The sequence below is a fragment of the Argentina silus genome, assembly GCF_951799395.1.
Source record: "Argentina silus genome assembly, chromosome: X".
Classification (NCBI taxonomy): Eukaryota; Metazoa; Chordata; class Actinopteri; order Argentiniformes; family Argentinidae; genus Argentina; species Argentina silus.
The window spans coordinates 2,566,073-2,676,288 of record NC_139653.1 but is presented as its reverse complement, the minus strand read 5'-3'; the positions used below and the strand labels follow the sequence as shown (position 1 = coordinate 2,676,288).

The 110,216-nt window shown below is 42.3% G+C and overlaps 1 protein-coding gene across 1 annotated transcript; it reads right to left on the bottom strand.

Annotated features, from left to right (window-relative positions):
- Positions 1–5,698: 5,698 nt before the first annotated feature.
- Positions 5,699–97,549, bottom strand: col13a1 (collagen, type XIII, alpha 1; the record flags this gene model as incomplete). The annotated part of the gene is made up of 37 exons (XM_083696115.1): positions 5,699–5,731; positions 10,980–11,018; positions 13,275–13,361; positions 17,398–17,433; positions 17,722–17,775; positions 18,149–18,202; positions 20,561–20,647; positions 20,781–20,807; positions 20,967–21,017; positions 21,506–21,550; positions 22,454–22,588; positions 22,864–22,908; positions 23,078–23,131; positions 23,322–23,345; positions 23,438–23,494; positions 23,761–23,796; positions 23,932–23,958; positions 24,076–24,162; positions 31,708–31,734; positions 33,777–33,812; positions 34,379–34,405; positions 35,260–35,301; positions 35,465–35,557; positions 37,974–38,015; positions 41,400–41,426; positions 41,537–41,563; positions 41,683–41,709; positions 43,454–43,480; positions 43,759–43,785; positions 44,378–44,413; positions 47,556–47,606; positions 49,983–50,009; positions 51,702–51,737; positions 55,011–55,037; positions 58,735–58,742; positions 92,818–92,887; positions 97,250–97,549. 37 exons carry the CDS (start codon positions 97,547–97,549, stop codon positions 5,699–5,701), a joined length of 1,935 nt encoding a protein of 644 aa, XP_083552241.1.
- Positions 97,550–110,216: the final 12,667 nt, after the last annotated feature.

The following is a 110,216-nucleotide window of genomic DNA, read 5'->3' as shown; positions in this document are numbered from 1 at the left end:
AACGTTACGTGGAGCTGTCTTTGCTCCATATATTTTATCTACGTTGAAAAACTGAATTATTGATGTGGTGACTGCAATACCGTATGACATTTACTTTACATCTCGATCACAATTTGACAAACTAAACTTAACAGCATAATATGATAGCTTAATAAGAAGCATGACACACTGCATTCGTAATAATACAACTTGTCTCATGTCCTATGTCATATAGCCTATAGGCTATAATTTGTCTATAAAATATTGATTTAATTACCGTTATGAGACTGGGAGTCAGTTATGCTCTGGGGGTCCTAAATGCACGGCAGACTCCGAGGGCCCGGTCTGTCCATTGCTTCTGGTCCTGCACTGCATTTGTCACCGCCAAATTGAGGTTGTGGCCAGATGAGCCATGGCCAATTCAGGGCCCTGATGGCGGCTCTAATGTTAGCAGCTTTGTCAGTCGTTATGGCCGAGAGTTTAAGTGCCAGGCGGAGTGCATCAACAATGTTGTCCGCCGTGTCTTTTTTTTTTTTTTTTGAATAGCTGTTTGAAGCCGACAGCAACTTGCATACAGACACGTATCTCATCCGTGCAGCTATTAATGGGTGTTTCAGTTTGAGGTGCGAGTGTAGATTATTTCCCATTAGTGTTCCCATCTATTTTTTCATGCAAATCTTGCAAATAACCTCGTCCAAATCTGCAGGCTCTCTTTTCTCGTCGGGTCGGAACCCACAATGCAAATGGCAGCAGTGGCATTGTTTTAGAGACCAAGTCATTAGCGCTAGTCATCTTTTTTTCTTTGGTGGAAGAGGTCGTGCAGCAGCCTAAAAGTTACACTTGTAATTCTTTCTCCGACCACGCTGGCAGCGGCGCTGTTACACATTGTGAATTGACAAACATCGCTTAATTTGGCAGTTTGACAGATAATGGAGCAGAAATGTTATGACGGTATTGAAAAGCATACCGTGGGGATCTTCAATTCCCGCGGAATACCATATTATACCGCCCAACATTAATGTCGAGCAGTCAAAGGAAGTTAAAACGACTGCACTAACCAGCCACAGCGGAATGCATTATATATTATCTTAAACCAAAAGTAAGACAACTATGTTTTCCTAATCCCAATTGTGATATACCCATCCACCAAGTATATCCTACGAACAGAGAAAAGAAGGCAATTTAAAACACTTAAATGCGGCTATTTTACTTAGCCTACTCTATCGTCGAATATTGCACATCCAAGTTAAATTTCGTGATGTATAGAAATATGTATAGATCATCAAATTTCTAGATCATACCCTATTCACCTCACCTGTAGAGACAACGACGATCATCTCTCTGTCGCATCTTCTATCGACTGTGACATTCATCCTCACGGCTGGACTCTTTCAGGTTCATTACTGTACTCCAACTCAGTTCATCGAGGAGACAGGTTGCATCGGTTGGCTACCCCTGGTGGTCGCATTAAGCCTTGCTGTAAGCTACACAGCCTAAATGGCACTCTGCAATGATACTGTTAAACGCTGTACTGTGCAGCATATCGCCTAAATCCCTAGCCTTTTGACAGCAAAGTTAATTAGCACATTACTGTATTCGTCTAATTTATTTGAGTATATAATACATGGATAATTCATGTACTATAGCCTACATTTTTTTTTTGAACAAACGCAAATGATGTCACCAAAAACAAGGATCAAAATCATCATCATTCATACTTTTTTATTTTTGAATAATTGACAATGCTTTCACGTGTATTGAACAGTGAAATTATTCTTGGCAATCAGTGACTAAAGCTGCCATTTATGGTTTATAAAAAGTAAAAACATTTTGAAAATAAAAACGTTATCAACAGTCAAAGCACTTTTGACAGAACCCAGTATGTCATTACTGTGGATTGAATTGAATACTTTTACTGATGAAGCAGATTTAATCTAAAGAAACAAATGTTCATGAATGTCAATTCAATGTTCCAATTGCACTTGAAAATTCCAAAAGGTCACTGAACTAACAGATTTCCTTACATTGTGCAGAAGTGGCATATCAAATATGCCTAAAATTATAGCTGAAAGAAAATAAGTCTGCCAGGTTGTACTGTTGCTATTAAATGTAATATACAGTTGTACTTATAAACAATATCAGCATGCAAATGGTTTTAACATCAAATGCATTGAAATAAATGCCCTCTTGTTCCTTCTCAGTTAGTAACTGAAATGGATAGAAATACAGATTATCACACAAACTGTTTTTATAATATTATACATCATAATTTCTACCCATCACTCATACAGTATAGATAGTTAAGAGAAAACAAATGTATACCAACAGCAGATTAACTATATGGCATAGTACTAGGCAAGTATTCTACAAAGATTTCAACTAAACTTGCATGTCTCTCCTAAACTGCTTCAAATACAGTACACAGAATAATACTGACATAAAGAAAATATACTGTACTGTACATCCTCCTCATACAATACAGAATGCATTGAGCATAGACTGGCATAAATGTATCTGTAAAGCTAACAAAATGATGAACCAAATCTAACTTTACATTCGATACAACCCCATTCCTCAAAGAAAATCTATGTACTCTTCATTAAAAAAAAGTTAATATTAAGCACTGTAATAACATATTGTTTCGGACATTAAGGTTAAACTGAAGACTTAATTTAAATATTTAAAGAAGTGTTTGTAATTATAACACAACATATATACAAGAGACCACATGTGTGCTGAGGCCCAGAAATATTGACCTATGACCTATTTTCAGTAAATAAGTGATTTTTCATGAGTGGCATGCTATAAAATGTCATCGGTTATATGTGATTTAATATTTTGAATTCTATTTGTGTTGTGCTTTAAATGAAGAGTACACTTTCCAACAACATACTGTAACATGAAGGCACAGTAAAGCTGTGTCAATAGGGAAATGTATACCAAAGAAATATAATACAAACATGTCAATATAGAGACATGATCAAATTAAAGAGTACTGCCATCATTGTGCAAAATACATACATGTTAATGTACCTCTGTGAATGGCTGTTTTGTATAAAATACAGTCATAAAGAAGAAATTTGTCATTTTAATTTGAACAAGGAAGATGTCTGAAACGTGTGAATGTGATTCTTTGACTATTCCTTCACAGGTATATCCTGATTACTAAGCTTACTAATAGTCAGCAGACTATTGAACTTTGCAACACAATTCAATAACAGGGATAGTTGTCCTCATTCCTCTCTCAGTACTTCTTTGGAGAGGAACAGACAGCTTTAAAATAAATTGAAGTCAATCAATTATATTTAGACGACTTTTCTATTAAGTTACCATTATACCATGTAGTAGCTCTATAACTATGTTAAATGGGACCAGCAAGGCCAGACTAAGCAATGAGGCATACTTCTGAATGGTGAATTTAATTGTATAAAGAGACAATTATGGGGTGATCCTGACACCTTTTGATCATACTGTACATTTCAATCACATCTTATCACATGTCCTGCTTGTTGCGGTGGTCTGAATAATTCACCATCTCTGCCTGCACAGCTAAACATTGTTGCTGTCCAAGTACTTTAACTATGTGCTGTACTAAAAAATAGTTCACCTAATCAGATGCTAAAACTCTAAACTAGACCACTTTTAAAGCATAAATATGGCTTTAGCAGAGGTGGGGGAAGGCAGGGCCCGGGGCATGACATATGTACAGTATAATCTCTAGCTTTGTAATGATTCAAATAACTATTCCTTCTGATTGCAATATATGAATAAAAAAAAGCATGGTGTAATGTTCACCACTTTAAATATGAATAGAAATATTCAGTGTGCATTTTGGTTGAGTTGTGAAAAAATTAGAAGACAGTTGTCAATATGACATAAGGAATGCTTCTGTGCATTAGATTTTCAACAAAACAGGAACGATTGGGTTAGACATGGTATAAGGCACACTATACAGTATCATATTATTTGACCAGATGGACCTGTTGGAAGCCTAGTCTGTTTCCAAACAAGAACCATGATGATGCAAATCAAGTTGTGGAAAAGAAAACATTTGCAATTTCAACATATTCTCTGTGGCTGCTTAATGTACAGTATGGCAGTTTCAATCAGTTTCCCATCCATAATCTAAAATTATGTTTCAGGCTATCCATTTAGGCAGTAAAATAATAAGATAAGCAATGGATGTACAGTAACACTTAACACTGTATATACACCATTATACCTGTGTAGTTCTAATTACTCTAGTAACAGCATTGGAAAGGTTCCTTGTTCCACACAAGTGACAGCTCAACTCCATTACAAATATATTTTCTACAGTGAAAAAACATGTTAATACCATGGTGTTACTGAATGTTACTACACAGGTGTAAGAGCACAAATATAACATGTTACTGCAATCAATTGGATTAATAGTTAGTCTCTTTCAAAATAAAAGAGCCTCAAACAGAAACAAAACAAAAACATTGATCAGTGTGCAAGCAGAACTTCCCTTGACAAATAATGTTCTAAAGGGAGAAAAGCTGCCCCTTATTTTCATCTATATGCGAAGAATTTCAGATTTATTATGGATCATATAATAATTCAAATGGGACACATTGTTTTAAATGTGTACAATAGATGAGTTATTCTAAAGTCCACGGATTGATAAATATGATACATAATGTGTTGAAATGGGCTCAAATTAGCTGCCCAATACTGTATGATGCCATGATGACTTCCATTCATATCTCCTTTTAGGATGAGGAGATGGTGATATTTTGGCTCTAACCAACTAATATGGAGCAAGTGGTTACAGAATCTGCAATCAAGTATGCAAACTATGGCTATCTAAGTAAGAATAATAGTATACATCCACGTTGAATGATTTCTTGGGATGAAAAAAAATTCTTTGATGTTTGACAGGTACCCATGTCAAATGTTATATACAAATATATGAAGGGAGATCTTTATACTGTACTTACCATTTGTGAACCCTCTAATAATATCGTACAATACTGACAGTTACAGCATTGATATACAGTAAGGAGTCTGTTAACACAGTAGTACAAGAATGTGAATACATGTACAGTAATAGACATGTATAAATGTGTACCAACAACATGCTATAATGCTGGAGTTGAAGGTCTTCCTTGAGCACAGACGACATACTCAAGCAGTATGTTACGCCTGCAACACTGAGGATATTATAGAAGGCAGTGAGAGTTTGAAATCAGGAATCATCAAAAGTGTTTCCTTTTGTTTTTGGTTTGTCTTGGAAACACATGAACACAAGAGACTGCATCTATCTGTTCTGTGAGCTGCACTGAATTCTTGAATCACAGTTGTTGGTGTCGAATAAAACACAGGAAATCGTACAGAATAAAAAAGTTAATGTCTTGCTTTCACATAGTGAATAAAGTAGATGAAAGTATCAAGCACATAAAACTCAAAGAAATGTGTCTGTATCTCTCTGTGGCGCTCTGATGGCTTTTCCATCCAACAAGCCTTCAACAAAGAACTGAAAAGGAATCCAAATCCTCTAGTTTTTTTAGTCTTATTGAAGTTAGTCTGCTCAGTGCTGACATGGGAGCCCCCCAACTTTACTGGCTCCGTGTTCAACCTCCTGGAACAACATTGAAATGGCAACCCCAGGTTGGGTCAAAACTCAAAGATATCTCCTTCAAGTTTCCATTCTGCAGCTTTGAGCGATGCATCATCGCTGAGCAGCTCTATCGTACAGCTACTTCTTGGCCAGTTGGAAAGGATTTTGACCCTTTAAAAGAGAGATTCATATTGATGAGGACAACTCTTTCCATTATGGGATGGGAGACAGAAGTGTTTGAATTCTTCAAAGAATCATACTGTTGGCTGTGGCTCTTTCGAGCCAGATGTGCTACCATTCACAAAATACTATCAATGGAAAATGTATGGGTATCATTAACATGTTAATTCTTGGTAACCATGCTGATTATAAGCAGAGGTTGTAAACCTTAGCCAAAATATTAACATCTAGGCTTGTTCCCATTCATGTATTGTTATGTACAGTGCCTTCGGAAAGTATTCAGACCCCTTCACTTTTTCCACATTTTGTTGTGTTATAGACTCAATTTAAAATGGATTAAATTAAAAGAATTTGCCATCAATCCACACACAATACCCCAGAATGACAAAACGAAAACAGGTTTTTAGAAATGTCAGTAAATTTATTCAAATTGAAATACAGAAATACCTCATATACATAAGTATTCAGAGCCTTTGCTATGACACTCTTAAAATTAGCTAAAATACAAAAATGTCATCAACAAATCACTTAATAAGTTGAATTGAGTCCATCTTAATGTAAGGATAATAGTTTATGTAATTTTGGAATTAATATCTTTGTTTTTATAGGGTCTCTGATTTGCATAGGAATTAATTACACACTGTGTGGATCAGGTTGTCATTACAAACTGAGCAAATGGAGAGGAACAAAACTTTTCAGGAATGCAACCCTTAGGCCTGGGGAGACTTACAAAAATCTACGAAGTTGAATGGTGGAGAGGAAAAAGCACAGTCGATGGGACAACTATTACATAGTTGTCAACATCTCAGTCACTCTAAAAAATTGGTCGATAACAAAATGGCAAAAAATAATCCCTTAATGGAAAATAATGTCTCTCATATCCATAATTGTGTTTGCAGCAATTAATTCAAGTGATACAGCAAAGAAAGTGGCTGGAAATGTGTTTATTTGGTTTTTACTACAAAGCATAATGTTTGGTGCAAATCCAGCAGATGCAATGCAGTTTTCGCACCATCTCTCGTATGAAGAATAGTGGTAGCTGCATCAAGTTATGGGTATGTTTGTCACTGACAGGGACTGGAGAATTTGTCAGGATCAAGAGAAAATTATGAAATTTGCTGAGTTGGTAGCGACATCCTAATCTACAGTGTGTAATTGATTCCTGTGCAAAACAGAGACCCTATGAAAACAAAGATATTAATTCCAAAATTACATGAACTATTATTCTTGCATTAAGATGGACTCAATTCAACTTCTTGAATGATTTGTTGATGACATGTTTGCATTTTAGCTAATTTTAAGAGTGTCATAGCAAAGGATCTGAATACTTATGTACATGAGGTGTTTCTGTATTTCAATTTTAATACATTTACTGAAATTTCAAAAAACATGTTTTCACTTTGTCATTCTGGGGTATTGTGTGTGGATTGATCTCAAATTCTTTTAATTTAATCCATTTTAAATTGAGTCTATAACACAACAAAATGTGGAAAAAGTCTGAATACTTTCTGAAGGTACTGTACATATAAAGGACTCACCACAGTCAACTCACTCAATACATGCGGTGAGACACACACAAACTCCAACTCACTACAAACCATAGACATCAATACAGATATTGCAGGTTAAGATGAAGATTATCAAGATGCTATCCAATTAGCTACCTCTCATCTTTATCAAATCACAAGATTACCAACTCTGCATACAAATAAATAAGAAAGTACAGTGGGGGAAATAATTATTTGATCCCCTGCTGATTTTGTTAGTTTGCCCGATTACAAAGAAATGAGCGGTCTATAATTTTTATGGTACTTTTATTTTAACAAATAGAGACAGAATATCAACAAAGAAGTCCAGAAAAAACACATTATATAAAGTTATAAATTCATTTGCATTTTATCGAAGGAAATAAGTATTTGATCCCCTACAAACCAGCAAGAATTCTGGCTCATACAGACCGGTTATATGCCCATGAGGCACACAGATTAGTCCTGTCACTTTAGGAAAAGTACTCCTAATCTCTGCTTGTTATGGGTATAAAAGACACCTGTCAATAGAATCAATCTCTTCCATTCCAACCTCTTCACCACCATGGGCAAGACCAAAGAACATTCAAAGGACATCAGGGTAAGAGTTGTAGACCTGCACAAGGCTGGAATGGGCTACAAGACCATCAGCAAGAAGCTTGGTGAGAAGGAGACAACTGTTGGTGCAATTATTAGAAAATGGAAGAAATACAAAATAACCATCAATCGCCCTCGGCCTGGAGCTCCATGCAAGATCTTGCCTCGTGGGGTAAGGATGATCATGAGAAGGGTGAGGGATCAGCCAAGAACTACATGGGAGGAGCTTGGTAATGATCTCAAGGCAGCTGGGACCACAGTCACCAAGAAAACCATTGGTAACACACTACACCGTAACGGATTGAAATCCTGCAGTGCCCGCAAGGTCCCCCTGCTCAAGAAGGCACATGTACAGGCCCATCTGAAGTTTGCCAATGAACACCTAAATGATTCAGAGAAGGCTTGGGAGAAGGTGATGTGGTCAGATGAGACCAAAATTGAACTCTTTGGCATAAATTCGACTCTTCGTGTTTGGAGGGAGAGAAATGCTGAATGCTACAATCCCAAGAACACCATCCCCACCGTCAAACACAGAGGTGGAAACATTATGCTTTGGGGTTGTTTCTCTGCTAAGGGTACAGGACGACTTCATTGCATTGAGGGGCCAATGGACGGGGGCCATGTACCATAAGATCTTGGACGAGAACCTCCTTCCCTCAGCCAGAGCACTGAGGATGGGTCGTGGATGGGTCTTCCAGCATGACAATGACCCAAAACATACAGCCAAGGCAACAAAAGAGTGGCTCAAGAAGAAGCACACTAAGGTCATGGAGTGGCCTAGCTAGTCTCCAGACCTTAATCCTATAGAAAATGTGTGGAGGGAGCTGAAGCTTTGAGTTGCCAAGCAAAAGCCTTGAAACCTTCAGGATTTGGAGAGGATCTGTAAAGAGGAGTGGACCAAAATCCCTCCTGAGATGTGTGCAAACCTGGTGACCAACTATAAGAAACGTCAGACTTCTGTGCTTGCCAGCAAGGGTTTCTCCACCAAGTACTAAGTCATGTTTTGCTTGGGGATCAAATACTTATTTCCTTCGATAAAATGCAAATGAATTTATAACGTTATATAATGTGTTTTTTCTGGACTTCTTTGTTGATATTCTGTCTCTATTTGTTAAAATAAAAGTACCATAAAAATTATAGACCGCTCATTTCTTTGTAATCGGGCAAACTAACAAAATCAGCAGGGGATCAAATAATTATTTCCCCCACTGTAGGTATGTTATGTTATTTAAAGCACGACACTTTGTACTATAAAATGGTATATTTATTTCTGATTGTCAGTTTGGACATATTGGGGTCAACAAAACATTTGAATGTCAGTTAATAACACATGAAACAATTTCCAATGGAGTTAAGGTAATTCTGACACAATGGCAGCAAGGCCAGCTGGTTATTAAGGCACAAATTAGTACGAGGTACAATAACCTGATGATAATTCTATCTAGGGAGGGAATCTGACAATCTCTTAATCTAGCTATACATTTCCAGGCAGAGCAGAACACAAAACAGATATTTTTACAACAAGCAGCAGTTAATGGACCAAGCTCCACTCCAATCCCCTACATCCATTTCTTCAACACTGATTCAACTCATAAATGCAGTTAGCAAGGGCAACTCCACTGTTAGACTAGGGCTATCCCCTGTAAAACAGTTGTAGGTAAGATGCCTGATATTTCTTACAAAAGAGATCTTCATTGTCCATGAATAGATTTCTTTATATAAATAAATGGATGAGGTACACTGGGCACATCGGCAATGTGGCTGTTGCAGGTTGAGCAGCAATATTTCAGTCATCTGAGATAAATCTTGTAACTTGGGGTTTGTATACATTTTAAAACGTTCTAACAAAAGCCAAAACTAATTTTTGTTAAAGAGCCCAATAGTCAAAAAGCAGGAGGCGGGGGCCTCTTAGATTTGGTAAAAAATATTTTTAAATGATTTGGACAAATTGAGGCCAGAGGGTTATACGGTATGATATAGCTTAGAATGGTTGATCTCTCTAGCTGTAGAACTACCAAAACGGTGTCAAAGCAGCAAATGCTAACAATCTGTTCTCTACTCCAAAACTGCTGTTATGCCTTGATTCAAAACAACTAAAGCTTCAAAATGTTCAGGCAATCTTAGTTGAAACCCTCTTCATAAGATGAAAATGCTCCCTTTTGGAGGTAACAAAAAAAATGTGGTGTGGTGTGGTAGGCTGAATATTCAGGATACTTTATATGAGCGAGACATTGTGACAACAAAATTGTTAAAATAGGATGTCACCAGATCTACCTGGTTATTCTGTAGATGGACATACATCTCCATATGGAACTAAACATTACGTAGAGATTAGTAATGAATTAAAAAAGACTATAATGTACAGTGCAGACTAAAAACAGTGCTGTCTGTCACTGTGGGTGGTGTATACATGTACTATTACCAGTACTGAGACAGGGATTGTTTGCAGTGTTGCTAGTTTTAGCCATTTTCAGCTCTACAAAGAGGGTTCAACAAAGAATTTCAAAAAGCAAACACTTCATCTTTCCAGCCCCACAATTCAGTGCAGCATGGTCTATTACAATATTAAAAAAAGACAACATGATACAATAAGTTAATAGGCAATATCCATTCACATTATGCACAAATATCATGCATATGTAGCCACATTATAATTCTTCCTTATCCAAACATGTTGAAATAATACATAGATATAAAATCCAGTACATAAACATTATTACAGGTAATAAAAATAAACAATATGTACAAAAATCCTGGTATATTTTTTAAGATTTTTTTTTTCCATCAGTATAAGAGAGCACATAAAAAGTACAAAAATAAATATTCTATGTACAATCACACATGCCACTCTGAAGTTATCGTCACTGCAAGAAAACAAGAGGCAAAAACAAAACACACATTAGTTCATGCGATGTTCATTGGAGACTAAATAAACAATGGATAATATTTCTCAACAAGTAAATGATGATGTTGGTTAGACAGGGTAAAAATACAAATAGCATGAATGGGGATAAAGACAGACTGAACTACAATGCCACATACAGTATATTACCACACAATGCAAATTCACAGCAAATATAAACTGCACACAACACATTTTCACATCTCGCACTTACTTTATTCCAACATCCTGGTACTGGTAAGCCATCTTCTCCCTGGGGAGAGACACAGAAGGAGTAAGTGAGGAGGGTGAAAGAGATCAGAGCGCTGCTACAGTATGACTAATAGAATAAGCATAACCATGCCAACACCAACATAATCATAACTAAAAAGCAGTCTACTTTTTAAATTTGAACTTTTGAGCCACAAAAAGATTATTTTACATGAAAGCCTATGCAAAGCATAAAAGTGCTTGAAAGTGTGGTTACAGTCCTTAACGCCCAATGTTGCATATACATTTTTAAGTGATTATACCTACGCCAAAAATGAATATTTTTCATCTCTGACATCTCTGTACATCTTGTGATCATTTTGCATCCATTGAATTTCAGAAACTCACCCTTTTGACCCCGTACAAGACTCTTTCAGCAGAATATATATGTGTACAGACTGTGTTCACAGACTTGTGATTTCCACCATTTTTCAGAGAAAACGTACTCTAGTGTAATTACAACAATCGGCTAAGTGTTTATTAGGATCTATTGTGCAAGACAGTACTTTCCTTTTGTGAACTGATCGTGTACAGACATTTTACCAGGTGTTCAAAAAATTGGTTCCTAGATGCAACCTCAGGCGTTAAAGGGTTAAACAATTAATGTGACCCAAAACCACTTCAGATTGTGGCTTTAAAAAGCAGTACTAACCATCCAAACAACTAGTGGTTGTAGATAATATGAGTCCTAATGTTACTCAACATTCTAAAATCATTCACACTTTTATTTTGAAATACGACGTAGGCCAATTGGCTACTAGTTTCTCTTGTCTGACAGCTTATTATATCATGTCATGTCATGTCAAGCATGTCATTCACCTCATCCTGCTTAACACAAAAGTTTAAACAGGGTAAAAAAAACTTAATGAGGAGATGAAGATGCCTTGGCTTTAAATATCGAGGTGAATCTTTCTCAATACCTACGGTTCCAGCCACAGCGTATTCTATCTTTCTGTTGCCCCAGAGGTAGGAAATAGGTCAGAAAAAGTTGCACCATGCAAGTGATAGTGGTGGAAACAAGGATGTATTATAAAGGAAAAGTAAGGCCTTTCTCAACACTAAAATGAAAAACTAACAATTAAAATGAGGATGATTGGGTCGTTGATATAACTGTTGATATTAGTCACAACCATCCATGTTAATGGAACGAGTTGCAAGTGTGAGTATGTTTGTTCACTTAATAAATTTCTATCTCAAATGGAGAACAAATTAAAAGGTAGCAGCTATAGCATTGGGTTAATGGGTTAAACCAGTTTGATTAATACTTCTACAGCCCTACAGTGAATAAGAAAGAGTGAGTGTTACAGAATGGTTAGGGAAGCCAAAGCATGCTGGATAGGGAAGGGAGAGAGAGCACCATACCACAGCACAAGGGGCATCCAGCCCGTCCAGGCCTGGCAAGCCCGGTTCACCTTTCTCCCCTTTAAAGCCTCGGAAACCCTGTTTGTGAAATCAACCACGTAAACATCCACACACTGACCCCTTCCTGAAGCAGCAGTGCCCCCTGTTGGTCCATGGGAGAACCTGCTGCCGTGACACGAGCAGACCGGAGCCTGCACAGGCCTGCCTAAACATGCAGGGGCCTGGGACTGACAGGAACAAGGCTCACTGGAGGAAGTGGGGCAATGGGTGATTCCATTGGGGAGAGAAAGGGGGAGGCTCAGAGGACTGGAGGGTGGGGAGGTTGGAGGAGATATTATCAGGGGGCTTGACTCGACTGGACCCTGTCAAGTCTCTGGCTTTAATGAGGAGGTGGAACATGTGGTTGAAGGGATATAGCCTGAAGCTGCAACTTAATGAAATAATTGATCATGTATTTGGCATGTCGTTCTATCAGGTCACTGTGCCAGCGCCACACGTCAGCAGTGACTGCTTGGTTCCTGTCAGTCTGAATCCTGGGGAGAAGAACCCCTCAGATGGGCTATGGTCCCTGGCCCATGAGCCAAATGCTCATCCTCTATCTTATCTGACAATTATATCATATGTGTAGTACTGTATACTTGAAATGCTTGTCCCTTGTGGCACTCTTACCAGACAAAGGGAGTAGACTGATGTTTTGTCAGCTATCAACGAATACTGAAATATCATAAGTACTGTAAAACGGACACTTGGACCAAAACCCTTCTGAGGTCTATTAGAACCGTTACACATCAGAGGCAAAAGGAAGTCCACCTTATAATACAGAGACTTTTGGGAGTCCTATTGTAGGTTATTGTTCCTTTCTTTTGCCTCCTGCCTGCACATTGGAGAAAAAACATACCAACGGACAGGGGGCATCTAATCCGGGTGCTCCTTGGTCTCCCTTATCCCCTTTGGCCCCCCTGTTGCCTTTCTTGCCCCTCTCTCCCTGCAAACAACAGTGCATTAAAACAGACAGACTTTAGTCCTCCTGGCTGGCTCGCCACACAATAAGCAAAATATTTATTTTATTTTTTTAAGCAAAATCATGAGGTTTAAATTCTTACCTAAGCGTAATTAAAACATTTTGTTTTACTAAAGTAGATATTTTAAGGCAATAGAAGTAACGGTTGAACGCTTTTTTTCTGGCTTTGTACAGGGGAATACGAATGTTTAAGGTCGAATGGATTTAGTGGTATGGAGGGTAAGTTGAGGGAGTTAGGGAGTAGGGATACAAGCCTTTGTTGTTGGTGAGTGGGTTTCTTTTTAGATTGCTGTATCTTGTTACCTTCACTGATTCCTATTACAGGAACAGAAACACTTCATTGTTTTGTCAACCCCCCCCCCCTCCAAAAAAAAAAGAACAAAAAAACAAAAAAACACTATGCCTCTTTGTGATAACATGCTATTCTTTTGATGATCAGGGGTTGTTTTAGAAAGAAAACACTGACAGTATTTAATATTTTTTATCACCTCAAAAGATACTTGAGGAAAGCAAGTCTACATGTAGGGAGATTGGCAACCAACATGAAAAGCCACAACAGGCACAGGCAACTGCTATTACATTAGCTGAGCACATATAGCAGCTCATTGTAGTCTACTACTGTATGTGTAACTGATAATCATGTATCATTGAACATTGTCTCAATATTTACCATTAGTCATTCTATGTGTGAACAAGGCACCCTCACTGTTGAGATGGTTTACATTTCACAACGCATCAGACAAATTGCAGCCTATCAAATTAACTATGGTGCCATTTGAGGCTGTAGGTAGTACCCCAACATCATTTTAACACACAGTACTACATGTTAGCTTACATGTTAGCCCAAACAACAACAAAAAAAGACTTTAAGTATGCTTAACTATTATATTTCGAGTATACTTGAGTTTAAATATACTAAAGTATATTAATTGATATTAAAATGACCCATCTTAAATTGTACTAAAGTTGTACTTAATATACAGAAAAAGTAGGTTTTAAGCATATTAAGTATACTTGAAATATGTTAAATTGACCTGTCTTAATTCATATTTAAGTATACTTATAACAAGATTATCTGAAATGTACTTTCAACACACTTAGAATGTAATTTTAGTCATATTCAAGGTGACTGTCAAATAGTATGAAGTATATTATAATTAATTATAATAAAAAATGTATGTGTCACTAGCATATTTCCGTGTATACTAAAAGTACATTTCAATTAGATAGAAAACACATTAGTATTTAAAGTATGTACTTTTAATATTATTTTTTAATATTCAACCTTTATTAATGTATGAAGTCCCATTGAGGTTGAGGGGGACATGACATGACGTAAGCAAGTAACTCTGTAACTTTTGTAGCAGGTCAACTGCCAAACAAGGAGGCCCATAGGCTTGTGACTTGTATATAGTGCATACCTGGTATTGCTCCTAATTATGGTCCTAATTATTTGCAGTTGTGGTTAGCAACTTAATACACTTAATATATACAAGTATACAAGTAGTATACAAAACTGAAGGGTAGCACCGTTAATACATAATCCAATCTCAAAATGAGCATTGAATCCAACAAATAACCAAACTGTAAGCGTTGTTGTTAATAAAAAACTTACTGGAATGCTGGGTAATATGTAAATTACATTAAATATACTAAAAGTATATTAACATTATATTCTAAACATACTTGATTTCATATTTTTCATTGGGATTTTTTCAGGATATTCTCCAAATGTTTTTGTTCAAATCTGTTGCTGAGATGAGTTTACTCATGGCCCAAGACGACCAAGATATATGTAAAGTTGAACGTGACATTCTTCTGAAGTGAAATTAATGTATTCAATTAATTGCATTATTGTCACCATGTGCTTTCTAGATAAAATAACATTCCAACCCTGCTGAATACCCTAACCCTTTTCAGCAGGACTATTTATTGTGTTGTTGTTTTTTACTGAGCTAACCCTGCTTGGGAGCCTACATGTTTCAGAGATATAAGTAGAAGAAGAGTATCCAAAACAATATGGCTTACTTCTATATTCATTGACAGTCTATTACAATGAGTTGCATGGTCAAATAACGTAAAAGGAGACCAGTACTAAATGTCCCACACCACAAAACCTTAAAATTAGAAACATTTTGTACAAATGTTCTATAAAAAATTAAAAATGGACAAAACCTGACCAAACTGTCATTCAAACGTCCACTCACCAAGGTCAAGGGCTTTGAAGGATCAGATTAAGATTACAGACGAGTTTATCGAGAAGGAATTGGAACTGAGAGGATAATAAAACCCTGTCTAACATGCACTGCTCTCTCAACGTTTCCTCAACATTGCTTGTGCAACCAGCGACATAGTCTAATGTTGTGGCAACGTTGACAGACCACTACTTGTCAGCCAGGGGAGGAGATTACAGGCAGGCTTGCAGGGAGGTAAGTGGTAAGAGGAGGAGGAAGGGGAACAGGAGGAGGAGGAGGAGGAGGAAGATTAACCCGGGACTACGACATTAGAGTGCAGGAGGAAGAGCAGGAGGCCAGGGTGTGTGAGAGGGAGAGAGAGGGCGACCCCGGCAAAAAAAGAGCCACGGGAAACAGAGCAGGGTGGAGGGGAGGAAAAGGGGATAGGAAGACCTGCGGAAACAGAGGAAGACAGGAGGACAAGAGTAAAAACAGCACCATGATCCCACAGTCATCTCAGCAGCACCTTCAACTGGAGAGTCGCCAAACCAATGTTTACCCAGTAATCATCTCTATCTTCTCTTCATATTACTTTATATACTAACTGAGTGGTTTGTACAATTTCATACAAATACAGAAGTGCCCATTGGCAGATAAAGGGGAGGTTTTGCAGCAGACATTTAACCAGCTGAAAGTGCCGAGAAGGTCAATGACATGTTGTGACTTTCAAGATGGGAGAATATTAAATAGGTCAAATGTTAATGGGAAGGAAACAAACATTCTCTGGGAAGGAGGGGGTATGAGCATATGAACACATGTTCTGTAATACACTGGTAACTAATAGTAAAGGAGCATATTTTTATTTAATTTTGCAGGGCTGTTTTACCAGTTAGTGACAGTTGATCATACTGTATTATTGAATAGCTACTACTGTATCGGAGACAGTATATAAAAGACAGGATGTTCATATAACACTGGGTAAATTTAGCAATCTCAATGAGGATGCCATATGAAACAACCTTTGACTGGTCTTCAAAGCAAACAGCATTTAATTTCCTAAACTCAAAGATATTCCTGTTCACTTGTTCCAGGCCTCTCATTATCAAGGTCTAACATCTTCCTTTGATCTCTGTGTTCATCTATATTTGTTCAGCCTCACTTGAATATTTTAATCCAGATTAATGGGACAGAGGTAAAAAGACACTGCAAAACAAACACATTTGCCTCAGAAAGGCAAAGGACATCAACATATAATCCATTAAGAAACAACAAGGTGGCCTGTACTTTGTGATTCATAGGCTATTGTTTTCACACATGCTATCAAAGAGCAAAGCTCATCTGGAGTAATGGAAGCAACCATTAAAACAAAAAGCTGAGGTTAATGATATTCACATTAACATTTTGATTCAGATTTACCACTCAAGAGAGCCTTTGAACCCACCATGGTCCTGCTCATGACCTCATACATCCCCACAAGGTTTGAAAACACTTAACAATAGGTTGACCAAAACATTAAAACATATATTTCTCTTAGGAAATGAAAATGTACAACTATTATTATTATTCACTTAATCAAAAAGACCAACAAGATAAGATGTCTAGAGTGGGCTATGTTTCGATTAATAACACTTTATTTCATATTTGGTTGGGGATAAGAGTTGAGCAAGAGCATGGGGGGGTCGGCAGCCATTTTGAATGCCATGGTTTCTCAATTGGAGCAATTTTCTCTGTGTGCGCTAAATTAGCATAAAACATATTATCGTCCTCTGGTTTGAACGATAACATGAAAGCATGACAAGCACATAATCATCAACATGTTATCTTACCCGGTTCCCTTTAAATCCTTGTGGTCCTACTAAACCCTGAAAAAAGGAAATTAAATACAATATGACAATACAATACTTCCAGTGTGTGCAATCAGAGCCATTACAGTGAGTTATGGTTGTATTGTAGAACATATTCTACATTGTCCATGTCTCTATTATCAAATTGTATTGCTTATTGAACAAGATCTATTACTATTGTTTGAGTAATACAGTAGATTTGGGTAATAGTGAGAAGTAGTTAGCAGTAAAAAGTAACACAACTGTATGACTGGACAATATGTTTAAATAGTTTCTGCTACCCTGGCATTGAGACAGATTACTTACAGGGATGCCTTGAGGCCCAATTGGTCCTGAAACTCCTGAGTCTCCTTTGAAGCCCTGCATTGACAAAAAATAGGACAAATTAATTATTCATCTCAAAACTGTTGTTTGTTAAAAGTCTTTCCTTTGTTATGATTTGATAGTTTTCTGAAACGTTGTTTATGTGTAATGTCTAATATATCTAACATACTGGCAAATTAGTGTGGAGCTTAGTGCAGTGTACACTATGTGACATTAGACTGTAGGGCACAGTACTGTAGGTAGGCTTCATGTTATGTGTTGCATGTCCATCATACTACTACATACTGTGTGTGTGTGTGTGTGTGTGTGTGTGTGTGAACTCTATCCCCCTTTATGTGTGTGTGTGTGTGTGTGTGTGTGTGTGTGTGTGTGTGTGTGTGTGTGTGTGTGTGTGTGTGTGTGCACTCACTCTATCCCCCTTTGGTCCTGCTGGCCCTGGCACACCGCCTGGTCCTATTAGACCCTTTAGAGGAGAAGACTCATCAGTGAATGCAGACGTAACAATGGGAGGATATCAGAAGGAAAGGTTATCACATTTTGAATATAAATAGATCAAAAAGCTCATTGGTGTACTTGAGTAAAACATCCCATCAAAAGAGGACTTGTGACTTTAGGACGAATTCATTAAACCTAGGTGGCGGCAGAGTTGAGTGAGGGTGTATGGGGGTTAAGGCTACGGTTCTACAGTATCAACTTCTCTATCTGTAAAAGTAACACCAAGCTTGTTGAACTAGATAATAAACAATTACCACAAAAGGAGAAAACATTGATGAGTATATTTATAAAAAAATTCAAAATAAAAAGAGTTTAGCTGCAGCTCTCTCTCTCTTCTTGTGGAAGACAGGATTGGACAGGAGGCATATGCACATCAGACAGACAGCATTAGTATGGCAGGGAGCCATACTGCCCTCCTGAAACAGTATACATATGAACATGCAGCATGAGCATCCCAGCATGCTCGCCTGGTGTGACATCACAGCGCCAGTTCCAAGCTTTACAGTGACACGGCTGGCATGTGATCGTGTGGAGCTGCAGGCACCGCTTAGACACCTTTTTTGATTTGGATTTGCATTGGCACACAGTAGTTTCTGACATAAAAGATGATCTGTTATTTGTCTTCATGACACTGCAGGTAATGGACAAGACAATTTACATTGCCCTCCAACCTCACTGATGCCACCTCACTGATGCCACAACAGTAGTAGTAATAGTAGTGAAAGATGGAGAATATTATATATAAACATATGGGACCCAGTAATAGTGGGTTAAGGGCAACGTCTGCATGGGCCACAGTCATGTTCTAGTCATCCTTATGCCAATGCATCCTCAAAAAAAGTCCCTTAGCAGACGATGAGATAGAGAGACAGGACAAGCATGGAGGGGAAAGTAAGCGCATGGACAGACAGACACAAACGACAACAGCAGCATAGGCTGACAGGCAAGCAAGCCGTGGAGTTGTGGGGAAGCAGAAGAGGGTGTAGGAGGAGATGTGGGGAGGAGGGGGGAGGGGTGGGGGGGCAGGGCGGTACAGGACTTGCGCCACTCACCACTGGACCAGGTCTGCCGTCTAAACCATGAGCCCCCTGGACAGTTGTGTAAACAGTTAGAGAGCAGAGATGGAGAGATGGGAGGAGGGGGTGGTGGTGGGAGGAGGAGGGGGAGTGTGGAGAGGGTGAGGGTGGAGGGTGAGTGAAGCAGTGACACGAGTGACTCAAAAACAACACATCCAGTTTTGAAGAAGGGTGACGGTTGTGGTGATGTGATGACGTGAGAAACAGCAACCGTCAGTAACTCCTTTTAGAGGTAAAAGTTGATCAATCTACAGTACTGTTAAGCCACACACACAGTGGCCCAAGTTCTTTGATAGGAGCATGCTATAATTACAATTCAACTTCTCTATCCATTCAATTGCAAGTGTCAATCATATCAGTGTATAGTCGAAGCTAAATGAGTTATTGTGCATGATAACTCAGTGTGAAGCATAATCATTTGCAAAGATCAAGTCTTCATACAACATTGATTAGGATACAAGATGTGGTACATTATACATCCGTCCTTGTTCCCAAATAAAAGGAGTTACTGTGCCATTGATGATGTGATGAGTAAATGAAGTGTATATCAATGACCTTTGACCCCAAGGAAGTAAACCAGAAGTAAAGAAAAGAGACCCAGAGGGATACCCATTGGTAGAGACCATAAATTAACATGATCAAATCATAATTTTAAAGACATATACAAGTTGTCACTGTGAGGACAATAATCGGAAATGCTCTCCAGTGCATACTACAAGTTATCTGAATAACATGGCAAGGGCAAAGTAGATTACATTTGTCTAGTCGTCATATTAGTTATTTTATTGCCCTTGTGTTTTGGATTGAAGCACCCATCCACACATCCATGCACTTTGATAACATTAAAGCAACCGTTGAGCCTGAAACTGTCCTTGGTGAGTTAGGCCGAGTTTCAAAGCAACACAGAGCATTTGAACAATAGTCATGCTTCTTGGTTCTAAAACTGAAAAGCCTGGGGAAACAACAGCTCTTCCACTCTAGTTTGGTTTCCATACGAAGTCTTAGGGTCCAATTACTCAACCAGTTCAAGTCCAATTTAAACAACAACAACAACAACAACAACAACAACAACAACAGCAAAAACAACAACAACAACAACAGCAGCAGCAACAACAACAACAACAACAACCTCAACAACAACAACAACAACTTGTTAGAACAACAACAACAACAACAACAACTCTAACAGAAGGAACAGAGATAACAGCTAAATAGAGGGTGAATGTTGTATAACTGAATGGTATACTTACAGGAAGTCCAAGATGCCCCCTGTCCCCTTTATCACCCTTCAGACCAGACGCTCCCTTCTCTCCTCTCACACCTATGCCTGGCTCCCCCTAGAGGAACAAAGAGGACATGACATGTCCTTCCTGCAAATAGACTATCAAACCAGCAGAGGCAACCTATCACTATCAAATTAATGAGGATGGCATGATCTGAATGACAGAGGCAAACCCAATCAACTCTTACCTTGTGCCCTGAGAGTCCTTCGGGTCCCTGGGTATGAAGAGACACAAACTTGAGTCAAACATATCAATCGCATCATGTTGTATTATGATATATGATGTCAGTTTCTGCTTGATATGTTTTAGGGATACTTCTGAGGGCTATTGTTTACTGTCCTCAATAATGCAGACTGCACTGTAAGCTACTCACCGCAGGGCCAACAGGTCCTTGGGGTCCTGGGGGCCCTGGGGGTCCATAGACCTAAACACACACACAAACACACACACGCACGCACGCACGCACGCACGCACGCACGCACACACACACACACACACACACACACACACACACACAAACACCAGGAAAAGTGATGAACTGATACACTTCCTCATTAAGTCTTGCTGTGTTTACAGGTTTATCTATAGATTGCAAATTGCTTTCAGGTGTATGACGTCATCTACTGGTGCCAATAAATGACTGAGACACTGGTGCTGAGTCGGTACTCCACCTTCAGGTGGCATTGAATCACCAACCTTTGATTCACACCCACACAAATCACAGAAGATGAATAAAGTTTACTACATGGCGCCCCCCCCCCATATAATCACAGTTAATTTAGGGGAGTGCTCCCTCTAGTGTTTATAACTCTGTTGTTTACTCGAACAATAAAACCTGTAAGCCTCTGAAGCTCACTCAAACGTGCGACATTAAAAACAATCCGGCAATGGTGGTATGTATGGAACCCTTACCATGTCTGACCTGTGTCCCTTATCACCAGGCTCTCCTTTCGGACCCTGTAATGTTGGGTAGAGACGAGTACACAGATACAAGATTAACAAAATAATCTCCCCGGAGCCAATGGCAAGTGAATGAAACACTACATACAACATCACAGTACAGTAGAGTAGAGTACAGATGAACAGTGTTCCCCTGTGCCAGGTCAGTCACTGCATACAGTCTGATGTATTCTGAGGGGCACCATTGCGTACCATTGAGCCTGGTAATCCAATGGGGCCCGCAGGCCCAGCAACTCCCTTTTCACCCGTAGGGCCATCTAAACCCTACAGAACAAGGAAGCAGGAGATGTAAACATTAACATATCGGCAGTGCGTTCAATTCGGGGATCATTTGTTTGTTTTGGGTTCATTTTTATATTAAAGTGTCAATAAAAAATAGAAGATACCGACTTTTCTGTAATTTGTTGAATAGTTAGTTGTTCTTGAGAGCACCAGACATTAACATAACATTCCAACCAGCTGGTGAGTTTCTTGGCCCTTTTTAGGCCTTTATACAGTGTCACTTTCAATTCCTGGCTGTAAGGATAGTGTATGAGACTACAAACGACGAGGGACGCAATGCTGCCCGCCCTTTCTCAGTGTCTGCAAACACACACTGATCTACTCTACAATTTCTCTCAATCAATGTTTAATCAGACAATTTCTCTCAAATAATGCTAGTACTGTATATATGAAGTGATATGTTTTGTTTCAAAGCGTTTTGTATCACTGTCAGTGATTCATTATTGTATAGAAAGTCTCTAACCCTAACCCTAACCCTAATAAGAGAATGGTACAAACAGCTAGCGTCTTCCCTTCCCTCTAGTTAATGACAGCACTAGCTAGGACTCTGGATTTGCTGTGGGAGCCTGTGTAGTGGTGAGTTGTGCATCTGTCTGTGGTGGGTCTCCAATCACTTACAGGTGATCCAAAGGGACCCATGTCTCCCTGCTCTCCTTTGGGCCCTGTGAAGCCCATGATGCCTCCCTCCCCTCTGGGACCTTCACGGCCCGCTGGACCAATAGGGCCTGGCTCGCCGGGCTTTCCCCGAGGACCCTGACAAACACACAGACATAGTCATCACTGTTGTCATTGTTGTTGTCTCCCCACCATCATCAGCATTGTAGTTATCATCCTCATCATCAAATAGATGATTGTGTCACATGGTATGTTTCTCTAGCAAATTATTCATGCCATCAGCATTAAATATGTATAATAACCATTACGCAAACATATTATGTTTATTTATTTATTTATTTGTTCAGTTATTCAGTATTCAGTATTTTCATTCAATATTTTCAGTATGTATACAGTATGAGACGAAATCGTACCTTCTCCCCGTCAAGACCCGGGGCACCTGGAAGTCCCACGTCACCCTGTTGAACAAGGAGGTTTTTAATGACAACTAATATACAACATAGATGAGAGTGAAGGCAACCATAATTAGGATCTCTCAACATCATTGTGAAAGTAAATATAATCATAGTAAAAAGGACTATTGCATGTTCACAAGAGCAATACTGTACCTAACTAAATGTCCCTTACCTTTGTTCCAGGAGTGCCAGAAACTCCTGGTGAGCCAGGTAGTCCAGGTGGGCCCTGCATAGAGACACAGAGAGACACGAACATGGATATGTCCGGTGTTACTAATTGCTAACATTATAGCATTAGCAAGGTCATAGTGCAGATATTGCTTAATTAAGGTGACAGTATCTGGTGTTAAAAAAAAAAAGTTGGCTATCTCTCTATTACAAAGACCTGAGGTACCAATAAGTAGACTAACACTCACCATCAAAGGTACATTCCGAATATCCTGTGAACAAAAAAAACAATGTTACAATTTTGAAACATTAATCAGACAAAGGCTCATCTCATGAGGAAGTAAATAGTTGGTGACAGACATACATTTTCATTGTTTATGATTTCTGATTTCCCTGGTTCCCCCATTGGGCCTGGAGGACCCTATGAAGATGGAGGAAATATAAATATCAACACACATATCATCAAACAGCATAACAAGAAGCTATACTGAAATGTACGCACTCACTGCAATGTAAGTCGCTTTGGATAAAAGCGTCAGCTAAATGGCATATATTAAGAAGGTCACTTTCACATGTCTGCTGTTCTACAGACATGTCATCTACAGTATGGTGGCTTCAGTTTGGAAGAGTTTAAGAGTCAAAAGAAGAGTCCATACTCATGCAGAAACTAATAATGCCTTCACTTACTCTTGGTCCAGATGGGCCCTCAGCTCCCAATTCTCCCTGCAGGAAGACCAAATGTAAGATGATTAGCTTTCTCGTCTTTCAATCATTCACTTCCATTTAGAGTTGGGAAGGGGAGGTCATCCTTTTCCAAAGTGATGCACATTTTAAAATGTCAAATTAAGTTTTTCTCACCTTATGACCCTGGTCACCTTTGTCCCCCTGGAAAAGAGAGGTTATTAATAATGATAAGTTGCACCTATAGGTATCTATAACATTGCCAAACCAAACTGAGAAGGCATTTCAGATGAGGTTACTACCCCTATTTCCATACAGTACCTTGGGTCCTGTTAATCCTAGCAGTCCTGGTGTGCCTGGTTCTCCTTTGATGCCCGTTCCTGCTGTGCTGGCCTCTCCCTTGTCACCCTGACACACCAGAAGCAAATGAAAAGTGCCATCACATTTCTGTACAACACAGCACACTTCCTAGTCCCTACAACCCACAGGCACAGTCCAATGTCACCTGTGGCTAACAGGATGCATTTAATCATAGTTGAAATGGATAAAAATCACAGAGTAAATAGCACAAAACATGCAGCTCCTTGTCTTCATATACACTTTTAAAACGACAAGGCATAAGCAAAACATCTCTGACACAGGTACACACTCAGAGCTTGCATATCCACACAGTACACTACCATAGAGCACAGCATTCCCCCAGAACAGGGCATGTTGGCACACAGTTTGATGGGAAGAAGAATGGATGGGGTCGTGTTAGTGAATGACCTGTCTGAAATGGTCCACAGAGTCACATGAGATGAGATGTATCACTGCATCAGAACCAACCATCCAGAGACTACTAAATTAAGATAGGCATTAAGGGTGATAGGAATGTTCTGGTGTATTACTAATGAGCAGATCAAAGCACTCAGAAAAGCCAGTAGAGCAGCCTGACAGGAGAGTGCTGAAGAAGCAACTCAAGACTTGACTTTAATTACAGCTCTAGTCCGTCACAAAAGACTAACAATGAGACGATTAGCGTGGTTGATCTGATGGAGCTCTAGTTGCTAAGGGAACAGTGATGGCTGACAGATGCACAGCAACCACAACCACAAGCACCACTCCACTCCAGCCAGGCCTACCCTGTAGCCTCGCTTCCCAGGTATGCCAGGGGTACCACTGGTGCCCGCTTGGCCCTTTACAATGGAATGAAAACAGGAAGTTACTAGTCCTCCTGTAACTGTAAGGTTTTACAACCAGTATAAGCTTTTCACACCATTCAGAGGGAATTACCTTTCGTCCAGGAGTGCCTGGAAATCCTGGCTCTCCCTATAGTGGCCAAAATGCATAGGTCATGGAGGGGGGGAAGAGAAAGAGTGAAAGCTACAGTACTCTTTTTATGGATATTGAAACATACGGTAGAAATGCACATGCACGCACTCATGTGCACTCACACAGACACACACAAATGCCTTAAACTGGTTTCCATAAAGCTAGCCTCTTTTGATAATTACTAACCATGCCACATGTCCCAAACAAGCATGCTCCATAATTCCATAGCTGTTTGAAAAGAGTAGGGCTTGTTTACATTTGTTAGGAGTTTGGAAGGACATCATTCCCTCAGTGCAAACAACCATGTACTGAACCAACGTCTGGAGAGGCATGCTGGGGTTGGTGCATTCTATGCTCACAAATAGGCCATCTTGGTTTGGACATGAAACTGTCACTGATTATCTTCTGTCATAGGGCTCCTAGCTGACCTCAAGATGATTAACCTCCGAAATTGGTTGTTATAAATAGTAACGAACACATGAGAGTTGTTTAATTCATCTCTGTGTTTGCTCTCCTCTTCAATTACCCAGATTAACGAGTAGACACACCAGGGGATGATGTATGGCCACAGCTGTGACCACAGTGCCCAATTGGGCTCATAGGAGGTGGTGCTTATGCAAGACTGGGCTTACTTTATGTTAGACCTTAGCTCCTTCTGTGACTAGGATTTTATATATATAATATTGGAAAGAGGGAGCATTCTGTCTTCTTTTAGCTCCAACAGTTTGGATTTGAAATCAAAAAGTAGAGATTCTCAGTTTTAATGCAATCATTTCTTTATTCAGATTGGTTTCACCATTTAGAAATTACAACCCTTTTTATACATAGTCCCCCTATTTCAGGGCACCAAAAATGGAAAATGTACAGGTGTTTCTAGTTGGTCAGGTATGTTCTGTCACATAATTTGTGCAGGCATAAAAGAGCTGTCAATATTGTCTAGTATTGATTCTAGGCTTTGCATTTGCCTTTGGAGTCTGCTATTGGTGTCTGTCAACATGAGGACCAAAGACACATGAAATTCAATGAAGCCATTTTGAGGCTGAATATCAAAACAATCAAAAACATAGATAAAACCTTAGACTTACCAAAATCCACAGTGTGTAGCATTATTGAAAAAGAAAGAAAGCACTGGTGACCAATCGCAAACAGGCTGGTAGGCCAAGGCAGACTTCTACAGTGGATGACCACAGAATGCTCACCATAATTAAGAAAAAAACCCAGAACAACTGTCCCACAGACCAGGAACACTCTCCAGGAAATAGGCGTGAATGTGTGAGACTACTATCCGCAGAGTGAGTCACCAGCTGAACTACAGAGTTTTCACTGCAAGGTGCAAACCACTAGTTATCCTCAAAGGACAGTCAGGTTACAGTTTGCTAAAAAGTACCTAAAAAGCCTGCAGAGGTCTGGAAAAAGGTCTTGTAGCAACTAGGGAGTGTTTCAGGGCCAAAAAGCGGAAAGTTCTTGACTGGCCATGTCAATCTCAGATGTAAATCCAATTGAACATGAATTTCATTTTCTGATCATGAAATTTTAGGCAAAAAGACCTCAAAACAAACAACAACTGAAGAAGGCTGCAGTACAGGCCCGGCAGAGCATCACCAGAGAAGATACCCAGCATCTGGTGGGGTCAATGGGTTGCAGATATTGCATGCAAATGATTGTTGACCAAATACAAAACATGAGTGCTTTGTTTGGACATAATATGATTTTTCCCAATACTTCTGGAGCCCTAAAAGAGAATATGTTTAAAAAAATGTACTTTCTAAATGGTGAACCCAATCTGAAAAAAAGAAAAAAACCCATTGAATTAAAGCTGAGAAACTCTACTTTGACCTGATGGTAGGGAGTGGTTTACAGCCACTGGATGTCGAGCAACATCAGTAAAACACAAAATTATGTAGTGCCTACACCTGTACTTATCACTCTTAACACAGAAACTATATTGAAATAATGATTTGCAGAAAATCGTATTGATTCACATACTGTTATATATATTTACATTTGGATGTTGTGTGTATAATGTTGTGTGTATAATCATATAAATATAATCCTAGTCACATATGGTGCTAGTTAGGCCTATACAGTATGTTGTTCACATGCTGCTGAGACTCAAATGCCATGTCAAGCACAGAGCTAGAAGATTGCCCTGTTGAAATGATTAACTCGCCCCACACTCTTATATCAAGTGTTATCCCAAATGCAAAACAACAATCAGACCTAAGAATATTGTATTGTTCAGAGCCAAAATGGCTATACATCCTTCAATGGAAATGCAATCTGGTGAACTTGGTGAAGTTGGCATTAGCACACAGCAATGTTAGCACTTTGGTGAAGAGATTGGATTAGGGAATGCTTCATCAGGAGATTGGATTAGGGAATGCTTCATCAGGAGATTGGATTAGGGAATGCTTCATCAGGAGATTGGATTAGGAAATGTTTCATCAGGAGATTGGATTAGGGAATGCTTCATCAGGAGATTGGATTAGAGAATGCTTCATCAGGAGATTGGATTAGGGAATGCTTCATCAGGAGATTGGATTAGGGAATGCTTCATCAGGAGACAAAACTAGTGGGAGAGGAGGCTGGTAGTTCTTTTAGCATGTAGAGGGGGGATCTCAGAGTGAGGGATCGGGGGATCTCAGAGTGAGGGGTCGGGGATCTCAGAGTGAGGGGTCGGGGGCTGCTTGCACAGGGGTGGACTACCTTCAATCCATGTTTCCCTGGCATTCCCGGCATTCCAAGTTCCCCCTAAAAGAGGGCATTGATAATCAACAACTAACATCTTGCCCAAACAAGGCATGTACAGTAATGTAATATGTGTTGATAAACATACCCATGCCTCCATTAGGGGGTCACACTCCAAACAATCAAAACCCATGTTGGTGGTTATGTCAAGCATCGAAATAGACAAATCCCATGAAAAAATGTATCTGACAAATGGTTCTGCGAATCTAACCCTAAAGAGAAAACTGTATCAAACTAAGAAGAAGTGAAGGAACAGAGGAGAACAGTGGTGGAACGTCCCTGGCAGAGACAGAAAAAGAGAAGCACCAACTGACTCCTCTGGGTCTGAACAAGAGGCAGGTGGCAGTCCCCAACTTGGCAACTTCTTCCCCTCTCTTCCTCCTTGCTCCCCATTTGCCCCTCCTCTCAACTGACAGAAAGTGCAGTCCCCTCCTCTCAACTGACACTCAGCAAGTGCATTTCTGCTGGAGCCTGTGACAGGTGGCGGGGGGGTTATGGGTGTAGAGTGTCTGATAGCCAGTTTCTAGGAAGATGAAAGCGTTTTTCAGATCCCCCTCACATCCCATCCTCCTGACTCTGACTGGGGATCAGGGGACGCGAGCGGTGACGGCTCTAATCGTGTGGAGAGGCCCCTTGTGCCCAGCTCCCAAACAGGAAGCAGAGGCTCTCCCTTTGATCTGCTTTTCCAATCAGCTTGCACCATTCCTCCCGTCCGCTTTGCTATCCGCCCCCATCATCGTCACTCCCCACCCCATGGTTCTATTTTAACACCGGTGTGTGTGTGTGTGTGTGTGTGTGTGTGTGTGTGTGTGTGTGTGTGTATGTGTGTGTGTGTATCTGTGTATGTGTGTGTGTGTGTGTGTGTGTGTGTGTGTGTGTGTGTGTATCTGTGTATGTGTGTGTGTGTGTGTGTGTGTGTGTGTGTATGTGTGCGTATGTGTGTGTGTGTGTGTGTGTGTGTGTGTATGTGTGCGTATGTGTGTGTGTGTGTGTGTGTGTGTGTGTGTGTGTGTGTGTGTGTGTGTGTGATACTCAATGGGTGTTGGCTGGCGGGTAATCTGTCGACTGACAGGCTTCCTACTTGATTTATCAATACGCTAATCTCTTATTGCAAAGATGTGGACATGGCCTTTCCAGTTCAGAGGAAAGGCACTGAGGATCACAGGGGATAGATTCATCATCCGTTCAAAAGAAGAGGTGATCATCAGACTGATACCACTGGGGGTTAAATACAGTTTGAGTTCAACGGAAGTATCTGTTATCATATACATGAACATAACATTGGTTTGCAGCCACTGGATTTCGAGCAACATCAATAAAACATTAAATTATGTAGCGCCTACACCTGTATTATTATTCTTAACACAGAAACAATATTGAAATAATGATTTGCAGAAAATCGTATTGATTCACATACTGTCACCCTATTAGAAATAGGAAGCGTGATGTTAACGTATGTAATATTCTGACTTTTGGGTCCGGGGAAAACAACAAATTAGTTTTTTGTACAAATAGCCCCAGCAGATACCTGTACAGAGACTGATCTACAGCAGTAACAGGACTTTCTTGGTGTACAGTATAGAGGCATTAGTTGCAGTTTAACCCTCTCTCCAGCTGTGTTGGTACACAGCTCTCTCATTTCCAGGGAGAGGGAGGGCAGAGGAAGGGCAAAGCCTCTTTCAGTCCCTCAGTCCCTCAGTCAGTCAGTCAGTCAGTCAGCCAGTCTGTCAGTCTGTCAGTCTGCCAGTCTGTCTGTTTGCAAAGCGCTAGGCTTGGCAAATCCTGCTTCCCCCCACACCTCTTCCCCACTGTCCTGCACTGCACCCTGTCACAATATCCACTGTCTTTGTCCTCCTCTCTTCCTGTGCTGAGAGCCTGCAAGTGCCCACACAGCTGACCCAGGAGGAGGGAAATGAAAGCAAAGGCTTTTTTTTAACAGGCTCATTAAATCAACCAGCTCTCCAGACCAGGGGAGAGACATCCGCTATTACTGTTCTAATGATGATCCACTGTACAGTAATGGTATTTCACCATAATGGAGGCAGAGAAGGAGGTCTATGGGTGGCGCTGTCCTGTCTACTTCCTCTAAGTCTAGCCATGTGACTGTTGCATGCTGTGTGAGGGTCTCCAGATCGTTCCGTCTAACATGTACAGTAGAATACAGTCAGACTTGTGGTCTGCACCATGTGGAGATGAATGGTTATGACTTCTGCCTCAAACCTTTACCTATTCATTTAATTTCCAATCTGCTTGCACTGAAACTGATCCATCATTGTGAGTGTATATATAGACCAAAGATCCCCAAGGTCAGGGCTAACCCAAATCCGTAGGTGAAAATATCTTATAGCTTTGAAGGGGCTGGCCTGCGAAAGTACTTTCTTTTTATTATAAAAACAGTAAAAAGCTATTCCTCTTGCACTGTTGCTGTGGATACCGTGTCGAGAATTGCTCCCTTCCTTGAAGTGTTTTTTCCCTCTCTTTCCCAATCTGTCCATCTGCAGGGTCTAATGGGAAAAACACACGTGTGTTGCTACTGCTGGGGCCGGGGGCTGGCGCAGCAACAGGGGGTTTTGCCATGGTAACCGGTCGGCCCAGACTCGGGGATGGTACAGTCCATACGACAGGGAGTTGACAGGTAAGGAAACAAGTGGCCGCACTGCATCAGCCACTTCACTGGAGAATGGTCCCACAGAGCACAGCTCACTGACTGTCTGAGAGACGTCCAGAGACGGGGGGGGGAGCACACGTGGTAGCTCATTGGGAACATGAGAGGATTAGGAAGCCCCCCATCCAAGTTGTTGTTGAATCAGACAGTCCAGTGATGGACAAAACAGCTCCTCTTCTTTCAGAAGTATCCCCCTGCGTTCTTACAGGGCCCACCCTCTCTCTCTGGCATGGTTTTTCAACTTGTGCATGTTTGCTCTGTTCTGTTGCAAACTTCCACTGTATGCTGTGATTTTGTTGTCAATTGTTTAGCCCAAGATTAAAATTTAGTCATGCCTTCTGACGTACCAATGTTTCAGCAAAACTGTGTTGATTATTTGTCAAAACAATGACCAAATGACCAAAACAACCAATGCATCTCAGAATACCTTTTCTCCCCTCTGTCCTGTGAGACCGGGTTTCCCCTCGTCTCCCTACAGCGTGGATGGAGACATCATCATCAGAGGAGCAAGAGCAGGCAGAAGAAAAGCATGCTATTTCAAACAGGGGGGGAATCAACCAATGGCACCAAGGGAAATCACTGCACGTTTCATGACATAGACCCTGAAATGGGGGTCACATGAATCTCTTTTTTTTAAAAACGATTGACTCATGGCCATTTCAGTGCACAGGTCCTCTCTGCTATGATGAGGGCCTTGCATGGTGGTCCTTAGGGTGGGGGTGTGGGGGTGTGTATGAGTGGGGGGGTCTAATGGAAATGAATATTCCATCAAACCCTTACACAGGAGGGAATTGAACAGGACAAGGCCACACCACTTGAGGCTTTTTGAAGTGTGCTGATATCTCGTCCAGACATAGGACATGACTGACCGGCCTTGCTGTGTTAGTCTAACCATATCCACAGATAAAAGATAGACTCCCCGGTTTACTTTAGATAGGAGCTTGTTTTCAATGGGAGGCTCCTCTCCTGTGAGGATTTCAGAATATAACTTAAACTATCCATTCATAAAAACTGACCTAAGTCAATGGCTAAAGTCTGTGGGGTGTATTTCTGTTTCAGCATGTGTAAGTTATTAAACAACATTTAGCTAACAGCCCAACCCTCTTGATTTGGCATGAAGAAATTCCCATTCAGAAACACAGTCTGTGAAATGAATCAGAGCAACATAGCTCAAGACTCCTATCAAACCAACAACAGATAGAGAGAGTTTGACGTAAGGCTCTTACCTTCAGTCCATAGTCTCCCTTCAGCCCCTACAGAAGGACAGAGACAGACATACAAAGGCACAGGGACGTTAGTCACAGAATAAATAATTCCATTTTGAAACAACTACAGGACTGTACTGTACCTGTGCAGACTACTAAATTATACAAGATGCTTGTCCCCATTCTTATAATATCATTTGAACTAACAGAAAAGGGTTAGCATTGCAGGAGTCAAACACTATAGTATTGAAGCTATTGAGATAAACTAAGCCAAGTTCAGATCAACTGTGCACATATTCTCTGGCAAACAAGATCACCATTTGATTGATGACATTGATGGGTAATGAACTGGAAATTGCATGTCCTCCTTGAATTGACACACATTCACACATTGAATTCTTGTCTGTTTAACAGAGATTATATTTAAATCTCAGGAAAATCTCCATTTTACATGCAGGATATTGAGAGGCAGTTCTCTGAAATGACACTAGATGGTGCACCACACTCCAGTTGAACAACCACTCAACGCCACTACCAGGTAATGAAATTCATCCATTAAGAATGAGTGAAATGGAAACATGGGAGATGTCACATATTTTAATATATTTTAAACTATTTCAATGCCTGGTATACAAACTGAGGTATTCCGTTTTTCAAACACTTCAGAGCATGTCACTTTACATATCAAATTTCAAAGCAGTTCAACTTGTTTTGAAGGACAACCAAACCACCACGGCCCATTTGTGGCCTAAGTATTTTCTGTCCTACATAACCTACTATATGGTTAACCGTCATCCGTATAAACCGAATTAAGCTTCTGTGAGGCTCTTTCATGGGAAAACAGAGAGATGGAGGAGAGCTGAAGTTTACAAGGCAATAACACAACCAGGAGCTCTGAGCTGCAGGTTCTTCCAGAGGTCTCTGGCATAGAGGTCAAAGGTAAAAAAAATATTGAGTGCATGGCACAGAAAAATGGCAATTGTCATACAGTCATGTATTTTACTACTCAAAAACCGACCCCTACGGTTTGAATTTAAATCTTTTATATCTGGCTTGAGGTTATCATCACTTTCAGAGAGGATCATGTCATGGAGAGGTTTGTGGTTTTTTCTGACAGCGGCAGCCAAACAGTTTTGACACTGCACAGATGGCTAAGACGTTTAGCCTGCTCCTGGGACACCTCCTGGAGGTGACCCTATTGTGGTGGGGAATGTAGGAGCCAGAGAAGCTACACTGAAACTTCAGGTCTCCTTTCCCTTTCTCTCTCTCTCTCTATCCCTTGATTTCTTTCCTTCTTCTTCTCTTGTCTTCTCTCTCTGTATTTCTCCATATTTTTATACTCCCAATCCCCCTCTTCCCTTACCCCTCTCTCCTACTCTCTCCTGTCCCTAAGCCCCTATTCTCTCTCGCTTCCACTCTATCCCTAATCCACCTCTCACCCTCTCCTACCTCCCACTCTCTCTCTTTCTCTCTCTCACCCCCCCCCCCTTCTCTCTCTCCCTCCCCTATCCCTGTCTCTCTCCCTCCCCTGGTGCGGAGTCATGCTGTGTGCTGGCTGGGCCCAGACCAGATCAGATCAGTGAAGGGCAGCGGCAGCAGGCCGTGAGTGAGCCCCCCAGAGGAAGTCCATTAAGTCAGGGAGAAGTGGAGAAGGAAAGGCACGTGGGGAGTTTAAGAGTCACAGCCCCTTCTGCCTCCCACAGCACTTAAAAGGCAAGGTTAGCTCCGGCAGTCCAGCAGCGGGAGTTAGTGTGTGTGTGTGTGTGTGTGTGTGTGTGTGTGTGTGTGTGTGTGTGTGTGTGTGTGTGTGTAGGAGGGGAATGCTCCCATGACCAATGATGGCAGGGGGCTGTGTCCATCCCTGGATTTCCAATCCTTGGGAAAATCTCAGGGCTAGGAAGGCGTATGGTTAACAGCTAGGGCTAGGACTGGGATACTGTAATGCAATTGTTGGCAAGCTGTTCAATTCTATATATACAAAAAATAACTTCTTTGAAGAACATAAATGGTCAAATACTTTCTGTAATAAACAGAGAGGAAGGTAGAACGATACTAATACTCAAAACAGGTAATGATCTTAATGACAATACCTTAGGGCCTTCTGGACCAACAGGGCCTCCATCACCTCGATCCCCCTGTAAAAGAGAGACACAAATGTGAATGGAGAGACAGAATGAGGAAGTAAAAGGATGAAAGTGAGGGCAGCTAAAAGTTAAAAAGATGCAGGACATGACTCAACAGAGACAAAGACCATGATATAATCCATAATCCAACTCTTCCTTAGTGCCTACAACCCATATCCGCCAAAACTCAAAAATGTACAATAGACACATAAATTATCCGAATGTAGCATTCATGACAACCTGCAAACAGCTCGTTTTTCAATAACGTCATAGGATTATTTGATGAAATATCGCTTCCTTATGCTTCGGCATTAATCCGAGCAGGTGCTTGAGAGCAGATGGATTCATAAATTGTTTCCACTACTATCGGGAAAAGTAGACGGGTATTACTTTTCCTCTATCATGAAATAAATATCCATATATAATTCATTGCGGAATATGTTATTCTGAACTTTGCCTCACCAAGCAGTGATTCACAGTATGATTATAAACTACATGTATATTGATGCTCATACTCATACTTCATACTTCATTGAATGTTTAAGATTAGTTTGAGGCAGAAAATGTACCTTTATTCCTGGCATGCCTGGTTCACCCTGTAATGGCATAGACAGTTCACGTTCATTAAACACAAAATAACATACTGTACACAACAGTGCATGCTGTTATAGTCCTCCAACACAATGTCATGATATGGATGGTTCCTTATTGTGAGGAGGGCCAATCAAAAGTTACAGAGCCGACTTTCAAGTTCATGCTGTGATATGAACTTGGTTTTGAAATGTGTTTTGCTTTTATGGAGAACTTGGACTTGCTGCTTTATAGGTTATGTGTATTTCCCTAGCCCCACAATCAAAATTACCCATCCTAAATAATCCATGGAAATGAATGTATCTGGGGAAATATACACTCCTCCTGTCCAATAGCAACACAGAGAACACACATGCAGGCAGTGTTATACTAGCTGAACTCCATTGGCTTTTTCATCTGAACTGCAGACATACAGAAGAATGGCTAGAGTGGCTATACTCGCCTCTGAAGGAGTTGATAATTGAGAGATAAGTCCCTTATTAAAATGTAGATTGTAATTGTTTATGAAAGCTGCACTGTGTGTTCATGACAATTTCCCTTCGGGACAAAACGGTTTGTCTTTTCTCATTTTATCTCCCACAGATTACTTGCATTTCACTTGTACAGGCACACAGTATCTAACTCGTCAATCTGAACAGCCATACATCTATATACAGTGCAGTAATAATGATATTGATATTGAGAAAAGATTACCTTAATTCCTAATAAGAGCTGTAAATAAAATGGGGAAATTACAAGAATGTCAACATCATCGTTCTAATACGCAATAGCATATTTTCCAAATGTACATTATGACTAGTTACACCTGGAATTAGCATGCAACTATTGTAATATGAACATGAGTGTGGACAAAACTCACCTTTGGATCTTTTCCTGGTTTTCCAGGCTCACCGGGTTTACCCTATATCAGATTTAAGCAAATATACCAATTGTATAACTGATATTATAATCTTTTGTTCAAACACTTTCATCACATGTTAATCTCTATTGCCATTCCCTCCTGAATATAGTAGTGTAGCCCAGTCAGGTGCCAGGTCAGGTTGTGGCATGTTGAGGGGACTCACCGGTGGTCCACTAGGTCCGTTCAGTCCATCGGTCCCAGAAGGTCCGGGGGGTCCGGGAGGTCCAGGTGGGCCTTGTGCTCCAGGCTCGCCCTGCTGAGAGACCTACAGTTACCATCTGCCAGTGTGAAGCCAGCCTGCTAAGGTCATGGCAACACAACACCTCAAACACAACAGGAGAGGGGTGGGGGGGGGGACATAGCGGACAATGTTAGCAGGGTTCAAGACAAGGCGTTATGAGGGCATTTCTGTTCACTGAGTACCATGTTTGGAGGGAATACCATTGTGGATGACTTTACACTTAAATTCAAAGTAATCACAGTAAAAATCAATTGGGATTTTCTTTAATAATATGTATATAACTTCAATCATGCTGTAGCTTCTTTGGCTCATTCAGTAACATACAGTATTGTACAGTATTGCTTCACGGAAACGGGAAACTGCCTATCAACTGATTTCTCTTTATGACTACTCTGTGGACACTCAACTGAGAACTAGAAGCATATAGTAACTATTGCCTTACTTATCCTACCTATACCAGTATACCACCATTTACTTATCCTACCTATACCAGTATACCACCATTTACTTATCCTACCTATACCAGTATACCACCATTTACTTATCCTACCTATACCAGTATACCACCATTTCTACCTAAAGAAACAACTTCATATGACACAATACACAGAGGATGATTTATTACTCTACATGTGGTCTGACTTTAAGGATTTCATGATACAAAATCCTGGCCTTGAACTCAAAAACTTCCTGATCACTGTGTAATATGTTACTGTACAAGGAAAACACATTTAGCTCTGGTAAAGCCTCTGTTGCCCGGCCCAGGCATTGAGGCCTCACATAATCTGGAACTCAACCATTCACATCAGATCCATATTTTATCAATCCCCTTCACTGAACAGGATGTGTCTGGCCATGATTTATGTTTCCGGATGCTTGTCCATTAAATGAACACATTCCGCTATGCTTCTCCGAACTGATTCCAGGGGCTCAGTTTAAAAAAGCAGAGCCAATCTGGCCTGGGTGGTATTTCTTCCCCCTACTGTCTGTCTTTGGTTTTTAGTCTACCACAGTGTGTAGCATTGTCTCCAAACAAGGTATTCCGTCTTGGCACAGAGAGACTGCACACCTGGAGAAACAAGATGGAGGACAGATGCCAACAGGGGGCCACTGGTGCCAGGACACTACCTCTAATAGGGTATAGGGTGCGCTCAGAGCACATGGCAGGGACACAGAGGTTCTTTGAGAGAGCGATGGTGAACATTCATATATACAGGAGATTGGAGAACATTAACTTCCTGTCAAATGAAGGTCCCTTTACTTCTCATATCCTTTGCTAATGTTATGGAGATTATAGATGTTAGCTTTTCAGTGTTTGTTTGTAGGATTCCATTGGCCTAAAGAATGCTCTCTTTCCCACACTGAGGTACTGTTGACAGAGGACTAGCCAACAAGCCGAGTTGGGCTTAAAAGTTCACTTTCATGGAATAAAAATGCAGCTGGAAGCTAAGGCTATTTGTCTAATCTACTGCATATCAGTTTTTATTCTAAAACATCTATGGTCAGTTACACTTTCAACATGAGACATTTTGTCAAAGTCTCAAAGTTTGATCAATGTTTTCATTTCACCATGTGGTCAGAATGTAAATGAATGTGAACTCTTTTATTTGATATGACCTGTCCTCTCCTTTATCATTCAACAGTTCTGAGACACATGAATGCCATAGAGGGTTAGACAGGGTTATGGAAGGGTTAGACAGAGTTATGGAAGGGTTTGGCGGTGGTCAATGGCGGTTGGCATCCAGAGAAAGGCAGGAAGGGACAGAGAGAAATGTACCTTGAGGCGCTTTAGGATTAGAGGGCTTATTGAGGGCATGTTGCGCACGGTGATGGGCAACATCTGCTGAGGTCACAAAGCACAGGTGGCCAGCGGTGCACACAGTCACAGGGGAACAAGTTCATCAGGAGGTCAGGGACAGGAAACAGGATAGAACGGGAGAAGGGGAAGGGGAGAATAGGGAGGGGAAGAAGAAGAAGAAGAAGAAGAAGAAGAAGAAGAAGAAGAAGAGAAATCGGAAAAAAACATGAGTGAACAGCAAAGAAATGTCAAGGCAGGGAGAGAGTATAGATAGAAGGTAGAAAGAAAGGGAGAGAGACAACAACACTGCAAACCAGGAACCAAAAGTCTGTGTCGACAGTAGTATTGATGAGATTTGATACCGATACAGTCACCATGATATAGGCTACTATACCTTATTTCAAAAATATAGACTATACATAGTACTTACTATGCATAGGGATAAAGCAAAATACAACCTTTTGGGGTTTTAATTAAAGATAATTGCAGCTGCACTACTGGTTTGGGCATCAATGGTTTGGGCATCAATTTCAATATCAACCATACTCCCGGCCCCTGTTGCAGTCAGTTGAGCGGAGATCAGGTAGGATCCAGTCTTGCTACAAAGATATTACAGTACACAACCAGACTTACTGTGACCAAGCCTCCAACACAGGGCTGTACAATACGCCGCTTCTGTTGAGATCACCAGCAGTGTCAGGTACAGTTTCAAGAGAGAATGTATGGTCCCAATGCTTTGTATCCAGTAAATTACAGCAGAACCTACTCAGTACAGCTTGCCCACTTTTTACATACAGTATATATTTCCAACTTGACGAAGGGACAATTGGCTAAAAGGTCCTCTGAGGTCTTTTATAGTACGATCAATCCCATCATAGAGTTTGATGAAGATAATGAGTCAATGCTTAGATGGCAATAAAGTTTGTAATTGAATTGAATTGATTGATTGATTATCATGGACTAGTCAAATACCTCTTGTATGTTGAGGTATTGATGAGGAAATAGAGCATATATATATAAAGTATGTAATAAATAAGTAGACACGGGGAAGAGGAGGAGGAGGAGGAGAAGGAGGAGATACATGAAAAGTATGTGTTGTTGTCCCCCACCATTACTAGCCGAACACACCCACATACCATAGGATGCACCATGTTGTTACCATTAACCCTACACACCAGCACTTGAAACAATACTGACTTTAATCAACATATATCAGTCAGTTATCAAATATAGGTGGTATCAAATGGCTTTATATCTGACTCGAAAGCATATTTGCCAACTTGGATGACATTTGGTGCATTTTCTGGCATACAAAAATATGATGAATCTAAGGGTTGAAAATGATCCCGTTGTCTGTAATAATCTCACATCCACTCCATGGCCTGGGGGTTAAAGGTTACGGTGTGGAGACCTAGCCTACACTGTTCTACTGAGACATGGGGACGACTGGTGGAGAACAGAGGGGTTGGGGGGCACCGAGGTGTGGAGCATTGGCTCTCTGTGGCACAACTGAGAAATACCATTTTGGGGACATGGGGGGACCCATTTGGGGGTACCCACAAACCTTAAACATCAAAGTTTGACTGGAGTGCAATGCCTCCAGGGTTTTCAGTGGGAGATCCTGTACAAGGAGGCGCACACACACACACACACACACACACACACACACACACACACACACGGAATAGCTGTTGCTATTTCCCAATCTAGTCTCTGCTTAAACACAAACACTCCTAGCTCTTTCTAGTTTCTAGGGACCTCCCATGCAGTGTGTATGTGTGTGTGTGTGTGTGTGTGTGTGTGTGTGTGCGTGTGTGTGCCTGCGTGTGTGTGTGTGTGTGCGTGCGTGCGTGCGTGCATGCGTGTGTGTGTGTGTGTGTGTGTGTGTGTGTGTGTGTGTGTGTGTGACATGTATGTAAACATTCCAAAACACACACAGTGTGCCAGGGGCTCCAGCACAGGTTGAAGGCTTTAAACAACCCCAAATCATCTGCCTTTGTGAACTTCACATTATTATTATTATTATTTTTTTAAATTATTATTATTTATTTATTTATTTAAACCTTTTTCTTTTTTTTCTTTTACTTTTTATACTTAAGTGACCCCTTTTAATTCATATTTAAGATATCTGAGATGTACTTTCAACACACTCAGAATGTAATCTTAGTCATATTCAACGCGACTGTAAAATAGTATGAAGTATTTTAGAAGTGTGTTAATAATGTGTCACTAACATATTTCTGTGTATTCTAAAAGTACACTTCAATTAGAAATAGAACGTTCATTCATTTATGTTTTTATTTTATTTTGTATTCTCAAACTTCATTTATGCATGAAGTCCCATTGAGGTTGAAGGGGACATAACATGTAACCATGCAACTATGTCACTCTTGCAGCAGGTCAACTGCCAAACAAGGAGGCCCATAGGCTTATACCTTGTAGTCTTCAAAGGGCTGAATGGCATACTTCATCTTTGTCCTAATTATTTACAGTTATGGTTAGCAACTTAATACACATAATTGAGGGATAGCAGGAATTGAAGTATACAAAACTGAAGGACAGCACTATTAATACATAATCCAATCTCAAAATGATCATTGAATCCAATAAATAACCAAACTGTAAGTGTTACAGTATTGTTAACAACAACTTACATATTAGACAGGAATGCTGGGTAATATGTAACTGTAGTATATTAACATTATATTCTAAACATAATTAATTTCATATTTTGTATTGGGATTCTTTCAGGATATTCTACAAATGTTTTTGTTCAAAGCTGTCACTGGTTTACTCATGGGCCAAGACAACAAAGATATTTACTTGCCAAAACTGAGTTTGTAATTGATCCCATGAGAGGTGCAACTGCATTACAGTTGAAGGACAAGGCTAACTAACACTCAGGGATTCTCTCATTTGTCAAAATGAAAAATAATTATGAGATAGATCAGCTTTGAAAACAAGATAGCAAAGCTTGCATAATTTCAAGTCCCCTTTTTTCCCCCTGCCCCAACCATTTCCTCAATGGAGGAAATGAAAATAAAATAACAACCACAATTCTACTTAATGTACAGCTATTCACGTATATAGACACTTACAAATTCCCATGTAAGGACACTAAAGTGCAGGTTAAATTTACAAGTATACTAAAGCACACATTTAAGGGCACAAAATTACAGCATATTTTGAGTACTGGTACAAAAGTACAAAATCAGTACAGTTTTAGTGTACTTTAAGTAACTATTTTATCTATAAATAACTATTTTCAATACACTTAAGGATTTTTTTCGCTTGGGATACTGTATCAAAACAAACAAAAATACCTTTTCAACATGCTCTGAATTGTTATGAGCACTTTGATACCTACTCTGTAATTGGGTAACAAAAGTTAAATAAGGTGTGATTCTAAAGTCCTTACATAAGCCATTTAATAATAGGAGGTTGGGTTACATTTGAAATGGACTTAGCTATCTGAAAACTCCTCGACTATTTTTGTTGGCACCCCCACACATAACGCCTTATCACGTATTCTGTATGCTCCAGCAGCCTGCCAGTAATTGCCTTGTTTTCTCTCTAACAGAAACTGCCCCGGAGAGATCGGCTGATTTGAATCATGCAGCTCGCCTGCCTCCATGTGTTGCATGTGCTACCCATCATGGACTCATTTGTCTAGCCACTGCTTCTTTTGTTCTCCTTCTGCTAAGCTGAACATGCTCTGTTATAACAGACTGTCAAATTCTTCATTTATGTCTGTACCTGTGAAAGATACTACATTATTTACCACAGAGACAACAGCATAATATCGGCAGGTTAGTGTGAATGCTAATACTTCAGCACCATCCGCTGACCACTGAAGTTACTGTTAGAAATCACTGAGGAGCAAATTGCAGTGAAACAACGAGTAACAGTAAGTACATCAGAATTCGCCTTCTAAATATTCTAAGGATATTCATACATTTATGAATCAATTTTCGCCTCTGTTGCTAAAGCATTACTAACATTATCCTTCTGTTGCTGTGGCATCACAAAGAGAAAGAGTGTGATAGATTATTTTCTTACCCTGTGAGTGTAGTCTCCACATATGCCCTAGGAAGGAAGTAGAGCCATTAAGAGCATATTAGAAACTCACCATTCACAAAATGTCCTGTACTCAGTGTCATCATTTACATTATGTCATTTAGGAAAATATCATTCACCTTTTCCCCTTTCGGACCAGGTTCGCCCTGGCAGGTAAACAAAATAAGTGAGGAGTGAGTGAGAAATTACAAAACAGAAAAGGTATGATAAAGAGGCATCACGCATTCATCATCTGACAAATGACAAAGCAAGAGGGGAAACTTACTGTGACTCCTTTTAGACCACGTTGACCCTTAAAAACAGCAAACAGTAACAGTATACCAATCAGACTTATAAAATATTGCAAAACAATACAGCATGTGTCAAAACCAGCACAATAGAAGAATTAAACAGAAGAGAAATTGTTACCAGACATACTTGAACACAACTCACCCAGTGAAAATGGGCACTACTAAAAGTTATACTTGTCACTTGTCACACACTCTACTCTGTTTGACTACCCATCAAGACCTGGGGAGAGCTGTCTAGCCATCTGTCAGTGTCCAATGGCTATTTGATAAATGAACTCTGGGAAAGGGCACAGTTGGACACATCGCACACACCCCATGACCATGACCCTAGCGCATAGGAGTTCCATATAGGCATTGTGGACTTCTATACATTTATCAGACTAGCCTTCGTGGCTTTTAAAACACTCCTTGACATTTGTTAGGAGAGTAAAGAGGAAAGGGGGCTCATTATATGATCATTTATGAAGATACTACATGATCCACCCCACTTGGACCCTGGATCAGCGGTTCATTTGTATTGGCCCCAGCTCCCTGCGTGTGAGCTTCTGTAAGGAGGCAGCGTTCCAAACACGCTCCGAGCGAAAGATAGCAGACGCGAATACCCCCCTAATAAAACAAAGCCCCCTCATGATACCTCCTCCAGTCCAACAAAGAATAATGGGTTTCAAACAGAGACACAAAAGCCCCTAAAATCAGCAGCTGGCCTGATAAAAGACCGCTGGCGGAGGCAAGACGATGAAACAGCTTCCAGGGTGCCATAACCATCATCCAAGAAGATGATTTTTTTTTGCGGACAGGTCTTTATTGGTTAAAAAAAGAGTTGGAGGGGAAAGATTTCAATAAAAAAGTACTCAAACCCCCAGATGAGAGTACGTATGAGAGAGTTCTCCAGCGGTCAGAGAGCTGGAGGTGGAGGGGCACGCTTTAACAGTCATTGTGTAGAAGCCTCACAGGGAGCACGCAAGATGGATGTGGGCCTATAAAGTTGTCAGAGTGATGGGGGAAATCTAACTCTTTCCCTTGGCACCTTAGGAAAGAGTGTTTCCCTGAAGCCAAAACAATGTATTTTTGGAGGATTCTTTTGAAGAGGAGATTAATATTGGTTTTCAGGCAGAAGTTCACCATTTTCTGGATACATTTGGTCCACTATGTTCTATTTTACCTATTCTCTTTTAGACATGTTAGGTATGTTCTGTGTATCAGTCGTATTCATTAAAAAACCATCTTAATTTGCCGATGGAAGAATTTGAATCATCATCTGTATGGAGCAGGGTTTCAACTGTTGTTTATTTTCTGTCTGCCAGCATACATACAAGATCCCTTTGAGTTGACCTCAGCCAAGGTTTTACCTAAGCCTGATTGAGGACCAGCAAGTGTACAACAGCTCCCCTTTGACAGTCCATCTACTAAATATGGCCAAACATTCTCGCTGTCACTAAAACAGGCTACCCACTGGTTTCCCATTACTCTCCACATAAATCAGGCCACAACACTGTTTTGCCAATGAATTCATGTGGCTACAAAGTAAACAGCCGACTAATGCGACACCACAGTTTTACTGGCATTTGCACGTTTTTGATAATTACATACGTAAAGCATCCATAACAGTATCAGACTTTCTTTTCTTTTTTCTTTTTTTACTGTGGTACTTAGGTAATAACCCTTCATTGCATCATATAACATATCTACACAACAACAGCATACAATTTCAACAAAATTGCAAAATTCCATCTGAAAAATGCTTACCAAGTCGCCTTTTAGCCCGTTTTGTCCCTGTGTGAGTATATAAAAGTGAATTCATGAGGTCAAATAATCAAATCGATTTCAACAGCTACATGTTCTTGAGTTTCTTGGGAAAACATTTTAGAAATATCAATTACTCTCTATAATAGCAATAATGATACTAACAGAGATGTTATAACAATAATGACCATAATCATTATTAACTTAATTAGCCTCATCATCATTATTATAAGGTGGCGGGTTCTGTGCAGTAAAAATGCTCAATTACTCAATTATTCAACATTTGTCAGGAATAGAGTGAAACTCACAGGCTTGCCGTCCAACCCAATCGGACCCTGGAATATAAGGAGAGGAGTAGACATTTAAACACGGGTTAATAGCAGTTACTTCTCTAATAGCTCTACAGACCACTACACTGATGTGAGGCTATTTGTGAGGACGAAAGGGTATTTCCAGGTCAAACCCAGATATGGCTATGGTTCAGTGAAAGAGCAGATTGTTGTGTTTACAATGCTGGCTCTGTGATATTGTAGGATGAGTCCACCTGGTCGTGGTAAACTACAATATCAACTTTGAGAAGGGACTTGATAGATAGAATGGAATGATAGACGAAGATGCTGCAAAAGTTGCTTGACACAAATGTCACTTTAAATACCATCAGACTATGTAAAGATTGCTCTAACTGTGCTAGTGGACAAGGGTCTATCCATGACCGGGAGTAGAGAGGCAAGCATTTATGGCAATAGCTTTGGATAAAACACAGCTGGGCAATTTTTTTTCTTCTTTATTTTTTCAAACTAAGGCCCACTTCTGGATTCTTTTAGTGACTGCCTAATACAGCTCCACTTGTAAAATCTTAACCTAACATTTTAACACTGTTTGTAAAGTTTTTAACTGGATGAGGTGCAGATCCAGACTTAGACTTACCGGGAAGCCTGGAAATCCTCTGGTTCCTGGCTGTCCCTAAAAAAAGACAGAAATAGAACAGTAAGTGTATGTTTTTACTTCTAGAAGACTGACGTGAAAATCTGGTGAAAGAGGGTAAATGTAAGAGCATACGATTCCCCCACTCCACAGTAATAGGTTTGGGCAGCGTGGTATTTGAATTTGACAGAGGGAGTGATACCACTATGGGGAGAGCCTTCTGTGTGGGTTGTGGGGAGAAAACTGACTATCAAAACAGGAGGAAATAAGATACTACAAACAAAATACTGAAAAGAGTTTTCGAGAGAAGAAAGAAACAAAGCATGATGCTTTCCAATCTTTTTAAGTTAGGGAAAAAAGTGAACGGGCTGAATGAGTAGATAATGAGTCTATAATAATTAGTGAACATGTTTTGATGAAAACAAAATTCAGCATTGGTTCTGTGGATACGCTATCCTGCCTGTGAGGCTGAGAGAGGCCATTCAATATCCCAGGAAAAAGAGAGGAGGGAGACAATAAAGACACAGAGAGAAAATTGTAGAAAAGCTAATGAAACCGATTGTATGTCTAGGACTAACTGGAGTAGTTATTGGGAGCTTTGCATGTTTTCTCTCCCAAGGGAACCCATGTCTGTTTTGAAAAAAAAGTGAGTAGAACACCCAAAGACATGGCTTATTACCAGTCATTTACATGATTCATGAACCTTGCAGATGATTTGGAACATTGAGAAAACATTGAGAACATTGATAAAAAATTAAGCAATAATGTCTGAGAGGCCGTGGTTTAAGGCCTCTACATGCTTCTGCGTCACTTCTGCGACTAGTACGCGGTTCGTGCTGTGCAACACTGTGGCAAGCATTCTGTAATTCAAACTTCTGCGTAGCCTACGTGCAGCCCGTGCCCAGTGGTGTCATTAAACTTCTGTACACACTTCTGGTGGCTTTCATATTACGTTATGTTATATTACGGTTTTTTTATGTTAGTTAACAAACAAAGCTAACTAGCTAGCTAATAAACAAAGGCTGCCTGTATTTACCTCAGGATAGTTTGTCTCGATCTCCCGGTGCTTTATGAATACTTCCAGTCAGAAGAGCATAGAAGGTGGGCTTTGTTTGATTCCCAGGCGCAGCTCCACTTTTCTTTGTTTTCTCCAGCTTTCTTTTCATTCGCGCATTTTCAACTTGTCCCGAATCTTCTTCCACTACTGAACTACTTCAGCTCTGCCTCCATTCACTAACCAACCAATCAATGGCGTGCAACATCTACGCAGCCGGTCGTTCATCGAGAAATCGAGAGAGGTGCGCGACGCCCTGTGCAACCTCCTCTGCAAGTTGTGCGGCCTTCGGGAACCTACGCAGACCCTGGTTGCGTTGTTGTCGATGAAGCATGAATCGGTCTTTATCGTCAATATTGTCACTAGTAAGGGGAGTTGTTAGGCACATTGCGCATCGAAGTGCCGGCAACCCCCAACCAAGTGACAATATCAGTAGCGGACTAGCTATCTGAAGCACCGGGAGAATTCCCGGTAGGCTAATTGATCTGTGAGCTGTGGACCTGGTGGATCATTGAGCTGCGCATCCGGTGAGCGACGTGATCTGTCGGCTTTATACAGCCCTGCCCATACCCCACCCCCCCATCGGCTGAAAGTCCAGGGCCGTTTTGTTGTCCCAGTCCATCCCTGGACAATGTTGACAATAAACCATGGCCTCAAGGGCATTATTGCGTTTATACGGTTATAACAGTTACACAACAAATCCGAAATTGTGACAAGAAAACAATGCTTTAAGTATTTATTTTGTGATAGATTGTGGGGGTTTCTGCTCTGCATATACATTATTGTTACATTATCGTTATTAAATCACGGCTTTGAACGCCTCTCAGCCAATCACAATGCTTGTTCATCAACTTGTTGTATAATGCTTTACAACATGGAACAACATGGGTCAATCCATCGACTGTGACTATTTGCTTGATCTTACACAGAGTGCTGATACTCAGTAAACACATACAGTATTGTATATTGTTTTAAATCCAATAAACAAAATGAAAACCAATCTCATATCTCTATACAGTAGTTGTGTTTTCTCAGTGGTTCCCAATGGTCAAGTTTGCAGTAGAACACTACTCTACTCATCTGTCTGTGAAATGTCTGTGTGACTGACTGGGCAGACAGGGCCACCTGGCAAGAATAAGCTGTCATTTCCGCTCTTTTCTCTTTTCAAATCAACTCCCTACCCCTCTCTAAGGTCAAGACAGAATCTCTCATGTCAACCTCACCTGCTGAGAGAAATCACCTTTCAAGTGCCCCCGCTTGACTGGCTCTCTGTGTAGCTAATGCTCTCCTACTGGGCTTAGCGTCTGCTCTAACCTGCTGTTCATTAGAAACGCCTTATTACCAGCAAAAGAAGGAGTGGGCACACAGGTATGTATTGTAATAGTCAATTTGAAAAACAGATGTCTGGTCTGGTCCTAAGGTCTGTAGTCTATTGGCTGTGCCACAAGGCAATTCTGCGATAAAAAAAAGATCACACCAAGTTCTTTAGCATTATAAGAAGAGGAAATTGCTGTGGGTGGACACTATTCTTTTGTCCTTCTGTTGTACAGAAGAGAAGATTAAAAGGCATAAAAGGCACTGAAATGGGATTCAGTCCTATTTCGTCTCACAAACATAAATTCTTTAATACAATGGGGCCTATTACAGTAGGTTCTGGTGTCTGGATGAGTGAAACTGCCTGAAGTGTGGGGGAAGTGTTTTAATTTCTCTTCCTGATGAAACAGGCATGTTGAATGATCCAGATTAGGGCCAAATCAAAGCCCTGTCCTCCTGAAACAATCCCAAAGTATTTCCATTCATCCAACCTGTAGCCAGCAGTCTTCCATCTCCTTTAGCTTTGTGGTATATAAATGCATCTTGGTTGGGAAAGTCCTCACAAGCAAAAAATAATCTCTTGTATTTTTTGTTATTCTGAGTTGAATACTGCATGATGCTGGAGGAAACGCAAAATACACTGCATTACAAAGTCAAAGGCTTATTTAGCAAAATGCTTATTTAGACCATTAATGATTTGAGCTGACATTTCTACATACAAAGACTTACGACTTTACAAGAAAAAGCTTAGGACTGGAAAGCAGTATTTAATACACAGGTTTATTAGGTGTAAGGAGAAGTGAAGACACTTACAGGAGGTCCTCGCGGCCCAATGATAGACAGACCTGGCTCCCCTGGCGCTCCCTATGGGACAGATACAGAAATAGTAAGATGACACCAACAACAGAGGAACAAACACAGGAATAATACCATTCCCACACTCCTACCCACCTCACCAGATGTTCTGTTTAATATGTCTGTACATTACAAACTCTAATACATAACTTCAATGGTAAATGAGGGGAATTATTACAAAGAAATATCCACTAACATCTGTAACACATATTGTACTGTACAGGATATATAGTTTAACCACAGAAACACTTCACCTCTGCCACTTAGTAGGGAAGCATGTATAAGAGCATAAGTGTTCTAATTTCAATCAATTTCAGCAAAGTGAGAAGGTTCTAATTTCAGGGCCATACTTTAAAACTCGACAACAGCGCTCTGAAGGTCAGCAGCACTGCTGTACAAACAGAGGAAACCCTCTGGGCTCCTCTCTGGCACAAAATGGGTGATTTGCACGGTGTCAGCCCTGTCTGTACAGCCCCACGGACCCTCCCAGCACAATCCCAGAAATCACTGGGGCCAGACAGGGCCAGATCGGGTTTCCAGCACTTTCCCTAATTAGCTTTCCCCCTGAAACCCTATCACAGGCACATCTTTGATGGCCCAGCCATCCATCAATTTTAATGTTTCTGAACAAATGCCTACTTTGGGAAGGGAAGTATTTGTTTTCACACTTTCACACAGTTAGGTGAGTCTGTCGCTCTGCAAAGTGACCTGGAGAAGATGGATTGATGGTGGCTATGCCTCGCAGTGGCCAAAAGGCAAACCAAGGTGAAAATGGAAGCTTTAAGTCTGCTAGAGAGGTTTACAGTTACTGATGTAGTTTAACATAGCCCCAGCACACTGGACAAGTGAAGTACTCAGATACTCCTCTAAGGAGGTCAGGTTACTGGTTGTTGAAGAGGGTCAACCTCAAAGGCCCAAACCAAATCTCAACTAAGACAAGAACCTACCCAACACAAGTACCCATATACTGTTAAAACAAGGTATATGAAACTCCAAAGGCAAAGACAGCTTTGCTGGTTCAATTTCCTTCCAACGGGAATCTTCCTTACCAATAAAAAACAGCCATACTGTATGTGTTGTGAGTGGTTCTCTCTTTGCTTAACCAATCCATTATTTGGTGTCTTATTCTTTCTCAGTCTGGGTCTTTTTGCCAGTCACTTGCCCCACACCCACAAACCCACAAACCCACAGAACCCCACTTGTTTGAACAAGGCGATGTTTTGTAAAAGCAGTCCAGCTCTGGGTTGGCTCCCTTTGTGCTGCCTCTCTGTCTTGGTCCTGGGGAGTATGTGTGCATATTTAATTAATATCTACAGCCAGGAGACTAATCACACCACACATGGGGAGAAAAATGGCTGCGATATTACAGTGTGTGCTCCTTAAACAACTGGTGTTCAGAAATATGAGGAAAACCATCAGATTGTTTTGGACGCAGATCTGTTGAGAGCTCCCAAAAGCTACTTGTGTGTTGTCTGGTTCTCCGTTTACAGTCTTGGTGGTCATGTTACTATTTCTGTTTTCTCACAAGTCTACCCATAACTCTAGAGGCAGAGTAGCACTCTGCTGGCCTGGAAGACTGACTGGCTGAGCCATCTTGTAGCTGTTTCGCTAGCTACGCTAACTCTCTACTACAGTATGACAGTGAAGAATGTGACACATGTTTCTCCTCTCACCACACATTCAGCTCTGCATATCACAAATCACCTTTGGATTGATGAAAGTGAATCTGCAAAGCTGCTGTTTCTGGCTTTGATTGGGTACAAAGGGGAGAGTTGATATGATTGCTTTTACAAATGTGGCCATTCAGTCTGCGGTGTAAACTTTAGCATGGTCATATTACTATGGGCCATGAGAGGGGGTATATCCAGACTGCTCTTTGGGGTGATCACTTATTGAGATCTTTGAACTGAAAATAAGACGTTATGGTTGTGAAAACCACCACCAATGCAGGTTTGTCATCATTATATGTCATTTCACCAAATGTGTGGGGTTTTGAAACTGGGCCAATGCTTCGGTGTCCATAAATATCTCTCTACTTTCTATAGGGAGCCTTAAATTAGAACTCTGAGACTCTTATGTGACAATTTTTTACTATTCTGTTACATTGTGGAAAAAACACAGGTAATCCAACCAGGGTGGGAAATGGTTTTCAGAATGTGACCCTCACATCCTTTAAAAATACAGACCCAGGGCCCTTCATATAAATCAACTATTACCTGTGCACTGTACAGTGGACAAGTCTGTGCTTCTAACCACCAACACCACTAACACCACCCACTAAGTCTGAGGCCCGCTCTTTGCCTGATGCCTCACAGGAGGATGGATGTTCCTACAGACAGACAGACTCCACTACTGGACAGACAGACGCTCCTACAGTACACTTACCTTCTCCCCTGCATGTCCTTTTAACCCCTGGGTCAGTCACAGCAGACACAGAGTCATGCAAAGTGTGAAGGGAGGAGAAAGACACAGAGAGAGGAACCGGGGTTAGAGAGGCACGGAGAGGATACAGGACATGCAACAGCCTCAGAGGTGGTCAGGGATGGGAAGGGGGGGCTGGCCTGGCCTGGGAGGGCTGGGCTGAACCCAGGCTATGGGGAGTCATGTAGTGTCGAGACAAACTTTTTTCCCACAGAGGCAATGGTGAAAGAAGGGAGGGGGAGGAATGGATCTGGATCTGGGAGTGAGGGATAAGCCATGAAAAAAACTGACTTCCTTTGAGGAGGTGCTTGAGGACCACATACTCGCTTAACTCTTTTGCGCTGTGTGAAATATTCTCACAGTGTGGTTCTCACAGTTGGAGGGACACTGCAAAAAGCCCATGGCTGGATAGGGAGTTTTTATAGCCAAAGAATTTAAGCTCACAGTGTCTGCAACCAAACAGGAGTCAGATTTGCGAAAATCCTCTCCTGTGCAACTGAGCTAAACTGAGAGAGGCAGAAGCAAAATGTCATCCATATGTTTTGGTGTAAAATGGCCTTGAAATATGGCCGTATCCAAAATACACAAATCTAAATAAAGGAGAAAACAAAAGTCTGCTTCGCAACATGAGGGAGAACATTGGCATGTCAGTGCAACCTGTTTTTCTCATCTCCAAAATGAAAAATGTGTGCATGTATTGTCTCCTGGCAACTCCAAAATCCGGTAAAAATGTAGCCATTGATTTTAACCGTTCCCTGAAGTCTCTCTGAAAAGATGCACTTTGTGCATTCTATCATAAAACACTCAAGCATCCAAAAAGGAACAGATTTAAATGACTGGATGCTGTGTTTCTCATACTGTATATAGCTACAGGTTTGTGAAACTATTGGCTTCTGAGGCATTAACAACATTCTAATAAATGAAAGAACAAATCCACTAAAAGAGGGACAAAGGGTGGGGGAGGAAGGGGAGTGATGAAATATTGGATGGTTTAATACAGAGCATTTTTATAATGTGCAATAATGATCTTTAGAAATATCACTAAGAAATTTCAGTAATTTGGCATGTTTGTATGCAGCTAACATGACAGCTCTATTACAGTAACATGATACGTAACTGTATCATGGTGTAACTGTCTGTTACATGACTCACCAGTCAAAAGCACTTATGACATGACGCTTTTAATGCAGGTCACATCCACACACAACAGGTGCAATTATTAGGTGATACTGTATGAGCGATTATGAATTTCATGACTGTATAAAAGTCATGCAATAAAGTTGCAATGTCACCAGCATCATGCAAACATGTCTAGTTACAGTAAAATTCTGTTAAAACTTCTGCCTGATCTATTCCACAGATTCACCTGTACATTCTGTGATATTTTACGAAGGGGCACCAAGGAGTATCTGCAATGGCCAGTTTCAAACTAAACATAATTGATTGTAATATACCTTACAGGAAATCAAAGCAACACAATGCACATAATGAGGTGCATGTAGGGGAAATGCTTTATCTAGGTCAGGACAATTACAGCTTGTCCTTTGGTGCCCCTTTATTTTATTTTATTTTCTTTTACAGTTTCAATACATGCTACTAACAATAATGAATCTATTTGATCAATGGCCCTTCACCTGTTTCTACTACACACTACTCAGGTATGCACATTCTCAAGTCACTCACCATTCTTCCAGGAATTCCCATTGTTCCTTTGTCACCCTGATGAGCAACGCAGAGTCAAGATGACAGGGGTCAACAATAATTATATGTTCTACAACTACAATCAAAACAAATAGGTTAACTTTACCAACCTACAGTGACCTTTCATTCTACCAAGCCATCCAAATGGTATGTGTTGCTCTTTTCTGCAAACAGGAACAATGTATTAGGTTTTAATTGATGGCAGTCATGCTCTAGTCTAGAAGAAAACGTTGGTAAAGTTAAGCCACTGTGTAGTTTTGGAAGTATTCCCAAACATTTCATACTGGTAGGATGAGCTAGATTGTTGCATTTTCATGCCCAAGACTGTAGGTTCAAAGCTCAAGACTAGCTACCTATGCACCACTTTAGACCTTAGAGAACCAATGGTGGTCAGAGAACAAGTCTCACCAAGGGCAACTTTTTGTCACAAATCATTCATGAAGTTAAATATGAGTCCATAATGTGGCCTTTCCTTAAGCGGTGTTGACTTGCAAGAGATGGTTGACAGCTGAGCTGACCACATCATAAAGCAACATTCCCTGCAAAAATCCCAGCAAAAAAGAAAACGCATTCTCTTCCCATAACTGCTGGTATAATTTCTGTTATATGTTCCCCTGATACCAAGTACAACTTGGGACACATTCAAAATCATTTTAGGAATGCTAGTTTGCAGCTGAGTCAACATCAAAAGAAGATGTAAGATTCCAATAGAAACGTCTTCCCGTGCCCTTACCCATCAGCCCTGTGTATCACCTTCTTTCACACTATTCCAATTGATGACTTATCATGTTCATTTCTAAAGCCTCTTGCCTGCAGCTTCTTGTTGCTCCTATGCATCCGGAAGTGGGCCGGTGATGACAGCTTTTTGACGACTCACTCTAATGACGCGTCATGGAAACAAGGGGCTGTTGGGGTGGGCCCAGCCCCATAAGTCATCACAACACAGCATGTGCTGGAGAGCTGGATCTGTGACGGGTGCCATGGTGGCGTGTCCTGGTTGGGTTACTTACTGTAGCATGTCTCAATATTTTACTAAAAACATGGAGTCTCAATACTTTACTAAAAACATGGAGTCTCAATACTTTACTAAAAACAACCAAATTAATTCCGTTGCTGTCTCTTTACTCAGGTCTCTAGAGATATGCTGGCCAAGAAGGACTCTCATAAGCCCTGTCCAAGGTGCTGATCCAAAGCAAGCCAATGTCTTACAATATTATAACTGCTGAATAAGATCAATAGAAATTAGTAAAAATGACACCAGCCATTTCCAATGACCACTAAAAACACCCCTCTCTCAAATTGTTGATTTCCAGGCATTAGGCAAAAGGCCTGCTCCATGAACCTTACAGCACGCAGGCCAAGTCTGTTATTGTGTTATGCAACATTCTGAGGGATCTCAGACAGAAATCTGATCACTCCCCACTCTAGTCCTCACTGTGTGTTTTAAACACAGTGTTGCTTAAATGATTCTATTGTTGAAATAGTTTGGCTGTAAAAGATAAGGGTTGAGGAGACCATTTTCCCTCCCTGTCCCCACTGCCTCTGGAGCGCCTGTCACTCAAGCCAGACTTTTAGAGTTACTGAGGCTACGGTAGTCTCAAATTCACTGGTGTCTGACCACATGACTGAGCCCAGACTGAGCATACACACACACACACACACACACACACACACACACACACACACACACACACAAACACACACACACACAAACACACACACACACACACACACACACACACACACACACACACACACACACACACACACACACACACACTCCAGCCAGGAGGATTTATGTGGGCCCTCAGCAGTGGCCTTAGCATTGGCCTCTCAGGTGTATTTACAGGAGTACTGAGACTCAGCTGGACTATAGGCCCAGGCACAGCACACACTCCAGACTGACCACAGTCAAACCTCTCTCACCATCACACACACACACACACACACACACACACACACACACACACACACACACACACACACACACACACACACACACACACACACACACACACACACACACAAACATAGACCACTTCATTGCTTTAGATGAGGCGTAGCTGGAATATGTCTATTGGGTTTGTGGTAAGTGCACAGAGTTTGCGTTATGTGATAATAAGTGAATGTGATGGTCCTAACTTTAGAGTAATAAGTCAATAGGGAATGAGTTAGTGGAAGCTGCACTGACCAAGAGCATGAAAGAACAATGAATTTAGAGGTCATATATCATTCCAGGAGGTTTTGTCCTTTTGTTAAAAAACTGCATCTGATATATACCATGTTCCATGGAAAATTACTGATTTAAATGCAGACAGGTTCCCCTTCCAAAACCACATCCTTCCCCACTTCAAGAACAATTTAGATTTTATTTCCAGCACGTAGACAGTGTAATCAATCAAAAATCCTGGAAGGAATCAACATCCTAACTTTGACAAGACCTGTCCGCTAATCTGATATGAAACACTCTCCCAACAAGCCTCCTTTTCCACTTCAGACTGATGTATTAGCCTGTTTCACAAGTGAACCTCTCAGGACTGAGGAGGGGGTTCACAGGTTGTAACTTGCATTGGGGTCAAAGATCAGATCTAAGATGGCCTCCTGTTGCCATGATATGATGGAGAGCAGGTGGGTTTGGCTCTGAGTTAGTTAGTTGTGTTAGCATTGGGTAACCACAAAAGCTGAGAGAGGGAAACATGTAAGCAAAAAGAGCCCAGCGAGGGTCTGGAAAGCTCTACAGTGTGTCTAGAGCACATGAGCAGGGTTTTTTTTCCCATACAAATCACTTGTCCGATTCCAAGAAAATAGAATAACCCACTGTAGGTCTTAATTAATGCAGTATATACAGTATGTATGTACTGTATGTACTGTATACACACAGGCAATGAATCTCTGTGACAGGTGTGCCCGTAGACACAAGCACTCATATGCACTCAGTCCCTCTGTTGAGCTGACATCTCTGAGGCATCTTATCTGAGAAGCTGTCATGATCACAGAATCAATCAATCAATTAATCTTTTGTAAGTAGTCATTCAATTGTGTTTGTAATTAAATCAAACTTCTTGGTTGTCAGTTCAGTGTACATTACACTGTTTTTCCAAATGCTCATTTAATGAGTAGGAAACATCATCAAATTACAACTTCAAATACAAATACAACTTCTCAGTAGAGAGAGCACAGAGATCCCTGAGAAAAGTCCACAAACCAGACAGACAGACAGACAGACAGACAGACAGACAGACAGACAGACAGACAGACAGACAGATCGGACACAAGTTAAAAGACAGTTACCGGAAAGCCTGCTCGTCCAGGAGGACCCTGAAAAAGGGTGAGAGAAAATGGGCAAAAAATAGAGAGTGAACTTGACATGATTACAGAGAAAGTCCACATCACAAAGGCACCCAAACCTGAGCCAGGCCAGAATAAAAAGGTAAAATTAAGATTTTGTAGGTGATTATTAATTACTGAATATAATATATCATTGAACTTTCATTGCATAGATTATTATATAAATGTTCCTTTCTTCGTGCACGTTTTATTTTGGCATGGTCAGTTCAAACAGGCAGACACAAAAGAAACAACACAGCATTCCACAATCAAAGAAGAAAACAATAAACATTACACAATTTCCTTTGGTTTGACTTCATTAATTTGAAGGTGCTGATACTTATGTGCCATGCTTCTTTAGGTTGAAGAGAGATCATCTCTCAGGAGTTACATTGCCATGTAATTGAAGTAGGCCCAAATCAATCATACCCTGCATTCCCCTCAACGTTAAAGAACATACCATATCATCCGTATTCAAATCAGTATGTACAGTAAATGCATGCAAAGACAGGTCTTGTGGGAGGCATGCTGTGGACATTGCTGTTCAGCTGGTGGTTAACTAAATTGACTGAAAAACTACTATGAACTTCTGAACTCTAAACGGATTTAACCTCTTTGAAATACCTACCAAGGAGAGACATAAAAGCAACCCTTGAGGTGACTTCCATAACAGACAAAGCCAGAAGGAGGTGAAATTGCACATTGCATGCATGCACATTGTTGCTATGTTCAATGTTTGTTTTCAGTGAGCTAACAGGGAACACAAATCAATGGCACTTTTGTCAGTAAAGGACGCAACACTAATTGCTAGTCAGACTCAACAGGAACTCTTGACATTTCCCAAAGCCGGTTCCGATTGTTTGTCCATCGAGGTATGCTATCTCTTTGGGGGAATTCTGGGGATTATATAGTGACATTTACTCTATTCTCTAATGAAAAGCCCTGAGAAATGATTGTTTCTGCTTCCCACTGAGTGTGTGGGCGGCTCCAAATGTTAGGGACGGGAAGTCATTATTCCTGCATCAATAATCCTAAAGGGAGCTGACGTTAACACACCATTTTGCAACATCCCTCTAAAGGCCATACTGTAACCTATATCATTTGAAATCAACTACTCATACTATGTTACAGTATGCTGTTTTGCCAGTGCTTGTCCATTTTTTACTTTTAACTTGGAATATAGACAGAGACAGAGAACTTGTGTTGTGTCTTAAGTTTAGGTAAGCGTGAACTACACAATCTTGGTTAGTCTCCAAGCTCAGGGGAAGTGAATTGAGTGCCTGCTGTGTAGCACCTTGCATGGCCCTGCTAGTCTGGGGGCTGCCGTGAGGTGCAGACTGCATATGGACATGGGGGCCCACCCTGTCCCAGGGCCTACAGGGGCCGTCTGCAGGGGTCAGGGGTGCACCACCGGCGGAAGGAACCCCTCATTGGAATTACACGGTAGCCCTGTAACATGTGGCTCCCATTTGGCCGAGTGCTGCTGTGGCCCTGGAGGCTACTGTGCTCTCACTGGGGAGGGGGTGGAGGTGTGTGAGAGAGGTTGAGACTTCACTCCCTCACTGGCAGTGACATGACATAGCTCTGCACTGATTGGTTGAAGTGTTATCTTAAACAATGGGCTGCCCTCAAAAACATAGACTAAGCAAGGAGTGACGAAATGAATGTGTGTTAACTTCTGTTAGCTGTTCTTTTCTGACAAAGTATACTCTCCTGGCTGACTTGGCGATAGTCAACTGTGTGGTTTAAGCAATGCTGAATCTCAGCTTAGGGATGAAGGCTTGTGATGCAGCTCTGACATTTCAATCAAGTGAAAGGTATTTCCCATCAACCCTGATAGTTTTAGAGTTAAACACACATGGCCACAGGGAGGGCGAGAGGACGAGCCCCTGTGATATGACCTGTGGAAAATGATGGACTATTATGTTTTTAAAAGACAAGAGCCCGAGAGTTTTTTGGGAAACAGGAAAGCACCAATTTCATGTCGTTTTACAGTTGCAATCAAATGGGTAATTGTGTTAGCTTAACATCCTTTACTAAAATCCGTAATAGAGCCCTGGGATAATTTACACAAATCTTCTCTCCTCAACTCCTCACTCGATTGTCAAAGACCACAATATGGAGCAGCATGTCTGCTGCGGTGGTCTGTCACACCCGGTGGGGAGGGCCATATTGCTCCCTCTTACAACTGAAAACAAACGCTAGCATTTAGTCACAGCGCGATTGATTGTTAAATTAATCCCTGACCTGAATATAAAAGAAAATGTGTTGGTGATATATTGTTGTCTTTAAATACACTTTCCATATTTAATACTGGTATAAGATATAGTGGTGATGTAATAATACATAGTAATGATATAAAACTTAACTTGATGAATCACCCTCCATGTTATTCCTTATACAGTATGAAAGTTCAGTTGAGGGGGTCTTAGTTCTCATTTATCTCTACTGTATAACTGAGTGCTGCTTTTTATTTATTTTTTTACAACTGTACATAAAGACACATAACAAACCACTAACTCAAACCTTCATTAATCATTTGTAAAAAATATTTGGATGTAAGTGTATAAATCAAGTATAAGGGACACCAATGTCTACCCAGTGAAATGTGCATCTTTCCATCATCATCATTGATTCCTTACAATTGACTTGACTGAAAACCCTTCACTTTGCATCAAGTGTGCAGTCTTGCCGCCCTGATCTATTTGTCTTTTTCCGGGGGCCTTGGACAGAGACCTCTCCCTGCCCTCTCCCTGCCCACTCCCAGTTCACTTCCTGTCCACTCCCTGGCCTGGCCTGCCTGGCTGTCTCTGGTTATCCCTGGCCATCCCCTGGACATCCATCCTTGACTGCTGCTGCCCAATCCATCACTGCCATGGCCCAAAGCTGGGCTGTGACCTTCACCCCTCTCAGCACCAGGACGCAGCTGTCGCACCCAATTTTAGCCCAGGCTGCCCAAGGTGTTCATACATCCTGCCTGTCCTGAGGACCAGCAGGTTAGCCACTGAGACGCAGTGCTACGACTGGGATCCCAAACATTTGGCAGGAGGAGGCAGGGGACTGGGGGAGACATGGGATCTGAAAAGCTTCTTGAGTTTTCACTTGTCATGTGGAATTATGATGGAGGTGTTGAGAGTGGAAAACACGTCTCCTCCCCTGACATCATCAGTACCTTTCAAACCTCCTCAGAGGAACTATCATTCATTTTTTCCAGGGAGGGACATTTAGGTCAAGTGCTCAATAACATTCACAAAACTGCATGAACAAACACTGTATTCATAATGTCAAGACCACAGCCGTCCACTTAAATGCTTAGAGGCACATAGTGTATAATGAATGTGTTCCAACACAATCTTTCTTTTGGGGGGGGCCGACACAATTTGAGATGTTAATTTCAAGTTGTGGTGACTGATGAATTTGCAAGTTGTTTGTCAAAACAATGTATGAACATATCTGACTACCGTAGTTGTCTGAATACACGAGTAGAGTAATCAGCTAATATATAACTTGCTCATCATCACTGTTCAAGGCCTCTGAACACACGTCACACAGCAAGATCAAAAGGGTGCAAGGGGGCAAAATGGGGTCTCACAATACAGTACCGTACATCCCCATTGCATGAACACTCAAAAAGTCAAAAACACAGTCACATTACCACTCTCTGGTCACACAAGGCTCGTCTACTTACAGGAGGTCCTGCAAAAGACAGAAAGAGAAAGATTAATTTAGTCACATGGTATAGAACAAACATTAATTAGATCATGACAGACATTGAGTTATGAAATTGTGAGTTAGAAAGTTGCTGAAATTTCCTTCAGTTTATGGTGGTTTGCTTTGAATATGTTCTGTCCCCGGTACAGAGCCTCACACCCACAACCTTCCTGCCTTTGACTGATTCATAGTACAGTTAATGTGATGACTCAAATATAATATGTCTATTTGATTAAAAGAAGATGTTTTCCCCACTTGCAGCTACAATGCACAAATCACTGAGGTTGATGGATGTCTCATCCAGCTCCATGAACTCATGGAGAAGAAAACTTTACAAGACTAGCAAGAAAATGGAAGCACACTGACTGATGCTCTTTGTCTAACCCAGACAGTCACAACAAGATTATTGGAACACTCGGCAGGCTATGTTTTCAGAAGTACTGCACGTCACATTGAAAGATTGGTGCATAAATCAAGTTATTCATTTCAGGAGCCTGTTCTTAATGTACTGTAGTAGGTCGTCAGTCTAACAAGCTCCCTCAGCCCTCCCCTGAGACTTTCACTGCTGGCCTTGAGAGACATTTTCCTCTCTGGCAGCCTTGGAAATGGTCTGTCTACCTACCCCTGGATTGATGAGAGCAAGGATGGAGACAGAGAAGGAGAAAAGTGCCAGGGAGGCACTAGATGACACAACACTGGCAGCAGCCCCTAGCCTGAGCCTGAGCCGAACATGGCGCCGCTACTCAAGTGCTTCCTCCACACCCAGGCACGATTAATGCCACACCCCCCTAGAGTACAGCTTGTTCTAATGCCAAGAGACACCCATACAGACAGGCTATTACCAATGGCCCTAATTCCTGTGTAATAACATTGTCAATGTAATAACAATAACAATGTTGTTATAATGTATAATGTTCTTGTAATTTAGTAATTGCTAACAAACTAATTGCTAATGGAGTTTAGAAAATGTTGTCATCAGAAAAGTGGAATTGTTCCAGTTTCCACTTGTGTTATTACAAAGTGTTACCAATACCAACATCTTAAAACACTCCTGTATGAGACGTTATGTGCTGCATACAAATAACTAAATCAACTCAAAGAATAGGTTTGATGTTTTTGGTGAGAATCAATGCTTTCTCTGAGAGTTGAGTTGTTAGTTGATGTTCCATAAAATACCCTTATTAAAGGCACCTTGATGGTTTATAAAAACCTTCCAAACTTTCACAAAAAAACAGGACAGGACAGAGGGAGACAGACTCTTAGGGCAGGCATATTACTTACAACTTTGACCTTTTCATGAGGCTAATCAGAATGACCTCAGTTGCCAGACAGAATCAATTACTGTCATATCAAGACAGGGGACAAAAAAGACGCCAAACAGTGAGGAAAATCAATGATGACAAATCACTTGCATTATCTTCTAGTCAGGTCAATTTGATCAAAAAGTTACCACTGAAAATGAATTGAGAAAGGGGACAATAAAAGGGTTTTCCAGACTGTTTTTTTTTTTTTTTTTTTTAATGGTCTGGAGCCAGCCAAGGAGACTGCTTGGAGAGGAGGAGACAGGAACAGGACGCCCGGGACCCCAAGAACGCCAATATAGGGTACAATGGAGTGAAGGAGGATAAAGTCAAAAGGTCTGTCATAAATTCGACTTAATATACTGCAAATGCTGTCATTGATAAAGGGCAACAGAGTAAAAGAAAAAAGAATGCACAAATAAAACAAAACAAAAAAGAATGTAGCCTACTGGGTTGAGGGGAACCCCCCCCCCTACCAAAATGACTCCCCAAACTGACAGAGGGACTGCAGAGTGACTACTCCCCCGCCTGGACAGATGATCATTCAGACATGAGCAATAATATCCAGGAATAAAGGATGATGTAGTCAGAGGTGACAAACCTTCCCTTTGGGGGCCTGCATTATTCTTCCCTTTCCTGTTTTTTGCGGCTGTGTTTTCCTAGTAAGTTGAGGAGGCATTTTTCTAAGCTTCTGCTGAGTGGGCAGTTGCTATTTCAGTCTCTCCCTCCGCTTGCCTGTAGACCTGGGTGCATGCAAATGTCAGACCCGAGTGGCTAGAACCCACAGGAGATGTCTCGTTTCACCAGAATGGGCCGTCATTGCGTTCCTGACTGACAGTTTTCCCCTTTCACTTCATCACAAAACACCAAAAAATACTGTACTCAGTCTGGTGTGAAAAGTTCATAATGTCACTAATGTCATCACCTGGAGGAGTTGTTCGTTAAAGCACACGCAGTCACACATTGTTTTCTCCAAAAAGGAGTGTAAATGGAGAATGTAAGATGGCATTGCTGATACTGACTCTTGTGGATTTAGGGCTACAGGACTACTGGTGACACATACATATCCAGTATCATTGACCTACCTGGATCCCCACTGCGACCTCTCTTTCCCCTCGACCCAGGAGGCCCTGGTTGAGAAACAACCAGCAGTTAGTCAAGGGTTACACTCCACACACTGGCTACAGCAATATCCCCTGACCCAGAGGGGGCCAACACAGTGCACTTTCTAGTCAATCTAGATCGGCCAGTGAGTATTTGAACATCCTGGAAATGGATACTGCCAGCTTATCAAATGACACGCAATGTGTGGGAGTGCTGGCTGGCTTTCTACATGCAGCCAAAAAAGGAATAATCTAATTTAAAAAAGCAAAAACAAAGCTTTGTGACGCAAGCTCATGCACAGGGCTAAGAAGTGGCGTGCTCCACAACGCACACCCCCACCCAGTGCAGGCTGGGTCCCTGGTGGGTGGAGGAAACATTTTGGGGTGTTCCAATTATTCTGGTGGCGGTGAGTGACCCCAGAGCGAAAGCCTAAACCCTCTGTACGCAAGCATGGACTCAGATTCCTGCCGCATTCTGGGCCCGCCATCACATCCTGTTGGCCAGGCCCGCTCTGGGACATCTATAGACAACCTTGATCCAAAGGCATATTGGGAGGCATGGGGGGCTTCAAATATAGCCCATGTGATGGCGCCCACTGTAGGGCTGCAGAAGCCAAACCTTGACACGCTAAGGGCTAAAGGCGACACACGCAACACACACACACACACATTAAAAAAGGAAGTTGTTTCGCCGCATTGACATCATGCATGCCAAGCTTCCACACAGTCGAGTTAAACGCTATCCAAGTATCGCAGACACCTGTTGTCGCTGCTTATGTAAGAGCCTGGGCTTGTGTTGGAGATCTAATGTTGCATGCTTACATGCAAACTCATGGCGTTCTCCTGCCCACTCCTCAGAATAGCTCAAGGGGAAGGCATCCACCTAACAGCAGTTACCAGGACGTCTGTCTGACAATATAAAAACAAAGCTTGTTTCATTTACACAGAATGTTTTAGAGCATCACCTCCCTCAAATCGAATTCCTGAAAATCAGTGAGACACATGGGCAAACAACATAGTAAGTCTGTGCCACTAAATTCACATGACCTTTTGTTTCATTGGGAGTACAGTACATGTGAGTAGCAGAGGCCCCTGGGCAGGTGGGTTGCCATCTTAAGACGATCCGTGTCCTGCAATGTAGATCCAGGAATAACCCCTGGAATTCCGGTGCTTAAAATACTCTCCCCGACCCCCCTCATCTTGCGCCAATCTCTCGGATTCCCTGCTTCTCCGATTGCCCTTTCTAAACACACAGTAGTGGCCGGCACAAATGTGGCGGCTCTCAGGCTTCCGTACTGTAAGCGTAGTGGAGAGATTCCAATACACAAGGCCAGGGAGGGGAACTAGCGGATGTACCCCCATGGTGTATGATGTACCCCCATGGTGTATGATGTACCTCCATGGTGTATGATGTACCCCCATGGTGTATGATGTACCTCCATGGTGTATGATGTACCCCCATGGTGTATGATGTACCCCCATGGTGTATGATGTACCCCCATGGTGTATGATGTTCCACTATGGTGTATGATGTACCCCCATGGTGTATGATGTTCCACTATGGTGTATGATGTACCTCCATGGTGTATGATGTACCTCCATGGTGTATGATGTTCCACTATGGTGTATGATGTACCTCCATGGTGTATGATGTTCCACTATGGTATATGATGTACCCCCACGGTGTATGATGTACCTCCATGGTGTATGATGTTCCACTATGGTGTATGATGTTCCACTATGGTGTATGATGTTCCACTATGGTGTATGATGTACCTCCATGGTGTATGATGTTCCACTATGGTGTATGATGTTCCACTATGGTGTATGATGTTCCACTATGGTGTATGATGTTCCACTATGGTATATGATGTACCCCCACGGTGTATGATGTTCCACTATGGTGTATGATGTTCCACTATGGTATATGATGTACCCCCACGGTGTATGATGTTCCACTATGGTGTATGATGTTCCACTATGGTGTATGATGTTCCACTATGGTATATGATGTACCCCCACGGTGTATGATGTTCCACTATGGTGTATGATGTACCCCCACGGTGTATGATGTACCTCCATGGTGTATGATGTACCTCCATGGTATATGATGTTCCACTATGGTGTATGATGTACCTCCATGGTGTATGATGTACCTCCATGGTGTATGATGTTCCACTATGGTGTATGATGTACCTCCATGGTGTATGATGTTCCACTATGGTGTATGATGTACCTCCATGGTGTATGATGTACCTCCATGGTGTATGATGTACCCCCACGGTGTATGATGTTCCACTATGGTGTATGATGTACCTCCATGGTGTATGATGTACCTCCATGGTGTATGATGTTCCACTATGGTGTATGATGTACCTCCATGGTGTATGATGTACCTCCATGGTGTATGATGTACCTCCATGGTGTATGATGTACCTCCATGGTGTATGATGTTCCACTATGGTGTATGATGTACCTCCATGGTGTATGATGTTCCACTATGGTGTATGATGTACCTCCATGGTGTATGATGTACCTCCATGGTGTATGATGTTCCACTATGGTATATGATGTACCCCCACGGTGTATGATGTACCTCCATGGTGTATGATGTTCCACTATGGTGTATGATGTTCCACTATGGTGTATGATGTTCCACTATGGTGTATGATGTACCTCCATGGTGTATGATGTTCCACTATGGTGTATGATGTTCCACTATGGTGTATGATGTTCCACTATGGTGTATGATGTTCCACTATGGTATATGATGTACCCCCACGGTGTATGATGTTCCACTATGGTGTATGATGTTCCACTATGGTATATGATGTACCCCCACGGTGTATGATGTTCCACTATGGTGTATGATGTTCCACTATGGTGTATGATGTTCCACTATGGTATATGATGTACCCCCACGGTGTATGATGTTCCACTATGGTGTATGATGTACCCCCACGGTGTATGATGTACCTCCATGGTGTATGATGTACCTCCATGGTATATGATGTTCCACTATGGTGTATGATGTACCTCCATGGTGTATGATGTACCTCCATGGTGTATGATGTTCCACTATGGTGTATGATGTACCTCCATGGTGTATGATGTTCCACTATGGTGTATGATGTACCTCCATGGTGTATGATGTACCTCCATGGTGTATGATGTACCCCCACGGTGTATGATGTTCCACTATGGTGTATGATGTACCTCCATGGTGTATGATGTACCTCCATGGTGTATGATGTTCCACTATGGTGTATGATGTACCTCCATGGTGTATGATGTACCTCCATGGTGTATGATGTACCTCCATGGTGTATGATGTACCTCCATGGTGTATGATGTTCCACTATGGTGTATGATGTACCTCCATGGTGTATGATGTTCCACTATGGTGTATGATGTACCTCCATGGTGTATGATGTACCCCCATGGTGTATGATGTTCCACTATGGTGTATGATGTACCCCCATGGTGTATGATGTTCCACTATGGTGTATGATGTACCTCCATGGTGTATGATGTACCTCCATGGTGTATGATGTTCCACTATGGTATATGATGTACCCCCATGGTGTATGATGTTCCACTATGGTGTATGATGTACCCCCATGGTGTATGATGTTCCACTATGGTGTATGATGTACCTCCATGGTGTATGATGTACCTCCATGGTGTATGATGTTCCACTATGGTGTATGATGTACCTCCATGGTGTATGATGTTCCACTGTGGTATATGATGTACCCCCACGGTGTATGATGTACCTCCATGGTGTATGATGTTCCACTATGGTGTATGATGTTCCACTATGGTGTATGATGTTCCACTATGGTGTATGATGTACCTCCATGGTGTATGATGTTCCACTATGGTGTATGATGTTCCACTATGGTGTATGATGTTCCACTATGGTGTATGATGTTCCACTATGGTATATGATGTACCCCCACGGTGTATGATGTTCCACTATGGTGTATGATGTTCCACTATGGTATATGATGTACCCCCACGGTGTATGATGTTCCACTATGGTGTATGATGTTCCACTATGGTGTATGATGTTCCACTATGGTATATGATGTACCCCCACGGTGTATGATGTTCCACTATGGTGTATGATGTACCCCCACGGTGTATGATGTACCTCCATGGTGTATGATGTACCTCCATGGTATATGATGTTCCACTATGGTGTATGATGTACCTCCATGGTGTATGATGTACCTCCATGGTGTATGATGTTCCACTATGGTGTATGATGTACCTCCATGGTGTATGATGTTCCACTATGGTGTATGATGTACCTCCATGGTGTATGATGTACCTCCATGGTGTATGATGTACCCCCACGGTGTATGATGTTCCACTATGGTGTATGATGTACCTCCATGGTGTATGATGTACCTCCATGGTGTATGATGTTCCACTATGGTGTATGATGTACCTCCATGGTGTATGATGTACCTCCATGGTGTATGATGTACCTCCATGGTGTATGATGTACCTCCATGGTGTATGATGTTCCACTATGGTGTATGATGTACCTCCATGGTGTATGATGTTCCACTATGGTGTATGATGTACCTCCATGGTGTATGATGTACCTCCATGGTGTATGATGTTCCACTATGGTATATGATGTACCCCCACGGTGTATGATGTACCTCCATGGTGTATGATGTTCCACTATGGTGTATGATGTTCCACTATGGTGTATGATGTTCCACTATGGTGTATGATGTACCTCCATGGTGTATGATGTTCCACTATGGTGTATGATGTTCCACTATGGTGTATGATGTTCCACTATGGTGTATGATGTTCCACTATGGTATATGATGTACCCCCACGGTGTATGATGTTCCACTATGGTGTATGATGTTCCACTATGGTATATGATGTACCCCCACGGTGTATGATGTTCCACTATGGTGTATGATGTTCCACTATGGTGTATGATGTTCCACTATGGTATATGATGTACCCCCACGGTGTATGATGTTCCACTATGGTGTATGATGTACCCCCACGGTGTATGATGTACCTCCATGGTGTATGATGTACCTCCATGGTATATGATGTTCCACTATGGTGTATGATGTACCTCCATGGTGTATGATGTACCTCCATGGTGTATGATGTTCCACTATGGTGTATGATGTACCTCCATGGTGTATGATGTTCCACTATGGTGTATGATGTACCTCCATGGTGTATGATGTACCTCCATGGTGTATGATGTACCCCCACGGTGTATGATGTTCCACTATGGTGTATGATGTACCTCCATGGTGTATGATGTACCTCCATGGTGTATGATGTTCCACTATGGTGTATGATGTACCTCCATGGTGTATGATGTACCTCCATGGTGTATGATGTACCTCCATGGTGTATGATGTACCTCCATGGTGTATGATGTTCCACTATGGTGTATGATGTACCTCCATGGTGTATGATGTTCCACTATGGTGTATGATGTACCTCCATGGTGTATGATGTACCTCCATGGTGTATGATGTACCTCCATGGTGTATGATGTACCTCCATGGTATATGATGTTCCTCCATGGTGTATGATGTACCTCCATGGTGTATGATGTGCCAGCAAAGTCAGACCAATATTTTGAGGCTAAATAAGTATGTCTTGGTATTTATGTTATTCCAAATGTTAGTTTTGTGATGCATGTGGAAGTAATGAAAAATACAGCTGGATAGACATTTGCAATACCATTAATGACAGTGTAGCCTTGTTCTCAGTCTGTTGTGTAGATTCATAAAGCCAGCAACTATAAGCACAGTTGGGTAATAGTCTGGGAGAATCTAATTGGGCCCAATAGGGGGCGCTCCTCCCTCTGGTCTACTGACCGCAATGTCTGAAGTGATGGGGAGACTGCCCAGCAACGAGCCCCGTCCTATAACCAGTTCCTTGGCCACCCAACCCCCTCACACTATCATGGCCATATGATGATCCCAAAATTCAAATAGTGATGTGTGTAGAGTGCATAATCCAGATAGGTGCTGTGTGTTTGTATTGAATGAAGTAAAAAACGCAACCCATTCTGATTATGTTTACACAGCATCTGTTAGCATAGGTGCCACAGTCTGGTGATAATTGAAGTACCAGAAAAGACTACAGTTATCAGTATCAGCATAACTTGCTCCACCAGGGCAAATATACTGTACTCTAAATCACATAATGCTCAAACCATAAAACATGAACATTTCCTGATATTTCAGGGGAAAAGAATACTTTGCAATAACAGTCAATTGAATTTGCTCTGCAAATTTACCTTCACACTTCAATGATTTTCCACTGCAATTGTGCAAACATTAGACAGGATTGACTTAAGGGGTGTTTGTTGAAGAATAAACATGAAACCTGAAACCTGGAAAAATAATTCTGGTAATTTCATGCCTTTTCACAACTGTTATATATAACCTTGTCACACATAAACTTGCTCGGTTTTCCCTAAAAAAAAATATGGATATGCGAGGGAGAATTGTTGACTTCTTTGTAAAAATAAATAACAGGATTGGTTTCAGGTCTGCACCTCTGCCATCCCTCCATCCACAGGGGAGACAATAAACGCTAACAACGGCCCTATCGAGTTCCGAGCTCCCCACAAAAATATCACGTCTAGACAAACTAACATTTCATCACACACCCCTTCCTCTGCTCATTTCCAACTTGTCCTGGGGAGTCAGCATCTTGTGAAAAAGACGCCATGTCCAGAACGGTAGAGAGCCGACTGGTTCCCATCCTCGTCCTCTCAATGTACCCACAGTTGACAGTTGACCCATTCACAAGGAGCCCTTGTACGTTTGTTGCCTTTTTAAATATGAGTCATACTGTCGTTTTAAAGATACAGGTGATTTTCTTTTTGGCTCACACTCCACTGATGTCATGTTATGACAAATTAATGAAACGTGAAAATAAAAGATTTCAAGGAAGTCAGTCTTTATGAAAAGATGCTCTCTAATACTGCTGAGGGAGGACTTTTAAAGCCCCATGGATGCTTTGGCAGAACAACAAGGGTTATTTACTGTGTACACATTTCAATGGAATACAAACATACATCCTGACACATTTCCTATGTGTCATACAGGTTCATGGCAAAGACTTGGCCATCAGCTACTATGGTATATGGAGGCTTGGTTAATGGGCCAATAAGCTTTGCAGTATGGAGGGCACATTGTGTACACCATTTAAATAATATGCCGCAAGTTATGAATGCTGAACTATGCAGTTTAGAGGACCTGACCTAACTTTCTCTGTACAAATGAAACACCTCAATTCAGTCCAATTTGGTTTCTTTGTGCTAGCTCTAGTCGTTCCCAGAATGTCTGAAAAGAAGAGAAAATGGGTGTGCACCTATTATGCACTTTTGCGCCAAATGGCTTGGTTGAGACTGAAATATTTTCCTAAACAACTCTTGGAACCAAAAGGAAACACCACTAAGCCACAGATTAAATAATTATGCAGTGCCTCTTACAGCAGATCATCACAAAGACGCCATTGTGTTTGTGCCAGAAAAGCCACTATTAACCTGACTTTACCATTATTCTTCCAAATTGCTCTCGGGAGGGGAAAAGGCATACATTAAAAACTTGAACAGCCCCACTCCAGTCTGGGCAGAAGAAAGGCTTCCTACTCCAATCCATTGAAGTGAGTGTCTAAATAGAGAGGGTCCATAAATCTCTGCTTTGTTTTTGCATGGTGGCCATATTTTCCTCTATTTAAATCATGGATGTGAAACACCAACAATTGAATTGTGGCTCCTCTGGAATCCAGACCCAATTACAGTTTATGTAATTAGAGTTATGAGTACTGTATGTACATGTAGTATATTTGGGGATTTGCAGGTATAGTGATGAAAGATTACTATAAATGTGTATTATGTAGTGTGTAATGTAGTGTATTATGTAGTGTATTATGTAGTGTATTATGTAGTGTGTCATGTAGTGTATTATGTAGTGTATTATGTAGTGTATTATGTAGTGTGTTATGTAGTGTATTATGTAGTGTATTATGTAGTGTATTATGTAGTGTGTAATGTAGTGTATTATGTAGTGTATTATGTAGTGTGTTATGTAGTGTATTATGTAGCGGGCTGTATCTTTTGTTTGTTTTCATAACACATTGTTGTAACAAACACATGACTCAGTACATTGAAAACATGTTAAGCAAAAACTATATCATTAGGAAATAATAAACAGTTGCACTCCAGGATACCAGGTTTCCCTGACTTGCTAATTTACATAATTATTAGAAAGGGCATTCAGTCTGTCTCCTCTTTCACTGAGTTAATAGCAGGTTAGGATTCAAACACACTGAAGTGTCATTCAGGTTGACATGTTTTGCTTTTGTACAAGCTGGACACGAAAGATAGTAATAATAATTTGACTGAATTACAAGGAGGTGTTTGAACTGACAGGAGTGTCAATAGAGACTCAGAGGGCAGCTGATCTCTAACAAGCCTGGGCTACTGCAGCTCTGCAGTTCATTCTTTCACAGAAAGTCTGTATTAAAAGGACAAAAATGTTATTAACACCTGCCAGATCCGGCAGGCACAAAATAAATTAAGCTACAGCTCACTATAAAAGAGGGAGGGGCAGCTGATAAAATGTAAAATCCACTGAGCAAATAATAGGGGCTTGGTTTCAGTTGATTTTTTACCGGCAAAACTCCGGAAAAGCCTCCTCAACGCCTTTGCGAAGATTCTCCCCCGGTAACCCAAGAGGACCCTACTGTAGCTATTAAATAACCTTCAAAAAGTCCACAGGCCTCGGTCATGAAAGCCAATATGTCATGCACCACGCACTTCCTTAGCTGTTTGTCATCAGCCAAAGGAAACAAACCCCAGTGGAGTGAAGGCATAGCTGTGGATAGCAGCACGTGGCAGCTACATTTCATCTGCTTATGTTTTAAAATCATCAGGAGTTATTGGGACACATCCTGTCATTTTTGGACCTAGTCCCAAAAAGCTGGGGGTGGAGTTGGTGTTTGTCTGAGGTGGGATAGGTTTAGTAAAAGGGCAGAGACAGTGCAAGTGGAAGCTGTCTGCTATGGTCTGATGGACAAACAAACAAACAAACAAACAAACAAACAAACAAACACACACACACACACACACACACACACACACACACACACACACACACACACACACTTTGACTTTTTTATTGTGATTGGATTATTTGCCATGCCTCCTTTCCTAAATAAATATTTGTGTCTTCATATCATCGAACAATGAGTGCCTCTTAAAGCTTTAACAACAAAGAAATGTTTTTACGTCTGTTGCGTACTGTAGCAAGTGGCGGCCAGGCGCCACACTCGTCCCCTGGGCCACATGTTAACACAGACAGGGGGAGTCGCCAAGGGAAACCCCAACACTTCTTGACCCACAAACACATTATTTACCCAAGACAAATGGCAACGTGGCGAAGGTTAAAACAACAACTTCACAACGGAGGGGACAAAACATCCACCGCAAACGTGTGCAGTTTGGAGTGTTTTATGCTTGTGCTAAGGCAACACTAAATGCGTTGTGCCAGCTATAGCATTCCCTCCAACCTTTCAGAGTTAATGTATATGCATATCTGTTGATGGTTGTGCTGAGAGAGTGGTCTGAGACATGAGTTTTATTGTTTTCAATAAATCTGATATATGAATCAAAGGTGGAACCTTGTAAAAGCAGCCCTACAAAAACAAACAAGAAGTACAGTCAGGAAATCATATAAACAGCTACATGGCTTGAAATATTTGTGTCATGTCTGCAAAATAGTGGTATCCATACTAACTAGTGTTTCTTGCATTTCACTTAGAGTTATTCTTGTGATGGAAGCAAAAAGGTCAGTTCATTCTTAACCACAATCAAGCTTATGGATTTTGACATGCTTCTAAGAACATTCTGGCTGTTAGCAGTTAAGGTTTCTGCAGTTAGCACTTTAGCCTACACTTTATCCTACTGACATCAGTCCTCAATATATTTCAGCATGCTGTTGACATACATCATAATTCAGAGAAAATCTAATCACAGCTTGACTTTTACATGGCAATTAGTCACTTTCTTAACCCCCATTGATCTTAAAATAACCAAAACAAGCTTGTTAGGTTTCCTGAGGTCCCCCATATAGAAGTAAGTCTATCATCTGCCAGGGCTGAGACAAATGCATTTATGAAGTTGTGTCACACCGCTAATGTGAAATAGTCCAGACATCAGAACTCCCACAGGGTTGAAGGCTCAGTCCCCACTTCAATTCATATCCCAACTCTGCTGCCAAGAGCAAAAATGAGGTGCAATGTGGATTTTAAGAGCTGATGCTTCTCCATATTGGGTTACTAGGGAGAGAAAATGGGGGTGTCTTTGCTGTGCTAGAAGTTATTAAAACAGAAGCTCCGAGAGCAGACATTGCTGAAATAAATGGGGACGAACTCAATGCTTTTACCATGTGTGCTGTGGGGATTGGCATTTGGCCAGCAGCTTCACACTACACACTGACTCTCGTGGTAAAAGGGGGCTCTCAAATGGGTATTGCCTGTTAGGGTAATTAGAAAACCAGAGCCATTGGCATAAACATCACAGATCCTATGTATTAAAGGGGACAAAAACAGTCTGGGTTTGATTAGAAAAGGAACAAGCCTGAATTGTATGAATCTGGAGGGGGAAATGGTGTATATGAGTGAAAATATTTGACCACCTTATCTATGAATCTTTGATATTTGAGCAGAAAAGTCTGTCAATGGTGATAATGCTAGCTGTTGTTAGCTGGAGTATAACCAATGTCCAGGCCTAGCCTTCCCCTTGAATAATTATTACTTGGACACCAATGTACACCTGAGTCCTTGAAGTGTTCCTGTGGCTCCACGAACCACAAAGTCCTGGCCCAGCCTGACAGGAGAACCATTGCAAAGCTTGAATTTCAGTGACTCTGAAATAACACCCTGCTACAAACAACACCCCATTGCCCCCTCTCCCTTCCGCCCTCTTCCCTATGTCCCCTCTCAGATCCCTGGAAGACAGAGAGGAGCTGGGATTTTGAAAAGCATCCACTGGTTCAGCCACAGGCATGCAGCCACATTCATGTTGCAATGCTGCAAGCTGAGAAAAAGGCACCGATGCTCTAAGTCTGCCGTTTGTCATTACCATGGACACCTCCGAGTCACGAGTTGAGGCTGTGATGGCTATAAAAAAGTTTGAACATTTCAAAACAATACAGGACTACTGAATGAGTAATTACTCATAAGCTTCAGATGTGAAGCAATGCTAAGTTTGAGCTATTTCATATCAGTGAGAGAATGGAAATGTCAACTTCAGAAAAACAAGTGTGGGTTTTGTGTGTACGTTAATCAAGTAGTACTGTATGTACTGCCTGCCCACACTGTGCAGCACACACTTTGGGGTTAGTCTCATTCCATATGTTTCAACTATGAAAGCTTTTGTACAACTGTGCTATATAATTTCGACAAATCATTACCAAACACATTCTGAGCAAGATGGAGGATCTCAGACCACAGGATATCACTGCACTTCCTCTGAGAAATATCAAGATTGTGTGCCCCAATCAATTGTCTATTTCTGTTCCCCCAAGACAGGATATCAAAATAAACACAGGGCCTGATGAAGGATGACATTGTCCACTCAGAAGACAAACAAAGTGAAAATCGCATGAAAGTATCAAGTTTCCTCGAGAAGGTGGAAGCCTTGAAATGAGAAAAACAGACTTGGCCACAAACGCAAGCTTACGTCCAAAATAGTGGAGTTATGACTGACAACACATTCTTACATTCTTTCAAACCACCACAACCCCCTGCACCCCATCCCCCCCCCCCCCCCCCCACGCCGACCTCTACTGCTTCGTTAAGGGCTGTTGCCAGGGACACCAAGAACATTTACTTCACCCCTCTCCGTTACATCTCAAAATACCCCCCATAAAACCACACTGGAGTAAAGAACTAAGACTATCATAGAGGAAATAGCAAATACAATTCAAAACATTCTCATTGTGAAATGTGTACTGTACCAGCTGTATTTTAAGTTGGGCTCACTGTTATGTACTCCGAACTATCCTAAAATCATACACTAAAGTTCTAGATGTCTGGAGTAATTACCAAATGAAAGTTGTCATACAATGAAATACATTTGATGTCAACTGATAACATCTCCTGTCCCATAGATTCATAAATGAAAGACCATACTGTAGGTTGATACTTGTGTTTTTGTTTGCATCACATTGCAAGAAGGATGTCTAGGGGGAAAGGCCACTCATTCTAAATCTGTGGAGATATTGAGAGACTAAAGTTCACTCAGTTTCTCCATCCCTGTCTGGCTAAACAGACAAACACTGACCAGACTAGAGGCATTTCCCAGAACCTGCTCAGTCCACACAAACATACGCCTCTCCCTGTGTGTGTGTGTGTGTGTGTGTGTGTGTGTGTGTGTGTGTGTGTGTGTGTGTGTGTGTGTGTGTGTGTGTGTGTGTGTGTAGGTGGGTGTGTGTGTGTGTGTGTGTGTGTGTGTGTGTGTGTGTGTGTGTCTCTTTCACTTTCCAGATGTCTTCCGCCCTGCTACACAGACAGCCCTGCAGAGATCTTCAAGGGATTTCCTACACATCTGCCTCTCAGATCCACTGAACACTGCCGTTGGCCAAACCTTCAGAAGCCAAACCCCCCAGCCCCGTCACCCCCCTCTGAAGGGGTCACCCTATACCCTTTCGTGCCACCCCGGCACTGGAACCCTGAAACCCAAACCTTGTCTATCCAGGTGTCCCCCCTGAGAGAGTGAATCCTATCACCATAAACCAACATGTCTCGTGGTCTCGCTCAAAACAACACTGCTAGGCTTACTCTGACTGACTGGCAGGCTTGCATTGTGCTCCATGGATACGGATGGCATGGATAAGAAGGGTGGAGAGGACTGAATGAAATCAAGACTCCAGGAGAGTCAATAAAGGTGCATAGACTCAACCTCACCCTCCCTGTGGGAAACAAGGCCCAGGTCTTGTTCCACCTGGGAACCAAGTATTCCACTGTGAGATGCATGCCAAAGTGGAGCGAGAAGCTAGAGAATGGGAGGGGGGCTGGGAACACACACACACACACACACACACACACACACACACACACACACACACACACACACACACACACACACACACACACACACACACACACACCAGTAGCGAGTCAACTTGACTTTTTCACATTTTATTTGAGGTATCTCACCTCAACCAACAACCACCAGGGAGCTTCGTTGAGTATTCTAATGGATAGGCAATGTGTTGTAAAACAGTAGCTTATATCTGCATCTCCACTTGCCCCATTTGTGAGCTGATATTTATTTCATATTTTAATGTCAGTTTATTACTGTAATTCATGTTTGTTTTACAATGCAGACAGTACTTTACTGTAGACTATAGTCTTTAATTCTTTGTTGTTTTATTTGACCGTATTATTTGAAAGCATTCCAAGTATTTGAGGGTTAGTTTAACGGGACAGTGAGAACAGGCCAATCTGACGTGCATGCGTACATTCAACATGTTACTGTACATGCTCCTGTACATATTACTGTACATGCTACTGTACATGCTGCATGCCACTCTACATGCTACATACTACATGCTACTGTACATGCTACTGTATATGCTACATGCTACTGGGGCGGCAGGTGGCCTGGAGGTTAGAGAGGCCGGCCAGCAATCGAGAGGTTTCTGGTTCGATCCCCACCCTAGGAGGGAGCCGGATGTGAGCTGGTAACTGGAAGGTTGCTGGCATAATATCTAAGGCTCCTACCACTGCCGTTGTGCCCTTGAGCAAGGCATTTAACCCCTAACTGCTCCAGCGGTGCCGAATATGGCTGCCCTGTGCCCAGAGCTCTGTTCTCCCTTGGGGGTGTGGTGTGTGCAGTGTGTGTGTTGAGGGGTGTGCACGTGTCAAATTCCTACAATTAATGAGAATTGATTGCATAGCCAAATAAAAAGTCTTCTTCTACATGCTACATGCTACTGTACATTTTAATCTACATGCTACTGTACATTCTACATGTTACTGTACATGCTACATACTACTGTACATACTACTGTACATACTACTGTACATTCTACATGCTACTGTACCCATGGGCACTTACCCTTATGGTAAAAAACCTGATCGAATACCTTTGACTTAATGCTATTCTACCTTTAAGCCCAGCCGATTTTACAATGGCATTGTCATGTTTATTTGATTTATTAGCAGCCCAAAGACAGTATTATTTGAGTTTTCTGGATGGTGCATGAGTCATGCCTGCCTTGAGGCTCACTTTCAGACTTGTTGAATCTGAGCCAAGCTCTTTTGGATCTGACCAGCCTTTTAATGTATTAATTTTCATTCATTCATTCGTCAAGATAATTTACCTATTATTGACCTATTCAATGGATTCTTACTGCCTATATAAGAGCTTAGGTAGAGATAATGCCTTATAATGACAACAAACGGTATGAGAGCAGATATTTGAAAAACACCAGTTGGTCCCTTAAGATAACTTGATATTTAAAAAATGTCCACTCTTCATCTTCCTGTAGTTCATGAGCTGAACTGCTGTTTAATCAGCTGGAAATATAGGAGATATCTTTTCAAACATCCTCCACAGCTCTGGTCACCTCCTTGTGGTGGCTTTTGGCAGCACTTCACGTCTTCACAGCTCATGACTGTCGCAGCAGAGGCATTGGGGTAGCCCACCGTTTCGGTGGTAGTATGAAACTTTTAAACACTGACCTACTGTACTACATAAATAAACAGGGAACAGGCCTTGTTTGTCTTCATCCCCTTTAACGGGAGCATATGGACACTTTCAAAGTCGACACCAGAAATTAGGCACGTCACATAGAACTCCCCTGCAGAACACTCGCTCCAGGGCATTCCGAAACAAGGGGGAAGTCAGCTCTTCAGAGAAAACCTCCTCTTACTCCCTTCTTCAGGGGCTGAACAAATGCCACTCACACACCAAAGGGAACAAACTTCAGGTTACTAGAGCCTCAGGCTATAGACTAGCTCTTATGAAAACAAATCTACAATGTAAGTAATCTAGTACTGATTCAAGACACAAAATCAACTGAAATTGACACAAAATTTTAGGGTATTTTTTATGTTTGTACTACTTCCATATACTGTACAGTACATCAGTGATTATACTTAGTTCAGGTTTAAATGTGTTTCCCAGAAACATTACATCATTCAAGTGTGCACCAAGACCCTCAAATCAGTCTCCAAATACTTACCCCCACTTCATCACATCCAATGCGCTATGGAAGTCTGCACATCACAAACTGCAGGAGACTGGACATTCATTTTTGTAGACAGACGTCACCGTTATGATTGCTTCTATAGCAAAAATAAATTAATTTACTGGAATCTAATTTACTGGAACTATCAATTTGCTACTACGCTGACTCTCTTTTGCTAGCAATCATAACAATGATGCCTGTCTCCAAAAATGATGAGTGTCTTCAGTTTTGTATACATTCTGCAGTTTGTGGCGTACAGCCTTTCATAATGTAATAAGACAATTGTCTGGCATATCCAAGACAACCGTTCATCAGACTGAGGTCACAATCTATTGAGGAAGAAAAACCTTAACCTCACCTGTGTGTGTGTGTGTGTGTGTGTGTGTGTGTGTGTGTGTGTGTGTGTGTGTGTGTGTGTGTGTGTGTGTGTGTGTGTGTGTCTGTGTGTCTGTGTGTGTGTGTATTCGGGAGGCTACAGTATATGACACTGAGGTGGTCATTGATCACCCATTTCCAGGAATCATGGACTTCAGAGCATTAAAAATTGACTCTATTGGAATCCAATAAAATAATCCCAAATTGCACCGGGACTCCTTGGGGTGATAATTAAAATATCCAAGAGTTTCCAGACAAAGGAAGCTCCAGGATATGAAGCTGCCTCTTTATGCTGGTGGTAGAGGTGGTGGTGAGTGACCACATTGACCCACAAACCATCTGCTGTTTGATTGTTTTCCCCAGGACAAAACGGGGCCCCGTGCGCAACGGTGGCCATTGTTCAGACCTGCATCTCTGGCTGGCCATGTGGAACCCTTAACCAAACACCACCATGGCTGCTGCCTGACTCCAGCCACACGGCCTCCACCAGTGACACAGTGCTGCAGGCCAGGGAGTCATGGAATCCAATTTGGCTCATTGGGGTGAGACTGATTCACTATGGTCGCACAGTGGCGCCCAGCCCCAGCTCTTTGTTTCCTAATCTAGGATATCCTTGTCACCTCCCATCAGCAATCACAGGAGTGTTACCATGATGGTAAATACTGAGATCAAGTTAAGAGTCCTATTTTTGGAAGAAAGAAAAGAACTCTTAGGCATATTGAAGTTATTGTAGCTATCAATTTGAAATTCTGTTTTAATAGGTAGAACATGTACTGAGTAAGTCCCGGTTAATTTCTCTGTAAATGTAAGCATTAGCAACTTTACACAGTCTAGTAGTAATGCTCATGTAGTGGTTATCATACCAAGATCAGCCAAATGCCCATTTCTATACCTGGTAATTAAACAAAAGGAAACGCAAATGTGGCTACAGCAATTAGGTCAGAACAGACACACACTTCACCAGCTGGGCCAGTCAGAGGAACCTGTTGCCAAACGCAGGTGTTTGCGTACAGTATTTCTCACGTCTCCTGAGTCCATTCCATTCCAGTGGCATGGACACCCGTGAACCGCAGCCAAACATTTCTGACGGGCTGCAAATTACCCAGGCACCCTAGGACAAAAGCTCTGAGACTGCTCCGTGCTGCCCCACCCCTCTCCCCCGACCCCCCATAACATAGCACACCACAGCAAATCTTTCTTTCATTGACTTATTGACATTTTTCGGTGAGAAATAAATCCACAATTGTGTATGTTTTGATGAGAGTGGGACAAGAACTGTCAACAGTCTCGGCACATGCTTAGGAGCTCCACACCAACTAATTCATTTAGTTATCTATGAGTAAGGTATTGCATGATGTGCATTTGTGTGAGAGCAGTAGCACACATACACTGTGAGCATCCTTGCCTGGAATTCGAACACACAAAGCCCTATACATAACTGACCAACCAGGTTGTCATTGTAAAAGATAATTGGTTCACAGTTATCTGTCTAAATAAAGATTAAATGAAATACAATAAAAGAAGCCTGTTTCTTTCACTCCAACTTTACAGCAGAAATCTCAATTCTTGACGATCACCTCCAGTAAGAGGAGCCAGGAGCTCCTGGGTTCTGTGTGACCACTGTTACCATGTGGAAGAGAAACAGTGTTCTTTCCCGCGGTCCCCTTCCTGTCTCCCCTCAACCCCAGTCTTGGATTAGACTCAATCATCGCTTCCTTGTCAAACTGATATTGACGGACGGTAAACAAGAGGGGGATCTGACCCACACAAACAAAACACACACACACAAACACACACACACACACACACACACACACACACACACACACACACACACACGCACACACACACACACACACACACACACACACATACAAGGGGGGGGGGGTCTAATCCTGGATTACTATGAAGGGCCCTGATAGGCTGAGAACACTGCTACCCCCACCACTACCTTCTGGCCCAAACCACCGTCATCAGCCACCTCAACCTCCTTCCCCCTCCTACAGTAAATTATGATATCAGGTTTATTGTGGATCCGAGCCTGGGAGAGCAGGCGCTTTATCTGGAGGACCGTCTTTACGTTTCACTGTGGGGCCCCAGGTCTTGGCAGACATGCAGAGGGGGTAAGAGCACTGGAAGAACTACATACAGAAGCGAGCCATGGTGCTGGAGCTTCAGGGTTGACCCATGCAGAGAGAGGATGGTATAGAGATGGACCACAAACCTCAAGGAGATTTGGTTAAACTTGTATCACGAGCAACCATATCTGTTTTGATTAATTATTGTATCAGTCTAGTAGCATACAACGTTCCGCTATCAACAATACATTTTGAAATGTGCTATGCAAAAATGTGAGGAATAACACAACTAATTTCAGCAATCTCTATTCTTTGTTGCTTTGACAACGTGTAGTTTGAATCCCCCCCATCCTTTCTTATCACTCAGATTAAACAGACCCTGTAACTCTGTAACTCTCAGTGGCTAGCGGCCCTCCCCTCATTCATTACTGGTAGAAGTGCAGTCTGGGAGAGTGGTCTGTTTGAAGTACAGTGGGAGAGAGGTCCCCAGAGGTCAAAAGGTCAGGCTGAGGTCAGAGCAGACCTGGAACACTAACTAACGCACACATGGGACTTGTACACTCACCATAGATCTTAGATCTAAAGACAACCACACATGCACACACACACACACACACACACACACACACACACACACACACACACACACACACACACACTGTACACACACACAAACATTAAACACACACACACACACACACACACACACACACACACACATGCTAATATTAAAAGCACACACACACACACACACACATCTGCCTGACAACCCACCAAGGGGGCCGTTCTGTAAAGAGAGAGGCCACCGATGCAGTCCCGTCACAGCTCTCCAGCACTGTAAATAACCTTGTTTATCTTGGGGATCAAACGGCTGTTTAACGGCTAGATGAGCAAACCAACTGTCTGGACAGGGGCCTTCTTCTCTCTCTCATTTCACAGCTGGGGAAATCATTGTGAAGGGCTGGTGTCATCATCTAGCCTCTCACACAGCCCCAGGGTGACACGGCAACAGGCCTGACCTCTGACCCCATAAGGACCAGCCAAAGCAGAGATACAGATTTGATAATCCATGCAATGATTACATGTTGCATTTATGGTATACATAAAAAAAGAGGCAGTTCAAAGATTTGGGACCAATGGTTTTGTAATAGGGGGAAAAACATATGGGGAGAAAAATGTATGTGTCAGTGAAAATGTAGTCGCAGAGAGATTTTTTTTACTGAAATTGGCAAGCTATTATGACCTCCCCGTCTCACAAATTATTTTCTGTAATTTCTCATCAAGGAGCTTTGAGTCCTTTGAACAGTGGACCCAGGTCTGGCAGACATGTTCTTCCTCTTTTGAAGTGGGTTTGATGGCAGGTCTTTTGGAAGCCTTGGCTGTGTTGACAGGCCTGTAGCCCTGGCTGCCAGGCCAACCCCTATATCCCTACTTTGGTTGTAAGGCCCTGTAATTGATAAGTGCCCGGCAAGGTCTCTAACTGTGTGAGAAGGAGTGCAGAAGGAGCTGGGGAAATGATTAGCCTTGCTTTACCTATTTGACCTGCACCTCTCGTCTCCCGTGCTACGTTTTCCCAGAACTTGTAGTCCTGTGCTCTGCTCTTTCATAATGGCCCTCTTTGAGTTTGTAAAGTGACAGACAGATGGATGGATGGACAGACGGATGGGCCACATACCAGGGGTGGCCTTAATCTCTGATGATGACGGTTTGATGATTATATTCAACTTGTAGGACCTGGATGAACATTCTGTTCTCAATGGTGCCTGAGAAGAATTCTGAGGTAACTGGTGTCTCAAATAACAATGGAATCTCAGCAATTCAATAGCCTCTCTCATTTCTTTGCTCACCCTGCCAGTGGACCGCTAGAGTCCTTCATTATGGGCTTCTTGGTTGGACTGGCAGCTAGGCTAGGACCCAGTGTCCCTGTTAAAAGCATAGAGCTCCTTCACATTCCTCTCCTCACCTCAGAGAGTTGAAGCACTAACGTGTTTGCAAGACAAAAGGGGAGAAGTAGCTCCGACGTGGGTAGCCTGTGCATTCTTTTGTGAAAGGAGGAATCTGAAACACTCTGGACTTACTTCCAAGTCCAAACAGCAACAAAGCTTCCATTGAAGGTAGAGGAACTGCAATAATGGCCGAATGGGAAATGGATGGATGAAGAGGGCTCAAGGCGAATTCCTGGGTTGCTTTTCTGTACAACTAAACCTTCCAATATTTCCATTCATTTTGAGGTGAATTTAGTGCTATGAATAAAACCAATACACTTACTGTATAGGTCAAATGGACATATTTTGCTCTGAGGCATTTGATTCATTTTGATGAAATTCTTAAGCTTTTAGGGCTGTTGTCATATAACATACCCATTTCAATTTGAGTATTCCAAGTACCTCAAAGTAAGAATTCTGTTTATTATGATTGTGTGTCCTTTCCCTTCCTCACTGATAAATAACTCAAAAAAGGCTAAAATGTCAAGGAACAAGGAAACAGGACCTTTCCTTGACTCTAAAGAGGATAACATTAGAGATGGGCAGTAGATTAATGACGAGGTGTGTGTGTGTGTGTGTGTGTGTGTGTGTGTGTGTGTGTGTGTGTGTGTGTGTGTGTGTGTGTGTGTGTGAGAGAGAGAGAGAGAGTGTGAAACGTACTGTAAGTGGGTTAAAGAAAGCTCTCAGCCAAGATAAACAAAGAGGAGGACATACATCTGTTTAATGGGCCTAATTAGCTCTTGGGAGCGGGGGTTACGGGAAGGAGGGGTGGGACAGCAGGGGGTAAAATTGGGGGTACAAAAGGTATTAGTGCCAGTGGGGGTCAGACTGAGAGAGAGAGACTAAGAGCACGTGTGAGTATGTGTGTGTCTTATGTCCCCCTGAGACCCTTCAGAGGTCTCCAGTACACATTCCCAGATCATTGTGGGTAATTTTAGGGTAGAGAGGGGCAGGCAGGGTCAGAGGGCAGAGCGACCCCTAAGAGGCTCTTTGGCCTGTAATGGATCCAGCTCCCCTGTCCTGGCGGCAGCCTTTGGTGTCTGCTGATGACGTAACTCCACTCCTCCCCTGTCCCTGCCAGCTCTAACGCTCCAGGAAAAGACTGGGCTTGGAGAGGACACCTTGTATAGGAGTGTGATGGGGCTGGCCACTAAACATGGCATTCCTGACATTGTGTCATCCTGGGAGAGAACAGTATGTGTACAGAAGAGAGGCATAGCTTATAGGGGAGAACTCACAGAAGTCCCTCACCTATTCCAATGTAGTCGGTTACTGGCATTTACAATGACTGGGTGACTGAGCTGTAATAAGTGGACAATACTCATACTCATTCATTCTCAAGTCAAATCAGGTCATATTACTATTTTTTATACATGGCCCTTCAATTAAAGTCATATTAAGAAAGTCTGCATTTTTACCAGGCAATGTCACAGTTTGTCACAGTGGCTCTCAGTGCGTCACAGATTCTGCGGGTTATGGTTTCATATGAAAAGGCAATTGAGCATAAGGGGAAATAGTGTAAGCTAAGCCCCAAGCTGATCTACGAAATCAGTGCCTGATGTTAACATGCAGGGGAAAAGGTAACTCATCTCTGGGAGAACCTTCTCATATTTGGACCATCTGGAAATGCCCTTATTGGTACAAAGACAGTATGAAAGCCAAGCTTTTATTAAGAAAAAGCAATTCCTTCATTGATTTGACCTTGCTTTAAAAAAACTAATATTTCAAATACATAAAGTGCTCCCTCTGATGTGTGTGCCCGCCATTACCTATACTTTGAGCTATTCATACATCTTAAAACCATTCACCTGTATGTTCATATGCAGCACCACACACTGAAATAAGTCAGTAAAAAGAATCAAAATCCTAAAATTCAAGGAAGAGCTCTGATTCTAATCCCTTTAATGTCCAGTTGGTGGGAGGGGGGGGGGGTCAGTATATGTGAATATGTCATACATTTTGTTTGACCATTCTTTTAAAAGGACTGGTTAAAGAAAGAAACAGCAGTCAAAAAAGAGAGAGAGACTCTGCTCTCATATTTGTTATGGAAAAAGCTTTAAGGACAGCATTGGTCAGGTCCTGCACATTTGACCAATGTTTGTCAGAGATATGCATCATGTATCACATCTCTGGTAAGCTAGAGGTTGTGTTCCTACATTCCTGAACTTTTTTTTTCAATAAGAAATATATGAACAGGTTTTCCAGAGCACAACCATGTATGTGAAAGGGCAGAACAGACTTTAATGGGTACTAGTGAGCACTTAAAAACAGAACCCTGCGCTAATGTTGTAACCATTCAAATGAATAAAATGCAAAAAGATGCTGAAATATAATCCTGCATCGTTACATGATCCATAGTTAGACAGGACAGTGCAAAAAAGAATAATCTCGTGAAACTCCTACAGTCCTCGGGAGAAGAGCAACATCCATCAAAGTCAAAATGGGCAAATAAACTCATTCCCCCCAATCGAATGTTGATGTTTCAGCCGGAGGGGAGCTGGCAAACACAGAGGTCTTGGAGAATGGTCCTAGAGAGTGACTTTTTCCAGCAGAGCATAATATTATTCAAGGTTCCACTCCCTTGCCCAATCAGAGAGAGTGATGTGAAGCAGATGGCTTCAGCCCCATTAGCCAAGAGGAATACTCATCCACACTCGTAATGGCCCTTAGTAACAATCAGCATGCAAGTGCTTTCATTTCGCTGTTCTCTCAGCGACTTGAAAACGTCAATTCACACGATTCATCTGTGGGGGAGGTGGTACGGGGCCATTTTGGACCCCAGACTTTCAAGTCTCTAATTACCACTGAACTCCAAAGGTGATACATGACCTTTAGCAAATGAGCTACTGCAATTCCAACTACTGTTTCCTATGGTATCATAGACGTCCATAGCCAGTGGGAGAAACACAGTTTTTCCCTCTAAAATTTCAATGAAGAGTGTTGTTGTTGGCAGCATGCCCAGCTCTGTTAACATAGGAGCGTGCTCGCTGTGGGCTGCTCGCTGCGGGCTGCTCTGATGCCCACAGGATGTCTGGAGAGAGCAAGGGGGGCCTAGGCAGACAGTGCCAATGAACAGCCTGGCTCTCAGGTTGGCGGTACGGTGGGGGCCCTCGAGGCTGGGGGCCACACACTCACAAGACACCTGGTATCAAATTTAGTCCCTTGTTTCCTGTACACACCAATTATAGAATAAATGTATCTTAATAACACAAATTAGGTAAGTCATTCTACAGAGACAAAGAGGGCATATTGTTGTTGTCAAAGCTGGATCGCAACCTACTATGAAGGTAACTCCTGCATTCTGCTGAGGTGGTCAGTCAATACATTTTAATCATGACACAGTCAATTCACCCACATAAATGTTGACAGTCCCTATTACACAGAGAGTGTAACATTACTGTACAAAAACATCTTAGTTGAACTGAAAAAAAGTATTTTCATTTAGACTTCCGACAGAGTGGCTCAGGGGGCTGCCTACTACACCTAAAGGGTCTGGCCGTTACGCGATTAGGACATGATTAACTTTCTAAGACAGTGGTTATGTGGTCTCAGTAATTATGAGGATCTATTCAATTTCATGCATAACGTCCAATTGCTGTATGAAGTTATGAAATTCTCTGTGGACAGAGATGATCGGGTTGGATGCTGTCACCTAACAATCCTGTCAGAGCAGAAGAGAGGCCTGTCTGGCTTATGTATTGTAAGATCGAACATGACTTCCTTGACTAATCTAATTTCTCAGTTTAATCAGGCAGATTTTCTGTTGTAACCTATTGTGAGGTTGAGATCGTGGAATGTGTGGAATTTGACCTGGTACTACTGAGATACACACAAACACACCGGGTTATAGTATTTTAGATTGGCACTTATAAGTGACTGAACTGTCTGCTTCACAGAGAATGGGACAAATCTTGAAGTGTTTTCATCCTATATGATGTCTCTGCTTCATTTAGCCTGGAGTTCCTTTGTACTGGTAGGAGTTTCTGCTGATTTCAGTGCCATCTGGAGAACTTTTGAACCCTCTCCAAGCTCCACATCTGAATTTGAAATTGTAGTTTTAGATGTTTGTGTTTGTTGGTTTCAGTCCAAAGAAAATGATCAATTCTTTGCTCCTGCAACGTTTTAAGGGGTTTAGTTCTTCAAAAACATAAGCGCATGAAATGTTCATTGGCCAAATTTCGGTAATATTCTCCAGAACACTCAAAATATAGCTCTGGTATTTCATTTATTCCTTAGAGAATGCAATACTCAGTAGTTTGAAAAATGTGGGCCTACAGTATGGAGACACATAATTGAAGCTGTGAGAGGGGTAATTTTGTTCATTATCGTTCACCTTTTTGCTCAGCAAAAGCATCTTTTACCCTCCATTTTGAAAACCTATGGGCAATACTTCAACTTTGCTTATTTCTCAAGGGCCATGCATGTGCAACTGAAGGGGGAAAAATCTAATCTGCCCCCCTTCTTGTGATCCCTTCCCCTGGTGGGCCAAATGGCCATTGTAAACTGATTGAGACAAGGGAATTGTCTCACTTCGAAGGTGACTCTTTGGGAACATTTGAATACTGAGTGTCATTTGACTGTAACTAATAAGATGATGTCTGATTGGTTCACCGTTACAACAGCTCTTGATTTGATGACATCTCTTTGTCTTTGTCTTGCTGTTGTGGTCTGAGAGTATGCAGGCCATGTGGTCTCTCTCTCTCTCTCTCTCTCTCTCTCTCTCTCTCTCTCTCTCTCTCCATGAGGTTAGCATGTAACATTTCTTATAGTGTATTTGCCTTGTAATAGATGTATTAGTTTACAATGCTATTAAAGCCTCATTTATTCTCATTTAATCACCATTCTTGCTCTAGTCAACCCATTCAACATTTCTTTCCACATAGTGTTAATTAAATTAAGTCTATTAACATTACAGTATACAGAGCCAGAATTCCCTGCCAACCCTTCTTATTGTAACTGCCAACCTATAAGGTTGTACACAACATAGTATAGTTGTGCAGTCTGCATGTGCAGTCTTGAGTTCTTCACATGTTCCTCCATACAGAGATGAATGCAAGTAAACAACTCCTGAAACCCTCTGCGGTCAGGCATTCAGAGACATACATAGCATTGTATTGGCTTTTCTACCCATGATTAAACTGTACCAGGCCAAGACAGCCAGACTCCATTTCGTTCTCTCTTTTCCCCCATTGAAAGCGGAGCAGCTGTAATTGTTCTGGGACACAGTGGTGGAGGTCAGCTTCAATTACATCTCATTCCACCTCTACATATTCACTGTCATGCTTTTATTTATCACAGAAAAAAAAACAATTGGCGATCATTGGTGGTCAACTGGAGCTGAATGACTATGCATTTCCTCAAACCTATTCAGGCAACATGCACAGCAGCAGCCAATGTGAAACTAGATACATAGCTACAGTACATAGCTCAAGCTGTAATTCAGCTGTAAGTGTCTCCTTGACCGATTTTTTCATGAGTCCCCCAAAAAAATGTTTTTCAGATATTCCTTGCCGTGTAGACTGCAGACTAAATACTCTCTATATTTGCTCGACCTTTCCTCAAATTCAATACGGAGGGGAGGCAAATACTCATAAAGGTGTTCCTTCCTGAGTGAAGCATTAAGAGTTGGCCGTGAAAGTTCTACAAACAAGTTGCTAACAAGCTTAGGATGTGAGTGTTGTATTGGAGCTGGAACAGTGGGAGGATGTCAGGACTGTTATGTGAAAACCAGATGGTCAGTTAGTGACTATTCTGTCCAGTGTCCACCTTTTTCTCTCACCTACTACCTCAGTTAGGTTCACCTCTCTCTCTCTCTCTCTCTCTCTCTCTCTCTCTCTCTCTCTCTCTCTCTCTCTCTCTCTTTCCCTTTCCCTTTTCCTCCCTCCCTCAGCCATGGCTTGTGTCTGCTACAGGCGACATAGCCCTCCCAACCCTTCCCAAGTATGGCCACTCACTGGCAGCTGCGCTGAAAACTAATCACGGGCGAAGAAAGGGGATCCGCCAGCCCCTCTTCCTGTCAGCAGAGATGTCAAGGTGAACTTGGGGGCTCCTTAAATAACCGGCCCCGCGACCTCTTCACCCCCACCCCGCCACAAAGACTAGAGGAAGCCTTTTGTTTACAAGGGCAATAGGGTCCTTTTGGACTACATGTGTATCTGCGGGGAGGGCAGCGATGGATTATCTGGATTTACTGCACTGGGTTAATTTAGGTGCTGTGCTGTGTGTTCTCCCAGTGTCTCTCTCCTTGCTTTCGCTCTCTCTCTCTCTCTCTTTTATACACACACACACACACACACACACACACACACACACACACACACACACACACACACACACACATATCCTTCTCTTTGAAGTGGCACTACTGTCGGTGCATTGGTCTGTCAGCAGGCAGGCTATGGGCATGCTCTGAGTGCCCAATGTGCCAGTTGCCCAATGTGCGCCACAACCCAGTGGGGATACTGGCACTGGAGCCACACTGACAAGTGCAATACCAATTACATTTTGTGTCAACACTGCCATTAATGACACTTGAGAAAACCAGCTTGTTTCAATAATTCATAACACAATAAATACAGTGGCCTGCGTAAGTAATGGGACTTCTTTTGGCTCTATACTCCAAAAGTTTGAATGTGAAATAAAAAAAATAAAAAAATGACTATGAGGTTAAAGTAAAGACTCACAGCTTTTGGGTGGAGGGGTGGTTGGAGGGGGTGGAATCAGGAGGTGGGTGGAAAGGTAGGTGGAGGCGGTGGGTGGAGGGGGGTGGGTGGAGGGGGGTGGGTGGAGGGGGTGGCTCAGCTATGACAACCATGCCAGGCTGCCAGCCCCTGTGGCAGGGGGCTGATTACAGCTCTCAACTCTGCATATGGATTTCCCTCGGAGCGTGGCCAGGTAAACTGTCAAAGCCCACTTCCTCCCTCTCTGGCGGCAGGCTTAAAAGGCCTTTATCCCCCCCCGTGCCCCCTTCCTGTTATCAGCCATTCCCCCATTCCCCCTTTTTACCCAGGATTAATCCTCCCAGATGGAGAGGACGTGAGCTCGTGCCCCAGCTCTTTTCCAAAGCAATAGTCCATGTTGGCCTGTCCCAGGAAGTTGTCCAACCAGTGATATGCTATTCCAAAGATAGAACTGCAGCCCCCATTTCCACATACACACACACTCACACACACACACACACACACACACACACACACACACACACACACACACACACACACACACACACACACACACACACACACACACACAAACAGACCCCCCCCCAGCTTAATGTTAGTCACTATTACACAAAGCAGCTAAATCCTGGGAGTTAGGGTTCTTTAGCGAAGCGGAAATGTGTTTGACAAGAGGGGGAGGGTGGGGGTCTCTCTCGGTTTTCTCTTTTTCGTGACTTGAAAGTCACTTTTCTCTTTTTCATCCAAGAAAGTGCCACTCAGCTTGTCCAACTAACAATGTGTTGATTTAACTCAAGTCACCTCAAGTCAAGGAATTCAGGGCGCCTGGATTCAATCGCATGGTATAATTATACAAATAAGACTAGCTTATTTCAAGTTCATATCATACTGTTATTGTCTCTAATGCACTCTCCATGCTCCAGTTTTATAACAGCATAAATATGGATGTAAACACTGTTAATGACAGTGGCGACAAACACTCCCTCACACACGTTTTCACACCCATAAATCAGGGGGTTAACGTATACATGCTGTATCCTCGATTCTGAAAGACACAGACTCCAACAATGCTTCAGTTACAAATGTATCCCTCCCTCTCTCTCTGTCTTTATCTGACTGTGACACCAACTTCCTGTTGCCATAGCTCTCATCGTTACACAACATCACCTCACACAATGTCATGAGCATTCATGAGAATTACTATACTTGAATTAACTATACCATACTTTAAAGAAAATCAACTAAATAATTTGCCTTACAAAAATATATCTATTCATACAACTGAGGGCTATATCACTATGATAATCATTAAAAAAATTTGTGTGTATGTGCATTGGTTCAACTGATACATTTCCTGAACATTTTGGAAATGTTGTTCACCCCTCGACATGAACATGAATATGTCTGATTGGTGCATTTTGTGCCAATCAAAACAGTCTTAAACCCAGAGGCTTCGTGGAATATTCTAATCCAGGCTAAGAATATATGAGGCTGTGGCTTGAAACATGGCTGACAAACATGTGACCATGACTGTGAGGTAATTGGAAGGTGACACAGGGTCTTACTCATCCCAGCTTTCCACATCTCTGTGTTTAGATATGAGAGCATGTGACGCTTAGACATTCACAGATGTACAGTACACACATCCCTGCATAGCCAGACTGTTGATGTGGACCACTCAGCCATCAAACATGTCTGAGTGTTTATTCCAGGCAACTTAGTTTCAAACAGCATGTCATATCAGTGCAGAGGAGGCTGGTGGAAATAGAAATCAGAGGACGAGTTCATTGTAATGCATGAAATGGAATAAGGAATTGTATGAAACATGTTTGATACCATTCCTTATTCCATTCCTTTGATACCATTCCCTACTCAATTCATACATTACAATGAGCCCGTCTACTGATTTCTGCCTCCACCAGCCTCTCCTGTATCAGTGGTATAATTGCATTGAGGAGTTGTAGGAGATAACAATTGTGATAAACAAATGAAAACTGAGATGTATAAAACATGCTAGCTACCCAGCACTGTTTTAGCATGTTCTACCAAGAGGTGATTTTTCAGAGGCTGCTCACAAACATGTCAAGCCCAGAATACAACCTGGGCTTGACGGGTGTCCTTCAAGTGAAATACTGTACACACACTGACCTCCAGTTAAAAAAAAACACATCCACCACTCAACACTGCACAGTGCATCTCCTCTCCTCTACCAAAGGAACAACAGTGCCTCAACAGCCAGTCAAGTGAAGCAACCAAGAAGGTCACAAGCAGTCAAATTACTATCCTGTTGAATTTTCAAGGACATTATTGAAGAGCTCTTCCAGGTGACAAAAGGCCTCATCAGAAGACTAATCTATGCTCAATCTGACCTCACCTCTGTACTATTAAACAATAGCAACAACAATATATGTATGTTTCTGTACTGGGGTTCTTGAGGACCCCCAGTTAAGTGAGGGCTTACTTTGCTCCGGTCGCCTGGCACTGAAAATAAACAACGGAATGGGAGCCATCCGAACACTGTGTGCTGCCCTGATTGGCAGGGGCCAGGTGGATGCTGGGAGGGCTGTATAGCCATATATACATACACATATCCCAGAATGCACTGTTTCGGCACCAAGGGTGGCCTGCCAAGGGACAACAGTGTGTCTGCACGCCGTCATGCTCAACTGAACCAGGCCACCTGTCATTGTTGTTAACTATAAAGAGGTGCATGTCGAGTGGACAAGTGATAATGGACAGTAGATACAGTGGCCTGTGTAAGTAATGGGACAGTGAAGCATTTTTTCTTCTTTTGGCTCTACACCTTAAAAGTTAAGAGGTTAAAGGATAGATTCTCAGCTTTTATTTGATGGTATTTGTGTACATATTGGTTTCACGATTCAGAAATTACAACACCTTTCATTCCCTCTTTGTCAGCCCTAACCCCAACCTAAAAGTAATAGGACAATTGGCTTGACAGGTTTCTGGTTTGTCCGGTGTGTTCCGTCACATCATTTGTGCAGGCATATGAGATCTGTCAATGTCTAGTATTGATTCTAGGCTTTGCATTTGCCTTTGGAGTCTGTCAAGAGATATCAATGAAAGTCAGGGAGGCCATTATGAGGCTGAAATATCAGATAAAATCGATCAGAAACATAGCCTAAACCTACCAAAATCAACCTTTTGGAACATCACCTCAGAAATGGCAAATGGCCAGACTTCTACAGTGGACTTTCTTTCTATGTACACAAATACCATCAAATAAAAGCTGAGAATCTCTACTTTATCCTCATAGTAATTGTTTAATTTCAAATCCAAACTTTGAGGAGCCAAAAGAAGAAAAATGCTTCACTGTCCCATTACTTACACAGGCCACTGTATTTATTGTGTTATGAATTATTGAAACAAGCTGGTTTTCTAAACTGTCCTTAATGGCAGTGTTGACACAAAATGCAATTAGTATTGATCTTGAAAAGACACTTAACCCTAACCCTACCTGACAGTTTAGCTTAGCAAACCATAAGTTAAGAATTACATACAGTATCTTGATTTGGGTCAAAACAAAATCTCTTTTAATAGTTCAAACGTTTGTTTTTACATTTAAAAAACATTTTTTGACAAACAAATTTACTCTAACCCTCAGACGCACATTTAACAGAAGTCTGTGCTATGGGACCAGGAACTCACAAACATTCTGGCCTTGCAATAAAAACACACACACCATCTGGGAAGGCCCGAGTTAAAAGGCTCCCACACCTGCAAAGAGACGGCTGCTCTCAGAAGCTCTGACAGCACGTCCACCTTAACTTGTTTTTACAGGACCTGCTGAGACACTTACCGGTCAGTTAAAACCCTGACATCCTATTGACAAGTCCAATTAGCACTAATGTGTGTACGCTCTCACCTCCCCTGGTTCTCACAGGTTCACTCAGGCCGCACACACACACACACACACACACACACACACACACACACACACACACACACACACACACACACACACACAGACACAGACACACACACACACACACACACACACACACACACAGACACACACACAAAGACACACACACACAGACACACACACACAGAGTCGCACTCTTGCCTACCTAATTACTTAATGATTGACACCTGGGGGCTAGAGCAGGGAAATAGGTGGGCTTGGAGACTGAGGGGGTTTTGTTTCATATTAACAATTCAGCTTGCTTACCACCACTGAAAGCTTAAGATGAGATCACCACCCCCTACAAAAAAAATCATTTACTGTATGTTTCAGAATTGTATTTACAGAAGTGCAAACTGTCTAGTGTGATGGATGAGTATTTCCGATAGAGTAAGTATGGATGCCTCTTGCTGGTCTACCCAGGCCCTTATATTCTAACTACAGGGTCTATTGTGTGGTGGATGTGTCTAGTTATCAAGGGCCTGCCGTGGCTGCCCAGGGATGCCCTGATGATGGCACCACGTCACACCAGCTTGCATCATGACCCAATGTGACACAAAATGCCTGCCGACCACTGCCGACAGCCAACTGTGCCCAAAATAAACTTACACCTGTCGTCATGGTGAAGCTGGCCTGAGGGCACAAGTGCAAAAGGAGGGCAACATTTGGCATGTACAGTATCAAGTGTGGCAGATAGTTCTATACCAGTAAAACCTGTTGGATCCTTGTCATTTGTTGCCCCTCCTAAAACGGAGGCTATGAAATTCCTCATTGTACTGTGGACAGCGCCAAAGCCTACTGTATCAACATCCATTTATATCCCCTTTACTTTGATCTGGAGTGTCTCACCCTCTCCAACCTTGCTGTGACACTTTTAGTGTTTGTATCATTTGCTTTGTTATCAATAATGGCTGTAGGCACACACTTAGGACAAACAAAGCTCACACAAGTTGTCAGTAACTCACATCAATCAGCTTTGAATCATAAATTTGCCGTTACATGTGTTGGATGTTATAAAACAGCTAAGATAACCTTGTTTAAACCGCCTCTCTCGCCTCCCACTTATTGCATGGGTGTTGTCAACTGTTGCTATGGCAACCCCAGTACAATGAATGATTGCAATCAATAGTATCACCCTCATAAAAATGTTTTAAGGAGGGCAAACTCTGCACAGCCCAAAGAGATGAAACCAAAGCAGGATTTGAACAGCACAGATTAGTCGCAGTGGCTAAAATGCATCGATTACAGCTGAGCACAGCTGCAGAGGTGTGCTAAAGTCAGTCAGAGGAGGGGTGAGGGGTGAGAGGTGAGGGGTGATGGGTGAGAGGGATAGAGTTTTACCTGGTGGACACACACAGCTATGGGGCGCTTCTCTGGCTTCTCGTGTCTTGGGCAGTTGAGACGCTAGTTTCTGCATTGGAAAAAAAACATCCACAAAGGTTAACATTTATTGAAAAAAAACGACGGTGATGATGATGACATTGGACTCTAACATTAATCAAGTCATCTTAATCAAGGTATCAAAGTTTGGCTGTTGACCTCATTAGATAAATAAACTTGGTGTGAATTATTGTTGTTGTTGTTGTTGTTGTTGTTAACAATTACATTTTATTGACATTTCTATCTTACTATGAGAGGAATGTCAATGCACTGTTTACAGAATTCAATGTGCTAGGCCTGATGTTAGCTGTTATTCTAAGCATCAGTTCAATAACATACATGAGTATGGTACGCCTATGTTCCTACTACTATCACTGACTAAGATATTGCACATTGGAGGTGAAAAAGTGATCTTGATATAATCTAACAACTAAAAGTTAACATACATGTTATAGCCCTTCCATGAGTACAGCTGAGGCCTGTGAGATACTGTGCCGTTACAGTCATGTCAAACTTGCCAGACATGCTCATAAAAAAGTGGCTGGCTTGAGATAGTGAGGAGATTAAAAGCCAAACGCTCTCGTCATTCAATATTAAAAACTCTCATGCGAAATCAATTCCCGAACCGCATTCTGACATATTTCTCTTAACCCACTTTATATTAATCATGAATAGTTTCCAGGAATTTATTTGGTTGACACTGGCAAGCCCCTCTCTTTCAGCTGGATAACTCTTTAAAAAAGACAGGCCACTGTGAGCCAGCTCCTGATCTCTAAAATGCCAGGTTTAAACCCTTTACAAATAACACCACATACAGCCATTTGTCAAGCATTCTTCCACCTGGATAATGGAAGACATTGATGCTCCTGGATCTGAGCAGTCAAATATGACACTAAAAGGTGCCACGACCACATCAAGGGTCACAATTGATAACAGAATAGGAAAGATTGCAGAGAGGAGGGAAATATGTAATGAGAGAACTTCAAAACATTGTTATTAACCTAACATGTACCATTCACTTCTGCATTGTGTTTGCAGGCAACATTTGGTTTTAGCCTTTCTACCAAATAAGGTGAATTATTTAGGCTAAGAATGGATAGGGAGATCTCTGTACAGGCTCACTTGAAGGTGATAACAGGTATTGTGTATGTGGATGGTGGTGGAGGGAGGGGGGGCTTAGTTATGGTGCATACATAGCAGCTGAGGTGCTCACTCCTTTTGGGAAAGAGGGGAGAGAGGGTAGAGAGGAGAAGTGAAGGGGGGGGGGGGGGGGGTACATTCTCCGCCTCTCTGCCTCCTCACTTTAATGGTAACCCGATGCCAGAGTTTTTGATCTGGTTTTAACATTCTATTTTAAAAGGATGACAAAACGTTTTACTATCCCAAAGTCAGATTAATACTAATACCCTCTGACTTTGCTGCCCAGGCTGGGGAGCATTGGTGTGAGGCACGCTGTCCTCCTTGCCCTGTCCTGTTCTGGCTACATCTCTGTTACTGGACTCAGGGACTATAGGGACCTTGGGGAATATTCCTTAGTCCTGCCGTGAAACCAATCCCCCATTTGAGGTGACTCAAGCTGAGTCTTCTACCAGCCCAGCCATTAACACATGGGTATCGTCAATCACATGGTCCTAAACCCTTTAGCACCAGGTCATATAATGTGTTATTGATCCTTTTCTAATCAACAAGCAGAGTGTTGAATGTACAGATGTGATTGATTGATAAACGTTGAGACTCTGCAGACTCTGCTCCCTGATAGCATGGACTGTATAATCAGGGGTGAAGGAACTGAGTGAAGCTTTCCGACAATGCTTTAAAAAGGGGGGCCTAAATCAATACAAATCTACCATAGACAACCTATTATTGTGAGGCTGTATTTCATTTGTGAATGGCCTTGTAGACAAGAACTGTTAGAAGGCTGAAAGTCGGAAAAAAATATATCATCCCCTTAATAATATCCCCTTGTTTTCCAAAGTGCTCTCAGACCTGATCCCTTAGCTGAAGCACTATGAGAGTTTAGCCCTAGTGTATGTGCAGCTCTGACTGTGACGAAGCACAGAGGCCACCTAGGGCACTTCTCCTAGAGTATGTTGTTTGCATTAGCCTGTCTGACTAGCACGTGGAACATTTAACACACACACACACACACACACACACACACACACACACACACAAACACACACACACACACACACACACACACACACACACACGTTAATTCTTCTGTGAGCTACAATACAGCAGTATTACAAACAGTGGAGTGGAGTTGGCGGCTATGTGCTCAGCGATGGTCTGGCTGCCCAAAACACCTCAACACTACAATATACTTTATATATATATATATATATACACTGTACTTTACACACCGTTGGGTGACAAATCAGTTGGGACAAGCGCGAGGAAACCGGGGCAGGGGGAGACCGTATTTCTTACTTTTCCACACCTCTGAATCTGGACTGAAACTAACACCAAGCTTCAGCACTGAGAAATGTGTACTAGGCCTCAGCCGAACCATCGGAGACCACTTTGTGGTTAATTGTTCATGTTAAACAGGCCACTTTTAGGGTGAGATAATGGTGTGTTCAGGGGGAGTTTAGGGGTATGAGGAGTATTTAGGGGTCTGAGCTAGCACAAGTGTCGCCCAAGACTTTTGATTTTGCTCCATTTTACTGAAGGCTTGTTGTCACACTTTTGAAAGATTACATTTTGATGGCAAATATATATGTCATTCTTTAACATATGCCACAGTGGTATAAACTGTAAAGAAATGTCAGCTTGCAGATTTAATTGAAACATAACTACTGTGCTTTTAATCAGATGCTGAGCAAGAAATGTGTCTATAGACTACAACATTTTAGAAAAAAAAAGAACCAGAAACATTATCCAATAAGCTACGAGAAGCTTCCTCTAATCCAAGTGTGATTGGAAAATAGTGGGAAATTATTTAAGCCTGAACAAATCACATTTTCCATACAGTATTCCAACTTCCAGTCAATAATAAAAAAAGAAAGAAAAAAAAAAGTGGTTCTGCACAGTGTTGTGTGAGACACTCAGAGGCAGTCCTCTAAATCTCCGCCACATCTGCTGTTGCGTCACATTAATAATGGGTATTTATACAAACACACCTAAACAAAGAGATGAACCACAATGCTCCAGGCAAGATTGGAGAAGAAGTATGCTCAATGCAAAATACTGTAGATTAGAAGACTTATCAGATCCTAGGGATATTTGTGACATACTGTATAGGCTACACAACGCCAACTCTAACTTTAGGGACCTTTCATTTTCACAGTAACTTTACTCATGCACTGAGGGGGCAGATAGTTCACGTTTTTTCATCGTGAATTTCAAATAATATATCTGTCTGTTTTTAAGTTTCTTAATGGTCCCATGTGAGAAGTGGCCCTATGTGCTACAGCAACCTCTTTTCTGCCGTGACAGTGTCTGGAACCTGTGAGTCTCCTGGCTCCTGCAGTGAGCGCGACTGTGCATAATCAGTGCATGTTCAATGATGTCCCCAGCGAAAGTGTAGGGGGCATGATAAACAAAGCTAGGCTACAGCAAACGGGAAGGGAAAACAGAGGCCCTGCGGGACTTCAATCACAGGAGAAGAGGTTGTTAGTCTAGCTGTGGAAGTGGTCAATTAAAGGCCAGCACAAGGGCGCGTTGAAAAGCCCGTTTCAAAACAACAGATGTGATCCCAGGGTCAGTCCTGTTATCTAAACCATGATGCCCAGAAGATGCGCCACATCATTGTGTTATTCTGTTTCAATGCCCAATGGGAAAACCGGGAAACAAATTGTACAGGTCTGAATTTGACACACCACGTCCATGACTGCCAATCCGAATAATTTAGCGGTGGGATTGATTAAACTGGATTGTAACCTATGACATATGAATTGTATAATTGTCAATGACATATGGCTATTATAAAATGCATATGTCATAGGTTACAATGCAGTTCAATCAATCTCTTAAAAAACAATTAAACACTATAACTTAGAACATTCAAACCTAACCCGTGCTTGTTATGACATGGGCAACTGGTCTAATTCCAATCGGAACTGAGCAGTTGCCTCGGCCACTTGAGGAATGAGCGAGTAGACATCGATATGGGATACGCATCCTCTCCACATCCTTTCAAATTAGACGTGTAATGAAACACACAAATATATTCTAAAATATGTATATAATATGTATAAGGAAATAAATATTTGCCTTGTGAGACTGAATAGACATTTTGAATAAAGTGCCGAATAAAGCGCGCATGTGTGATTCAGATTGACATTGCAATATTGCATATGAGTAAAAAACTTACAAGGCCAATAACTAGCTATTTAAATGTTACCTTTGCTCTAATCGGCATGGAATGAAGTGTTCACAGAGCGCTTACCTCCTCCAAAATCTGATCTATTCGCCCCAAGATAACGGGTTCCACCTGCTCAAGAGTGATCCATGCGGAGAGCTGCGTATCCCTCTGCTTTTCCAGATTCAGTATCCTGGACTGCAGCTCTGTGGTCCTCAGGTAAATCAGAATGCCGACTCCAAGTGACAACAAGGATAATGCGATGCACACAGTTATACCAGACAAATCTCTCCAATTCCTCCAAAAAGGCTTTTTGCAAGGGTGCTCGCTGCAAGTCCTCTCCACTCTAACTTTACCAACAATTCCCCACTTCTGATCTTCTTCCATGTTAGTAATACGTGTTTATTAGATTTGTATACACCACGAAATTCCAATATTCATCAGGAGAAAGATGCCCCGCGACTACGGTAGGAATCCCAACGACCTAACTTTTGGACAAGTGGGGTTGCCTCGGGCAAGTCGCAGCTGTCCTCCCCGCAACTATCTCACTATCTTCAGAGTCTATAGCAAAGTCGCCTAATAATATTACACATTCTGTATATTTGGATCAATCAATTAGTCATGTCCGATTCGAAAGCGAGCTCTATTCATTTGCCGTGTGGTTCAGCCTTGCCATTTGATGAGGAGGTCTTCAAAGCGGTCCTGCAGGGTCCCACAGTCTACTATCTCTGCGAGATCACCAGTCAGAGCGCTCGCTGAAACCCGACCCACCACTACACTGAAGTGGTTACCATGGGCCTTTTGCTCCACCGTAGCGTGTGCATGCTCCTCCTATGAGTTTATTTAGGCTAAATGTCGGGGCGGGATTCACGTCGGTGTTGCTGCCCCCTTTGATCTAGCACTCGCGGAGGATATTTTTAGACGCACGTCCAGATACGAGTCGAACATGTTGGTAAACCTTGATCGCTGATATTGACACTTCCTCAGCAAGTCACTTCCTCTGGAACATTGTAAAGCAAGCAGTGTATTTACGCTACATACATTACACATCTGTATTTAGGGATGAATCTGTTTTTATTCAATTAATATCTCTGACCAAGGCATGACAAATAGATAATAGTAAACTGTGGCTAAATTAGCTCTTTCGTGCCTTCCCTGTTCAAATAAATATGTGTACGCCCTCTTTAGGTTACACTGCTTTATATGATAAAATAATAATGCAATGTTAATGGGCATTTTAATCTGCCTTGCCCATTCATTCAAGTTATCAGGAATTCCTGGGTCAAGGGTTATATAGGCAGAAGATGAAAGCATGACAAGAAGAGATGATGACAAAAAAAATAATCAGATTGATAAATGTTGTCTGGTGCCAACATCAACCCCACCCTGCTTGTTAGACCAGTAGCAAGTTCATAAAAACGTTTCCTGTAGTTTTTCCAGGATGCAACCCTAACCATTTTCACTCTGGACCCCAATCAATGGCACCATCATGGCCTCTGACACAAAGAGTGAGAGTTTTCCCACAAGGCAATCTGGTTGACTCTTAAATGTTTTTAAATGCCTTATTGCTCTGGTTGCCCAGTGGACAGAGGATGTGGCCCGGTCAGTTGGGAAAGACAAACATCCCTCCCCCGTAGATTAGTTTGGGCCATTGTTTCACCCACAGCCAAATAACAGTGTTTAGCTCAGTCTTTGAAGTATAATGTCTACCACCCCATTAAAATGATCCAGCCAGAGGCACACTGGGTCTGTTTGTGCCACTTTGTTTGGCCAGGCCTTGTATGGCTGGTGTGTATGTGTGTGTGTGTGTGTGTGTGTGTGTGTGTGTGTGTGTGTGTGTGTATGTGTATGTGTGTGTGTGTGTGTGTGTGTGTGTGTGTGTGTGCGTGTGCGTGTGCGTGTGCGTGTCTGTGTCTGTGTTTGTGCGTGTCTGTGCATGTTTGGGGGGGACATTACTGTTAAAACAGTTGTTTTTCACCAAGGTGCTGAAATAGAAAGGACTGATTGTATCACCAGAATTGCAATTATTTTAAAACAATGTGATTTGACCATTTAATTGTGACTGCCATTGACTACAACATACTATACAGTAGCCTCTGTGTCCACAGTAGGAATGACAATGGAGACCTACAGAAACCCTATGCAACCTTAGCCTTTTCAATAACCATGGAAGATGGCATTCAGTTCATTCCAAATTGGGTCCCTTATTTGCAGTATCTCTAACAGGGCAGGGAGAGTAGCATTGCTCCCTGCTAGCCTGAGGACAAAAGGACACTTGTCCCCTGGATGGAGTGCATGTGAGAGCTGGCACTAGGGAGAGTATTTGGCACAGCAGAAGAGCTGCAGTGGATTGAACAGACAGAATGGCATCTGAATTGGATGCTGAAATTAATGGAGAGAGAGAGAGAGAGAGAGAGAGAGAGAGAGAGAGAGAGTGTGTGTGTGTGCGTGTGTGTTTGTGTGCGTGCGTGCGTGCGTGCGTGCGTGAGTGCGTGCGTGCGTGCGTGCGCTGTGTTTGCACTTTACGATGCCTGCCAGGCATTCTAGTCAGTCGAACATACCCGGTCCACTCGGGCCATGCGTAGACTCTTAGGTGAAGTCTGTAGTCATGGTTACTACTTCAATTCTGCTGGGAAATAACTGATGGATCTGTTTATTACATCAGAGAGCGTCTCAATTGTCTTAGAACATTATTGTCTCAGGACAGTTATTGTCATACTGTATGGTAGGCTAATAACAAGTTATTCTACTTGCCAAATAAGGATAGCCTGATTGCTCATTATTCTAAATAAAGTATCCATATTAGAAAGCGGCCACGATTAGAAGTACAGCCAGTGCATTGGAAGAGTGGGACAGATTGAAATGCATGAATATATCAATTTCTGTGTTCTCTAATGATATCCTATCGCTGGATATTGATTAATCTCTAAAATTGCAGGGTGCGTAGGTTTTAATAACTGCAACATTTGTTTGCTGTCGGGCTGCCTGTAGCAACTACAGCTGTGGCTTTGCAGTAGATGACTCGCTGGCCACCAGAAATCAAGACTGTCGACCTCAAGCAGTGGCTGTCTAATTACATTGACAAAACCGCACGGGTGGTTTCGATTATGGCTGGATTTCCAGGGGACCACAGAAAGCTTTAAAAAGCTAATAGAGAATTTCCTGACTTGCGTCTTGAACTGTAATTGTAGTCAGACAGGAGATGGTCCCTCTACTGTCAGCCACATCTTAGGATGCCCATGGTCCTCCTACCAAGGTTTATGACTTAGTGACTCTGCTCCATCCAGTGCTTGTAATGAACCCAATGCAGTAAGCCCTTGTAATTACAACATTGACATGGCCAGCTGGCTTTATGATTCTGAGGGCTAAAAATCGACCTTGAAAGTGAACTGCGTAAAGAAACACATTTATTTCAATCATAGTATTAGACCAAATTAAATCTGTTTTGTCCCTTACCAGCATCACAGCTGTGACCCAAGGCATTTTAACTGGCATTTGTGAATGATGACAGAGTGAATTTACCACTTTACAATTATAACTGAGCGATGAACTCCAGCCGTATTCCCAAACATTCACCTCACTATTCAATATTCCCCAACATTCACCTCACTATTCAATATTCCCCAACATTCACCTCATTCCCAAGTATTGAGGCCTACAAACATAAAGCTCTTGAGGGCCACTAAAAATCATGAAATCTGGTACGCAGAGTGCAAGGGCATCTGATTACCATTGCAACATGACAATTTTCTAGTCAACTGCTTAGTAATCATGCTGTGAGCCCAATCCCCCTACATATGCAGTGGAATCTACATTGGTTAATGCGTTCTCTGTCTCTAAAATTAGTGTGAGACCCACTGAAGTGGCAAATCACTTTGTACCCAATTGAGGAGTAGAATTAGCTCTGCTCCCTGTCAGAGAGACAGTTTATTTATTTTAACTGCACTCTGCAGTTAACTGCACTGGTCTTTATTCCATATGGTGAAGTACCAGTTCCTATTTGATAACATGAGTAGTGGTGTGTATTAAAAAAGGCAAGGATGACCTTCTCTCCCTCCCCCCCTCCCCCCCCCTCTCCCTCTTCCTCTCTCTCTCTTTCTCTCTCTCACACACACACACACACACACACACACACACACACACACACACACACATACACACACACACACACACACACACACACACACACACATACACACCTACACACACACACACACACACACACACACACACACACACATACACACACACATACACACACACACACACACACACATACACACACACACACACACACACATACACACACACACACACACACACACACACACACACACACACACACATACACACACACACACACATACACACACATACACATACACACACACACACACACACACACATACACACACACACCCCAACCCCTGCACTCCAGCCAGTAGCAGGAGGCAGCTCCTTCAAAATGCACAATGCTTTATTCATTTAATCCACAGTAGCAGAATACCTTGCGAGCAGGTCTTACAATAGTTAATATTCACTACTCGGCAGGGTTTGACATGTATGGAGATCTGACCTTTAACTATCAATGTGTGGTACAGTTGGCCTACACTGATATATACTGTTACCCATACAGTACACTGATGTCTTCATGATGAATATGGAAAATAAGTCAAAAGAGTATTTCTATTCATAAATAGTCCAAATGAGCAGCCAATGATGACATGAACATATCCTAATAACTTATCAATTGATAATTTTATGAACCTTGGGATTAAATCTTGGTGTGAAGGGGGTCTTTGTGTGAAGGCATTGCTTAGTTTGGTTGACTTCCTGCATGCCCACATCAGAGGGTATTTTTAAAGTGGTTACATAATGCTTGTGTTCTTTTTGGGTTGTTAAAACATATGTTGCGTAACCTGTGACTAATTTGGTAAACATGAGTGTGTCAGATTGACCACAGATCTACCTGTTGGCATGTGAGTAAATGTGTGGAACATTTAATCTATAAGTCACTGTTAATGAGTCAACGTCCAGCTGTGTGTATTTCACTACATGGGGAAACCATGTAACTCTATGATCCGCAATTTGAACAAGCTAATTGCCTCTCTAGCAGTCAGACACATTTATGGCTCCATAGCAGAAAGTTTCAGCTGTCCAACCAATCACAGAACTACAAGATAATGAAAGAGGGGACATCACTCTCAAGCTGAGTTGTTTTTTTTTCTCCAAATGAGGCAATCACCCTAAATGGATGGGCGAGGCAATTGTTATGATTCATCTTGAACTATCAGTCCTCTGCCCTGTCTGGTGTGATGCTTAGTGGAAACCTCTTGAGTACAGGAGGATGTTCCCAGTCCCTAAGGCTAATTATTACTGATCACCTGCAGGTGTGTCCAGTGAAGGGCTTGTCCTGTGAGGACCTGTCCATAGCAGCATGCTAACTCCATTAACAACTATACAGAGAAAGGCCCTGTCCTGTCCATAGCATCAGGCTAATTCCATTAACAACCATACAGAGAGTGCGTCATGAGGTCACACTTCTATTTCTGGGATTGGACCACCATGCATGCACCAATACAAATCCTAACTCGAGATCTGCATGCATAAAATCTAGCATTGATGTCAGTGGGGAATTTGCTCAATAATTCCACTTACGCGCACAGATTTCGAGTTAGGATTCCACCCAAAGAGAGCATACTCTTGCCACAAAGACTATTGAGGAAGTAAAGGTTTTCATATATTTTTTAATAGTTTAGTTTACCACAGTATGAAGCAGCTTTTAAATATCGAAATTACAACCTCTATATCAAATCAAACAGTCTGCTAAAACAATTTTTTCCTGACTTACAAACAAGGTCTAATTTGGTCCAATATTTTCATAATTCAAACAACAGGCTCCAAAAGACATGCTTTGAAAGGGCAGAGCAGAGAGTAGAGGGATGAGTCAATAAACATCTGGCCTGTTCTCACTGAGGAAAACCACATCCATGGAGAAATGCACCAAGTGCTTATTACACGTCTTTGGGTCATCCTCCTCCCATTCGTGCCCCCCCCCCCCCCCCACACACACACATATACACCCACCCCACCTCACCCCCATCTACCAACATTCGCTTTGAGCCTGGCGAGGTTGACGTGTAATGACGTGTAAGCAACGACAAATTAGAACCAGCTACTCTGAGGTTTCACCAAGCAGGGAGTTGTCGGTCGAGCCCAGATGTGGAGCAACAGTTGCTTTAACGAAGAAAGAAAAACAATACGAGGCGATGGAGGGAAAAACATTTGGGTGTGATGTATGCTGAAATTGGAACTCCCTGTGTATCATTTATTTTCTGTCAAAGTGTGTCATTGAATTACACAGCTTATTTGCTTAGTTGCATTTGATATATTACCGATTTCCACAGCTAGCTTTCTTGTTTAAGTGTGTAAGTAATGTCTCACCACATAACTGAACCCATGGTTCTCACCTTAGCCTCAGCTGTGTAGTTCCAGGCTGAGTGTTACAAGTCAGTTTGCCAATTAGTTCACCACTAAAATACTTGAAAAAGCTGTGATTTTAAGTGAAAAATGTTAATATTTGTCAAATGAGGGGAATTGGTGTAGTTTGGGGATTTCTCTCACTTTATGGACAGTTGCTCAATCAAGGATTTTCTCAGTATTCACTCAAGTGAAAAACACAGACATAAAAATAAAGATATGAACAGTCTAAAATTATAAATTAGACATTACCTATTTTTCCATTTAGGATGGAACTAGTTGGAATTACACAACAGATGGTGTATGTTGTGTATTCATCAGTCTGGAAATGTCTGACAAACTTCATATTTTTAGTGTAATTTTAAGGAGAGAGTGTATTTCTGTACTCCACCTAATCTACAATATATATAATACATTAATCTGTATGACACTACACTCTAAAGATAGCTATTTTAGTCAGCCCTTTACTGGGATATAAATCCCACGGCCAACCAAGCTTTAATCTATCAAACTAATCAAGATTTATGAAACAAGCCATGAGGGAAAATGAAATGAAAACAGAGCCACACACTTATTATATATCATTACCATCATTAATGAGGAGTTTGATGATATTTCTGGACTCCCCCAAATCTAAATCTGAATGAGATATCTAAATAACCGAACCACATGATTTAATTATGCTAACCAAATGGTGAATGATGTCATTGAGGTTTATTTTCAGAGCTGCAGTCTGAGGAGTGCTGTTTCAGCACCAGATCCTGGTTTGATTGTTTCGCTACAGCATTTGTTTGGTCATGCCCTTGGGCTCCGTTCTATCTGCCCAGAACACAGTTTGTTCATTTAGATCTTGGTTTGGCCTGCTTGAACCCTGGGTCCAAACCAGTCCCATTAAGAGGATCCAGGTCATATAGCGCACTGTGGATGGTCGAGATGGGAGCCATGTGTAAGGCCATTTGTTATAGTAAAATGTTGTTCCTTTTGTGTATGGGCCAAAGATGAGACATGTCATTGTTGTGTCCCAAGATTACAAATGATACAAATTGCGTTAGGTTACTTAACCATTGCTTGAGTTGTTGAGCTCTGAAGTATCAAAATGTCATTCAGAATAACGTTCCCCTGCTAAAATTTGCTTGCATCAATATGGTAAAAAAGAAAGAAAATATGGGAACATGTAAAGGCCATTCACATCCCATGATGATAGCCATGTGAAAGACTATGAGATGACAAGGAAGGCTGTGAAAGACCCCCTGACTCAGCAGCAAGGTCAGTAACTTTCTGTCATAGTTTGGATATTCCACCATTTAGCACTCTGCTACCAACTCACAAAACATTCATTGTCAAAATGTCATTCGGTACAATGCCAAAAAAGCTTTTACTGTTGATGTAAGCAATGACTGTAACAGTTGAAGATAAAGGTAATAGTTACATAGCAATTGCCTAGATGTTTAAGTGTTTTTTTTCTGTCATACGTTATAACAACTTTGTCATATTGGTATAACAAAAATGTATTAGACTGAATGACAATTTTTGTTACACTGAATGACAATAGTTTCTTTCATCTTTGTTGTTGATGGTTTATTAAATGTAATGGCCCAACTGCAAACAAACAATCTGATTTGCTGATCAGCTGAGTGCTTACATCTGGTTAGTTAATCCAGGGATGTAGAAGATTGTGGGGAGAACAGCTAGTGATGACCAGCTGCGTGTAAAATTGAAAACCGCCTAAATTTAGCTGAGCAACAGCTAGTCTGTTAGATATTCAAGTAGCAGACGGCGGGAAACGCTATGTCTGTGGCTCTCCACACCCATCTGAATTATCAACCAATCAGAAATCACAAAGAGGTCACCTGAATAAAGTTGAATGGAGTCAGAGAGGGATATGCAAAGCATTATTGAGATTGCATGTCTTAATATACAGTATAAGATGATTGCACTTTGAATGAAAAATGCGGTCTGGAGTGTGAAGGTGAGGGCGGTTAGGGGGGCGGCCACCTGGCTGAACCCCCGGATGAACCACCGGTAGAACCCTGCGAAGCCCAGGAAACGTCTCAGCTGCTGGCGGTTCAGGGGTTGGGGCCACTCCACCACCGCCTGGATCTTCCTCCCGTCCGCCCATAGGTGACCCCTCGCCACGATGTGGCCCAAGTACTCCACGGAGGCAGTGTGGAATTGGCACTTCTCGGCCTTCACGAAGAGTCTGTTCTCCAGGAGTCGCTGGAGGACCAGACGGACATGCTGGTGGTGCTCCTCCTCAGTCCTGGAGAACACCAGGATGTCGTCCAAGTACACAACCACAAAGACATTCAACATGTCACGCAGCACATCATTCACCAAAGCCTGGAAGATGGCCGGGGCATTAGTGAGCCCGAAGGGCATCACTAGATATTCAAAGTGCCCCAGGTGAGTGTTAAAGGCCGTCTTCCATTCATCCCTCTCCTTTATGCGCACCAGATGGTATGCACTCCGGAGGTCTAGCTTGGTGAAGACGGCCGCATGACTGAGAGGCTCGAAGGTCGAGCTGATGAGGGGTAATGGATATTTGTTCTTGATGGTGATGTTGTTCAAACTTCGATAATCTATACAGGGCCGGAGGTCTCCTCCCTTCTTCTTAACAAAGAAGAACCCCGCTGCCACCGGGAGGAGGAGGGCCGGATGACGACTGAGGCTAGGGACTCAGAGATATACTCCCTCATGGACTGCTTCTCCGGGAGTGAGAGGTTGTACAGTCAACCGGACGGCGGACGGAGGGCGGCACCAGGGACGAGGTCAATCGAACAGTCGTAGGGGCGGTGAGGAGGTAGGGATAGTTGGCATGACTCCTTGCTGAAGACCTCGGCAAGGTGGTGGTAGAGAGGAGGCACACCGGACAAGTCTGGGGACGGGGTGACCGGTCTGGGAGGACCGGGTGGGGGGGAGGTGGAGCGCAGTTGGCATGACACCCCACGCTCCATCCCAGGATCCTCCCAGTGGTCCAGCATACATGGGGATTGTGCCTCTCTAAGCAGGGTCTACCCAACACAAGGGTGGCCGTGGATGCAGGGATGACGAAGAGCCTGAGGGATTCACGGTGGTTTCCCAATAGGGTGAAGGTGAGGGAGACTGTTCTATGGGTTATGGTGCCCAGAGGTCGACCGTCCAGAGCCTAAGCCTGAATAGGGGTATCCAGGGGAAGCAGGGGAATCCCAGCCTCTTTAGCCAGGGTGGCGTCAATGAGGCTGTTGTCAGCCCCGGGATCCAGGAGGGCGCCCAGGTTGTAAGACTCCTGGTTCCAGGCGAGGGTAGTAGGAATGAGCCAAGTTTGAGGGGTGCCAGAGTGGGTGAATGTTGTATGGCTTACCAGGACCCCTCTCTCTGGTAAGCCAGGGGAGGTCGAGGGCAGGTTGGACAGGCCTGGATGTAGTGACCGGTCTGCCTGCAGTAGAGACAACGCTGGTCCCGGAACTGCTGCTCGCGCTCTGCTGTGGACAGACGGGACCTGCCCACCTGCATCGGTTCCTCCTCTGCTCTGGGGACAACTGCTCTGGGGGCGGAGGTGGTCAGGGTGGGTGTCGTGGAGATTGGGGCTCAGGGAGGACCGGGAAGGGAACTGGGGGGAGAGCGGTCGAGGGTGGTTGTCAACCCTGGAGATGGAGTCCTGTCATGTCCGCGTTCATAACACCTCTCCCGCAGGCAGTCGTCCATCTCCAGGGCAAGGGTAACCAGCTCCTGATAGGATGAGGGGCAGTTCTTCAGAAGCCAGTCCTTGATGTTATCGGCGAGGCCCCGCTTGTAAGCACTGAGGAGCGCTTTTTCCCCCCAGCTGCTCTCTACAGCGATGGTGCGGAACTCCACAGTATAGTCAGCCACAGATCGAGTCCCCTGGCGGATGACGTGGAGGCGGGCAGCTACGTCGGAGCCCTCTGGGGGGTGATCAAATATAAACCGGAACTCCGCCTTGAAGCCCTTGTAGTCGGACGTCAAGGCGGAGTTGCTGCTCAGAGCAGCAACGGCCCACTTCAGCGCACGCCCGGTCAGAAGAGCGGCGATGAAAGCCACCTTGTCCCCTCCGGATCGGAACCTGCTGGCCTGGTAAAGGAAGGCAAGCTCGCATTGGGCCAAGAAGCCGCGGCAGAGATCGAACTCGCCTCCGAAGGGACAAGGCGGCGCGAGGTGAGGCTCTCGGAAGCTGGGAGGAATCTGGGTACTGAGTCCGGGGGCTAAGCTCGCATCTGAAGATGGCGGTGCTGGTGCTGAGGTCTGGGGTTGATTCAAGGTGTTGAGCTCAAGCCAACGGAGCCGTTCGTCCATGAGCCGAAAGGCGCCGTCTAATTGGTCCGTGACCCGGTTAAGGAGGGTGCCGTGGTGGTGAACGATGGCAAGAAGGGGATGGTCTATGGCAGCGGCCCCTGCCTTCTCCAGACCCGGGTTCCTAGAGCCATCTGGTTCTGACATTTGGTGGCCAGAACATTCTGTTACACAGAAAGTCTAAGGAACCAAACGACGGCACACAGAGAGGGTAGATGAAGCCCGAAGGCATATTTAATGATAAATAATAATAAGGGAAAGGGGAATGGGGACAAGTGGAGAATCCAAAGAGAGTGGTCCAGGGTCGGTCCAGGGTCAGCAGGATAGCGGATAGTCAGACAGGCAGGTGGTCAGGCAGGTAGACGGGTAGTCGGACAGGCAGGTGGTCAGGCAGGCAGACAGGTAGTCAGACAGGCAGGTGGTCGGGCAGGCAGGGAGGTCCAGTAATGGGTAAGGGGCTAGGTCCGTGGAAGGGGGGGACGAGAGGAAACCAAGGAGGACGAGGTATCTGGATGGGGGCACAGGAGAACAGGTGGTTACGCGGAGGAAGACAAGGCACAAGGAATTCGCAATACACACAGGAGGGCTGAAATGTCTGTAGGTCTCGATTCACAAAAGGTTACTGTAAGATCAAAGTACGTTCTGGCACTGGAGTGTTGACCGGGCAGGGTTCTTATAGGGTGCTGATTGGGGATGGGTCGCAGGTGTGCTGATTGGGGATGGGTCGCAGGTGTGCTGATTGGGGATCGGGTCGCAGGTGCGCTGTCGACTGGGGGCTGGACGCTCCAGCGATAAACGCTGGGGCCTCGAGGTGGTGCTAGAGGGATGGTTAGGAGGGGGAACCGTAACAAAGAGACCCTGAGAAAATGCAGTAGTAACATAAAGGCATGTAGTGAAATGTATAGAAGTTTGAATATGCAGTTTTTTGTTAAAATCCATCTTTTACAACTTTGCCTTCCCATGTTAAGTCAATGGTAAAAATGTTTATACTAATGCTGTACATGGGACCTAATAGATTGTACTGGAAGCTAATTTCGTTTCTATGACAACAAATGCCACCATAGCATAGGTCGGTGCCTCCCAGGATACAACCATCGTTTACAACAATAGCAAACGAACTAACTCATAGGATAGTTAATGTAAGCAAACATTACAGTAACTGTTGGTGGCAATCAATTTTATCTTCATGGCTTCCCACCATAACCATAACAGGGACCATATCGGCCATAGATAGAAATTATAATCATTAAGCCTTCGCATTATTCTGAAAGATGCACAGAAAAAATAATGTATTCATGCGACCCGTGCATCATTTACCTACCTGCTATGCTGTGATAGTGACATTTCTGACCTTTATTCAATTGCATTTTTGAAAGGAGGATAATTAAGATGAGTTTGAGTGGCTGTTTGTTGTGCATATGATATAGATTTCTGGGGCTCGATTGAATTTCCTGTCTTTTTCGGCTATACAATCTTATGTGTCACTTTGATGTAGTTCATGCTATCTTTGATAAAGTTCATGCTATCTTCAATAGTAAAATAATCCATGTAATAATTGTTTCTCACTCATAATGCCTAAGGACGAAATAAGATGAATGAATTAATAAAAGCCTAACATAGACTCATTGGTCACCCTCAAACAGAAGGGGGTTCATCAAATGGCTACACATTATTGTAACATGTTTGCAGGTAGGAATGCTCATTTAGTAATACAATGTATTTTGTCCAAGATGTGAGATGAAATTTGAAAGACAGACAGGTAGGCTAAGTGGTTTCGTCAGATATCAGATTTAATTAACAAATTGACAACTACATGCAGGGACAGACTGGGACAACAAAACGGCACTGGACTTTCAGCCACTCTGCCTCCTCTGCGTCCCACCCCTGGTTTGCCCTCTGTTCACTATCTTGTCCAACCACTCCCTGTGTTCAGCTATGGTGGATACTTGTGAATAAATGGTTCCTGTGCTAGTGTCTGGTACCCAGAGCTCATCCTATGGCCAACCGACACTGAACCCACCCTTGAAAACCTTTTCGATTGTATACATCTTTGGGCCGAGGGATTGTGTCTTAGTGGCCTGTTGACAATTTCCCTTTACTTTAACTTGGTCGTAGCCCTCTGGGAGGGAAGTCTATTGGCCATCTGCCCTCAGAAGAGGTGGAGAGAGTAGGGGGGTTAGGAGAGTTATCACGTGTTTACTCACCGCAGCCTACAACAGATAAACTGCCATGAGCACTGAGAACTTCCCCTTTGGGGATTTATTTTCTCTGATACATGGGTCAATGA